At 40.7% G+C, this 121,118-nt stretch overlaps 5 protein-coding genes, 1 long non-coding RNA gene, 36 other non-coding genes and 5 pseudogenes across 46 annotated transcripts in view; 30 read left to right on the top strand and 17 right to left on the bottom strand.

Moving 5' to 3' along the window:
- Window positions 1-12,975: 12,975 nt before the first annotated feature.
- Window positions 12,976-17,287, bottom strand: LOC131703034 (uncharacterized). Its single transcript, XR_009309652.1, has 2 exons — window positions 16,521-17,287; window positions 12,976-15,116 (listed from the first exon to the last, which is right to left on the bottom strand). It is a non-coding gene; the product is annotated as an uncharacterized LOC131703034 (long non-coding RNA).
- A 2,291-nt stretch (window positions 17,288-19,578) lies between these two features.
- Window positions 19,579-19,784, top strand: LOC131703561 (small nucleolar RNA U3). Its single transcript, XR_009310002.1, has one exon. It is a non-coding gene; the product is annotated as a small nucleolar RNA U3 (small nucleolar RNA).
- A 2,555-nt stretch (window positions 19,785-22,339) lies between these two features.
- Window positions 22,340-28,834, bottom strand: LOC131696717 (uncharacterized; annotated as a pseudogene).
- LOC131702990 (histone H1-like) lies at window positions 23,574-24,484 on the top strand. Its single transcript, XM_059005866.1, has one exon. The coding sequence runs from the start codon at window positions 23,812-23,814 to the stop codon at window positions 24,427-24,429; it is 618 nt and encodes a 205-aa protein (XP_058861849.1). The 5' UTR covers window positions 23,574-23,811; the 3' UTR covers window positions 24,430-24,484.
- Window positions 28,835-34,197: 5,363 nt separating the features above from the next.
- LOC131703373 (5S ribosomal RNA) lies at window positions 34,198-34,316 on the bottom strand. The gene has a single exon (XR_009309836.1). It is a non-coding gene; the product is annotated as a 5S ribosomal RNA (ribosomal RNA).
- A 931-nt stretch (window positions 34,317-35,247) lies between these two features.
- Window positions 35,248-49,551, top strand: LOC131702980 (uncharacterized). 5 transcript variants are annotated; one of them, XM_059005850.1, is made up of 4 exons: window positions 35,248-35,381; window positions 36,195-36,457; window positions 37,948-38,449; window positions 48,800-49,551. In XM_059005850.1, the coding sequence occupies exons 2-4, from the start codon at window positions 36,236-36,238 to the stop codon at window positions 48,904-48,906; spliced, it is 831 nt and encodes a 276-aa protein (XP_058861833.1). In that variant the 5' UTR covers window positions 35,248-35,381; window positions 36,195-36,235; the 3' UTR covers window positions 48,907-49,551. The 5 variants fall into 5 exon arrangements, with proteins under 5 accessions (XP_058861833.1, XP_058861837.1, XP_058861834.1 ...); XM_059005854.1 differs by having other exon boundaries at window positions 48,807-49,551; XM_059005851.1 differs by lacking the exon at window positions 35,248-35,381 and adding an exon at window positions 35,396-35,670.
- On the top strand, window positions 49,549-51,606 carry LOC131703096 (zinc finger protein 436-like; the record flags this gene model as incomplete). Its single annotated transcript, XM_059005963.1, has 1 exon — window positions 49,549-51,606. A coding segment is annotated over one exon (729 nt), but the record flags the coding sequence as incomplete, so codon positions are not given.
- Window positions 51,607-58,293: 6,687 nt separating this feature from the next.
- trnaw-cca (transfer RNA tryptophan (anticodon CCA)) lies at window positions 58,294-58,365 on the bottom strand. The gene has a single exon. It is a non-coding gene; the product is annotated as a tRNA-Trp (tRNA).
- Window positions 58,366-58,994: 629 nt separating this feature from the next.
- trnav-uac (transfer RNA valine (anticodon UAC)) lies at window positions 58,995-59,067 on the bottom strand. The gene has a single exon. It is a non-coding gene; the product is annotated as a tRNA-Val (tRNA).
- Window positions 59,068-59,206: 139 nt separating this feature from the next.
- On the top strand, window positions 59,207-59,395 carry LOC131703497 (small nucleolar RNA U3; annotated as a pseudogene).
- A 1,282-nt stretch (window positions 59,396-60,677) lies between these two features.
- On the top strand, window positions 60,678-60,750 carry trnaf-gaa (transfer RNA phenylalanine (anticodon GAA)). Its single transcript has one exon. It is a non-coding gene; the product is annotated as a tRNA-Phe (tRNA).
- Window positions 60,751-62,833: 2,083 nt separating this feature from the next.
- Window positions 62,834-62,906, bottom strand: trnav-uac (transfer RNA valine (anticodon UAC)). Its single transcript has one exon. It is a non-coding gene; the product is annotated as a tRNA-Val (tRNA).
- Window positions 62,907-63,045: 139 nt separating this feature from the next.
- LOC131703442 (small nucleolar RNA U3) lies at window positions 63,046-63,258 on the top strand. Its single transcript, XR_009309898.1, has one exon. It is a non-coding gene; the product is annotated as a small nucleolar RNA U3 (small nucleolar RNA).
- Window positions 63,259-64,559: 1,301 nt separating this feature from the next.
- Window positions 64,560-64,632, top strand: trnaf-gaa (transfer RNA phenylalanine (anticodon GAA)). The gene has a single exon. It is a non-coding gene; the product is annotated as a tRNA-Phe (tRNA).
- A 131-nt stretch (window positions 64,633-64,763) lies between these two features.
- trnan-guu (transfer RNA asparagine (anticodon GUU)) lies at window positions 64,764-64,837 on the bottom strand. The gene has a single exon. It is a non-coding gene; the product is annotated as a tRNA-Asn (tRNA).
- Window positions 64,838-66,450: 1,613 nt separating this feature from the next.
- On the bottom strand, window positions 66,451-66,522 carry trnaw-cca (transfer RNA tryptophan (anticodon CCA)). Its single transcript has one exon. It is a non-coding gene; the product is annotated as a tRNA-Trp (tRNA).
- Window positions 66,523-67,360: 838 nt separating this feature from the next.
- trnas-aga (transfer RNA serine (anticodon AGA)) lies at window positions 67,361-67,442 on the bottom strand. Its single transcript has one exon. It is a non-coding gene; the product is annotated as a tRNA-Ser (tRNA).
- Window positions 67,443-69,597: 2,155 nt separating this feature from the next.
- LOC131703369 (small nucleolar RNA U3) lies at window positions 69,598-69,821 on the top strand (annotated as a pseudogene).
- A 683-nt stretch (window positions 69,822-70,504) lies between these two features.
- On the top strand, window positions 70,505-70,586 carry trnal-cag (transfer RNA leucine (anticodon CAG)). Its single transcript has one exon. It is a non-coding gene; the product is annotated as a tRNA-Leu (tRNA).
- A 298-nt stretch (window positions 70,587-70,884) lies between these two features.
- trnai-aau (transfer RNA isoleucine (anticodon AAU)) lies at window positions 70,885-70,958 on the top strand. The gene has a single exon. It is a non-coding gene; the product is annotated as a tRNA-Ile (tRNA).
- A 170-nt stretch (window positions 70,959-71,128) lies between these two features.
- trnas-aga (transfer RNA serine (anticodon AGA)) lies at window positions 71,129-71,210 on the bottom strand. Its single transcript has one exon. It is a non-coding gene; the product is annotated as a tRNA-Ser (tRNA).
- A 2,663-nt stretch (window positions 71,211-73,873) lies between these two features.
- LOC131703392 (small nucleolar RNA U3) lies at window positions 73,874-74,095 on the top strand. Its single transcript, XR_009309855.1, has one exon. It is a non-coding gene; the product is annotated as a small nucleolar RNA U3 (small nucleolar RNA).
- Window positions 74,096-74,777: 682 nt separating this feature from the next.
- Window positions 74,778-74,859, top strand: trnal-cag (transfer RNA leucine (anticodon CAG)). The gene has a single exon. It is a non-coding gene; the product is annotated as a tRNA-Leu (tRNA).
- Window positions 74,860-75,157: 298 nt separating this feature from the next.
- On the top strand, window positions 75,158-75,231 carry trnai-aau (transfer RNA isoleucine (anticodon AAU)). The gene has a single exon. It is a non-coding gene; the product is annotated as a tRNA-Ile (tRNA).
- Window positions 75,232-75,384: 153 nt separating this feature from the next.
- Window positions 75,385-75,466, bottom strand: trnas-aga (transfer RNA serine (anticodon AGA)). Its single transcript has one exon. It is a non-coding gene; the product is annotated as a tRNA-Ser (tRNA).
- Window positions 75,467-77,618: 2,152 nt separating this feature from the next.
- LOC131703370 (small nucleolar RNA U3) lies at window positions 77,619-77,842 on the top strand (annotated as a pseudogene).
- A 683-nt stretch (window positions 77,843-78,525) lies between these two features.
- Window positions 78,526-78,607, top strand: trnal-cag (transfer RNA leucine (anticodon CAG)). Its single transcript has one exon. It is a non-coding gene; the product is annotated as a tRNA-Leu (tRNA).
- A 298-nt stretch (window positions 78,608-78,905) lies between these two features.
- On the top strand, window positions 78,906-78,979 carry trnai-aau (transfer RNA isoleucine (anticodon AAU)). The gene has a single exon. It is a non-coding gene; the product is annotated as a tRNA-Ile (tRNA).
- Window positions 78,980-79,149: 170 nt separating this feature from the next.
- On the bottom strand, window positions 79,150-79,231 carry trnas-aga (transfer RNA serine (anticodon AGA)). The gene has a single exon. It is a non-coding gene; the product is annotated as a tRNA-Ser (tRNA).
- A 2,662-nt stretch (window positions 79,232-81,893) lies between these two features.
- Window positions 81,894-82,115, top strand: LOC131703393 (small nucleolar RNA U3). The gene has a single exon (XR_009309856.1). It is a non-coding gene; the product is annotated as a small nucleolar RNA U3 (small nucleolar RNA).
- Window positions 82,116-82,797: 682 nt separating this feature from the next.
- On the top strand, window positions 82,798-82,879 carry trnal-cag (transfer RNA leucine (anticodon CAG)). The gene has a single exon. It is a non-coding gene; the product is annotated as a tRNA-Leu (tRNA).
- Window positions 82,880-83,177: 298 nt separating this feature from the next.
- On the top strand, window positions 83,178-83,251 carry trnai-aau (transfer RNA isoleucine (anticodon AAU)). Its single transcript has one exon. It is a non-coding gene; the product is annotated as a tRNA-Ile (tRNA).
- A 153-nt stretch (window positions 83,252-83,404) lies between these two features.
- On the bottom strand, window positions 83,405-83,486 carry trnas-aga (transfer RNA serine (anticodon AGA)). The gene has a single exon. It is a non-coding gene; the product is annotated as a tRNA-Ser (tRNA).
- Window positions 83,487-85,639: 2,153 nt separating this feature from the next.
- On the top strand, window positions 85,640-85,861 carry LOC131703349 (small nucleolar RNA U3). Its single transcript, XR_009309815.1, has one exon. It is a non-coding gene; the product is annotated as a small nucleolar RNA U3 (small nucleolar RNA).
- Window positions 85,862-86,541: 680 nt separating this feature from the next.
- Window positions 86,542-86,623, top strand: trnal-cag (transfer RNA leucine (anticodon CAG)). The gene has a single exon. It is a non-coding gene; the product is annotated as a tRNA-Leu (tRNA).
- A 298-nt stretch (window positions 86,624-86,921) lies between these two features.
- Window positions 86,922-86,995, top strand: trnai-aau (transfer RNA isoleucine (anticodon AAU)). The gene has a single exon. It is a non-coding gene; the product is annotated as a tRNA-Ile (tRNA).
- Window positions 86,996-87,165: 170 nt separating this feature from the next.
- On the bottom strand, window positions 87,166-87,247 carry trnas-aga (transfer RNA serine (anticodon AGA)). Its single transcript has one exon. It is a non-coding gene; the product is annotated as a tRNA-Ser (tRNA).
- A 2,155-nt stretch (window positions 87,248-89,402) lies between these two features.
- On the top strand, window positions 89,403-89,624 carry LOC131703350 (small nucleolar RNA U3). Its single transcript, XR_009309816.1, has one exon. It is a non-coding gene; the product is annotated as a small nucleolar RNA U3 (small nucleolar RNA).
- Window positions 89,625-90,307: 683 nt separating this feature from the next.
- On the top strand, window positions 90,308-90,389 carry trnal-cag (transfer RNA leucine (anticodon CAG)). The gene has a single exon. It is a non-coding gene; the product is annotated as a tRNA-Leu (tRNA).
- A 298-nt stretch (window positions 90,390-90,687) lies between these two features.
- On the top strand, window positions 90,688-90,761 carry trnai-aau (transfer RNA isoleucine (anticodon AAU)). The gene has a single exon. It is a non-coding gene; the product is annotated as a tRNA-Ile (tRNA).
- A 170-nt stretch (window positions 90,762-90,931) lies between these two features.
- Window positions 90,932-91,013, bottom strand: trnas-aga (transfer RNA serine (anticodon AGA)). The gene has a single exon. It is a non-coding gene; the product is annotated as a tRNA-Ser (tRNA).
- A 2,154-nt stretch (window positions 91,014-93,167) lies between these two features.
- Window positions 93,168-93,383, top strand: LOC131703381 (small nucleolar RNA U3). Its single transcript, XR_009309844.1, has one exon. It is a non-coding gene; the product is annotated as a small nucleolar RNA U3 (small nucleolar RNA).
- Window positions 93,384-94,060: 677 nt separating this feature from the next.
- trnal-cag (transfer RNA leucine (anticodon CAG)) lies at window positions 94,061-94,142 on the top strand. Its single transcript has one exon. It is a non-coding gene; the product is annotated as a tRNA-Leu (tRNA).
- Window positions 94,143-94,630: 488 nt separating this feature from the next.
- On the bottom strand, window positions 94,631-94,712 carry trnas-uga (transfer RNA serine (anticodon UGA)). Its single transcript has one exon. It is a non-coding gene; the product is annotated as a tRNA-Ser (tRNA).
- A 7,790-nt stretch (window positions 94,713-102,502) lies between these two features.
- Window positions 102,503-104,786, bottom strand: LOC131702989 (reticulon-4 receptor-like 2; annotated as a pseudogene).
- A 10,290-nt stretch (window positions 104,787-115,076) lies between these two features.
- On the top strand, window positions 115,077-119,240 carry LOC131703097 (uncharacterized). The gene is made up of 13 exons (XM_059005964.1): window positions 115,077-115,179; window positions 115,261-115,319; window positions 115,410-115,499; window positions 115,934-116,061; window positions 116,139-116,285; window positions 116,400-116,480; window positions 117,137-117,307; window positions 117,412-117,508; window positions 117,602-117,822; window positions 117,898-118,048; window positions 118,142-118,350; window positions 118,449-118,566; window positions 119,221-119,240. The coding sequence occupies exons 1-13, from the start codon at window positions 115,154-115,156 to the stop codon at window positions 119,238-119,240; spliced, it is 1,518 nt and encodes a 505-aa protein (XP_058861947.1). The 5' UTR covers window positions 115,077-115,153.
- A 1,118-nt stretch (window positions 119,241-120,358) lies between these two features.
- Window positions 120,359-121,118, top strand: part of LOC117965228 (zona pellucida sperm-binding protein 2-like) — a 1,187-nt gene continuing 427 nt past the window's right edge. The window contains exons 1-3 of the mRNA XM_059005885.1: window positions 120,359-120,543; window positions 120,631-120,772; window positions 121,017-121,110. Coding sequence (XP_058861868.1) covers window positions 120,731-120,772; window positions 121,017-121,110 — 136 coding nt within the window. The 5' untranslated portion in view covers window positions 120,359-120,543; window positions 120,631-120,730. The remainder of the gene's footprint in view (window positions 120,544-120,630; window positions 120,773-121,016; window positions 121,111-121,118) is intronic.

Genomic DNA, 121,118 nt, shown 5'->3' on the forward strand with positions numbered 1-121,118 from the left:
GGGTCCAGTATTAGAAATAAATAAACACGCTTTAAGAGAAACAGCAGTGATATATATTGTCCATTCCCATACATTCTCTATATGTTTCTACATTGTGGTTGCACAGGGATAAGGGACTCAGTGATGTTAAAAAAAGAAAATAGAGCCCACAATTAACCAATATAGAAAGGAAGGGGGGAGAAATGTATTGCCTGTGTGCAGTACCTTACACATTTCTGTGTCTGCCCAGTTCTGAATGCTGTCTAGATCACTTTGAATGTCCTCTGCTGCTGCAACAGTGTTTGCCACTCCTATTTGGAACTGCAAACACAAGTCAAAAAGGAAGTTAGAAAGGCCAAGAGAGATAGATATAAATGAACATTGCTAAGGGGGCTAAAACCAATTCCAAAATGTTTTTCCAATATTATAACAGCAAGAGAACATTCAAAGAGGAGGTTAAATGTCTAAGAGATACAAATGGCAAAATCATAGATGAAAAAATAAAAAATAGCAAATATATGAAATGATTACTTTTCACAGGTTTTTACAAAGGAGGACACGGACAACATGCCCCACATGTCAACCTGTTTCTATCCAGTTTTAAATAACTTTAGCATAACAGAGGCAGAAGTGTTAAAGGGACGAGGAGCTCTTCAAATAAACAAATCCACTGGGCTGGATGAGATCCTCCCAATAGTACTCAAAGAAATGAAAGAAGTTATTTACAAACCGCCAACCAAGATCATGCAACAGTCTCTTGACACAGGGGTTGTACCGACAGACTGGAAAATTGCAAACGTAATACCGATCCACAAAAAGGGAGACAAAACCGAGCCAGGTAACTACAGACCAATAAGTCTGACTTCTATTATATGTAAACTTATGGAAACTATAATAAGATCCAAAATGGAAAATTACCTATATGGTAAAAGTATCCTGGGAGACAGTCAGCATGGTTTTAGGAAAGGGAGATCGTGTCTAACTAACCTGCTTGACTTTTTTGAGGATGCAACATCGACAATGGATAATTGCAAAGCATATGGCATGGTTTATTTAGATTTTCAGAAAGCTTTTGACAAAGTCCTGCTAAAAGATTAATTCTCAAATTGAATGCAGGTGGGATTCAAGGAAATGCATGCACATGGATTAGGGAGTGGTTAATATGTAGAAAACAGATTAGAGGAGAAAACTCAAAATGGAGCGAGGTAACCAGTGGTGTACCACAGGGATCAGTATTAGGTCCGCTGCTATTCCTAATCTACACTAAGGATTTAGATTCTGGTATAGTAAGCAAACTTGTTATTTACAACAACACAAAAATAGGAGAAGTGGCAAACACTGTTGCAGCAGCAAAGGTCATTCAAAATGATCTAGACAGCATTCAGAACTGGGCAAACACATGGCAACTGACATTTAATACAGAAAAGTGTAAGGTACTGCACGCAGGCAATAAAAATGTGCATTATAAATATCATAATATGACACCTATTGAAACAGAAGTGCAGCGCTTAGAACACATATACAAATAGAACTAATCCACTCTTCTTTTAAACTGTGAACTTAGTGTTTGATTGAATCCATCTCTGTGTTTGTATAGCCTGGAAACAGGCATCAGTGCCTTGCATAGCTGCACACACTGCCATCATTCACACTGACCACAAGAGGGAGCCAGAGCACCACTGCTGTTTATAATGTAATAACACAGTAATAAGACAATTGACATAGGCATCAGTTACCTCCCCAGTCAGCCCAGTTCTCCCATTGTTAACACAAAGCTCCTCACATCCAGTCATCTAAACACTACAGTGTGGTCTGTGTCTGTATAGAGCAATACTGAAATTGAAGAAGGAATTTATGAAAAATACCAAGGAGTTTATGTTGACTCAGAAATGTCTTCATCTAGACAATGTGGGGAAGCTATAAAAAAGGCCAACAAGATGCTCGGATATATTGTGAGAAGTGTTGAATTTAAATCAAGGGAAGTAATGTTGAAACTTTACAATGCATTAGTAAGACCTCACCTAGAATATTGTGTTCATTTCTGGTCACCACATTACAAAAAGGATATTGCTGCTCTAGAAAGAGTGCAAAGAAGAGTGACCAAAATTATCCCGGGTTTAAAAGGCATGTTGTATGCAGACAGGCTAAAAGAATTGAATCTATTCAGTCGAACAAAGAAGACTACGCGGCGATCTGATTCAAGCATTCAAAATCCTAAAAGATATTGACAATGTCGACCCAAGGGACTTTTTCGGCCTGAAAAAAAGAAACAAGGACCAGGGGTCACACGTGGAGATTAGATAAAGAAGCATTCAGAACAGAAAATAGGAGGCACTTTTTTACACAGAGAATATTTTTGAATATTTTTGAAGCTGACACCCTGGGATCCTTCAAGAAGCTGCTTGATGAGATTCTGATCAATAAGTTACTAACAACCAAATAAGCAAGATGGGCCGAATGGCCTCCTCTTGTTTGTAAACTTTTTTATGTTCTAGAAGCGGGAGTATTTAAATGCTGTCCAAGCCCACTGACATTAATCGACCTTGTTATAATACAAGTTAATACAGACAGCACAGTGAGTCTTTAGAGCAAGGTCAATTCTAGCACATCATGATAATACAATACACACATTTGTGGTTTGTTTCCCCAGAGTTGGAGAGTAATTCATTAGTAGAAGTGAAGGATGAGAGATGGTCCAGGTTCAATAACCAGTTTAATGTAGGGAGCACACAGTAAAGTAAAAGCAGGGTTTGTCATAACACCTCCAGCATCTCATCATGCCTCTTGGTTTACCCACAATATGCAAGTAACAATTACCTTGGAAAGAGCAACGTGCTTCTGAACGGCTAAACCGATGACATTATAGAAACAATCAGGCACTTTCTCCTTTACTAAATATAAAATGCAGAAGAAAGAGGAAATACATGAATCCTCCCTTGCACTGAAAAGAGTTCTTGTTGTCAATAAAGAGTGCTTTTGAATGATTTCAGTGGTGGCAGTTTGACAAGAATACATGTCATGTGAAATAAACCAGTCCAAAACGAGACATTGATGCTAATAGTTTTATTGCTTAAAAAGCTTTACAGAAAGAGACAGGCTTTTACCCAGTTTCATGTAACAGCAGATAGTGTTGTTTCGGCAGGACAGCATTTATACTGGTCAACGGTTTGAGCATTTGTTGTCATGAACGCAAATAAAGATATTTTAAAATAATTGAGAGATGAAGAAAATCTCTATATAAACACAATGTTTTTGTCAGTCTGTGAACAAGACCTGTCACGGGTCACTTGTGACATCACAGGGTGGCTGTGAGGAGCTGGGAGAAGAAAGGAGTCTACTGGTCAAACCTGACTCGGTGCAGTGATTATGAGCTGGGGCAAATCAATCAAGCACGCTCTCCAAGTAACGCTTTGTATATGTGCCCATGTGGAGTTGTATTTCTATTCAAACATGTGTGAGCATGTGATCTCACTGAGAATCTGAGACTACATGTTAAATAAGGACACCTTTCCATACTTTCCATATTATATATCCTTGAAGAGATTGACCAAATGCACAACAGAGAGCAGCTGTTTTAAACAAACTGGGAATGGCCTGATAGAAATAAGTATGGGTGCTGTAGCTGTGTGTTTGGAGAGGGACCACAACAGAAAGGTTACAGCCATGCTGGTGTGTTTAAGCTTTGCTTGCAGGTCTGCTGTCAGGTAAACTCCAGCACTGTGATCCCTGGGCGCTGCTGCTTCTCAGTAGTGCTGGCATCGCCTGCAGCGGTAGGTATGCCAATCTGAAACCAATTGAAGACATTATCAGCAACCTGGGCAGAAAAGCTATTGTTATGATCCATACCCTACAGAGCATTGCACAGCTAGGTAATGGGATTGTGGGGTGGTAATGGTCAGCATTGTCTAATAATATAGACAATCAGTGTCACACTGAGCTGCAGAATTGAACTCCCTCCCATGTGTAGACAGCATCCTCCACACTCTTTGTATTGCACTCCTTTGAATTACAAATTTGAGTAAAGCTTTGTGTAATTCAGCATGCAATTTCACAATCCCAAAGGGTATGGAATCAACTGCTAAACTGTGGAGCCACCACAACCTCGCAATATAATCCTATCAATAAAAAACACGGAAACCCTCTATACTAGTTCAAATGCCAAACATGCTTCTGAGGTTTTATTCAGAGCAATCCTAGATCAAAGCTCCTCTGTTTTGTCCCCTGCTTTTATATTTTGTTTCACTGAAATGACAAAAGTTCCACAGGAGATTGAGGTCAGTGGACCCTTCTTCTCAACTCAAAGCCAACCCTGACATAATGACCTCCCACAGAGAACTACTGTACACACACCATAAAACAGCAGCAATCCCATTCATCAGATCTCCTGGGATTATTTGTGGAGTTGGTTACTCCGGCATGAGATCACACACATGTAATAAGTTTAAATATACATTTCTTGGTTGCAGGAGACAGGTTAGACTTTCCTCTTTCCAATAAGTTACGAATGACCTCAAATCAATCAATAGTTTGAGACAATGCAGTAGAAAGATGAATCATAAACTCATCTTGATATTTCCAGTTGAAGGATTATGATGGATGGCATCTGTTATAAAACTTATTCCAACAATTCTGTGTCTCTCTTGGAGTTCCATCCATATTTGACCTGGTCGACCTCATGTTCTAAACTGATATGGAATGACACTTGGTTTTCTATTTCAAATTGTTCTAATATATCCCTCAACCAATGTATACAGAAATAATAAGGCATACTCACGGCGAGCGCAGCGGTACCCATGATGGTAGTAGAAATAGTAGTGATAGTGATGAGCTACACAAAAAAAGAAAAGATAATTAGTAACAGTCTATTTTTAACACAGAGCTTCTTAAACCCACTGCCTTCCACACTGTAGCCCAGAACTCAACCCCCTGAGCTACTCAGGGACAGTGGCCCAGTGGTTAAAGAAAAGGGCTTGATACCAGGAGGTTCACATCCCGGCTCAGCCACTCACTCACTGTGTGTGACCCTGAGCAAGTCAAAACGTAAAACTGGAGTCCTATTGTAAGTGACTGCAGCAGCAGTTGTTGATGCATAGTACACCCCCTAGTCTCGAAGGCACTTTGGAGAAAAGCGACTGCTAAAAGACTAATGAATAAAAAAGTAATACTCAGATCCACAAGCATGCACATTGCCTTCCACTCTGCAGGGCACCACTTTCTCTAAACACTGAGCTATCAAACCCATTAACTCCTAGACTACAGCCCAGCACGAACCACTAAACTGCTCAAACCCACTACCTTCCACACTGCAGCTCTGCACTCTAGTCACTGTGTCACTGAAGCCTCTCAGCAAAGCTACACTGATAAACAATTCATGCCCTGATTGAAAATAATAAATAAAACCCACTGATTGCTGCATAAAATAAAGTAGAATCCATTTACTTACCATAGTAGCATCTGTACCTTACTGTGAAAGATCAAAGTGATATATTGAGTTCAGTCCATTTGAAGTCACTGCAGTGGCTGCTTTATACAAGAATGGGGCCTCAGTAGTGTATTAGAGAGCTATATATTTCAAAGGAGTGTCTCTATTTGTACATTTCTATTACTGGCAAAATCCAAAGACAGGGCTCCTTCTTTATATCCCCTCCCACAGGATACAGAACACCTCACTATGTGAGTATGTATTAAATAAAGATGTCATTTCTTATTAAGAGCAGCTCATTCATACTATTATACAATAATACCCCATTCCATATTCTCAACATCAGCTGTAGGAGGCCCCATTGTTAACATGTATTCATTTCTTGTGACGCGCACAGTACATGTGTATTGTATTGTAGTGTACAGTCACATTTTTATTAAAATATCAGATTCACACTTACCACGAGCACAGATGCTATAATCTGGAAATGAAATAAACATACACCATTAAATACAATTTAAAAATATATATACAATTCATTTCTACATATTAATGTACCATAATAAAATAAAATACTTACAACAGTAAGCTGTTCCAAAGAAAAAGAAAAAGAAAAACAGTGGTTATTGGATAGTTCACTTTATATTCATGTTTGAGTTCCATTTACTGGAATGTTTTCTGTTCCTCTGAGAATATCAGTTGATTTTGATAGCTGTTACAGGCTTAATGAAAGCACCAAGGGGCACATTTCAAAGTGTTTCCTCCAGTCTGTCCACAACTATGAAACCACTCCATGGTAGAATATGTTGTAATACTGAAGTGTTTCTCAATGTCTTCAATCAATTGACCTTCAGTCTACAATCCATGCAGTTCACCCAAACCAGGAGCCAGCTCCAGAGAGACACACACTTACTTCTGTAGTATCTTTTGGACAGGGCATCCTTCTTCACTACCATGGACTGTGTCAGGACCACTTCAGAATCCACTTCAGGAGACAGAAAGCACGTGAAGATCATTAAACAAACAGTAGGTTGCATCCCTTCTATTTAAACACAGACCATGTTGAGGAACTCTCCAAATTTGGATTAGGATTTCAATGTACATTAAAGAAGATTGCTGAACAGTAAGGAGCTTCAGATTTCATTTTGTTAGAGTGTGTGTTACAATGTTTTCCCCTGAGTTCAGGAGCTGCTCTTCAGTTCTAGTTGCCTGTCTTAGATATATGTACATAATGTAGGCTGGATCAGTCAAAGTGTCTTTATAGAAGAGCCAGTGACTGGATCACGCTTCCTTCTGCTTTCAATTCACTGCTATGCACTAGATGGTGATGGCACTTACTAACAGAAAGATATTTCAGTCTGCATTACATATGAAAAGAATCACACAGACTTATGCACAAAACAACTGTGGTGAACTATGAAAGGCGCTATATAAAATAAACATTGATTGATAAAAAGGTAAGGGAACAGGACAACCTTTTAGTCAAGTTATTATATCTCAGTTGGGCGATCCTTCTTACTGACATTTAAGGTGATCAATTAATACAATACGTCTTATTAAAGGTGCTGCATCAACACATTTAAATGCACATGTTAAATGCAAACAGGTGAAATATTTTCAAAGTGTATATCCCTCAAGCTTTGTGATTTCCTCTTCCGCATCAGTGTAACAGACAGACAGACAGACAGACAGACAGACAGAAACACACTCAACAGAAGAAGCTATAGGCCATCTGTACTCACTGTCAGCTCTTTTCTCCATCATATTGTCTCCTATCAGGTAAAACAGAAATAGGTTTATACAGTTAGACGTACATTAGGAAACAGATCTGGGTACTTTGTGTTAGTGCCAGTAGAGAAACAGCAGCTAAATGTGCTCAGATTCACTGGGGTTTGGTCTTAAGTCTATCATCTGTAATTCACAATGTGTTCCTCTTGAAGGTTTAACGTTGTACCCACACACTACCCAAACGTGCTTTTCAAAGGACTCACCCAACTCCCGCTCTCCTTTGAGTCCATCACTGTCCAGTTCAGCATCACTGTCACCTGAATCCTCTGCCTCTGGAACAGGGAGAAGAGAGCTTCTTGAAGCAATGAAGGATTCCCTCGACTGCAGTGCACAGCTTCATAGGACACTCAACACAGGGAGGCAGAGAGTTCCCCATTACATTGCAATGCAGAGCTGTGAGGTTTAACCAGGAGATTTCTGGATATACAGTAGCCCTTGATGTTATGCATGATTAGCGATGATTAGTCAGGTTGAGTTTCTAAACAAATTGTGTGGTCTGTGCAGGACTGTGCTTTTTTGTCATTGCTTAACTTAAATCCTGCAAATAAGAAACTTTCTTTCTTTCTTTCTTTCTTTCTTTCTTTCTTTCTTTCTTTCTGTTTGTTTCTCTTTCTTTCTTTCTTTCTTTCTTTCTTTCTTTCTTTATGTTTCTCTTTCTTTCTTTCTTTCTTTCTCTCTTTCTTTCTCTCTTTCTTTCTCTCTTTCTTTCTTTCTTTCTTTCTTTCTTTCTTTCTTTCCTTACCCAGCGCTCTCTTGTTCTCCAGTGCTCCTTCCTGCTCCTCTGAGTCTTCCAAAGTGTTGCTGAGATCTGTAAACACAGGCTGTGGTTACATTTTTAATGAGAGCAGTCCTGTGTTGTATCCAGTGCTATGAAAGGAATGACAGCATGGAATGGAGAATGCAAACGGACCGATTAGGAAAACTGGGATTTTTTAAAATTTTATTAAGATTTTTGTATCTGTATTGAAAACATGTAATTATGGTCATAAAATTCTGCACTTTTGTTAATAACTGCAACAGTGTAGAATAGTTGAATTAATATTATATAAATAAACCACTTTAAAGTGCCACATATTATATAAGGCAAGGAATTGTAATAAATCAACTTGCAGTAAACAGTTTGCATTTTTAATATCTCTTAAATAAATTATTATATTAAATCTGCTGTATAAAAAGTGGTTTAAATATTAGCACAATAAATGAAAGAGCAGGTCTATATGTTTCAAGGATCTGTATATTTGGTGAAAAAGGTAAATCAAACTGAATGAACATTTTAAAATCTCAGTGTATTTTATTCACACCCTGCAATGGTTTATTGAAGAGATGAGCAGGAGGCAAGATAGATTCGAAGGGAAATTTCAAATGGAAACCTTGATTTGTTTTTTTCCCCCCCAATATATTTAAATATTTACTGTTTATGACTGTTTCATTTCTAATAAGTTCTTATAAATGATAAGAAAAGATGAGTTTATTAGGCTATTCACATGGATAAGCCACAGCTGCATTTTACAGTACCAGGGAATCCTTCTGGTCTGAAGCAGCCTCTTAATAAGGGGTCCCCATGGTGGGAGGTGGTTGATGCAACACATGGGAGTTTTCAAGTTCTTTAAATGCTGTGTCTTATTCTAGTGGAGTACAGGCTCATCAAATCAATCCCCAAGACAAGTAGACAAACCTCTGTGTTGAGAATATAGGATTGAGTTCTGGAAGAATGGATCTTACCCAGTTCTCTCTTGCTGGCCTGGTAATCATCATCTCCCAGCTCTTCAGAGTCCTCAAGGAGGCTCCTTGCATCTGCACACAGAGGAAATGGAGGGGGTGGAATCATTCTTTTAAATGGCAATGTACAAATTAAGAACAAAGAAGGATATTCTTATGGTAAGTTGATTATTCAATGATGCAGCATTGAGGAAAAGCCTGCCTTCTCCACTATGTTATCTCATGGAAGACTGTCTGCTATCTCCCTACCCTTCTGTTATTCTGATGAAAGTCAGTCAATGGCATCTCTTCCCCCATTTATTTTAGGTTGAAGGCAATCAATGCAATCCCTCCCTCCCTCCCCATGTTACTCAGGAGAAAGGCAGTCTTACCAGCCCCTGACAGAAGACATGCTGTCAGGACCGAGAGGAGAATGGCTCTTGTAGTCCAGGCTTTCATCTTGACAAGGTGCTGATGCTGCTTTTCCACTCTTCAGCTGCTCTGGTCCCTCCACCCTGCTCTGTTTTATACCCTCTCCCAGGCAAATGCACTCCTTCACCACTAAACCCTCATCAAGGACCCTTTCTTTCTCTACACTGTGATACTGTGTGATGCCCTCCTCTTCCAAATTTCCATACTTCACTTGAAAACTATTTCCTCTATACCCTATGATCCAAATCTATTGACACAGTGTCAGTTATCTCCATTGTTCTCTTAACACAGAGCAGGATCAGTGCTGGGATCAGCAGGTGCAGACAGGGGGCTCCATATACAGTATTAAAGGCAATAGAATGATTAGTTATCAGTCATGCAAAATGAAGCATTCTCTGGAATTTCATATCTACAGTACAGTACTGCAGTACTACGGTGTGGAGTGCATGTTTCTTATTGAAACATTTCACAATTGTATTACCAAGTCTCTTTTTAGAAGGAAAAAAGTAGGACTGAAATACACAGTGGGTGTGAGAGAAAGACCTTGGTGTTGTGATAGACTCATTTCTACCAGCAACAGGGATGCAATCATAAAGGTGAAGACTAATCCCGGGGCTTAAAGGAACGAGCTGTGAAGAGGGTACTGAATTTGTTTAGCTTGAACACAGAACAATTAGGCGGACTTGACTGAAGTCTTTAAAAACTTGAAAGGTGTTGACAAAGTTAACCCAAACTAATACCTCAAGCATAGCACTGACACCAGGGTCAGAGGGCACTGTTGGAAATTAAGTGTGGATAGCCATAGGACAGAGGGTAGGAGACACCTTCTCACAGAGTGTGGTGAGGGGATGGAATGGGTTACCAAGTCATGTTGTTAGGGCTGGGATCCTTTAAGACCCGACTTAACAGGTTTGAGATCAATCAGCTGCTGCACTGATGGGCCGAATGTCCTCCCTGGTTCTGTGTTCTGAATTCTGGATCTCCAGTGTGCTGGCATTGATTGGTAACTCCTCTCCAGAGTCAGTTGTTTTCCTTGTACACTCAACCAACCCTAAATATGCTGAGAGAACAGTTGAGGGAACTAAATCAATTCAGTCTGGAACAAAAAAAAGACTAGAGGAGACTAAAAAGCTTTTAAAAAGTTGGAGTTAACTGTAGTCACTCTTTCAAGCACAGCAGAGAGACCAGGACTAGAGTACACAGTTATAAACTGAGTGGAGACAGACTTAGGACAGAGGTTAGGAGACACATTTTCTCACAGTAAGTTACTTAACCTCCTTGTGCTCCGTCCTTCGGATGAGATGTAAAACCGAGATCCTATTGGAAGTGACTCTGCAGCAGAAATTGTTGGTGTATAGTTCATTCCCTAGTCTGTGTAGTTGCTTTGGATAACAGCGTCTGCTAATTGACACATTTATTACACCCAGAGTCAAAAAGTGCTCGGGTTGACGTGCTCCTCCGACTGGGCAACATCCCTTGCAGTGGAGTTAACAGACAATCAACAGACAAGGGAACTGAATCTATTTAGCCTGGAACAAAGAAGGATTAGAGGAGACACTTCTCACAGAGTTGGGAGTGTTTGAAATGGGTCACTAGAATGGTGCTGCTGCAGAGTCATCAGGATGTCTTTAAAAGCCAACTAGATGAAAGCCAGGATCAGTCAGCTACTAGAAAAGTATTGATGCATTAAATTCCCTGATTTTGTTCATAACATTTCTTATATTATTAAAGCAATGCCCTATTGTAAGTGACTGCATATAATGCACAGTTCACAGCCTACCTCTGTAAAGCACTGTGAGATGGTGGTCCACTATGAAAGGTACTATATAAAAATAAAGATATTATTATTATATTATTACAAGCTAAAAAGGTTATTATTTATTTATTTCTTAGCAGACACCCTTATCCGTCTTACAACATTTGGAATTCAAAGAGAAAGAATAAATATGGTGTTTAACTTGTAATGCAATATATGAACATGTGAGCCTCCACACCTTGCATTACACTCAAATGCAGGTGCATAAGCATCTATATGAAAACAAAGGAGTAACTGCATCTGCACAGAAAACAGCACAGACTCAAGTATAAGCGCATGCGTCAATTCCTAGTGAGTATACGGTACTAAAACAAAACCTGATCTCATTGCTAAACATTACTACAGTACTAGCTTCAATAGTTCCTTTAAACAAACCTCTCCCAATTCCAATAATATGACATTATTAGTACATAAATAGGTTACTTTTTAAATAACCAACCATTAAGAACACAATGAACAATGTTTGATAGTTTTAATGAGCTCGTTGCTAACAGTTACTAGACTAAACAAGCAGCACTTCAAATGAAGCGTGACCACTGCTCCCACTGAACACCTGATTGTGCATTTCAAAGGAACTTTGATGGATATCACATCACTGATGTATGTGCTGAAATATGGAAATATAAAAAGCAAATGTGTCACCAGTAGTTCAATTGCTTTTTGAGTAATGGCTTCTTTCTTGCCACCCATCCATACAGGCCAGCTTTGTGTAGGGACTGGCTTATTGTTGATGTGTGAATGCTGACTCCCACCTTAGACACAGAACTTTGCAGATCTCTCAAGGTCATTGGTGGCTTTAGTGACATCCCGAACCAGATTCCTGCTTGTCCAGCTGCTCAGTTTGGGAGGGCGACCTGATCTGGGTAGTGTCTGGGTGGTATGATGCATCTTCCACTTCTTAATGATGGCCTTCACTGTGCTGAGAGGGATAATCAGAGCCTTTGAAATGTTCTTGAACCCTTCTCTGTGCCTCTCTACCACTTTATCCCTGACTTGTTTCGAAAGCTCCTTGGTCTTCATGGTTGCTTTGTTGGTTCACTATGTGAGTTGCAGCTTGAAAGTCTTTATATGCCTGAATGTAATTATCTACAAGTTAAACCACTTTGAGTACATACAGGCTAAAACTATTTCACTAATTTTGTGACCTTTAACTTAATCAATGTGGAGTAGTTTGTGTAGATTCTACATGTAAAGTCTAATTTGAAAGCGTCATGCAGTACGCTCAGCTGCCAACAAAATGTGAAAACTTTGCAGGGGGGTGAATACTTCTGCAAACCACTGGAATTGCTTAATAAAAATGTCTTGTGCAAAATGCTTTTTCGGGTTCCCATTCGCTCAGTTTATTTTACTTGAGAAAACCCGGCTTTCATCAGACGTCATGCAAATGAAGGGGAAAGGTGGGGATTGCTATATAAATTAGTCATGTGTAAAGATCTTGTGTTGTTTTCAGAGATGGCTCATGAAAATGTTGTTTCCATGCACAGAGAACTGGTACACGAGAGAATCTAAGCTGATGTAATAAAGCTGTGATTTCTAAATTCCTTGTGCCTGTTTGTTTAATAGAGTCCCCCAGAGAGAGATGGGAGTATTCAACACATCAGGAGCAGAAATCACCTTGTTAAGAAGCAATGGTATGCAGCCCATTAAAGTGCTAAAAGGTCTCTGGCGCACCCTGCTGGAAACAGTATTGATTTTCCACTTCAAGCTGCCCGCATGATAACTGTGGTATACTGTGCTGCGTCTTGAGGTACCACAGATTCACCATGGTATCAGGGAAGATTCCACACAACACACTGAAAGAGGCTGAGCAATGCAGGAGGAAAAAAAGAGAAACTTGCACTCATAATAACAATCTATTTAATATAATACTAATGTGATGTAACACAATCAGAATGCTCAACAACATGATGAACACAGATTTTGGTGAGTTTTTGATCTGAACAGATTGTGATTAGGGGTGACCCTATTTATCAAGCAAGTTTATTCTTTTGTTTTCAGTTAATATTTCTGTATTTAGTCGAATGCACTCCTGTTGTTTAGGTGTCCCCAAGTGTCTGCATTTCTGAGAATGTTCTCAAGTCCTGTAAGAGCCTGCAACTGACTTAACTTCTTCACACTAAGTGCAGGGATAGGATTACACATATGTGTGAATGATATGGTGTCTTGTGTGGTTTCCGAACGGACTGAATCTCTTCCCACAAACAGCACAGTGATAACGTTTCTCTCCTGTGTGAACGCGCTGGTGTCTTTTAAGCAGTGATATATGATTGAAACTCTTCCCACAATCAGCCCAGGAACACGGAGTCCCTCCTGAGGGATTTCCCTTGTGAGTTTCAGGAACATCTAATTGACAGGAACTCTTCCCACCTTTAATAGAATGAGGTAAGGTCTTCAAGTTGCCCTGGGATTCAGAATTGTTAAAACACACAGAATGTGCCGTCTCTGTACTCTCCACAGTAAGTGGGTGTCTGTCTTGTAAAGAAGGAATTGTAACTGAGTGAGTTCTCAATGTCTTCACATTTTCTTCTTGGGGTGTTGTTTCTCTGTGTTTCTTGCACTGTGGTTTGCCTCTAGAAGCGTTTTTGCACTGGGGTGATAGAGTGGAGTCGTGTTCTCCTTCATCTACTTTAGAAGCTAAAGAAAGAAAGAGAAGAGAGACAAAGGTTATTGTACAGCATTCTTCCACATGCACTGTTCTGAAAACAAGCGAATGAGCAGTACAGTGTTTGGTTGCTTGAGCTGAGGTGGATTCATTCACCAGTTAAGTGTCCCGCAAGTTTCAGTCACAGCAAAAATGATGTCAACATGTCAGCCAAGTGGAAAATGAAAAACAACATGCTTTTTTTTAATGTTTAAAATGGATTACTTTAAATCAAGCCAACAGAGCATCATGAAAAATCCTATTTAGTACCTGCATTTTGATAGTACTGCAATGTATCTAATATTTAATTTGTTTTTTGATAATTAATAATTAATATAGAAATTATCTGTTGAGCTGGTCTGCTGTACAGAACACCTCCACACACATACTTACTGTACTGTGACAATAATAACACAGCAATGCTTACTGTGAGACACACAAAAGTGAAATGTGGCATTGCGAGCAAACATTACAATCCTCTGGATAGTTGCAGTGAGATGAGCGTTTAAAAATGATATTGTATTTGCATAAAGTGTAAGAAATAAAATAAGACTCATGTTGTTGATCCTGCTGCATACATTCTCCACAGAAATTCTCTACTGAAATGTTTCTTCTGGTGATGCTGAGGAACCCAACTGGATTTGGCATCACCCAGTGATGGGACATGTGATCCCTGCAGCTCTGTAAAGCTGTGGGAGCAGAACTGCAAACAGCCTACCAGGAATGAGGAAAGGCAAATATCTAACACAGGGGTGTCCATCCAGGCACAGGAGTAGCACTTTATATAACTGAACCTGTTCAATGTGGAGTGGAATGGCCTCCAGGAGCGTGATTGGACACCGCTGATCTCACAGCATTCTAAAGAGGCGTGGCAGCGGCTGCACATCTAGCAGGTGCCTCAGAAGCAAGCACAGTGATGTCCTTGTTGACATAGTGGTTGGGCAGCTCCCCTTGGTTAAAATATGAATCTCAAGCACCCTGCTGGTGTTCAGTACCAGGTTCTCCAGGATGAACAGGCAGCTCAATGCTGCTTGTTTTGTAGGATTACCTCTAAATCCCAGTTCACATTCAGATGGAGAGTCATCACACAGGTTGGATCCCAGCTTGTTGTTCTCCTCAAGTGTACAGACATGATTTTCATGAGGAAGTTCCTCTGCGATGGGGACACATTCCTGCTCTATGAATTCCTCTTTAATAGGAACACATTCCTGTTGAGGGACCTCTTCATCTTTAACACATGCCAGCTCTGTAACCTGCATTAAACTTGCACAGCACTCCTGCTTCTATCTTTGGCCCTTCCTGTGCTTCAGATTCAGGGATAGCGTGGCTCTCTTTGGGATCTGTGGGAAACAAAACTGTATACAATTAGATCTCTTACTTACCAGCTAGGTTTGTTAGTTGCTTTGATCAGGGATTTAAAGTTACTGTTCCTCAGTTATTTCGTATAGGGTTGAGCCGGTATAATAGTTTGGTGGTTTAGGTACATGATGGCATTGATACCATTCCTGTTATTCTACATTGCAATTATCGGTTAACGCTGTGTTTGTGTTCCTATGAACAAAGTGAAGGAAAAGGCATTTTCATATGAACATCTTTTTATTCTACGTCCTGTACAAAACAAGTCTCAGTGCTGCTAGGCTTTCTCACCTCCTGTAGCCTCACACTGGAGCATTGCATCCACTTCTACCTCCCTGTCAATCACCATCATGACCACCATTCTGCCTTTGCATTGTTCTAATGCAAACATCCATTTCTCTACTGCAAACATGCTTAGAAACCAAGCCAGGAGACTTGCAGTCTTAGCAAAGTGTCTGAGGAATGCCTTTTTGTTACCTGATACTGTATTGTGAGAACGGTTTTGAAGGAAACGGTCAACGCAGAATACAAGTTTCAATGTGTCAAATACAATGAGCAGACAAGCGACTGCAGCAGGATAGCCTGCTTATTCTCAAAGCAGTTTCATTTAAACACGTGATTTACACAACTCAAACTTTTTAAAGTGCAGCAATATGTTTTTTGTACAAACTCCACCTGTGTAATAATCATTAGCAACAACACTGGAAGCTTACTTGTGCAACGTCACGTGAACTGTAGATATAAATCCAATAACATCCCTTGTAGTATTAAAATACATTTGTAATGGTGTGGCTCTCCCTATTGTATGTATCCCGTGCAAACTCATCTCTGCTCTTAAATAATAACCTGTATTAGTAAATGTTTATAAGCAATATGAGCGACCGTTTCCTAATTCCGTTTACCATCAGCTGAACAAAGTACTTTATTTAGAGACTCAATCTAGAGACTCAATAAAATGATACAATTCAGTTGACACCTTACTGTGTTGTATTTACTTCCTCCAACTTCAACCCTTAATTGAACTTGTGGAACCACTCGGGTCCAAAATCTTACAGCGGATTGGTGCAGGCAGGGTGCTGCTGCCGCCCCTTTATTCACACAGTGAGGTCTGGAAAGATCGTGTAAATGTGTGTGTGTGGAACAAGAAGGAAACAGGACGAAAGCAAAAGAACGAGCAGCGAATGAGCCGCGACTGTACCAAAGACAAACTCAACAGCACTGGAGCGGAATACAATGAAACCATTTATCTAAAAATAGATTCGCAGTCAAACAGTTCAATCAAACACTGAAACCCGATGTGCTGCTGCCTGTATGTTGATATTAGATCACAAAGGTAGTTTAAGGTGTTTGATTGACCAAGCAATACCACACAATAAAATCAATCTTACCTTGAAATATTAAAGGTTGTTTAGTGTCTGCATCTGCAGCGTTTATACACCCTCGCACTGCTTTCAGCTCGCTCTCTGATATTTCCAATCTCAGCTTCAGACTTTCATTCTCTTTCTCCTTTTTGTTCCATTTCCACTCTGAATTCAGTGAATTTGCTGCCGACAGCTTTAGTAATCGCGCACAAGACGGTGTGTAGAGCCGCTTTCACTGCGTGCTCGATGGTAGAGGCGAGCTCGTCTTGAGAGCGACACGGACACGCTGACGCGTCCATCTTCACTGGTTTGAGTTTCACACTGGTCTAGCGGAATCCTCTTTTCAATCAGAAACACCGCCTGCGGTTTTTATTTATTAATATTTATTTTGTACTGTAGCCTTCCCATTCAAATATATTCATCACTTCTTCTGTTGTGATAAAGAAAGAACACAAACAACATGCTTTGCAAGGAGTAACTTTACTTTGGTCTTTCAGAATCGCGCAGAGCTCTGCTGGAGCTTCAACGCGTTTGTTTCTCAGTAAATCATCTCATTGAAAAGCTCGACTTGTCTGTAGCTGCGACTGACGCGCTCCGCTCTGTGTGTGAAATTCAACACAGAAAAGGGATGCTTTCCTTTTCACGGAACTCTGTGCAGGTGATAAACAAACACAAAAATCACAAAATATTAAAAAACATTTCATCCCAGCATAAATATTTTAAACAGCAGGAGACAGCGTGTTGTAAAATCATCACTGACTGCAACCACCTCTCCACACATGAACAAAACAAACCTCTCTATTTCCTGTACTGAAATGAAAGCGTCACCAGCAGAAGGCGGGTCTGGTTGGAACAATCGCGTATTATTGGCTGTAGAAACACTCTATCCCCAGCATGTGAGTCTGATTGGCTGTAGAAACACTCTATCCCCAGCATGTGAGTCTGATTGGCTGTAGAAACATTCTATCCCAGCATGTGAGCCTGATTGGCTGTAGAAACACTCTATCCCCAGCACGTGAGCCTGATTGGCTGGCCTCCCTGTCGGAGGCGGTTATGAAACTGGATGCCAGAGTTCGCCATGTTGGCTCTTTCAGCGCTGTGTTCAATGCGATGCATTCAGGCGCGTTAAGTAAGTGAGCCGCTCAGAAAGCACACGGAGCTGAATTTAAATGACTTAACGCTCTGCTACAGGAGAGCGCTGAGCGACTTTTAAAAATGGAGAATAATAATGATTTGCTTGTTTGTGTTTGTGAGGTGATGGTTGATGAAATGGCCCCGTGTGAAGTTACTGTCCCCTGCTGGACCTCGCTGAGTTCGGCGCTCTGTTTGGACTGAACCTCATATCTGTCTGTGTTTAATACCGACAATACCGACGTTAATAATGAACATTATGAATAATATTAATACTACAAGCCTAATAATAATACATTAATAACTATAAAACAGCTCTACATTTAAAAATAAAAATGAAATTAAATGATACAAATTTGAAAACAACCATTTTTACATTATTGTCTACATGCATCATCTCAAATAATTACAATGTCATTTATCAGACCCTTCGGCGTTGTCTTTTGAAGAATTAAACCTGCCAGATCGAACGCAGGCTAACATTCAATCAATCAATCAATTAATCATATATATTTTCTATAGCGCCCCATATGCGCTTCACAAAATCTGTTTGAAAACAAGAAAATATGTAATTGTAAGCCTGGTCGAACAAAATAAGTCTTCAGTGTAATTTTAAACAAAGAGCGCTTTCCACGATTTAAGATGCTTTAGAGAGACAGAATATTGGAATTGGCAGCCGAAACTGGGGGATAAAACTGCCTGTGATCAAAGTGGGCAGAAAAGTTGCATACTTTGCATAACGTATTTGGGAGAAAAGAAAACGGATCATCTCTGATTTGTAACGTTTCCATGGTTCGGCCCGGCCACTGCCGTGTGACTGGTTAAAACGATGAGTTCAGTTTTTTTTTTTTTTCTGCTGCTTGGTAATTCAGTCATGAGGCAGCTGTAGCAGAGTGGCGCAGCGGAAGCGTGCTGGGCCCATAACCCAGAGGTCGATGGATCGAAACCATCCTCTGCTAGCGTGTTTTTCTTCTGTTAGCAAAGTAGATTTTCTAAAATATTATCTGAAGGCAATTAATTAATATTACATTTCGCAATCAAGGATGATATGATGCGCAAGGATACTTGTCTTTCATTAGAGCTGAAATAAATTATTGCGCTTTGAGATTATATGTTACTAGCGAATTGTTTAAAAATGTACTTAACTAGAGTACAACTGTTCTAAAAAAGAATGTTATCTCAAAAATAGTGGCTTGTCAAGCCGCAATAACTCAGTTGGGAGAGCGTTGCTAAAAAAAATATATAAAAAAATCTCCCTTTGTGCTTCTCGGAAGGCATACGATGGACGGCGCACTGCAGTTTTTCAGTCTGGGGAATATTACAAATTAGGAGACTGTGCTTTAAAATACACATGTAGGGCGGGCGTCTCTGTTACAAAGAATTGTCGCACTTTGTATTGATCTCCATAATGCATGGGACTAAATACGCAGACACATTAAAACTATTTGGAAAATGCGGGCATCGATCCCGCTACTTCTCGCATGCTAAGCGAGCGCTCTACCATTTGAGCTAATTCCCCTTAAATTGTGTGAGCGATTCTCATAGGCTACATCGCAGCTTGATATGAGCAATTCAGATTGTCTTTTTGGCAATGTAGTCTTCCAATTGCAAATTCAAAAAAAAAAAATTAAATAGCAAATATTTCGACAACAGGTATGTTTTCAATTTCTTCAAAAAGAAGTCTCAGCTCGTTTATTCAGTCTCTTTAAAATCCACCTCTGTGTCCCGATGCAGCAGCGCTGTGTGCTGTCGCTCGAGCTTGTTTGACGAGGCAGACAATGCAAAAATGCCAAAACTTGCTTTTGTATCACATGACAAACTTAAGGTATGCTTTAACGGCTTGGCTGTCTCAAGTTAGTTTGTATTGTTAATGGAACACCTCGTTGTTGCCCAGTCAGTGTATCATATGAAGTAGAGCTTGCCAGTTGGTGCCGACGGTCTGCCAATAAAAGTTAAGACTATATTTGCAAGGATCATTTCTAGAGTGAAACATGTTTTGAAGGGATTGGTCTCGGTATCCACCAGGAGGAGTGGCAGTGTTTTCTTCTCAGCACCGAGCTGACAATGAGTGTTGTTATCGGGAACCTACTCGCTGCAAGGAATGACCACTTCAATCTTCAGTCGGGGGTTGTTGAAGGAAGGGGACACATTTTGAGTGCGTCTCTCATACTGGTAGAAACGCAGAAAAAAAGAAACCATCAAGCCTACAATTGTTCAGTTGTTTAAATCAATAAGCAATTTTCAAATTGATCAATGCTAATGTTAAAACAATTTAAGAACACTTAATAGGCCTTCACTGATATAAAAAATATAGTAATGTGATTAGCACTACGGAGGACTAAATGAGCTTAAATAAAAACTTTAATTTGAAAATAACCTGTGCTTATCCCCACTTACAAGGAAGAGTGGCATCCGTTTCTTTATTAATGAACCAAAGATAAAGACGTTACAAATGAGAGAAGAGTGCCATCTAGTGGAGAAAGAAAAGGCACAATGGCAATAGACACGTTCTGCAGTATAGCCTATGGGAGTTCTGTTACAGGCGAATCTCTCCATATTGATCCAGGTCCATTTCGTTGTTCGAGGTGATCTTGGTGCAAACAGAACGAAGATCACGTGTCGTGTCATTGAGATCTCTCTATCTCACTTAAACAGACGGCTGCGTTTCTCAAGATGCTCCAGCAAGCGCTGCTGCTTGCAAATGGAGAGCATGTAAACAAACTGGACAACTAACATTATCAAGCAGTTATTTTCTTATTTTTTTTAAATCAAGGTTTATAAATACAGATAGTTGGGCGGTGTATTTCACTGGGTTAATAAAAAACAAACATGATATATGAATGTAAACACTGAAATTCAAACTGGCCTCGGTTCTACCCTCGATTTAAAACAATGCACAACCAAACCTTTGAATTGCAAAGTACAACAGAATGCATGCCAGTGGAGGCAGCGATATACATGAAATAAATGAGATACCAACAAAAGCAGATTGTTCAATAATTAAGAACGCTTATTATAACTCAAATGTAATGTTTCTTGTAATATTCGCAGTTTTGTCGAAACAATCCATATTCAATTTTTCCCGCCGAAGTTAAACAGATTCGAATCGATTTTTACAAGAAAATCGAAATTCATAAAACCCGATAAACATTTAAGTTTATGAAACTAAAACTAAATGCATTCCCAAATAAATACGTAAGTCTCCTTACCTTAAACATTTCCATTTTAAAATGTGCAGAGAACTGAAATGAGAATTGTACTCTTTTTGCGGTATTTGGGTGGCTCTCAGAAGAGCCTTTGTGTTGTAAAGACGGAGCAGGGACGGTCTCGGTTTACTTGGAGCTGGTGTACTTGGTGACGGCCTTGGTGCCCTCAGACACGGCGTGCTTGGCCAGCTCTCCGGGCAGCAGGAGGCGCACGGCTGTCTGGATCTCCCGGGAAGTGATGGTGGAGCGCTTGTTGTAGTGAGCCAGGCGGGACGACTCGCCGGCGATGCGCTCGAAAATGTCGTTGACGAACGAGTTCATGATGCCCATCGCCTTGGAAGAGATGCCGGTGTCGGGGTGGACCTGCTTCAGCACTTTGTACACGTAGATCGCGTAGCTCTCCTTCCTGGTCTTTCTGCGCTTCTTCCCTCCCTTAGGCTGGGTCTTGGCAACAGCCTTCTTGGAGCCTTTCTTCGGCGCGGGTGCAGCTTTCGGTTCTGGCATTTTCCTTCTCTGATGCTTTTTGAAAGATGAATGAGTAACCAGTCCCCAGAGCCCCAGTATTTATACAGCCTGTATGCAAATTATTACCAAACAACCCTTTAGAGTGAGAATGTTGACCTGATAACCTAGCAACGCTCCCGGGTGACGGAATACTTCGATGTGATTGGTTGTTTACTGGATACGCAACAGAGGGGGTGGTGACTTTGCCGCGAGCTGAGATCTTTTTTTTTTCTCTCTCGAGTTCAGGTTTGAATTCGGCGCCTTTTTTCTTGATCGGTTAGTTTAGGTCTTTTGTTTTTCATTTATTAAATACATGAAGAACTCGGTATACAGCAATACTGAAATCCACACCCGATGCGTCTTAAATATAGAAATATAAATAATCAAACCCACGCCACTTTATGTGCTCATTAAACACGTTAAATGTAGAAACACACGATCAATGCTGATGCTCTTTGATTTCTTCCTCATCCCAGAGTCTCGATTGTTTCACAGCAGCTTGAATGGCGAAACTTCAACTCAAATACAGAAAAGACGACATCGTGGAGCTCAAAGCTGAATCAGGATCTGCTGCTTTTAATTTATTATACTGATTACAAAATGTACTGAAAATAAAATTAGATAAGACTTTTTTTTTTTTTTTTTTTTTTTTAAGTGTTTTTATTTCTTATCTGACTTTAATTCTGCACGGAATCGGATAAAACCGAGCTCGTATTTTCTCATTATTACTGAAAATGTTCACTTTTTAAAATACAATTCCATTCAATTAATTGATTTTATTGATTTATTAACTGAAATGCTTATTTTAATTTTATTTTTTTCTGGATTTGTGTAAAGAGTTAAAAATCCAACACTTAAGTTTAAGCCTAAAATACTCTCGTTACACAGCGTGAAATAGGTGTAAATAGCCATTTTAAAACAAAGAAAACACTGGGGAGATAACAGTATAAAACATTTTGAAAAATGTGATTTTATTCTTTTGAAGATTTTAGTGGTGTACTAAATTTAGCTTGTTTCAGAATTGAAAACTCTTTAAATGAAAAGGTGGGCGGCTCTTAAAAGAGCCTTTGTGTTCGTGTCCTTGTGTCCAAATCTTTAACCCCCGAATCCGTAAAGAGTGCGACCCTGGCGCTTCAGAGCGTACACCACATCCATAGCGGTGACGGTCTTTCTCTTGGCGTGCTCAGTGTAGGTGACGGCATCCCGGATCACATTCTCCAGGAACACCTTCAGCACCCCGCGGGTCTCTTCATAGATTAGCCCGGAAATTCGCTTCACTCCTCCGCGGCGAGCCAGGCGGCGGATAGCGGGCTTGGTGATGCCCTGGATGTTATCACGGAGCACTTTGCGATGCCGCTTGGCGCCTCCTTTGCCGAGTCCTTTACCACCTTTACCTCTTCCAGACATGCTGTAGATCCGTATTATGAAAATAATACAATACTTGAAACGAGGGCTGAGGCTCTAATACATACACGCAGACCGGACCTGATTGAAAAAGAAGCCAGCAAAGAAGAGCGCGGAAACATTAGACCCGCCCACCACTGAGCCGTGTCTGTGAGCGCGTGTTAACCACCAAACTGCTGACTCGCATTACATGTATTCAAGTGTTGCTGATTCATTAACAACGCGAATGTGAATGAATTTATGGAAATGTCCTTTAACCTGATTCCAAATAAGTTTTTACACATTGTTTTCCAACATAATGGTTATGTATTTCTGCAGGCAAACACACAGTGGAAAAATAACCTGTTTTCCTCACCAGGAGGCAGAGGTGGCATTGCCTATGAAATACACTACTAATGAAATATTTAATCTACTCAGAGAATGCTGTGCTGATGCCAGGGTACTTACATTGTTGCAACAAGTGTGGGTCAGGGGTGAAGAGAAATACAATTCAACAAAGTAATTCTCCCAATCGATTACAAGGGGATGATCCGGCAGAACGTGATGCAGTGTATTAACTGCACCGCACATAAAGGTGATTAAATGTCCAGTTTTACAAACTTCACGCTTCAAACTTAAGTTGTGTTTGCCTAGCTTTCTCGTTTGTGAAACCAATCATACAGTTACTTTAAATAATACAATTGTCATCTTATATTCAAAAAAATCTAGCGAAGTACAGAGCGAGCAGTTTGGTTTCGCTGGAGGATAGTGCAGTTTTGGTCACCTCAATTAAAAATGCAGTAAAGGTCCTGGTTAAAGAATACGTTATATTGTAAACACAACCCTTCTGTTTTGATACCCCCGGTTGTTTGTGTACATTTGTTCCAATTTCACTGTCAAATTGTATATTTTGTGCAGCGTGAAAACACAAGACAGGACGTTTTCATAATGAATCTGTTGCCTGCGGGTCAGTTGAGTCTACACGGTTCTCATCGTGTGGATAAGTTCCGCTCTCCGCCTTTCTGCTCGCATTCTGTGACTCGCAGAACAGTTCAGCATTACGTGTGAGTTTTCTCCGTGTTGAAATATTAGAAATGGCAGAAACTGCTCCAGCACCAGCCGCTCCTGCTCCGGCTAAAGCTCCCAAGAAGAAAAGCGCAGCAAAGCCCAAGAAATCGGGTCCCAGCGTGTCGGAGCTCATCGTCAAGGCTGTGTCTGCCTCCAAGGAGCGCAGCGGGCTGTCTGTGGCGGCGCTCAAGAAGATCCTGCAGGCCGGCGGCTATGATGTGGAGAAGAACAACTCCCACGTCAATAGAGCCCTCAAGAGCCTGGTGACCAAGGAGACCCTGCTACAGACCAAGGGCACCGGCGCCTCGGGCTCCTTCAAGCTCAACAAAAAAGCAGCTGAAGCCAAGGAGAAGGCGGCCAAGAAGAAGGCAGCTCCAAAGAAACCAGCGGCAAAGAAAGCGGTTGTCAAGAAAACAACGAAAAATGTTTCGGCAAAGAAAGCAGCGACACCCAAGAAGACTCCTACAAAAGCGAAGAAACCGAAAGCTGTAAAGAAAGCGCCCAAGAGCCCGAAGAAAGCGGCTGCCAAGCCTAAAAAGGTCGTGAAGAAGAGCCCGAAGAAAGCGAAGGCAGCGCCTAAACCTAAAAAGGTGACCAAGGCAGCTAAACCCGCAGCGAAGAAGGCGGCTCCTAAAAAGAAGTGATCAGTTAAAGCGACCATGCGACAGTGAACCCAAAGGCTCTTTTCAGAGCCAAAACATCTTTCTAAAAGAGCAGATTGTCCTTGTAAACACAGGGCGATGTGTGGAATGTGCTGCCGTGGAACGTGTTCCGCTTTCTCGGTGGAACAGCCCGGTCTCCTCGGCGAGCAGTCCAAGACGGTGAAACATGGCGCCGCCCCGCAGGTACAGCTGTGGACAAAGGTGTTGCAATTCTATGATTGAAACACCTTTAAAATAATTAATAACCTCATTTAGATCTTTTATTTCACATGTAATCAAATAAACTACGAAATGATATCGAAAAAGTATCAAAAGCCATAATGCAGTTGTACAGTATTTCGTGTTAGATTTGGAAACGTCACATTGTTCAATACTTTTGTTATTATTTTTATTATTATTTCTTAGCAGACGCCCTTAACCAGGGCGACTTACAATTAAAATTATCACATTGTGCACATTATACATTAGATCAATGACAACTGTATCTGCAATACTGGAAAACTACAATAAACACTCGATTTACGATGGTCTGTACTGTACAGCGAGATTGTTTTTATGTATTTGACTCAATTTTATTAATGTTGCTATTTTACATATTATATAAATACTGGTTTGAACTTGTCGACTGAAAAAAAACATCACCAAGCACAAACCCCATCATCCCCACATCGCTGTCAGCAAATGCTAGAACAGAAACAGAACAAACTGATTCTGAGAAAAGACTCGAAGCTGTTCCTGTTACACACCGAACAAGCTGAGCGAGTCCGAGCCGGTTCACCTCCCGAAATTCCGCCGATAATAAACGAGGCATTTTTTTATATCTGATATCAGATTTTTATTTTGGCCTAAAATGTAGCCTCTCTTTCCATCTATAGATTTGATGGTTTAAAAGAAACACAACGTTGGGAAGGAAAAGCGAAAAGCACTCATAATATAATGTTAACATGTTCCAATTGCGAAACTTACACATATAACACTTACCGTGTAAACTACAGCTGTTTATTTAAAATTGGAATATAACACTTTCAGAGAAGTGGGTGGCTCTTAGAAGAGCCTTTGAGTTTCGCTGTATTTTAAGGGTTTTGCAGTTTAAGCGCGTTCTCCTCGGATTCGGCGGGCCAGCTGGATGTCTTTGGGCATGATGGTGACTCTCTTGGCGTGAATGGCACACAGGTTGGTGTCCTCAAAGAGCCCGACCAGGTAAGCCTCGCTAGCCTCCTGCAGCGCCATCACAGCGGAGCTCTGGAAGCGCAGGTCGGTCTTGAAATCCTGAGCGATTTCTCGGACGAGCCGCTGGAAGGGCAGTTTGCGGATCAACAACTCGGTGGATTTCTGATAGCGGCGGATTTCCCTCAGAGCCACAGTGCCAGGTCGGTAACGGTGGGGTTTCTTCACGCCGCCGGTAGCGGGGGCGCTCTTTCGAGCAGCCTTGGTGGCAAGCTGTTTCCTGGGTGCCTTTCCACCGGTGGACTTACGCGCAGTCTGCTTAGTTCTTGCCATTTTCAAACTCTACTACACAGTATTAAAAAAAACAACTGTAAATGGCACAAGCAGCCGATACCAGAGACTATATAGGAACTGAGCTACTCTGATAGGCTATGAGATCTGAAGGGCGGGTCTCTGTTCCTCATTGGCTATATTCCAGACTCTCAATGATTGATTGGAACATTTGAATTCTGCGCGCGCGCATTCTGTTAAGCAGTTATTGTTTCGGAGCTGTTGGCGCCTTTTTTAAATAAATACAGTATAGTCATTCAGGACAACATTGCTTATCCCCAGTATAAGAAATGCATTCCATTCACATTAAGCAGTCTGGGTTCAAAATTGTAACGGAGAAACGCTCAACAATAGGCAAGCAATACTTATTTATGGCGAGAGAAAATACATAAACCAAGCATGTACCCTTAACACTAAAGAAAATAAACCAATTCAAAAACTATAAATCAGACTGAAAACAAACAAACAAAAAACAAAACACGGAAAATACATATCGCCGCAATAAAACACAAACGCGGGAGGGGGTGGATTTCCAACTGGAAGCATGTTTCAAGGTAGCTCGATCGAAAACCAAGTAAAGCAGTCATTGATATTGTATCAGATTGTCTCTTTGTAAAGAACGTGGCATTAATGTGGGAACGTGATCTACACGCGCTGAGGCGAGGCGTGGGTTTGATATCGCTCCAAACAGACATGGCAGCGCTGCACTGCCACACACAAATACAAACTAACTATTTATTGCTTCAATTCTCACCAGTCGGTATTTTTCAGACAATAAAAATAAACTGATTCGATACGCTTTTATAGAAAAGTGGGTGGCTCTTAAAAGAGCCTTTGGGGGTTTATAAGATGTAAAAGCGGCGTCCGAGTGATTTATTTCTTGGCTGGCTTCTCGGTTTTCTTGGGCAGCAGCACGGCCTGGATGTTGGGCAGCACTCCGCCCTGAGCGATGGTGACGCCTCCCATCAGCTTGTTGAGCTCCTCGTCGTTGCGGACAGCGAGCTGCAGGTGACGCGGGATGATTCTGGTTTTCTTGTTGTCCCGGGCGGCGTTCCCGGCCAGCTCCAGGATTTCAGCAGTCAGGTATTCGAGCACAGCGGCCAGATAGACCGGGGCTCCAGCGCCCACACGCTGGGCATAGTTTCCCTTCCGCAGTAGCCTGTGGACACGACCGACTGGGAACTGCAGTCCTGCCCTGGAGGAGCGAGTCTTTGCTTTAGCACGAGCTTTACCGCCAGTCTTTCCTCTTCCAGACATCTTCACTGTAGTTCAGAATATCACAACAATAAATGCGCGGCCGCTCTCCTGCTATTATACACACCGGCTCATTCGTGATTGGACAGAACGGTGCAATACTAGTTAGAATGTTAAAAGACGTCATAGTGGATGAGGGCGTGCAGAATCTTATTGCATGCCTCTGATTGGTTGTATCATTCCCTGCCCGCTGTTTCTGGTTTGGCGCTGTTCTGCTGCGGTTTGTCTTGTTTCCTCTTGGCGCGCATTTTTAAATTGGAAGACAGCTGTAACAAAATGTAACCGTTTAGAAGTGTTTAAAACCACACAGCCCTACAGTCGTGTTCGAGTTGTTATAATTCCTAGGTTTTAGTTTACAGTTTAGAGTTCTGGGCACTTCAGTTAACTAGAAAGTCGATATTGTTGACTGTCCAGTTTGTTTACATTGTGTAAAGGTAGTTATATCTGCAATGATACCAATTTAAATGATATGTTCCAATAATTTATTTACATTATAAAACAGTTTGATTAAAACATTCCCCCCCAAAGTACGAAATATCGCTGTAGATTTTTAGATCACCGTGCCTGTTTTAACTCGAGTATCCTCGGGATGAGGTTCAGTAACACAGGCTCAGATTTTTGCCCACATGAAAACATTCATAGACATCCTATCTATGGTTTCATTGAGATTATACAATGGCACGGAATAATACAAAATGAATATTTACACGTTGTCTGCAGGATTGGAAACTGCGCGGTGAGACCCCAATGGATTCCCAGTCCATCGTCTTACCCACTCGGCCTCGACCCCCGCTGTATAATCCCGCGCATCTGAGCAGCGCATTCCCCCGGTGACAGGCAGCCTCCTGTTAGGAGAGCTGGAAGGGGTTTCCAGTGAACACACCGCTAGTTCTGCGGGATCAGCAGTTTGTTAATATTAAAGTGAAGCAGCGGTGTTTTTGCTTAAGACTGTTCAAGTTTAGAACAATACCTCTTTCCCTAGTTTACATCAACATACTACCTTAATTAAATTAGCTCCTTAATACATTATCCGTACTTTATTAATGCAGACTTTCTTTAAACAAAATAACTCCCAAAACGCATATTATACATACAATGTCATTGGAATTCAGAGTTTACGCAGATACATATATAAACAACATACATAAATCTATAACTAACACCCGAACCCAAAGAGCATCTCCTGAGGTTGTAGAAAGTGAATGATTAGTAAACGGATTTAAACTCGTGCTTGATATTGTGGGTGGCTCTGAAAAGAGCCTTTGTGTTCAAATGCAGCCGATGAATATCCTTAACCTCCGAATCCGTACAGAGTGCGACCCTGGCGCTTCAGAGCGTACACCACATCCATAGCGGTGACGGTCTTTCTCTTGGCGTGCTCAGTGTAGGTGACGGCATCCCGGATCACATTCTCCAGGAAAACCTTCAACACCCCGCGGGTCTCTTCATAGATCAGCCCGGAGATTCGCTTCACTCCTCCGCGGCGAGCCAGGCGGCGGATAGCGGGCTTGGTGATGCCCTGGATGTTATCACGGAGCACTTTGCGATGCCGCTTGGCGCCTCCTTTCCCGAGTCCTTTACCACCTTTGCCTCTTCCAGACATGCTGTAGATCCGTATTATGAAAATAATACAATACTTGAAACGAGGGCTGAGGCTCTAATACATACACGCAGACCGGACCTGATTGAAAAAGAAGCCAGCAAAGAAGAGCGCGCACACATTAGACCCGCCCACCACTGAGCCGTGTCTGTGAGCGCGTGTTAACCACCAAACTGCTGACTCGCATTCCCTGCACAGTGTTGCTGACTAAAGAACATTTCAATAAATGCATCTACATTCGCGTTGTTAACCTAATTCCAAATAAGTTGTTTCACATTGTTTTCTTAGATAATGGTTATGCATTTCCCTGCGTATTGCAGTTGTATTTCTGCATTTCTGCAGAGGCAAACACATGTTTACACACACACACACACTCATGGGTTTCTTTTACACCGGTGTTGTTGGAGTCGATGCGCTGTAAGTATTATTTATTTATTTATTTATTTATTTATTTATTTATTTATTTCTTAGCAGACGCCCTTATCCAGGGCGACTTACAGTCATAAACAAAATACAGTCACTCTAATAAGCACATGTACTGCCCTAAGTCACGAGTAAATCCTTTACCAGCTTTGGAAAAACGAAACTGTGCGTTCACATCTGTCCATGCAGAATGTTTATGCTGTTCTATGTTGTTAAAGTAAATAAATGCTGTTGTATACAAGAGTATACAAACAACACGAAACTACAATCACGTGACACACTTGCAGAAATTCAATGATAAGCAATGTGATGACGTGCAGTTGCGTATCATGACCACAAGGTGTCAGTAATAGATTTTACAGTAACCCCGCGAACACAATGATGTTTCAGAACGTTATGAGAATGTTATTCGAAAGTCAGGATAACATTAAGTCATGTTTGGGCCATCTGCGGTCCACATAATTCATGTTTTTATTTTAAGTGTGGGAGCCCTCACTCCCTAAGTTTTATTTTATTCTATTATGTATTGATGTATTCATGTATTTGTTTTATCTCATCTTATGTTAACCCCCTATGTACTGGACCACATTTTGCATGCATTATTGTGTGTATTTTGTTTGTTATCATTAAAACCTAATAAAAATGTGATAAAAAAATAAATAACTATCTATTTTTTTTACAGACGAAGAAGGCAGTGTCTCAATTAAATATGTTAATATGCAACACGAAGAAGGCATTGTGATCCACAATAAACCAGCTTCATTGAAATATAGTCCATTTGGGTTACACTTGGACAAACATGTGCCTGGAAGTCACCCTGCCATGACGATTCCTAAAATCGGAGGTTTTATAGAAATGGAAGCTGAATCTACCAAGGTAGAATTCCGTGAGATTCAATTAGAAGCCAAGGGCAGCAGTGCAGCAGCACGTGCTGAAGTCAGTGCTTTGGGAGCTTCTGCAATGGTCCGAGGCGAGCTGGCAAGTGCCTCTGCATCAATAGGCCCTGTAGGTGTGAAGGTTCGGCTGGGAATTGACACAGGGGCTTCTATAGGAGTGGAGGGAATTGAGGCAAAGGTCTTGGGAACTGGGTTCTCGATTGGTCCAAAAACGAGCATAAGTGTGCTTGGAAGTGAAGCGTCTTGCTCAGCCATGTAACCAGTAGAAATGAAAGCACCCTCATTATGACAGTGAACCTTTAGACAGGTGTCCTCCTTGCACTGACTGGGGTTAGTCAGTGTGTGATTGTTTGTTGCCAGAATGGATTATTAGTTTAGTTTAGTTATCTACAAGCTTCTATTTGTTTTTCAATATATCTTTATGTTGGAGTGAAACATTGACAATGGCAGTGCTGAATAAATAAGCACTTCATACAAATTGTTATTTGCCTGGCTTCTATTATCTTGCTGTATACATTTGAAAGTATTTAACTACAAAATATAGAAAAAAGCATATACTGAATATATTTTATACTATTAACACTGATATTTTTTTTCTCTGAGTTTGTATGGTGTAGCACTTTTTTCTATATCATAGCAAACTGTATTACAAGTATATACTGTATACAGTATATATTGTATTTGAGTTTATTTTTATTGTATAGTCTATTTTACTGTATATTTATGATGCAGGTATTCCCTCTCAGGGTAATTTATCCTGGAGTGTGGTCGCTTTAATACTGAAGTTCCTGACAGGTGGATTCTGTCCATTACCATTCTCAACAGAATACCCTGGACAGCCATGTTGACACCCCACTGTCCAGCTCCATTTCGGCACTCGTGGGACGTGCTGCAGATTTCCTGCAGCTCCCCTGGACGCCAGCATCAGAACCACGCTGGTCCGTTTTCCGGACGCAGGCACTGGCTCCCCGCCCCCAGAGGTTCCCGGCCTTCCCAGATTTTTTGGAGGAGGTACGCTCCTCCTGGGACCACCCGGCCTCGGGACTCAGTGTGCTGAAGCAGGCCACATCGCTCGCCTCCTGGTAGACTCCACCATTGTAGCCCTGGTTAAGACCCCGCCGGTGGGCGGTCTTATTAAAGACCCGGCGTGCCCAAACCCCCAATGCAGGGTGACGGAGACACATTTGAAGCAGCCTACGCAGCAGAAGCGCAGGCAACTCGCTTGGCTAATACAGCTAGTGTGCTGACCACGTATTTAGATGGTGTATTGCGTGAAGCCCCACTCCCCGGGCCTGTGTCCCCGGAGCTGCGCCTCCTGTCCAGCACACTGCTGCAAGTCTCCGGTCTCCAAGGGCAAGCCCTTGGCTGGAGCCTAGCTTAGTGGTGGCTCGTAGACAGCTATGGCTTTCTCAAGCCAGGGTCCCTGATGCGGATAAGGCTGCGCTGCTTGAAGCGCCCATATCCCCAGGTCATACGTTTGGGCGAGCAGTGGAGGAGATTTTGCAAAGATCCCACCAGGAACGCGAGGCATCCAGTCAGGTGGCCGCATTGCTCCCTCCCTGTGGCTCTGCATGGGGTAGGTCGAGCCACTGATGAGCTCCACAGACTCGGACTGTCACACGAACTGTCCCAGTCTCCACAGCTCCACTGGGTGATCTAAGGCATCGCCCTCAGGGCACACCAGCAGGTAACCAAGCCCGACCGGCAGGCAGAGGGAACGCAGGTCGTGGTCAGTCCACAAACCAGCGTCATAGAAGGTTTAGGCCAGCGCCCTAAATACTCACTCAAAATTGCCAAGCCGCGTGGGGCAAATTCTATTTCCTCTCGGCCATGAAGGTCCTTGTCCTTCCCAAACCCAACGTGACACCCTACCCGTGACACATACATGTAAACTACACCACGGTGAGCAGCTCCTTCCTCCAGACACAGACCACACTGGAGTGTTTAGATGACTGGGTGTGAGGAGCCTTGTGTTAACAATGGAAGAACTGGGCTGACTGGGGAGCTCACTGCTGCTGCCTATTTCAATTGTTTTATTACTGTGTTACAGTATGGGGCAGCAGTAGTGCTCTGGCTCCCTCTTGTGGTCAGTGTGAGTGATGGCCGTGTGTGCAGCTTGGCAGGGCACTGATGCCTGTTTCCAGAGAGGGATTCATTCAAACACTAAGTTCACAGTTTAATAGAAGAGTGGATTAGTTCTATTTGTATATGTGTTCTAAGCGCTGCACTTCTGTTTCAATAAGTGTCACAGACAGTTCTATGAGATCTGAGCTGTGAACACAGGTGGGACTTGATAGGGTTGGGTGACTCACAGTACAGTTAGATTATCCTTCCTGTAGTTTTATGTTTAGCCTTTCAGTGCTTTCCTGCTCTCTAGGAGGGGCATTAGAAATCTGCCTGTTCAGAATGAACTGGCCCATAAGTGTTGAGACATGTGTGCCAGGGAGCTGCTGCACACATAAGGAATGAAGGAGACCAGATGGGTAACAAGGATGACACAGGAGGCAAGACAATGAAGAATAAACTGACTTTAATAACACTGATGTGCTGCTCCTTAATAAAAAATAAAAATTCATTCAGGGACTTCTGAGTTCCTCATTTAAAAATGTGTCTGAAATTGAGATAACATCATTTTTATTATTATAAGTTATAATCCAAGTTAGAAAAAGAAGACTAAAGCACCCAATCTTCCATCTATTTGAGGTGCACACCATGTTAATATATGGGGCATTCCATACCAAATCAACAAGTGCAGATTTTACTAGAACAAATCACCTGGGGTTTTTATGACATGCTGAGTGCAGAAACTATGGTTGTTATTTTTTTTTTAAATTTCTCCTTCGACCTATGACCTTGCAAGGGTCAACAAAAAATGAGAAATTATGTTGTAATCAAACTGCCATGTTTCTTCAATTTTGCATTGTCCGGAGTTAGACCTAGAGAAACAAGTGGCAGGGTTTGCTTCCAGTGGCACTAGCTTGGAGCTGAGGAGTTATCAACTTGCTTATGGGACTTGGAGTTTTTTGTTATCATGACATATTTGAGTGAATACTGCTCAGTTCTCCCGAGTAATCCAGGCTGATTCAAATTCAGGATGCTCTCTAATTAAGTATGACCCAATTTTTGGGTGGTTTTGCCTGTGGGCTTCTCGGCCTGGATTGTAAGTCAAGGTGTTTCTTCACCTCTTTAAATGCTGGTGATGCCCATCGCCTGGGCCTAACTACTGTTCTCAGCTGTTGACAGGACTTGGAGACGACGTTGTAGTTTCTGGAGAAATTAGCAATAAACAAATTTCATTTTGACATTTTCTTTTACAAAGCATTTCAACTATTGAATGACACCTCTCCATGCGTCTGACATTTTCATATTGCTTAATCCTGTCCAATACAATGTGGAATTTTTGAAGTAGTGTCCGATACATTCCGCAAAACTTTTAAGGTTCCAAGTCAGGTCTACATCAACAATTATACAATTCTTAAGACAATTTGTTAATTCGTAATATTTTACCTCATGGTTTGACTTTTATCTTTCAAAATTTGAGTTAAGAAAAAGTTAACAATAACAAAGACCATTTCAATGTGTTAAAATATTTGTCCTTAATTGCAACCGTATAGTAAAACCACTTACATTTCTTATTGACTTTCTTCTTCTCTCCTCAAGATGCCGTCTGTTCCAAATGTTGGATTTGTTGCTTTTTCTTTTTAAGGAACACCAGTAAGTTTTCATGGCAGCTAGAAAATAGAAAAGCATATTTAAATATGCATGTACCATTTTACTGTACATATATAGGCTGATATACTGATAATACATTGAATCTCAATGTCTTTGAAATCACGTAATTCCACAACAATATCTATTTATCAAACTGAAAAATAATGTAATTTTTTATGTTTTAACAAACTCGAACACACACATGGGAAAAGGGCAGGATGGATTGAGTTCATATCATTTACTTATTTTAAAAGTTTCATGTTAAATGTTAAAATAAAATGTAATTTTTTTTCTAGTTGGAGCAAAGTGTGAGAATATTATTCGAAATATGTGGGGAAATAGCGCCCCCTTTCAAGCTGTAGGTAGAAAAGCTTACAGCACCTGGTATTCCCAGGCGGTCTCCCATCCAAGTACTAACCAGGCCCGACCTTGCTTAGCTTCCGAGATCAGACGAGATCGGGCGTTCTCAAGGTGGTATGGCCGTAAGCGGAAAGCTGTGGTGGTTTAGTATGTTTCATAGTAACTAATACCGGAATACTGCCACACGAGGAAAAAAAGCATTGCTTAAAATGAATGAATGAATTCATAAATATCGACATAAATGTATTTATTCCCATACGTATTTATTTATTCATTCCAATATTTACATATTACTTTATTTATTTCGATAATTGCAGGTGGTCGGACAAACTTCAAACAAGATTTTCGTCTGTATTGTTCTTTCAGTAGCCTAAATACCAAATTTAAACGACACCAAAACTGACCACGGGGTAAGAACAAATAAAAAATAAGAAACGCATATGCACGGCCATAAAACGACACACACACACACACACACACACACGCACACACACACACAACCTGAAAAGCAAACATTATACTGAAGGGAAAACAAACACGTAAAGAAGCAGAAATTAAATCCACACACCGTTATTAAAACAGCCGATCTCAGTTGTATTGTGTAATGAATGATAAAGGGCTAGATGTGTCATTGGACTCCGCTGACGAGGGGCAGCAGTAGGTTTAGTGGTTATTTGTTTATGCTCGTCAGATGATTCGGTCAGGATGGACACAGACCTGCACTTGCTCAAGGCAGACATATTTTAAACTCAAGTCTCATTCTGTATCACCAACACTGCATTGCCATGAAAAACTTGAATAAACCATCTTTGGAAACACTGGTATTAAAATATTGTATATGTACGAATCTTGCAAAATTAAAAAAAAAAAATATATATATATCGGTAGTTTGATACAGCCTCTGTTCTTCTATACAATATTTTATATAATTCTATGCATTTCAGTGGGTAGTTTTAACCGCAAAGTCAGACACACCTAAATTTTTCCCAGTCTTTCCCCACCAGCTTTTTGTCACATAATCTGGCCAATCAAATGTTCCATTAAACATTTTAGACTCGCAAGTAACCAATCAGAAGCAAAGCATTCGTTCTGCCCCCAGAACAAGCTTGGTTTCCAAAAACTCAACTGAACCGGACGCATCATTTTAAAGCGCAAGATTTGCGGCGGGTTTGAGTTTTGAAGATTAGTAGCGGGTGAGTTGTTAACCATTTCATAAAATCCTGGATTTATATTGGTCAGTGATATAAGAACAAGCAATTAAAGTAATTGTGTGCTTTCGTAATATTACTAACCTGCAACTAAGCAAATGTAACAGTCTGGTGATTCAATGAATTGTAGCGCTTACTCGGTGGGAACCTTTGTTACAGGGAGATGGGGTCTGGTAGGAAGATGTTGGAGAGCGGGATTCTGGGAAGAGCTGAGTTCGTTGTACCGGATGTGTGATTTTCAATAAAGTGTGTTCATTTAGAAGTAATACACAGTGTGAGTCTAATCGTTTGTGGAAACCCCATAATTTATAACACTGCTTGTACGAGAGCAGCCTGTTTCCTGTTTGTGTGTGAATACATCATGTAGTCAAATGTTTCCGCATTTTCTGAAACATTATCACGTTAGTATAAACTACACATTGACAATGTAATCCATGTTTAATATATATATGTGTGTGTGTGTGTGTGTGTGTGTGTGTGTGTGTCAATGGTTAACACGATTTCTGCTTCAGGGTTAAACCGAAAAATCGCCGAATTTGCAGGAGTGTTTTTTAATAGACGCACGCGCAATCAGTAATTTAAATTAAACATCTTCATGTTTTGTGGCGATTTAAAAGTGAAATCCACCTTAAGAGTCAGATCAGAATAATTCTGGTATTTTTAAGTTTCTGGTGTCTGAAAGTGAAATACAAATCCACTGCACTCGGGCGAGCGCTTTTACTGGGTGTGCCTGTCAGGAGCCCCCACTTAAACCTCTTTGACAGGACTTATAATCTTTCTTTTTTTTATTTTTGGCAGCTACCGAGCAGAACCCCATTTGATACTGCGACAGTTTAAAGATGGAATCAGTCCCGATTAAAGAGGAGCTCCCTAAACTTGAACTGGTCCCCATTAGACTGGAGTTCTCTGGACTGTCTTCCCTCCCCATTAAACAGAAGCTCTGTGAGATGCCATCTGACAGCATCAAGTCGGAGGTGTCTGGGATTAAAGCTGAGTGCAATGAATTGGAGATCTCCCAGACAGAAGAACCCCTTCCTGTGAATGAAGAGGTGCTGGAAATGGTGTGTATTACTAAACTGGAACCCCTCCAGAGACATATATAGAACTATGTGTACTCTTGTGTTCTTATCATCACCCAAGATGATGGACCAAAATCTCACTTGAACTCTGCTGATTGTAGCTCTAGATCTATCTATAGATATATATCTGTAGTTTTGACCGTAAAATAACAGAGTTAAGTGATCTTTAACAAAGAACCCATGAACGTGACCACAACCAGAATGGTGAAAATGTAGTCACAGCAGTTATAAGATTTTCTTTTTTAAAGAATTATTTATGGGTTGGTTATGTATGTCAGACTGACTATAAGATATATCTCTCAGAAGTTCTCTACCAATAAATCTCTAGGCAAACGTATTCGACTGCATTGCTGTGTATACAAACTGTATAGCTATTTTGATCTAAGTGCTTTCAATGTATTTCACGCTAGTAATGTGAAACCATTTTTCTTTTCATTTGTGATCAGCAGGGATGCCCTGACATGTCTCAAAACACAGGGGGGGTTGAGCCCCCTTTTAAAATGCTGACTTTGCCTGAGGGGGGCTGAGGTCTCACATACTCGATGCTGGTGGGCAGTTGCTATTCGTTCATCACATGATTTTTTTTTTTTATAATTTACCATAATCCTAACAATCCTAACCGAAACTTCAAAGCACAGGCAACCTCCAAAACCCTTATTTTATTTTATCCCCACGGGATGAATGAAGTGCATCCAGTACTTTCCCAGGCTTCTTGTAGAGTGTAGGTGTAGCGTCTGATCAAACACAACAGGGTGATGATGTGCACATTGCAGAAGTGTCACTGGTGCTTACATTAAAACATTTACAACTCATTCAGTTGGTGGGGTTCATAGATGTTCTTTGCATTCTTCACAAAATGTAAAAAATACAAATTCTCTGCCAAAATGCAAATTGCGCATTTTTCCACAGTATTCTGTTATAAACAGATTTCTAGGATCCCTGGGGATTAACACCTACTTTGAGCAATCGATCAAATCAATCCATTTTTAAATAAGTTGATCTACACAAAGTTTTACATGATTAAAGCATCATTTAGTAATTTAAAAATGACTTCTTTTATTCTATCGACCCTCATTTTTGTACACTGCAGTTTGTTTGTTTTGAACTTCGGCTCCCTGCTGCAGATGGGTTGAACCCTATTTCAAAACACAAAAAAATGTTTTTTTAGGACTGTACCATTAACGTCCATTACAAATATAATAGGGTGTTACGTACTGTTCTGTGTAAAATGCAGTGTCTGTTGTGGCATTGCAGTTTACACTGAGAAACATCTGCTTCAGAACCGGTACTGTGCCGCCACTGAACCACCTCGAGAGACGGGTCAGTGACAGAATAAAGAGTCTCTGCATTTTACCAGCATGTCCCATTGACACTGAAAGTGATTCCGCATCAGTGCCGCCACAAACACGGTGATTAGTGCTAATCAGATATGAAACCAGCCCTTAATCTTTTTTTCTTTTGTTTTCTGACAGTTACCAAGCAGAACCACGTTTGATGCCTTGGACAATGTGAAGATGGAATCTGTCCCGATTAAAGAGGAGCTCCCTAAACTTGAACTGGTCCCCATTAGACTGGAGTTCACTGGACTGGCTTCCCTCCCCATTAAACAAGAGCTCTGTGAGACGCCCTGTGACAGCATCAAGCCAGTGGTGTCTGGAATTAAAGCTGAGCGCAACGAACTGGAGATCTCCCAGACAGAAGAACCAGTTCCTATGAAAGAAGAGGTGCTGGAAATGGTGCGTATTAAACTGGAGCCCCTGAAAGAGGAGGTACTCTTGAAACCAGGGAAGGAAGAATCCGAAGACTTGAAAGCAGCCCCCACTGAGCTGGGTCCGGTACACCTGCGGGAGTGTAGCGTGGTGCTGGAGAGAATCTATGTGAGAAAGCAAGGCTCTGGAGAGGAAGGCTCTCCCAACAGCACGCAAGGAGGTGGACAGGACGACGAGAGCTCACATTCAGAGTGCAGTCCAGCAGGTGAGTGACTGACTAGCTGTGACATTGTCATTCTACACTGAGTGATGGCCACAATGTGACTGAGAGGCTGAGAACAGATAGCAGGGCTCCACATTAGCATCCAGGTTCATTTCGCATACTTGTCTACACTGAAGCAAATCACCGTGTCTGTGGCGGCACTGATGCGGAATCACTTTCAGTGTCAATGGGAAATGCTGGTAAATGCAGCGACACTCTCAAGGTGGTTCAGTGGAGGCACAGTGCCGGTGTGAAGCAGATTTTTCTCAGTGTGAACAGACACCACATTTTGTATAGGACAGTATGTAACACCCTATAATGTGTGTAATAGATGTTACTGGTACAGTCCTAAAACTCCCCTTATTTTTTCGTGTTCTGAAATCTGGTCCTGCCCACATCTGCAGCTGATGACACGGGGCTGTCGAAACCAACTGTCTGACCAGCGTAGGCTACAATATTGTATATTTTATGTCACAGGTTGGGTAATAAATAGCTTAAATATTTAATTTCACCTCAGAATATAAATGATAAAAACACAAATACTGTTTAAAATACCATATGTTAACAGCATTTCTGCTTTATATTATAAAATAAAGTTTAATTTATTAGAATAAGTTAGAGTTCTGGCTAAAATGGTTTATTCTTTAATTAAAATACTGTAGCCTACTGTTTTATGTGTATGATTACATGGCACAAAAAGTTTGAAACAAACTATCAGTTTAACTTGTCTAAGCAACATACTGAAATGTGAGTTACCGGTAGACTTTATGTTTTGTGCTCTTGCATATTTGAAGAACAGAATGTTTTTGTTTTTTAAAAAACGAATCCCTATTTAATGTGTGCAGCATACAGTATATTCTTTTGAAGTGTGACACACCGGCAGCATGTTTTAACACTGCATGATCTGCCTTCTATGTAAATGGAGGTATGCTGCCAAATTGCAGCTGAGCCTGTAATATCGCTGTGTGAATGCCGTACTGAAGGGTCCTTTTTGTAGCTTTACTTTTTTGCTTGAGTTTTTTTTTTTTTTTTTTAAGTATTTTTTTTTACTAATTAATAAAAGCATGTCATGATCAGGACCCATCCTTCAATAAAAGGGCCGTTATGGCAGAACAAGTACACACATGAGGAAATACATCCACTTTGTCAGTCTGTGCATACAGTAAATTGGTCAGCAGAAATCAATATATTTTGGAGGTGATTATTGTGAAGAGTCTGAATCGGGATTCATTTCAAGACGTCATATACACAATTTGGGGGTGGGGCCCTCCTAGGCGGTCACCTTGCTTGCCTTGCCCTAAGGCCGGCTCTGAGAGACAGTGCTAATCTCTGTAGCCGGACATGTACAAAAGTATTTAACAGCAGTTAAATGGACATTAACACATACCGTGAAACTTCTATTAAACGGCCAGGCATTTATTTACAAAACTCACAAGCAGACCAGCGCCTATTGGAGACTGCCAATTTATTTGAGACCTGGCGATTATATAGACGAGGAAACTTTGGAAAATGAACAAGCAGAGATACAAATTTGTATTGTTAATATACTGTAATATTGTAAGGGTTTAAAAAGATTAGACAACCAGGCATGGGTTATATAAATGCGAACAGGCCACTTGAATCAAGCATGGAGGGTTTATTACAGTGAAAAGGGATACAAAACAACCGTTCCAAACTCAATCTTTCTCTTCTCATCTGGACTCCCCTGAACTGACGGTACAGTAAAAACAAGCTCTATATACAAATAAGTAAATTAAAGATATAAACTACTAGCACTTTTGTTTATAAATATAGATCAATGTTGTCTATTAATAAAGATAAGTAATGAAATAATAATAGGTCTAATACTGGTAATAATAAGTTCAATCCATCCCAGATATAGAATGCAGGTAGGTTAGGCTTACAGCGCAATAATAATAATAGTTTGTTTTTTCTTATGGCCCCTGGTGGTGATGTCTCCGTTCAGTATATCCAAGTAACCATTTCCATAACCGCTTAATCCTTTACAGGGTCATGGGGAGTAACCATTATGTATTGTGATAACAGCATCTTCCAGATATCATTTCAATTTCCATTTAAATCATGATCTTATGTACACTTTGTATTACTAAACTTTGTACTTCTGCCCTCATATAATGCGTCTTTATTTTACACATTGCAATTGAAGGTAACCTGGCTTCAAAACGATACAATTAAATACTGGTCTTTTTTTATTCTTAATAAAATTACCCTTTTTATTTGTTATAAATGCAATAAATTCAACACAAAGCAACGCGATATACTGTTCAAAGCAAGAATTATTAAACTTAAACCAGAATGTATATGTTTGATGCCCTCAACACACACACTTCAAGTGGTGCTCGGCAGCCCTTGTGTGCTCACAAAGTCTCCTCGCAATTACCCCAGACCGCTCGTGAACCCACAATGCTATTCATGAGCTACTTGACTAACGACGGTGTTTGGGAAACACATCAGATTTGACACGTTGCTGTTACGATGGTCGAGTTACTTTTGGGAAACGGCACCCTGGATAACTTTCGAGTTAGACCTAATGTCGTTTAAACAATACATTTCTAGCATATTATTCCAACTATCAACATTAATAAGCACAGTCAACATTGATTATTTGAACATTTTCAACAGTAGTCTTTTTGAAACGAGTAAACACAAGTCTGTTTGCGGATCCTGGAGTAGTCTGTGGACTATGTGGTATCAGTGGTTTTGGTCATGGTCGTGGCAATAATAATGGGTTTTTGTTTCAGAAATGAAAGCTGAAACACATTGAGAGTGGTCCAAGTTTATTGTGTGGTATATTGCAACCAGTAAGTTCCAGTGTGTTTTGCATTGAAGGGATGAATTCGCAACTCCTTAAAGGGAATGTCCGATCCCCCCCCCCCCCCCCCCCATTAGGAATTTTTCAACAACAATGGATATTGAATGAAGTCATTACCCAGCCTCCATGTTCGTCTTTCTTTAGGGATTTGACATCTCCAATCTTTGAATGAAGTCGTTATCCAGCCTCCATGTTCCTCTTTCTTTAGGGATTTGACATCTCCAATCTTTGAATGAAGTCATTACCCAGCCTCCATGTTCCTCTTTCTTTAGGGATTTGACATCTCCAATCTTTGAAGTCATTACCCAGCCTCCATGTTCCTCTTTCTTTAGGGATTTGACATCTCCAATCTTTGAATGAAGTCATTACCCAGCCTCCATGTTCCTCTTTCTTTAGGGATTTGACATCTCCAGTAGGTTTTATGTGTTTTTGTTCATCAGTATTTTGTTCTGGAGGTACTGCCTGTATCAATTGCGGGTTCTCGCTTCCCCTCTGTTAACATCACTGTGGAGTTCTCCTTGTTTGTTAATCACTGCTTCCACCAGATCTTAGTTCATAGCAAAGCAGTAATCGGCTTGTTGATCTCTCATTGAGGGAACACAGGGATCTGGCCAAGGGTGCATTTCAGTGACTGCTAGCAGGCTCACCAATGCACACAGAACAGCAGCTTCTGAAATGAAAAATCAAGTGAAGGATTTATTCTTTGTTAATATTTGAAAACCTTAAATATATATTGCATGACTTTTGCCCCAACCTCCCCATTGAAATATAGGTCTAAGACTTTAATTTAGAATGTATTCTAGACAATATCAGCCTTTAAACAATTTGCACTAATCCACATGAAACCATTTATATGTCGGCTGTTTCCTTGTTTTTACAAACCATCATATTCCCCTCGCCACATGTGTCTATAATTTCACGTGGTCCCGTCCAATTTGCTGCCCAAGGCCACTTTTGTAAAGTTTTTAATCATTAGCTTTTCCATAATCTCAGTCTACAAGCCATTAATTAGTTAATGGCTAAAGTAAAACTTGTTTTCTTATTACAATGTCAATGTGTCTTACTTTTAAAATGTTCAGATTACTTTTAATTTTTGTAATATGAATTGCATTTATTCTCATGGATCTTTCTCAATGGAACTGGTAGATAAACATCGTAATGGATCTGCTCCTAAAGACCATCCACAGTAATTTATCAAATTTGGCTAATTGGGTAAAACTTCAATGTAATTTAATGAACATGTCCATAACTACCAGATTGAGTTAACAGCCAACGTCTTTCAGTGTTTATCAAAAGTAAGAAATAAACAATTTAAATGATTCTTACAACAAAATGCTTTATGTGTTAATTAATTCTATGCAAAATCAATCACCAAATTCATGTTATTTTCTTCCTAATCACTTCTAAGTATTCAAAGTATATTATTTAAAAAGTGGGCATTGAAATGAGTGTGTGTGTGTGTGTCTGTGTGGTGAGAGCCTGTAGTCCCAGAATGCAGCTGGACATCTTTCTCTCCATTCTCACACAGTCCGTACAACACAGCTTGAGATCCCAAACACAGTTCAATTTATTGTATTTATTTGTTTGTCGAAACCAAATTGTACCCAATTATGTAGGTAAAAATCGATGAAACAGTTAAGAGATTTGATTAACATTCCCAGTCCTCTAATTCACTCTCCCTCTAGAAGCTATAGTGTGTGCAATATGAAACTTAATGTTATGTTCTTCTTTAAAAGAGACGGCTATCTCTTACAGCGACCTTTTTGAATAGTCAGAGTTTTCTGGTACTTTTTTTTTTTTTTTTTCAAAAACAATTCACATACATTTTGAACTTTTATATGTTTCCCATAACATCACTCAAGCATTTTGACACTTGACATTGAAGACTATGACTTTGGCACTGACTGGCACTCAGTTCTCTTTTAAAAGCCCAATCATTTGACAACTGCCTGATCATATTCCTCCCACTTTCACAAAAGCCGTTCCAACAGAAAAGGCTACCTTCCTTCCCTCCTAATAACGTTTAACCTCTGGGCGGGAGGGTGGGAAAGTTAGAGTCCAGCCAACCCTGACCCTGACACCTGTCAAATACCAGACGGACATGGCTGCCTTTTCTAACCTGGATGCCCTGCCGTCTGCTAACCGCTGTCTCTAATTTTATCCTATTGTTGCCCCCTGGGTTTCTGTTAGAAGGCGCACGTTTAACCACCACATTTTCCCTTAAGCCCCATGTCCCCATGTAGCAGCACTAACCCATCTGGCTGCAGTGCAGGGCATAGGGTCAGCAACACCCGCTCTGGCGGTGGTGGTGGTGGCAGTGGCCACACTGCTGCTAGTGGTGACAACAGCCACTCCTCTGCTGCTGCTGGGGCAAACGGCCACTCAGGCACGGGTGCTGTCGGCTCCAGACGCTCCGACAGGCTCACTTTCTCTCCCCGTGGGAACCATAGCTCCGCCCCCTCTGGTTGACATGACTGCCATTCCCCCTTCCTGGGCTGGCGGTAGCTCCTCCCCCTGAGAATGCTGGGCTGAGAGCTCCGCCTCCTTCTCTGGTAACTTGGCTGGCGGTAGCTCCTCCCCTTTAGACTGCTAGGCTGAGAGCTCCTTCTTTCCTGACCAACAGGATGGCAGCTGCCTTCTTCTGCCCCGCCGCCTTTTCCGCCTCTTCTTATTTTACTGGCTAATGGAACAGAAGCCCCTCCTTCCTTCTCGTCTCCTTTCTTTTCAGTGGCGGACGCGACCTGGAAGCCCTTTCGTCTTACCCATCTCTTCACTCTGCTGTCTGCTTTGCACAAACTGTCAAGGCTGGTGTTGTTTCAAAGAATAATTTGTCCTGTTTAGAATTAATAAAACCTGTAATTATACATTTTACTTGTTTTTTTTAGTTATGTTTATTTGAATCAAACTTAGGTGGAATCGCCACTGTTGGTCAAAATTCTCAGGAATCTACAGGAGGGTTCTGTATTTAATCTGGGGTCTACAGGGTTAATATGACATCTATTGGGGAATATGACTTTATTCCGAATCGGCAGGCTTACCCCCCCCCCCCCCCCTGCCAATATACTAGACTTAATATTCAATCACTCTTATTCATTTATTTCTAATACACAGATTTAAAATGATCTTTATTGCTAATCGGTGGGTTTGTCCTCCGATATATTGGAGTTAATATTCAATCACTCTTATTCATTTATTCTATTTTTATACAGCAGATTTGTGAATCAACATATAATCAATGAGTTTATTTCCAATTACTCTCTCATTTACAATCAACAAACAAGGTTATCGTACACACAATTACTCCCAGAAAACTCCTGTAACCTTGACAAGCTTATTGTGCATTCAACTGCTCTCTGGTTTCTCCTGCAACCCAATCTAACAAATGACTCTCTGGGTTCTCTTGCAACCTAGGCTAGCCTTTCCCATTTGCATGTTCAATTACTCTCAACATAGGCAAGCTTTTTTTATTTTTTTTATAAACTTAGTCGTTGCCAGTAATTTATTATTTTCTCCCAATTTGGAATGGCCAATTATTTTATTACGCTTGGCTCACCGCTACCACCCCTGCGCTGACTCGGGAGGTTGAAGATGAACACACGCTGTCCTCCGAAGCGTGTGCCATCAAGCCGACCGCTTTTTTTCACACTGCAGACTCACCATGCAGCCACCCAAGAGCTACAGCGTCGGAGGACAACGCAGCTCTCGGTCAGCTTACAGGCAAGCCCGCAGGCGCCCGGCCAGAATACAGGGGTCACTGGTGTGCGGTGAGCCGAGACACCCTGTCCGACCTAAGCCCTCCCTCCCCCCGGGCGACGCTCGGCCAATTGTGCGCCGCCCCTTGGAAGCTCCTGTCCTCGATCGGCAAAGGAATAGCCTAGATTCAAACTCGCGACTTGCAGACTATAGAGCGCATCTTGCACTCACGTGGAGCGCCTTTACTGGATGTGCCACTCGGGAACCCCCCAGCATAGGCAAGCTTAACTGTATGTACAGTCCCTCTCAGGAAATTAGCAATAAACAACTTGACTCCCTGGTCTTCGCAACCAGAATGGGATCAGGACCATTATACTCTGTATAGTACAGGGTTGCCAGATTTCTACAGTGTTTATAGCCCAAAATCACTTCAAAACTAGCCTCATTTGTTTTTTTTTTACTGAAACCAAGCTTATTACCATTAACATGTAGCCCTATCCTTCAATGCTGCTACTGTTTCCCAAAGAAGAAAACAGTTCAATCTTTTAAAGTTATGCCACCAATCTAATTAGATGATCACATCATTTAAATCAATTAAACAGCCACATCAATTAAATACACCTAACAAATTAAAAAAGGCAAGTTGTTGGCTCTTTTTTGCAAACACAAAAAAGTTAAGTTAATTGAAAGTATGCCCCATGCATTGAAATAACACATAAAAAAACATTTTTAACCTCTTACCTTCAAACTCCTCGTGTAAGGGCCAGCTGTTATCATCACGCAGGTGTATCTCAAGTCAATTTTAAATGTACAAAGAAAAAAGTATGTACCAAATAAAACATTTTTACTTTATATATATATATATATATATATATATATATATATATATATATATATATATATATATATATATATATATAATATTAGTTTCAAAAAAGCTCCTCTGAGTCTGCACCATCTTCTGCGTTATTTGCTTCATATATGTCGCCTGTAAACAGTGACAGCATTGCTTTGGATGGCTGAAATTGGTTGCAGCAACACTTATTACGCTGCATATATGCTCTGACCCTAAGAATGTTTTCCAACAATTTCTCTTGCATGCGGGTCCTTAGTTTGGTTTTGATTAGGGCCATTTGTGAAAAAGCACGTTCCACTGATGCATTGCTAAATGGTAGGGCTAAAAGAGATAAGGCAAAAAGACCAAGTTCAGTGAAATCTTTATCACCAGCTGCATCGGAGTGTTTAGCCACTTCAACCCAGAACTCTTTAATTTGGTTGTCTTCAGTGTGCTCCCAGTGTACATTGTTCAAAGCTCGCCATTGCTGTTCGAGTTTGCCAAGATCTCCATTGTAAAGTGGCAAAAATGATAAATTTGCCATCTGTTCCTTTTTGGAACTGAGTACAACAGTTGGGCTGAGAACGGTAAGTGACTCAAGTTGCTGGATATTAGGAGGCAATCTTTGTTTGATCTCTTTCAGAAACTCGAACATGTAATCTCTGCATCTGTGTTTGATATCCTCTGCTTTCTGAGGTTCGATCTTTGATTGTGACAGTTCTAACTGGAACTTGATCCCGAAGTCCACTGCTGAAAGTGGCAAGCTGTTTCTGTCGGACGTTATGTCAAAATCCATTACAGATGACCATGTTGGAAAATCGTGAGGTTTCATGATTCGTTGGATCAAACTGCGGTAAAATGTCATTAAATCAGCAAGAGGTTTCGCTGGATTGGCACCGTCAAGCTGAAACAGCTTGTTTATTCTGTTGACCTCAGTGACGAGGGGCTGAAAAAAAAACAGATACATTCTGTTTACGCGGTCTGAATGCATCTGGTACAGCAGTTCAGCATTGTAATTCCTTTCAGTGTCCTTTGTAAGCTGAAAGTGCAACTTTAGCTCTTCATACTGAGAAAGCACTCGATCAACACACTGGCTAATTGCAAGCCATCTTGTGTCAGAAAGCTGCAAAATCTTCAGCGGGGCTTCTCCAACATTAATGGTGGCATAGAGATCGCGGTACTTCTTTTGACGCTGAGTGCTGTGGGAAAACCACGAGTACGTCTGTGATACCATGTACTCGATGTTTCGAGGAAGTACGTCCATTGCTTTTGATGCACAGAGCTGCAGTGAATGACAAACACACTTGATGTACACAATTTTTGGATTCACCTCCCTTAACTTTGTTAGTACCGAATTATTTTTCCCACACATTGTATTGCAACCGTCTGTTGCCAGACCAATGCATCTTTCCACTTCGTTTGTTTTCCTTTAAGAATTTGAACAAGGCTGTTGCAATGCTGAGAGAATCACCGGCTGGCAAGCTAACAATCCCGGCAAATTATGTCACGATACGTTCAAGTTTTCTGCTGAAGTACCTGAACACCACACAGAGTTGCTTGTTTGCACTGATGTCTGTGCTTTCGTCCACAATTAGAGAGTGTGGCTCTTTGGCGATGTCTTCAAGCATCTCCTGATGAACAATGGGCCCGATGACACATTTTATAAGTGCTGAGCATTTTGTTCTATGAAGACTAATATCCTTCTGTACAACTTCCCTGACTATGCATCCCAAATGATCTACGGTGTGGATGCTGGAAAGGCAAGCAATATGGGCTGCCAGATTCAACTCACATATTTTAATGGCATTGTCAACTTGTTTCTTAAATCCTGTGTCAAATAAGCTTCTTGTATTTGAATAGGGAGCTGCATTTCTAATATGTTTCTCTGTCTTACTGTGAGCTAACAGATCGCTGTGATGCGCTCGCACTTCACATTTACAGTACCTACACGCTGCTTTTGAGTCATCGCCAGGTACACGGCTAATCCATGCTTGTAACCCTTTTTCTTTCTCAGTCTTTGCAGTATTTTTTCAGTATTTAGATTACTTCTTTATTTTTCCTGCTTTTTAGCGGTTTCGATGTTTCTACCCTGTTTCTTAAAATGGCTGCTTTTCACTGTCAATTAACACAATCATTCGTCTCTCACTCCTGTTCACTCGCATGGTCATGCGCAGTGGTGGTTGTGGTCATGCGCAATATGTTATTTTATTGGGAAACAAAGTTTTACATAGTTTGTGTGCACTGCGGCGGGTAGGCTGCAAAAGTTTATACATTTTTAATAAAGTTATTCTTTTTTATATGTATAAAGTAAACTAGCCCAAAAAACCACGAGACCTCTTGAAAGTAGCCCAAAAAGTAGCAACCAGCGACTCCTAAATATTTCCCGCGGCTGTCTTTTTAAAGGAAAACCGCGGACCTGGCAACTCTGGTATAGTATTTCAAACACCCAATCTCTGTCTACTTTACACCACCCCTTAAATCTGTTTTTCAAAAAAGACTAAAAGTTCTAGGCTGACTCTCCTGATCAAACCTTCCGAGATCGGCACAGGGCCCCAGAATCAGAGTGCACAGATTCCTCGTAGAAATGTACAGCTCTGTTACCTCCTACAATCTCCCTATCCTAATCTAGCTGATCGGGCTAGTATTAATAACAGATAGGTACCCATTGCAACCCTTTTTGACAAATAATAAACAATAATCAACAACACCAGAAAAAACAGTATAGTAGGTTACTATTCCTGTGATGAATAAATTAAACTCATCCTTAGTATTCCTCTAAAGTTCAGTTAAAGAGAGGTTAGAAGGTTCCTTCATGCGTTCAGATGGATGAAATCAAATCAGTTTTGCAGCCTCCCTGGTGCGGACTACACTACAGTTACCTACACTACCTAACCCAGAAAAGGTCATGAAACGACATAATGAGGAAGGAACATTTGCTGCATTTCTTACTTAAAACCGTCTCTGATTTTTCTCTCCTGTTTGTTTTTTCCAGGTTCCAGTCCAGCAGTTAAAGCAAGGACCCAGTTAAGGAATTTAAAAATACTGAGGGGAGAGAAATTAAAAAAATACCAGAGGAGAGAAACCGTATCACTGCTCTGACTGTGGAAAGAGTTTCAGGCACTCAGGAGACCTTGTGATACACTAGCGAATTCACACAGGAGAGAAACCCTATCGCTGCTCTGACTGTGGAAAGAGGTTCAAGTCATCAGGACACCGTACAACACACCAGCGAATTCACACAGGAGAGAAACCGCATTGCTGCTCTGACTGTGGAAAGAGTTTCAGGAACTCAGGAGACCTTTCAAAACACCAACGAATTCACACAGGAGAGAAACCTTATCGCTGTTCTCACTGTGGGAAGCGTTTCAGTCGGTCTGGAAATTTTGAATTGCATAAGCAAACTCACAAAGGAGAGAAACCATATCACTGTTCTGACTGTGGGAAGAGTTTCAGTCGGTCAGAACACAGTGTGGAGTAGTGGTTAGGGCACTGGACTCTTGACCGGAGGGTTGTGGGTTCAATCCCCAGTGGAGGACACTGCTGTTGTACCCTTGAGCAAGGTACTTTACCTAGATTGCTCCAGTAAAAACCCAACTGTATAAATGGGCAATTGTATGTAAAATAATGTGCTAACTGTATAATGTGAAATAATGTATAATGTGATACCTTGTAACAATTGTAAGTCGCCCTGGATAAGGGCGTCTGCTAAGAAATGAATAATAATAATAATAATAATAACACCTATTAATACATCAGCGAATACACACTGGAGAGAGACTGTATCACTGCACTGACTGTGGGAAGAGTTTCAGTCGATCAGGACAACTTGTAACACACCAGCGAATTCACACAGGAGAGAAACCATATTACTGCTCTGACTGTGGGAAGAGTTTCAGGGATTCAACAGACCTTGTAAAACACCAGAGAACTCACACAGGAGTAAAGCCATATCACTGCTCCGACTGTGGTAAAAGTTTCAGTCAGTCAGGACAACTTGGAAAACATCAGCGGATTCACACAGGAGAAAAAACGTTTCATTGCTCTGACTGTGGGAAGAGTTTCAGTTCGTTAGCAAACCTTGTTTCACACCAGCGAATTCACTCAGGAGAGAAACCGTATCACTGCTCTAACTGTGGGAAAAGTTTCCGTCACTCAGCATCCTTTGCTGTACACCGGCGCATTCACACAGGAGAGAAACCGTATCACTGCTCTCACTGTGGGAAGAGTTTCAGACGGTCGGGACACCTTGTTTCACACCAGCGTATTCACACAGGAGAGAAACCGTACCGCTGCTCTGACTGTGGAAAGACTTTCAGACGGTCGGGACACCTTGTTTCACACCGGCGCGTTCACACAGGAGAGAAACCGTACCGCTGCTCTGATTGTGGGAAGAGTTTCAGTCAGTCAAGATCCCTTGTTACACACCAGCAAATTCACACAGGAGAGAAAAAAAAAAGAAAATGTAAATAATGTTCCTGCATAAAAATAACTTTTATCCATTTTGCTTCCTGGCATTTCAGCACAGCAGTGTGCTGCTGAATAGTGTGGCTGCCCAAGCCGAGGAGACAGTCAGAACAAATCCTTAAATGGAATTTACTAGTGTAACGACCTCACCCTTAGCACAAAGCCAACCACTATGGAGTGATTACCTCCCTATATTAAATATATCCCATGACAAAAACAAGTTCGACAAACAGCTGTTTAAAGGGGTGATCTCAAATGCAAAAATCCAAGTTAGGAGAAGCAATTAGGCCAATCTTGTCAAGCAAATAGGCACAATTGGAAAGGTGCTGGGGCCCAAGATTCACACAATTCTTGCTTCTAACTTGGCGCCTTTTTTTTGATCGCTTCGCTCCACTTTATCGCTCCTCTTGAAATGCTCTTTGTATGATTGAAGTGACTGAGACACACACTCACATTGTAATACGAAAGACATAATTTCGGATTGGATCAGAATCTGAGTGCTCATGTTCAACACTGTGTTGTTGTTGTTTTTTTTTTGTTTTTTTTAGTTTTTTTTAATAAATAGAGCTATTAAAAAATGATATGTCCAAACTACAAAGTAAAATGCGCAATGCAAATTTAGGACACAGTGTAAATGCTCTTATTGGAAGTCCAGGAATGCTGAATTCAGCTCCATCGATTGCTATGAGCTACAGCTGTATCACAGAGCAGCTCTCCTGGTAAACCCTTTGAAGGAGGAAACAAACTGCTATTGTTAATTATTTTGCATAGAATGGCACAAGGCAGCTGTAATAGAGTAAATGTAGATGCGCTTTTAGACTGTGTGTTGCTGCTAGCCCCACCCTGTGCAAATTCAAAGTGTAAAACCAGATAACACAACGAGCAGGGCACAAGCTAAGCGATGAGCTGTATTTGATTAGGGAAATAAAAGCTGTTTACTTTGACTATCTGCGTCAGTCTGGATTCTTATAGAAATCAAATGTAAGACAACAAATATACTAGAAGTGTCAGGGGTGGAAGTTGCAGGTTGAGATTTTAGAGTCAGTGTTTCCCTGCATGCATCACTGTGAGCAGCTCCTTCCTCCAGACACAGACCCACACTGGAATGTTTAGATGACTGGGTGTGAGGAGCCTTGTGTTAACAATGGGAGAACTGGGCTGACTGGGGAGGTAACTGCTACTGCCTATTTCAATAGTCTTATTACTGTGTTGTTACATTATGGACAGCAGTGGTGCTCTGGCTCCCTCTTGTGGTCACTATTAATATCTGCTGTGTGTCTCTCGGAGGTCAAATTAATTGCTCTTTGTCATTAAAATGCTGTTTTTATCATCAAACTCTTTGGACTACTTTTCTGAGTATGAACACATCTCTACTGTATGCAGGTTTTTAAATGATGAAAACAAGAAAAAGAATGAAGTAAAGCAAATTTATTATTGTTTACTTCCTCACATTGTTAAGTAATAGCAGCACTAATGTCCCCCACGGTGGGCTCTAAGACTAGATCATTGACCTGGTCTTTCTTTAAATGATCTTTCACGTTGGACGCATTCAAATGTCATCACTGTCATTAAACAACATTTTACATTCATACTGAAATTATTTTATTAATATTGCTTACTTAATAAAATAAAAACAAATCTTCTAAAAATTATAAAATTCAGGGGCCTGAGTGGAGCATTCAGCAAAGGCACTGTGCCGGAGTGCAGGATGTGCCCTATAGCCCGGAGAGCGCTGGTTTGAATCCAGGCTATACCACTGACACAGCCTAATCAAACCCAGCTCTGTGCAGTCCGACTGTAGCAGCTCTGCAGCTGCTCTCAGCCTCAGCCCCTGTGGTTACTGTCTATGAGCCAGAGCAGTTCCTGCAGAGCTGAGGGAGGTTTTTGTACGGACGTGTATCACTGTGTGAATGTGTAGCTATTGCCCTGCTGACAGTAATAATCTCCTGCATCTTCAGGCTGCACTCCACTGATGCTCAGTGTAAACTGTGTCCCTGATCCACTGCCACTGAATGAAGCTGGAGTCCCAGAGTGACGGTTAGAAGTAGAATAAATCAGGAGTCAGGTTTCTGCAGGTACCAGTGGATGGAGCTGGTACTAACAAAGCTGTTGGCTGTACAGCGGATAGAGACCGTGTGTCCTGGAGAACAGACTGAGCTGTTGGAGACGGAGTCAGAACAACGTCTGCACTGGACTCTGGAGAAAAAATACAACAAAAAATGATTATAAAATAATAATGCAAGAGTCAAATTAAATAGTGTTGTGTTAGAATACAAACAAAATGTAAAGAAGCGGCTAGACAGATTTACTTCAATGAAAAGTTCTGTTTAAAATGAACTCCAGTCAAGCTTTCAGATTTATAAATAACTATTTAATTATCACCTTGAGCAAAGAGCCCCCGTGTCCCCAGCAGTAGAAGCAATGGCATCATTGTACTGTGTGTTTCAGTGACTCTGAAAGGGCTGAGCAGTGACTCATCAATACTGTGTGTCTCAAAGTGTTTGGAGCAGTGAGGCAGGCACCGGTATACAAAGCAGCTTCCTTTCTACAAATCCTGCTGCTGTTGCTGCTGTCACAGATAGAGGAGATCTGAGCCGTGAGTGAGCACCAGTGCAATTGATAGGGTCGGGTTCACTTTGACTGTTTTCTTCTATTTTTCCCCCAGTCAAAGCTCTCAGTATATCACTGCTGTCTAATATAACTGATCTGTTTGTCTAAACTGACTGAATATTTCTGTTTCTGTCATCATTTCAATGCTATTGTGTATTAAAGGGTATGTAGTGCCCTACCCCTAGTGGTATACCTTCCCACGTGCTGCTGCTGCTGCTGTAGAAGTAATGGACCTGTCATTTTTCTTTTCATTGGTCACATTTTGACTGCTTCTTACTGTTATAAATTGGACATCTACTTCACTGTCTTTCACAGGCCTTTTCAAGATCTACCTTGAGCAAGCTGCTAGGAGTGCATTTTCATTATGTCAATCAGAATGATATTTAACAAGCCAGGGGAAAAGGTATCAAACTCCTTGTGGCAAAGTGGTTGCTGATTATGAACAGGTGCAGAGGTGATGCAGTGCAGGAATAAACGGACGAGATTTGTAATCCGGTATGGAAAAATATACGTTTTATTTTTAGTTATAATCCAGGTCTGGTGACCAAATAATAAGCGATGCGTAAAACACGGAGTACAGTAACAGGGATTGCAGCCCTAAACAATAAACACAGCATCTCTCCCACAATATACAACCACGGTCACCAGTCCTGGGTGCGTGCTGTAGTGCTCGTGGTGGGTGATACAGGTTAAAGAGTGACAAATAGTGCAGTGCTGTTCCGGGTTCAGTGCTGGCTCTTACTAACAGCTCCAGAACGTGTTAGCTGTCTATAAACACACAAATAGCAATTATAGACAAGACAAACAAAACAAAAACTCACGATATTCTTAATACACAGTGCACGGGTCCTTCTGGGTCTATTTCAAAACCAAAAACGAAGGAAAAGATTCTCCAGCCCCTTTTATGCGGTTATGCATGACCCCTTGGTAAACGATTGCAGCTGATTCTATTGCCTGCAGCTGCTACCTCGTTTACCTTCCAGGTCAATACATTCCCGCACTGGAGTCTCGTCTTTTTCCAGGCTGATTGACTTCCCGACCCAGGGAATGAACTGTCAGGCCAACCCGTCCAAAGCCTTTCCCTTTCGCTACTTTGTATCCTCACTGGTCAAGAGGGAGATTTACAACCAGAACTCATTATATTTCCATCACACTCGTGTATTGATTTCTTTATTGATTGATTTTGTTTGATGTTTGTGAAAGGGCGCACACAGTGACTGATCACACTCCATTGCCATGGCGATTCCAGCTCACTGAGAAACACATGGCTCTTGTATTGATATGTTGTTTTGAGAAAGATTGGAAAAACCAGCTTTCTTTCATTTGGAATGAGACTAAATTAGTGGGGGGTCTGTGAAAATATAGTACATCAGTGAATTAACTAATGAAAACCCATTTAAATGAAAGCCTTTTCTATTGAGGTTTAATTTATTTTCCATTAGTTTGCCCCTGTTTTACACTTATATATTAAGAATAGCCCCACAAATTGATGAAAGTGTTTTTCTAAATGATTCTTACCCTGAGTGCAGATGACAAGTGCCCAGATGAAGATGCTGATAAAAGTCATTGTTGTTGTGGATTCTGTTGCCATGAAGGGCAGCTCTCAAACATTAAATTATTATTATTTAATGTCAACAAATGGAGGGGGACTAGACATGGTCACAAAGTTGGTCCTGTTTCAACCATTTTTTCAGTTCTATTAAAAAAAAAAACTCTTGTAGTCTGATCTACTTTTCATAAAGTCTGGTAGCGTATTCCAGAACATGGCACCCTTAATTGAGCAAGCTGTTTGTGCAAACGTAGTGTGATGTCAAGACACTACAGTCTCCTCTTGTGGTTGATCTTCTGGACAGACCAAAGGTAGATCATTAATGTAGAGACTAAATAACAAAGGCCCAAATATAGATCCCTGTGGGACCCCCATAGTACAGATCCTAAACGCTGATTCACTATTGCTTATTTTAACACTTTGTTTTCTATCTAACAAGTCAGACTCCATCCATTTCAGAGCCTGACCAGACAGGTTAAATTCAGACAACTTGTTAAACTCACAGGGCTATAAACACTCCCAGAGCACTGAAGCATGTGCTGCCAATGCAAAGTGTCTTTTCTTTGCAAATTGTCTTCCTTGGCACAGCAGCCACTTCTAGTCAAGCAGTGCTCTTAAGTGTAAACTCATTTTCAGATGATGCAGTTTGTTTGCAATTCAGAAAAAAACTGAAAAAAGTTGATCTTGCAAGCAAAACGAAAAAATAGAATATAGTTTTCTTTGTGTTGAGTTTGTACAAACACAGCTATTTCTCTCTCTTCTCCCTTCTCTCAAACCATTCATCTTAGCCACGGCTGTGATTATGTAGCTTTGTTACACAGTATAAATAATTATTAATTGTAAAATATTAAAATCAGAGCTGCAGGTTAACAGATCCATCATAAACTTTGTGAAATCAAATCAATTCAAGAAGCAAACATTTTGATTTTGCACATTACTAATGTTGAGTGAAAGGTTTCAAGTTTTTTTCCTGTGGACCTCCTGGACTGTCTCTGAGGACCCCAGGTTAAGAACCACTGCTCTGGATTAAAGAGCATCATTTTATTACGCTCTCTCTCCCTCTTGTGGTCACAGAGTGTAGTGCAGTTTGTGCTGTTTGGTGTTTTGACGAAACATTGACGAGAGTCCCTGCAATGGAGGAACTGTATGGGTGGTTTCATGGTGTAATGGCTAGCACTCTGAATCTAGCGAGCTGAGTTCAAATCTCGGTGCATTTGTGTTTTATTTGTCTTACAAAAACACTTTATACACTGGTTTTGGTTTAAATAACGAATGCTTTAAACTGGTTTAGTGTCTTTCAAAGTAACTATTATTATTATTATTATTATTATTATTATTATTATTATTATTATTATTATTATTATTATTATTATTATTATTATTATTATTTATTTCTTAGCAGACGCCCTTATCCAGGGCAACTTACAATCGTAAGCAAATACATTTCAAGTGTTGCAATACAAGTAATACAATAAGAGCAAGAAATACAATAACTTTTGTTCAAGTGTGACAAACCATAATTCTATAATACAGAAGATAATAGTGATAGTTACATCAGGATATGATTAAATAGTGATAGTTACATCAGGATATGATTAAATACAAAATACTACAGGTTAAACACTTGACAGATTACAGTATTCTGAAGTACAGGATTAAATGCAGATAAGAGCAAAATAAAGCACATTTAAATGAAGGGTGATAGTGTCCCAGGATACAAACAGAGGAGTTCTACAGGTGCTGTTTGAAGAGGTGAGTCTTAAGGAGGCGCCGGAATGTGGTCAGGGACTGGGCAGTCCTGACATCTGTAGGATACACTACTGATACTGCAGATTCCACCCTCGCCCCGCAGTGGAGGAGCGACCTTCCTATAGATGTCAGGACTGCCCAGTCCCTGACCACCTTCTGGCACCTCCTCAAGACACACCTCTTCAGACAGGACCTGTAAAACTCAGCTCTCCCCTTCTGGACAATATAGCACTCTGCCCTTAATGCACTTTAACTTGCACTTATCTGCTCCAGATTTTACTGTATTTAAACCTGTATTATCGTATCTTATTTTTTTTAAAAATTAGAGAGTGTGTGAGAGAGAGAGAGAGAGAGAGAGAGAGAGAGAGAGAGAGAGAGAGAGAGAGAGAGAGAGAGAGAGAGAGAGAGAGAGAGAGAGAGGCGACCTGGGAAATGTTTGAGCTGATATATATATATATATATTTTTTTTTTTAGCAACCCAGCTAGCTAGCTAGCACAGGACAGCTAGTCGATTTGCTAGCGGAGCTTAGCATAGTTATAGCTGACTAGATCTCAAAAAGTGACTAACGTTACAAATATTGGTGTAGCCGTTTTATAAAAGCAATAAGTCACAGCCAAGGCGTTATTTCAAGCCATTTATAATTATTCCCAAATAACACAAACTCTTCCATTGTTAAAAAAAATATATAAAAAATCTCCCTTTGTGCTTCTCGGAAGGCATACGATGGAGGGCGCAATGCAGTTTTTCAGCCTGGGGAATAATACAAATTAGGAGACTGTGCTTTAAAATACACATGTAGGGCGGGCGTCTCTGTTACAAAGAATTGTCACACTTTGTATTTATCTCCATAATGCGTTGGGACTAAATACGCAGATACATTAAAACTATTTGGAGAATGCGGGCATCGATCCCGCTACTTCTCGCATGCTAAGCGAGCGCTCTACCATTAGAGCTAATTCCCCTTGAGCTATGCCAGCGATTCTCATAGGCTACAACGCAACTTGATATGAGCACTTCAGATTGTCGGCAATGTAGTCTGCCAATTGCAAATTCAATAAATAAATAAATTAACTAAATAGCAAATATTTTGACGAGAGGTATGTTTTCAATTTCTTCAAAAAGTAGTCTCAGCTCGTTGATTCAGTCGCTTTAAAATCCACCTCTGTGTCCCGATGCAGCAGCGCTGTATGCTGTGGCTCGAGCTTGTTTGACGAGGCAGACAATGCAAAAATGCCAATACTTGTTATTGCATCACATGGCAGACTTAAGGTATGCTTTAACGGCTTGGCTGTCTCAAGTTAGTTTGTATTGTTCAACAGACAGTCAGTATCTTAAAAACAAATAAGCGAAATACTCCGTGTCTGTCTGTACAAGTTTGAAATTTAAATGCGCCGCCCCTGCATGCTCTGCGACGCTCAGCCAATAGGCAGGGACGGGACGTTGAAAATAATTGTGGGAAATGTTGGATCAGGTATAGAAGCAAAGGTATATTTCAAGGTCTTAAAACGACATTTCCCACAATTCCTTCAACAAGTAGTGACTTCAACAAGTAGTCTGTTTACAACAAAAATGCAATCTGTGTTAGGAACGCTATTTTAGTCCGATTAAAAAAAGAAATTAAAATGGTATTGAGTGCTGACAAGAGTTTGGTATCAGCTGTTGATTTCATTGAAACAATCTTTATAGTAAAATGAACACATTTATTCCTCTGGTCGTGTATTGTCTCGCTGACTGCTATCCACCTGGAAGTCACCTAAAGGATAAGGCAATGGCCTCCTAAACCAGGGATTATGGTTTCGTCAGTTTTATTTAAAACAGTGTGTGTGTATTTGTTCTTGGTCTGTGATATATGTGGTCTGTGTTTATAGTTTTTGGCACGTTGCACCAAGTAGTCGTGGCCAACTGGTTAAGGTAGTCGTGGCCAAGTGGTTAAGGTGATGGGCTTGAACTCTGTTGGCGTTGTGTCCCTTTTTATGTCTTCGTTGTTAATTCTTAAATGCCTGTTCAGCTTAAAGGTATCAATTATTTCTTGCTGTACATTAAATTCGTCCAAACTAGTATTTGCAAACACATTACAAAATTAAATGGTGTGGAATAGAAACAAAGAAGGCTTTGACCTCGACGTGATTTGAACACGCAACCTTCTGATCTGGAGTCAGACGCGCTACCGTTGCGCCACGAATTCCTGCCGTGGTGTATGCTTGTTATGCAATGCTAGAGTGCACAGCAAGCATGCCAAAGGCATGCTAAGTCCGATGCTGATACTTGGAAAACACTCAGTATCACCAGGGTCATGGGAAACAGACGACTCAATATTTGTTCGTAGTCAGCAGGGCTATGAAGTTGTCGGAAGTGTGTTTGATTCTCAGCTTAAAAGTAAAGAAAACATAAAACAAAGCGATTTGCTTTTATAATGTTTATTATTTGAAACGTGGGCATAAACACAGTTGTACTGGCTGGGAATCGTCTCGGGTCAATTACTTGGAAAGCAGCTATGCTGACCAATATATCACCAACGAGGGAAAGCTGGCAGTACTGAGTGACACAGATGACGGATTTTCTCAGCGCGTCTCCTCTGAATGCACACTGGCACAAAGGGGCTTTGCTCATCTAATGACGTGTCAGAATGCAATAATGTATTGGTTTAATTTACCAACAAAAGAAACATAAATAAAAGTGTATGTATTTTTTTGTGAATAAACTATCTTGCTTTTACGATGGGACCAGAGACCTTACATCCGCAATCTAATGATCGGCCAAACCCAGAACTACCTTGTCTTGACCAGGGAGTCATATTGTAAAAACAAACTGAAGTGGTTCCACTAGGGATCGAACCCAGGACCTTCTGCGTGTAAAGCAGACGTGATAACCACTACACTATGGAACCTTGTCAGAAAGTGAGTTTTGTGTTTGAAACGCATTGGCAATTATTAACATTACTATGAACAAGTAATATTCTAGACAGGAAACCGAATCAGACACCATCATGCCGGGAGTAGGGAAGTTGTTTTACCCACATATTTGTTAAGACTATACTTTCAGGGATCATTTCTATAGTTTGTTTCTAGTGAAATGCGTTTCTAGTGTCTGGTCTCGCTAACCATAACGAGGAGTTACAGTGTTTTCTTCTGAGCGCGAAGCGGGACTTGAATGCTACTTCACTGTAGCTGTTCATGAACATTCCGCTCTCTTTTGGGATCGAGCCCCACGTTGGACGTCCTTTTTAAATACAAAATGTAGATGTTTCTTCGAGGCAACAGAGCAATATCTGATTCTGTTCACACTGTATACAGTATTGCAACAAAATTACTTTTTGGTCGTTGTCATATAGCAATTGCTATTGTAAAATGCGTGCATCGTTTATAGTTATAACGATATTGAAATAAATAGTCTTACTTTTGTGGGTTGGCTTCAAACCGTTTCTGTTTTAACACTTGTCATTACATCATTCATGGAGCAACAGTTGGTATGTGCGTAATAAACCCGATCGGGCCTTGTTATGACAACCCTAGGCTGTGCTGAAATAAATAATGCGGTTTTCTGCTGTAATGAACGCAGTTTGTCAGGATGGTCGAGTGGTCTAAGGCGCTGTGTTCTGGTCTCCAAGTGGAGGTGTCTGATCAAATCCTCCTCTGACAGTTCAATTGTATTTATTCTTAAAAGGAATAAATGTGTTCATTTTACTATAAAAGATTGTTTCAATGAAATCAACAGCTGATACCAAACTCTTGTCAGAACGCAATACCATTTTAATTTCCATTTTAATTCAGACTAAAATAGCGTTCCTAACACAGATTGCATTTGGTTGTAAACAGACTACTCGTTGAAGTCAATGAAAAATATTTTGTCCAAACATGTATTTAACTTGTTTTAATATTAAAAATAATATATTAAATTGAATAACATCTCCGTCGGCCACTGGATCGTGGTCTCAGGCTGGGATGCGGACCTTTGAGAACAGTATAAACGATCTATTAGTGGAAGTAGCTCACATGAGAAATGCCCTCGTTTAACATGCTAGGATGATCGACATCGGTATTCTCCAATTGCTGTGTACATGTTATAACACGTTATGAGTACGAATACAAAGTTGGACACTTTCCTTGTAAGTGGGGGTAAGCACAATTTATTTTCAGATGTAATGTCTTTATTTAAGCTCAATCTAGTCCTGCGTAATGCAAATCACATTACTATATTTTTATATTAGTCAAGGCCTATGTAAAGTGTTCTTAAATTGTTTTAACATTAGCATTGATCAATTTGATGATCCGTTTTCTTTTCTCCCAATACGGTATGCAAATTATGCAACTTTTCTGCCCACTTTGATCATAGGCAGTTTTATCCCCCCGTTTCGGCTGAAAACCGCATCTGGGTGAAAACTTAAGTGTTTCGAAACGCATTTGTAAAGGCATCGGATTCTATTGTGTTGCCGAGCTGTTGATCGTTTCTCATAATACACAGGTTTACTGGGGTGACAAAATACGCAAGTCTTGTCAAGCCGAAATAGCTCAGTTGGGAGAGCGTTAGACTGAAGATCTAAAGGTCCCTGGTTCGATCCCGGGTTTCGGCAAGTAGCAAGACTATTTTTGTTTTGTATTATTTTGAACAGAAAAAAAGAGCGGTTTTTTTTGTTCTGTGTAATTGGAAGAAATAACAACGTATCAGAGTGCCATTTTCTAATGTGATTAAGAAATGCAAAAACTTAAGGTATACTTCAACGTCTTGGCTGTCTCAAGTTAGTTGGTATTGTTAATGTAACACCTCGTTGTTGCCCAGTCATTGTATCATATTAATGAAGTAGAGCTTGCCACTTCTCAGCACCGAGCTGACAATGAGTGTTGTTTTCGGGCACCTGCTGGCTGCTAGTGATGACCACTCCAATCTTCAGTCGGGGGGTTGTTGAAGGAAGGGGACACATTTTGAGTGTGCATCTCATACTGGTTTAAATCAATAAGCAAATTTCAAATTGATCATTGATAATGTTGAAACTATTTAAGAACTCTTTCAATAGGACTTGACTAATATAAAAAATATAGTAATGTGATTTGCACTACGCAGGACTTGATTGAGCTTAAATAACGACATTACATCTGAAAATAACTTGTGCTTACCCCCACTTACAAGGAAAGGGTCAAACTTTGTATTCGTTCTCATAACGTGTTAGAAAATGTAAACAGCAGTTGGAGAATGCTGAAGTCGATCATCCTAGCATGTGAAACGAGAGCATTTATCATGTAAGCTACTTCCAGTCATAGAGCGTTTATACTGTTCTCAATGGTCCGTATCCCAGCCTGAGACCACGATCCAGTGGCCAACGGAGATGTTTTTCAAAGTAATATGTTATTTGGAATATTAAAACAATCAAGTTAATTACATATTTGGACACACAGTATTTTCCAGTGACTTCAACAAGTAGTCTGTTTACAACAAAAATACAATCTGTGTTAGGAACGCTATTTTAGTCCGATTTAAAAATAAATTAAAATGGTATTGAGTGCTGACAAGAGTTTGGTATCAGCTGTTGATTTCATTGAAACAATCTTTATAGTAAAATGAACACATTTATTCCTCTGGTCGTGTATTGTCTCGCTGACTGCTATCCACCTGGAAGTCACCTAAAGGATAAGGCACTGGCCTCCTAAACCAGGGATTATGGTTTCGTCAGTTTTATTTAAAACAGTGTGTGTGTATTTGTTCTTGGTTGGTGATATATGTGGTCTGTGTTTATAGATTTTGGCACGTTGCACCAAGTAGTCGTGGCCAAGTGGTTAAGGTGATGGGCTTGAACTCTGTTGGCGTTGTGTCCCTTTTTATGTCTTCGTTGTTAATTCTTAAATGCCTGTTCAGCTTAAAGGTATCAATTATTTCTTGCTGTACATTAAATTCGTCCAAACTAGTATTTGCAAACACAATACAAAATAAAATGGTGTGGAATAGAAACAAAGAAGGCTTTGACCTCGACGTAATTTGAACACGCAACCTTCTGATCTGGAGTCAGACGCGCTACCGTTGCGCCACGAATTCCTGCCGTGGTGCATGCTTGTTATGCAATGCTAGAGTGCACAGCAAGCATGCCAAACGCATGCTAAGTCCGATGCTGATACTTGGAAAACACTCAGTATCACCAGGGTCATGGGAAACAGACGACTCAATATTTGTTCGTAGTCAGCAGGGCTATGAAGTTGTCGGAAGTGTGTTTGATTCTCAGCTTAAAAGTAAAGAAAACATAAAACAAAGCGATTTGCTTTTATAATGTTTATTATTTGAAACGTGGGCATAAACACAGTTGTACTGGCTGGGAATCGTCTCGGGTCAATTACTTGGAAAGCAGCTATGCTGACCAATATATCACCAACGAGGGAAAGCTGGCAGTACTGAGTGACACAGATGACGGATTTTCTCAGCGCGTCTCCTCTGAATGCACACTGGCACAAAGGGGCTTTGCTCATCTAATGACGTGACAGAATGCAATAATGTATTGGTTTAATTTACCAACAAAAGAAACATAAATAAAAGTGTATGTATTTTTTTGTGAATAAACTATCTTGCTTTTACGATGGGACCAGAGACCTTACATCCGCAATCTAATGATCGGCCAAACCCAGAACTACCTTGTCTTGACCAGGGAGTCATATTGTAAAAACAAACTGAAGTGGTTCCACTAGGGATCGAACCCAGGACCTTCTGCGTGTAAAGCAGACGTGATAACCACTACACTATGGAACCTTGTCAGAAAGTGAGTTTTGTGTTTGAAACGCATTGGCAATTATTAACATTACTATGAACAAGTAATATTCTAGAAAGGAAACCGAATCAGACACCATCATGCCGGGAGTAGGGAAGTTGTTTTACCCACATATTTGTTAAGACTATACTTTCAGGGATCATTTCTATAGTTTGTTTCTAGTGAAATGCGTTTCTAGTGTCTGGTCTCGCTAACCATAACGAGGAGTTACAGTGTTTTCTTCTGAGCGCGAAGCGGGACTTGAATGCTACTTCACTGTAGCTGTTCTTGATCATTGATGAACATTCCGCTCTCTTTTGGGATCGAGCCCCACGTTGGACGTCCTTTTTAAATACAAAATGTAGATGTTTCTTCGAGGCAACAGAGCAATATCTGATTCTGTTCACACTGTATACAGTATTGCAACAAAATTACTTTTTGGTCGTTGTCATATAGCAATTGCTATTGTAAAATGCGTGCATCGTTTATAGTTATAACGATATTGAAATAAATAGTCTTACTTTTGTGGGTTGGCTTCAAACCGTTTCTGTTTTAACACTTGTCATTACATCATTCATGGAGCAACAGTTGGTATGTGCGTAATAAACCCGATCGGGCCTTGATATGACAACCCTAGGCTGTGCTGAAATAAATAATGCGGTTTTCTGCTGTAATGAACGCAGTTTGTCAGGATGGTCGAGTGGTCTAAGGCGCTAGACTTAAGGACTCTGTCTTTCCAAAGAATTCTGTGTTCTGGTCTCCAAGTGGAGGTGTCGGTTCAAATCCTCCTCTGACAGATCAATTTTATTTATTCTTAAAAGGAATAAATGTGTTCATTTTACTATAAAAGATTGTTTCAAGGAAATCAACAGCTGATACCAAACTCTTGTCAGAACCCAATACCATTTTAATTTCCATTTTAATTCAGACTAAAATAGCGTTCCTAACACAGATTGCATTTGGTTGTAAACAGACTACTCGTTGAAGTCAATGAAAAATATTTTGTCCAAACATGTATTTAACTTGTTTTAATATTAAAAATAATATATTAAATTGAATAACATCTCCGTCGGCCACTGGATCGAGGTCTCAGGCTGGGATGCGGACCTTTGAGAACAGTATAAACGATATATTAGTGGAAGAAGCTTACATCAGAAATGCCCTCGTTTAACATGCTAGGATGATCGACATCGGCATTCTCCAATTGCTGTTTACATGTTATAACACGTTATGAGTACGAATACAAAGTTGGACACTTTCCTTGTAAGTGGGGGTAAGCACAATTTATTTTCAGATGTAATGTCTTTATTTAAGCTCAATCTAGTCCTGCGTAATGCAAATCACATTACTATATTTTTATATTAGTCAAGGCCTATGTAAAGTGTTCTTAAATTGTTTTAACATTAGCATTGATCAATTTGATGATCCGCTTTCTTTTCTCCCAATACGGTATGCAAAGTATGCAACTTTTCTGCCCACATTGATCATAGGCAGTTTTATCCCCCCGTTTCGGCTGAAAACCGCATCTGGGTGAAAACTTAAGTGTTTCGAAACGCATTTGTAAAGGCATCGGATTCTATTGTGTTGCCGAGCTGTTGATCGTTTCTCATAATACACAGGTTTACTGGGGTGACAAAAAACGCAAGTCTTGTCAAGCCGAAATAGCTCAGTTGGGAGAGCGTTAGACTGAAGATCTAAAGGTCCCTGGTTCGATCCCGGGTTTCGGCAAATAGCAAGACTATTTTTGTTTTGTATTATTTTGAACTGAAAAATAGAGCGGTTTTTTTTCTGTTTAATTGGAAGAAATAACAACGTATCAGAGTGCCATTTTCTAATGTGAATAAGAAATGCAAAAACATCGTCCCTGGGTGGGCTTGAACCACCAACCTTTCGGTTAACAGCCGAACGCGCTAACCAATTGCGCCACAGAGACCAATCGGCTCAACCGAACCTGAGACCACATCTAAGAAGAAAGCAACACGGCAGAAAAGTCTGTAATCACAATTAAATGTATGCAACCCAATGCAAGCAAACTTCAAGCCTTTTATATTTATTCCCATGTATGTAGTCTGCCATTTGCAAATTCAATAAATGAATAAATTAACTAAATAGCACATTTTTCGACGAGAGGTATGTTTTCAGTTTCTTCAAAAAGTAGTCTCAGCTCGTTGATTCAGTCGCTTTAAAATCCACCTCTGTTCCGATGCATCAGCGCTGTGTGCTGTGGCTTGAGCTTGTTTGACCAAGCAGAAAATGCAAAAATGCTAAAACCTGTTATTGCATCACATGACAGACTTAAGGTATACTTCAACGTCTTGGCTGTCTCAAGTTAGTTGGTATTGTTAAAGTAACACCTCGTTGTTGCCCAGTCATTGTATCATATTAATGAAGTAGAGCTTGCCACTTCTCAGCACCTAGCTGACAATGAGTGTTGTTTTCGGGCACCTGCTGGCTGCTAGTGATGACAACTCCAATCTTCAGTCAGGGGGTTGTTGAAGGAAGGGGACACATTTTGAGTGTGCATCTCATACTGGTTTAAATCAATAAGCAAATTTCAAATTGATCATTGATAATGTTGAAACTATTTAAGAACTCTTTCAATAGGACTTGACTAATATAAAAAATATAGTAATGTGATTTGCACTACGCAGGACTTGATTGTGCTTAAATAAAGACATTACATCTGAAAATAACTTGTGCTTACCCCCACTTACAAGGAAAGGGTCAAACTTTGTATTCGTTCTCATAACGTGTTAGAAAATGTAAACAGCAGTTGGAGAATGCCGAAGTCGTTCATCCTAGCATGTTTAACGAGAGCATTTCTCATGTAAGCTACTTCCAGTCATAGATCGTTTATACTGTTCTCAATGGTCCGTATCCCAGCCTGAGACCACGATCCAGTGGCCGACGGAGATGTTTTTCAAAGTAATATGTTATTTGGAATATTAAAACAATCAAGTTAAATACATGTTTGGACACACAGTATTTTTCAGTGACTTCAACAAGTAGTCTGTTTACAACAGAAAATACAATCGTGTTAGGAACGCTATTTTAGTCCGATTTAAAAAAGAAATTAAAATGGTATTGAGTGCTGACAAGAGTTTGGTATCAGCTGTTGATTTCATTGAAACAATCTTTATAGTAAAATGAACACATTTATTCCTCTGGTCGTGTATTGTCTCGCTGACTGCTATCCACCTGGAAGTCACCTAAAGGATAAGGCACTGGCCTCCTAAACCAGGGATTATGGTTTCGTCAGTTTTATTTAAAACAGTGTGTGTGTATTTGTTCTTGGTCTGTGATATATGTGGTCTGTGTTTATAGATCTTGGCACGTTGCACCAAGTAGTCGTGGCCATGTGGTTAAGGTGATGGGCTTGAACTCTGTTGGTGTTGTGTCCCTTTTTATGTCTTCGTTGTTAATTCTTAAATGCCTGTTCATCTTAAAGGTATCAATTATTACTTGCTGTACACTAAATTCTTCCAAACTAGTATTTGCAAACACATTACAAAATTAAATGGTGTGGAATAGAAACAAAGAAGGCTTTGACCTCGACGTGATTTGAACACGCAACCTTCTGATCTGGAGTCAGACGCGCTACCGTTGCGCCACGAATTCCTGCCGTAGTGCATGCTTGTTATGCAATGCTAGAGTGCACAGCAAGCATGCCAAACGCATGCTAATTCCGATGCTGATACTAGGAAAACACTCGGTATCACCAGGGTCAAGGGAAACAGCCGACTCAATATTTGTTCGTAGTCAGCAGGGCTATGAAGTTGTCAGAAGTGTGTTTGATTCTCAGCTTAAAAGTAAAGAAAACATAAAACAATGCAATTTGCTTTTATGATGTTTATTATTTGAAACGTGGGCATAAACACAGTTGTACTGGCTGGGAATCGTCTCGGGTCAATTACTTGGAAAGCAGCTATGCTGACCAATAAATCACCAACGAGGGAAAGCTGGCAGTACTGAGTGACACAGATGACGGATTTTCTCAGCGCGTCTCCTCTGAATGCGCACTGGCACAAAGGGGCTTTGATCATCTAATGACATGAAATACATGAAAGTCACCGCAAGCCTGCACCTCACCACATCCTTCACACTGTTAAACTGCCTCATTATGACCAGGCCTCTAATTATGCCTTTCCAATACTTTGAATGTGTTATTGTTCAGTTTAACATGAGAACAACTTGGTAGAACAATCATAATGTCCGCAGGACTTATTTTCCTCGGGTTTCCTTGGCTAATAACGCCAAGGTCGCGGGTTCGATCCCCGTACGGGCCACGGCTTTTCTTCTTTAAAGAAACCACAGCATTTGTAATTGTGCCAAAATGAACATTCTTTAACAAAATGAACCGAAGCGATATGAAGTACAACCAGTAATATTTCAGACTTCCTGAGCTTTAAACATGTATTAACAATGAGCACATACAATCAATTAAAAACAAAGCTTACGTAGTCGGCAGGATTCAAACCTGCGCGGGGAAACCCCAATGGATTTCTAGTCCATCGCCTTAACCACTCGGCCACGACTACATGCTCGCACGATTATTTGTGAAAATATCCAAAAGAAGTAAACGAAACCCGTAGTAATGCTGTAGATGGCAGTATAGGCTAACTAATGAACCGAAGTCAAATGTCTTTGTTGAAACTGTCAGATTTGTACAATGCAAGCACACGTGGGAAATGTAAATAAAATATAATTTTTGTTAACGTTCATAATAATGAATACATCTTTATTTCAAAATACGTAGCTATTTAACTGATCTTTTCAAGAAACACCCCCATCCACAAAAACAAAGTAGTTATTTAATTGAACTGAAAAATTGACTTGCTTCATGGCTGTTGCCAGAGCACTCGAGCACGATCTGGCTAGCGTGAGCGGACTTAGCAGATAACAAGATCTACAAAGTATCTCATGCTAATAAAACATACCATAATTATGTTCGTTTTTATTATACACATGGCAACTTACAGAGACTAGGGTGTGTGAACTATGCATCAGCTGTAGAGTCACTTACATTTACATCTCACCCGAAAAACGGAGCACAAGGAGGTTAAGTGACTTGCTCAGGGTCACACAATGAGTCAGTGGCTGAGGTGGGATTTGTACCGGGGGACCTCCTGGTTAAAAGCCCTTTATCTTTAACCACTGGACCACACAGCCTCCTATAACAAAATCACACCCCAGATGGGACTCAAAACCACAATCCATGGCTTAGAAAGCCAGTGCCTTATCCATTAGGCCACAAGGGCAGACGCGAAAAGCACATTTGGTAGTAATAAAGAAAGTGGGAACAATAGTATCGTGGTTTAATACATCATATCCAAGCCATCGTTGCTGTTCAAACACAGCAGAGTGTTACACTGGGAAAGGGCCGTACTTGTCAGTACGTATTTGACATTCATGTGGGAAGATTTAAGATTGTGAAGAAGTTTAAGTATGCTGCGTATTTGCGCATTGGGAACCTTACATAATTAGGTTTTTGATTAATGCCACTTTCTTACGGACAGTAATCAAGGTGACGATACAAGACCAGAGCCAATAAAGCAGTTATTTTCCTTTCCTTTCATTACCATATTCTAGTGTGCTTGTTCAGAATATGCGTGAATCGTGAAAACGTCTTGCGAATATGTGAACAAAGCCAGCATTCACTTTATTGATCACCATGTGGATTAACCGCTATTGGAACACAGATGATTGTGTTAAAGATGTTAATAGACTTTTAATGTACACATTTTAGAGCTAAACGTTTGTTGAGACAGTTCAAGCGCTGTAGCAGTGTTTAACTATTTCCTGGATGTTTGCCTTTTGGTCTTACTCTGGAAAAAGTAATAATAATAATAAAAAGTAGGCAAAACCATTTTTTGAGAAACCGCATTTGGGAGAAAAACTAACAGTTTGGAAACACATTTGCAAAGGCATTGGATTCTATTGTGGTGTTTCCGAACTGTTGAACGTTTCTCATTACATGCAGGTTTACTGGCTTGACAAAAAGGCGATTGACGAAATGAATGCGGCCTGGATAGCAAAATCGCGTCAAGCTGAAATAGCTCAGTTGGGAGAGCGTTAGACTGTAACGGTCCCTGCTTCGATCCCGGGTTTTTGCAAACAGCACGACTAGGGCTATTTTTTCTTAATTAATTTTTTGAATTAAAAAAACAGCACATTTTTTCTTCAGTGTAATTGGAGGAAATAAAAACGTATTATAGTGCCATTTTCTAATGCGATAAAGAAATGCAAAAAGCATCATCTCTGCGTGGGCTTGAAACACCAAAATTTCGATTAACAGCCCAACGTGCTAACCGATTATGGTGTTTTATTACATAACACCTTGGGAGTCTCAACAGAACAGTGTGTATGCATAGAGCTAAAATGGAAACCAAATATATACGATTCAAATGGGAATCGTATTCAGATTTTAAGCACAAATTTGATAGACTTCACAGTGCAAAGGAGGAAGGCAGACAATGCAAATGAGGCAACTGGCTCCTACTTTTTAAATCATACGAGAAACTTGAACCCAATTTAGCTTTTAACCGCCTGCAGTTTGGAATGAGTTTGAAATGTTGTTATAACACCTCACTGGGCAACAGCAATTGCATTATATGAAAGCTCCTGTCTATTTGTCAGCGGCACAGCTACCGGTGCCACTCAGAGTTGGAGGGAGACGGTCGGCCACTTGCCCATAAAACAATACTTTCCGGGATCATTTCTATAGTGATTTGCCAGCGAAATGCGTTTATAAAGTGTTTGGACTCGCTATCCACGAGGAAGAGTGAGAGTGTTCGTTTTTGAGCGTGAAGGAGACAGCGAGTGTTTTTTTTTTTTTTTTTGGCCAACTGCTCCCTGTTATTGATGACCGCTCCAGTGTTCCTTAGGGGGCTGGAGGAAGCAGACACGTTCTGAGTGGGTATCTTGCCTAAAGGTACGCAAGACGAACTACAGTTGCAAAGCACTGCTGCTTTTTCGATGATTGATTAAAACTATCAATCTGACTGAAAACACGGATCACATTAATTGTGATCGGTTTGATACCAATAGGCTTACATGACAGGTATTGTGTATAGACAATGTCATATACATAGAAATGAACACGGACAGTGTTTTTTTAAGGGCTGACTCATTTTAATGTTCGAGAGATCTAGGTGTACTGGACAAATATACTGGATTTTTTCCATGTCGTAATTGTGCCGCCTGTGATAATGCGTTTGAAACTAGAGATAATGTGAGATAATGTCTGTTACTGGCGGATAGTTTACAAATGTACTCAATTATGTTACAACTTTTGTGTCTACGAAACATATCTGTAACATTTATGTAATGCCTGTGTGTTTTTTTTTTTCATGAAGTTAATTTGCTAACAGACTGTTCTGATTTGTTTCTAACCGTGAAGCGATCGCTCTGTTTGCCGTATATTTTCTGTCTGTAAGAGGAGTGTCCTTGTGATCCCATATAGAATGCGACGAAACAGGTCGCCCTCCTTAATATAAACAGATAAAGAATAAGTTCACACACACCCCAGGTGATTTACTGTAGCGTCAGACATTGGAGATTCAGCAGTGTACTGCAGTGTTGTGCAAAGTCGTCAGTGTAAGTCAGGATGGCCGAGCGGTCTAAGGCGCTGCGTTCAGGTCGCAGTCTCTCTGGAGGCGTGGGTTCGAATCCCACTTCTGACAAATCTGTTTGTTTATTTATTTCTTAAAACGTCCACCGAATGCTTGGTAATTTGATTTGTTTTTCTTGTTAGTATTCAAATCACAAGGTCGTTAAATGAGAGAAAGTCACCGCAAGCCTGCACCTCACCACATCCTTCACACTGTTAAACTGCCTCATTATGACGAGGCCTCTAATTATGCCTTTCCAATACTTTGAATGTGTTATTGTTCAGTTTAACATGAGAACATCTTGGTAGAACAATCATAATGTCCGCAGGACTTATTTTCCTCGGGTTCTAGTATCAAGTTTTGAGTGTGTGGCCGGTTAGCTCAGTTGGTTAGAGCGTGGTGCTAATAACGCCAAGGTCGCGGGTTCGATCCCCGTACGGGCCACGGCTTTTCTTCTTTAAAGAAACCACAGCATTTGTAATGGTGCCAAAATGAACATTCTTTAACAAAATGAACCGAAGCGATATGAAGTACAACCAGTAATATTTCAGACTTCCTGAGCTTTAAACATGTATTAACAATGAGCACATACAATCAATTAAAAACAAAGCTTACGTAGTCGGCAGGATTCAAACCTGCGCGGGGAAACCCCAATGGATTTCTAGTCCATCGCCTTAACCACTCGGCCACGACTACATGCTCGCACGATTATTTGTGAAAATATCCAAAAGAAGTAAACGAAACCCGTAGTAATGCTGTAGATGGCAGTATAGGCTAACTAATGAACCGAAGTCAAATGTCTTTGTTGAAACTGTCAGATTTGTACAATGCAAGCACACGTGGGAAATGTAAATAAAATATAATTTTTGTTAACGTTCATAATAATGAATACATCTTTATTTCAAAATACGTAGCTATTTAACTGATCTTTTCAAGAAACACCCCCATCCACAAAAACAAAGTAGTTATTTAATTGAACTGAAAAATTGACTTGCTTCATGGCTGTTGCCAGAGCACTCGAGCACGTTCTGGCTAGCGTGAGCGGACTTAGCAGATAACAAGATCTACAAAGTATCTCATGCTAATAAAACATACCATAATTATGTTCGTTTTTATTATACACATGGCAACTTACAGAGACTAGGGTGTGTGAACTATGCATCAGCTGTAGAGTCACTTACATTTACATCTCACCCGAAAAACGGAGCACAAGGAGGTTAAGTGACTTGCTCAGGGTCACACAATGAGTCAGTGGCTGAGGTGGGATTTGTACCGGGGGACCTCCTGGTTAAAAGCCCTTTATCTTTAACCACTGGACCACACAGCCTCCTATAACAAAATCACACCCCAGATGGGACTCGAAACCACAATCCATGGCTTAGAAAGCCAGTGCCTTATCCATTAGGCCACAAGGGCTGACGCGAAAAGCACATTTGGTAGTAATAAAGAAAGTGGGAACAATAGTATCGTGGTTTAATACATCATATCCAAGCCATCGTTGCTGTTCAAACACAGCAGAGTGTTACACTGGGAAAGGGCCGTACTTGTCAGTACGTATTTGACATTCATGTGGGAAGATTTAAGATTGTGAAGAAGTTTAAGTATGCTGCGTATTTGCGCATTGGGAACCTTACATAATTAGGTTTTTGATTAATGCCACTTTCTTACGGACAGTAATCAAGGTGACGATACAAGACCAGAGCCAATAAAGCAGTTATTTTCCTGTCCTTTCATTACCATATTCTAGTGTGCTTGTTCAGAATATGCGTGAATCGTGAAAACGTCTTGCGAATATGTGAACAAAGCCAGCATTCACTTTATTGATCACCGTGTGGATTAACCGCTATTGGAACACAGATGATTGTGTTAAAGATGTTAATAGACTTTTAATGTACACATTTTAGAGCTAAACGTTTGTTGAGACAGTTCAAGCGCTGTAGCAGTGTTTAACTATTTCCTGGATGTTTGCCTTTTGGTCTTACTCTGGAAAAAGTAATAATAATAATAAAAAGTAGGCAAAACCATTTTTTGAGAAACCGCATTTGGGAGAAAAACTAACAGTTTGGAAACACATTTGCAAAGGCATTGGATTCTATTGTGGTGTTTCCGAACTGTTGAACGTTTCTCATTACATGCAGGTTTACTGGCTTGACAAAAAGGCGATTGACGAAAAGAATGCGGCCTGGATAGCAAAATCGCGTCCAACTGAAATAGCTCAGACTGTAACGGTCCCTGCTTCGATCCCGGGTTTTTGCAAACAGCACGACTAGGGCTATTTTTTCTTAATTAATTTTTTGAATTAAAAAAAACAGCACATTTTTTCTTCAGTGTAATTGGAGGAAATAAAAACGTATTATAGTGCCATTTTCTAATGCGATAAAGAAATGCAAAAAGCATTATCTCTGCGTGGGCTTGAAACACCAAAATTTCGATTAACAGCCCAACGTGCTAACCGATTATGGTGTTTTATTACATAACACCTTGGGAGTCTCAACAGAACAGTGTGTATGCATAGAGCTAAAATGGAAACCAAATATACTGGCTGTGGTTGAGACGGAAAGATTCTGGCTGGGGACAGGTAAGTAAGCTGGGCTGAGTTGAGTGGGGGACGGAGGGGGGTGATGCTGGGACGCCAGAATCACCGTCGAGCCCTCTTGAGGTGTCGTGGGCTAGTCGACGAAACACTGAGGATGGAAGGTGCCCACTTGAAAACCCCAGAGATGTACCCTACTTAGCTCAATCCAGACGGTTGTCATGCTGATGCGCTGGGGAGGCCGCACTTTGGTTGATCCCCGGAGCCAGCATCGCAGCCGTTGTGTGTGCTGATGCGCCAGGGAGGCAAAATAAGCTGATCCCTGGAGCCAGCATTACACTTCAGCCATTAACACCAGACAGAAGGATATCTACATCATCATATGGAAGGAAACGTAAATGAATGGAGACACATATGGATCACATTAGTTTACTGTAAAGCTACGTCTTAGTTGGTGCTTATCTTGGCGAGAGCCGAGTTCAAATCAGCATGAAGTTTTAACATCTACTCTCGTGTAATGGAAATCATACGATTCAAATGGGAATCGTATTCAGATTTTAAGCACAAATTTGATAGACTTCACAGTGCAAAGGAGGAAGGCAGACAATGCAAATGAGGCAACTGGCTCCTACTTTTTAAATCATACGAGAAACTTGAACCCAATTTAGCTTTTAACCGCCTGCAGTTTGGAATGAGTTTGAAATGTTGTTGTAACACCTCACTGGGCAACAACAATTGCATTATATGAAAGCTCCTGTCTATTTGTCAGCGGCACAGCTACCGGTGCCACTCAGAGTTGGAGGGAGACGGTCGGCCACTTGCCCATAAAACAATACTTTCCGGGATCATTTCTATAGTGATTTGCCAGCGAAATGCGTTTATAAAGTGTTTGGACTCGCTATCCACGAGGAAGAGTGAGAGTGTTCGTTTTTGAGCGTGAAGGAGACAGCGAGTGTTTTTTTTTTTTTTTGGCCAACTGCTCCCTGTTATTGATGACCGCTCCAGTGTTCCTTAGGGGACTGGAGGAAGGAGACACGTTCTGAGTGGGTATCTTGCCTAAAGGTACGCAAGACGAACTACAGTTGCAAAGCACTGCTGCTTTTTCGATGATTGATTAAAACTATCAATCTGACTGAAAACACGGATCACATTAATTGTGATCGGTTTGATACCAATAGGCTTACATGACAGGTATTGTGTATAGACAATGTCATATACATAGAAATGAACACGGACAGTGTTTTTTTAAGGGCTGACTCATTTTAATGTTCGAGAGATCTAGGTGTACTGGACAAATATACTGGATTTTTTCCATGTCGTAATTGTGCCGCCTGTGATAATGCGTTTGAAACTAGAGATAATGTGAGATAATGTCTGTTACTGGCGGATAGTTTACAAATGTACTCAATTATGTTACAACTTTTGTGTCTACGAAACATATCTGTAACATTTATGTAATGCCTGTGTGTTTTTTTTTTCATGAAGTTAATTTGCTAACAGACTGTTCTGATTTGTTTCTAACCGTGAAGCGATCGCTCTGTTTGCCGTATATTTTCTGTCTGTAAGAGGAGTGTCCTTGTGATCCCATATAGAATGCGACGAAACAGGTCGCCCTCCTTAATATAAACAGATAAAGAATAAGTTCACGCACACACCAGGTGATTTACTGTAGCGTCAGACATTGGAGGTTCAGCAGTGTACTGCAGTGTTGTGCAAAGTCGTCAGTGTAAGTCAGGATGGCTGAGCGGTCTAAGGCGCTGCGTTCAGGTCGCAGTCTTTCTGGAGGCGTGGGTTCGAATCCCACTTCTGACAAATCTGTTTGTTTATTTATTTCTTAAAACGTCCACCGAATGCTTGGTAATTTGATTTGGTTTTCTTGTTAGTATTCAAATCACAAGGTCGTTAAATGAGAGAAAGTCACCGCAAGCCTGCACCTCACCACATCCTTCACACTGTTAAACTGCCTCATTATGACGAGGCCTCTAATTATGCCTTTCCAATACTTTGAATGTGTTATTGTTCAGTTTAACATGAGAACATCTTGGTAGAACAATCATAATGTCCGCAGGACTTATTTTCCTCGGGTTCTAGTATCAAGTTTTGAGTGTGTGGCCGGTTAGCTCAGTTGGTTAGAGCGTGGTGCTAATAACGCCAAGGTCGCGGGTTCGATCCCCGTACGGGCCACGGCTTTTCTTCTTTAAAGAAACCACAGCATTTCTAATGGTGCCAAAATGAACATTCTTTAACAAAATGAACCGAAGCGTAATATTTCAGACTTTCTGAGCTTTAAACATGTATTAACAATGAGCACATACAATCAATTAAAAACAAAGCTTACGTAGTCGGCAGGATTCGAACCTGCGCGGGGAAACCCCAATGGATTTCTAGTCCATCGCCTTAACCACTCGGCCACGACTACATGCTCGCACGATTATTTGTGAAATATCCAAAAGAAGTAAACGAAACCCGTTGTAATGCTGTAGATGGCAGTATAGGCTAACTAATGAACCGAAGTCAAATGTCTTTGTTGAAACTGTCAGATTTGTACAATGCAAGCACACGTGGGAAATGTAAATAAAATATAATTTTTGTTAACGTTCATAATAATGAATACATCTTTATTTCAAAATACGTAGCTATTTAACTGATCTTTTCAAGAAACACCCCCATCCACAAAAACAAAGTAGTTATTTAATTGAACTGAAAAATTGACTTGCTTCATGGCTGTTGCCAGAGCACTCGAGCACGTTCTGGCTAGCGTGAGCGGATTTAGCAGATAACAAGATCTACAAAGTATTTCATGCTAATAAAACATACCATAATTATGTTCGTTTTTATTATACATGGCAACTTACAGAGACTAGGGTGTGTGAACTATGCATCAGCTGTAGAGTCACTTACATTTACATCTCACCCGAAAAACGGAGCACAAGGAGGTTAAGTGACTTGCTCAGGGTCACACAATAAGTCAGTGGCTGAGGTGGGATTTGTACCGGGGGACCTCCTGGTTAAAAGCCCTTTATCTTTAACCACTGGACCACACAGCCTCCTATAACAAAATCACACCCCAGATGGGACTCGAAACCACAATCCATGGCTTAGAAAGCCAGTGCCTTACCCATTAGGCCACAAGGGCTGACGCGAAAAGCACATTTGGTAGTAATAAAGAAAGTGGGAACAATAGTATCGTGGTTTAATACATCATATCCAAGCCATCGTTGCTGTTCAAACACAGCAGAGTGTTACACTGGGAAAGGGCCGTACTTGTCAGTACGTATTTGACATTCATGTGGGAAGATTTAAGATTGTGAAGAAGTTTAAGTATGCTGCGTATTTGCGCATTGGGAACCTTACATAATTAGGTTTTTGATTAATGCCACTTTCTTACGGACAGTAATCAAGGTGACGATACAAGACCAGAGCCAATAAAGCAGTTATTTTCCTTTCCTTTCATTACCATATTCTAGTGTGCTTGTTCAGAATATGCGTGAATCGTGAAAACATCTTGCGAATATGTGAACAAAGCCAGCATTCACTTTATTGATCACCATGTGGATTAACCGCTATTGGAACACAGATGATTGTGTTAAAGATGTTAATAGACTTTTAATGTACACATTTTAGAGCTAAACGTTTGTTGAGACAGTTCAAGCGCTGTAGCAGTGTTTAACTATTTCCTGGATGTTTGCCTTTTGGTCTTACTCTGGAAAAAGTAATAATAATAATAAAAAGTAGGCAAAACCATTTTTTGAGAAACCGCATTTGGGAGAAAAACTAACAGTTTGGAAACACATTTGCAAAGGCATTGGATTCTATTGTGGTGTTTCCGAACTGTTGAACGTTTCTCATTACATGCAGGTTTACTGGCTTGACAAAAAGGCGATTGACGAAATGAATGCGGCCTGGATAGCAAAATCGCGTCAAGCTGAAATAGCTCAGTTGGGAGAGCGTTAGACTGTAACGGTCCCTGCTTCGATCCCGGGTTTTTGCAAACAGCACGACTAGGGCTATTTTTTCTTAATTAATTTTTTGAATTAAAAAAAAAGCACATTTTTTCTTCAGTGTAATTGGAGGAAATAAAAACGTATTATAGTGCCATTTTCTAATGCGATAAAGAAATGCAAAAAGCATCATCTCTGCGTGGGCTTGAAACACCAAAATTTCGATTAACAGCCCAACGTGCTAACCGATTATGGTGTTTTATTACATAACACCTTGGGAGTCTCAACAGAACAGTGTGTATGCATAGAGCTAAAATGGAAACCAAATATATACGATTCAAATGGGAATCGTATTCAGATTTTAAGCACAAATCTGATAGACTTCACAGTGCAAAGGAGGAAGGCAGACAATGCAAATGAGGCAACTGGCTCCTACTTTTTAAATCATACGAGAAACTTGAACCCAATTTAGCTTTTAACCGCCTGCAGTTTGGAATGAGTTTGAAATGTTGTTATAACACCTCACTGGGCAACAGCAATTGCATTATATGAAAGCTCCTGTCTATTTGTCAGCGGCACAGCTACCGGTGCCACTCAGAGTTGGAGGGAGACGGTCGGCCACTTGCCCATAAAACAATACTTTCCGGGATCATTTCTATAGTGATTTGCCAGCGAAATGCGTTTATAAAGTGTTTGGACTCGCTATCCACGAGGAAGAGTGAGAGTGTTCGTTTTTGAGCGTGAAGGAGACAGCGAGTGTTTTTTTTTTTTTTTTTGGCCAACTGCTCCCTGTTATTGATGACCGCTCCAGTGTTCCTTAGGGGGCTGGAGGAAGCAGACACGTTCTGAGTGGGTATCTTGCCTAAAGGTACGCAAGACGAACTACAGTTGCAAAGCACTGCTGCTTTTTCGATGATTGATTAAAACTATCAATCTGACTGAAAACACGGATCACATTAATTGTGATCGGTTTGATACCAATAGGCTTACATGACAGGTATTGTGTATAGACAATGTCATATACATAGAAATGAACACGGACAGTGTTTTTTTAAGGGCTGACTCATTTTAATGTTCGAGAGATCTAGGTGTACTGGACAAATATACTGGATTTTTTCCATGTCGTAATTGTGCCGCCTGTGATAATGCGTTTGAAACTAGAGATAATGTGAGATAATGTCTGTTACTGGCGGATAGTTTACAAATGTACTCAATTATGTTACAACTTTTGTGTCTACGAAACATATCTGTAACATTTATGTAATGCCTGTGTGTTTTTTTTTTTCATGAAGTTAATTTGCTAACAGACTGTTCTGATTTGTTTCTAACCGTGAAGCGATCGCTCTGTTTGCCGTATATTTTCTGTCTGTAAGAGGAGTGTCCTTGTGATCCCATATAGAATGCGACGAAACAGGTCGCCCTCCTTAATATAAACAGATAAAGAATAAGTTCACACACACCCCAGGTGATTTACTGTAGCGTCAGACATTGGAGATTCAGCAGTGTACTGCAGTGTTGTGCAAAGTCGTCAGTGTAAGTCAGGATGGCTGAGCGGTCTAAGGCGCTGCGTTCAGGTCGCAGTCTTTCTGGAGGCGTGGGTTCGAATCCCACTTCTGACAAATCTGTTTGTTTATTTATTTCTTAAAACGTCCACCGAATGCTTGGTAATTTGATTTGTTTTTCTTGTTAGTATTCAAATCACAAGGTCGTTAAATGAGAGAAAGTCACCGCAAGCCTGCACCTCACCACATCCTTCACACTGTTAAACTGCCTCATTATGACGAGGCCTCTAATTATGCCTTTCCAATACTTTGAATGTGTTATTGTTCAGTTTAACATGAGAACATCTTGGTAGAACAATCATAATGTCCGCAGGACTTATTTTCCTCGGGTTCTAGTATCAAGTTTTGAGTGTGTGGCCGGTTAGCTCAGTTGGTTAGAGCGTGGTGCTAATAACGCCAAGGTCGCGGGTTCGATCCCCGTACGGGCCACGGCTTTTCTTCTTTAAAGAAACCACAGCATTTGTAATGGTGCCAAAATGAACATTCTTTAACAAAATGAACCGAAGCGATATGAAGTACAACCAGTAATATTTCAGACTTCCTGAGCTTTAAACATGTATTAACAATGAGCACATACAATCAATTAAAAACAAAGCTTACGTAGTCGGCAGGATTCGAACCTGCGCGGGGAAACCCCAATGGATTTCTAGTCCATCGCCTTAACCACTCGGCCACGACTACATGCTCGCACAATTATTTGTGAAATATCCAAAAGAAGTAAACGAAACCCGTAGTAATGCTGTAGGTGGCAGTATAGGCTAACTAATGAACCGAAGTCAAATGTCTTTGTTGAAACTGTCAGATTTGTACAATGCAAGCACACGTGGGAAATGTAAATAAAATATAATTTTTGTTAACGTTCATAATAATGAATACATCTTTATTTCAAAATACGTAGCTATTTAACTGATCTTTTCAAGAAACACCCCCATCCACAAAAACAAAGTAGTTATTTAATTGAACTGAAAAATTGACTTGCTTCATGGCTGTTGCCAGAGCACTCGAGCACGTTCTGGCTAGCGTGAGCGGACTTAGCAGATAACAAGATCTACAAAGTATCTCATGCTAATAAAACATACCATAATTATGTTCGTTTTTATTATACACATGGCAACTTACAGAGACTAGGGTGTGTGAACTATGCATCAGCTGTAGAGTCACTTACATTTACATCTCACCCGAAAAACGGAGCACAAGGAGGTTAAGTGACTTGCTCAGGGTCACACAATGAGTCAGTGGCTGAGGTGGGATTTGTACCGGGGGACCTCCTGGTTAAAAGCCCTTTATCTTTAACCACTGGACCACACAGCCTCCTATAACAAAATCACACCCCAGATGGGACTCGAAACCACAATCCATGGCTTAGAAAGCCAGTGCCTTATCCATTAGGCCACAAGGGCTGACGCGAAAAGCACATTTGGTAGTAATAAAGAAAGTGGGAACAATAGTATCGTGGTTTAATACATCATATCCAAGCCATCGTTGCTGTTCAAACACAGCAGAGTGTTACACTGGGAAAGGGCCGTACTTGTCAGTACGTATTTGACATTCATGTGGGAAGATTTAAGATTGTGAAGAAGTTTAAGTATGCTGCGTATTTGCGCATTGGGAACCTTACATAATTAGGTTTTTGATTAATGCCACTTTCTTACGGACAGTAATCAAGGTGACGATACAAGACCAGAGCCAATAAAGCAGTTATTTTCCTGTCCTTTCATTACCATATTCTAGTGTGCTTGTTCAGAATATGCGTGAATCGTGAAAACGTCTTGCGAATATGTGAACAAAGCCAGCATTCACTTTATTGATCACCGTGTGGATTAACCGCTATTGGAACACAGATGATTGTGTTAAAGATGTTAATAGACTTTTAATGTACACATTTTAGAGCTAAACGTTTGTTGAGACAGTTCAAGCGCTGTAGCAGTGTTTAACTATTTCCTGGATGTTTGCCTTTTGGTCTTACTCTGGAAAAAGTAATAATAATAATAAAAAGTAGGCAAAACCATTTTTTGAGAAACCGCATTTGGGAGAAAAACTAACAGTTTGGAAACACATTTGCAAAGGCATTGGATTCTATTGTGGTGTTTCCGAACTGTTGAACGTTTCTCATTACATGCAGGTTTACTGGCTTGACAAAAAGGCGATTGACGAAAAGAATGCGGCCTGGATAGCAAAATCGCGTCCAACTGAAATAGCTCAGACTGTAACGGTCCCTGCTTCGATCCCGGGTTTTTGCAAACAGCACGACTAGGGCTATTTTTTCTTAATTAATTTTTTGAATTAAAAAAAACAGCACATTTTTTCTTCAGTGTAATTGGAGGAAATAAAAACGTATTATAGTGCCATTTTCTAATGCGATAAAGAAATGCAAAAAGCATTATCTCTGCGTGGGCTTGAAACACCAAAATTTCGATTAACAGCCCAACGTGCTAACCGATTATGGTGTTTTATTACATAACACCTTGGGAGTCTCAACAGAACAGTGTGTATGCATAGAGCTAAAATGGAAACCAAATATACTGGCTGTGGTTGAGACGGAAAGATTCTGGCTGGGGACAGGTAAGTAAGCTGGGCTGAGTTGAGTGGGGGACGGAGGGGGGTGATGCTGGGACGCCAGAATCACCGTCGAGCCCTCTTGAGGTGTCGTGGGCTAGTCGACGAAACACTGAGGATGGAAGGTGCCCACTTGAAAACCCCAGAGATGTACCCTACTTAGCTCAATCCAGACGGTTGTCATGCTGATGCGCTGGGGAGGCCGCACTTTGGTTGATCCCCGGAGCCAGCATCGCAGCCGTTGTGTGTGCTGATGCGCCAGGGAGGCAAAATAAGCTGATCCCTGGAGCCAGCATTACACTTCAGCCATTAACACCAGACAGAAGGATATCTACATCATCATATGGAAGGAAACGTAAATGAATGGAGACACATATGGATCACATTAGTTTACTGTAAAGCTACGTCTTAGTTGGTGCTTATCTTGGCGAGAGCCGAGTTCAAATCAGCATGAAGTTTTAACATCTACTCTCGTGTAATGGAAATCATACGATTCAAATGGGAATCGTATTCAGATTTTAAGCACAAATTTGATAGACTTCACAGTGCAAAGGAGGAAGGCAGACAATGCAAATGAGGCAACTGGCTCCTACTTTTTAAATCATACGAGAAACTTGAACCCAATTTAGCTTTTAACCGCCTGCAGTTTGGAATGAGTTTGAAATGTTGTTGTAACACCTCACTGGGCAACAACAATTGCATTATATGAAAGCTCCTGTCTATTTGTCAGCGGCACAGCTACCGGTGCCACTCAGAGTTGGAGGGAGACGGTCGGCCACTTGCCCATAAAACAATACTTTCCGGGATCATTTCTATAGTGATTTGCCAGCGAAATGCGTTTATAAAGTGTTTGGACTCGCTATCCACGAGGAAGAGTGAGAGTGTTCGTTTTTGAGCGTGAAGGAGACAGCGAGTGTTTTTTTTTTTTTTTGGCCAACTGCTCCCTGTTATTGATGACCGCTCCAGTGTTCCTTAGGGGACTGGAGGAAGGAGACACGTTCTGAGTGGGTATCTTGCCTAAAGGTACGCAAGACGAACTACAGTTGCAAAGCACTGCTGCTTTTTCGATGATTGATTAAAACTATCAATCTGACTGAAAACACGGATCACATTAATTGTGATCGGTTTGATACCAATAGGCTTACATGACAGGTATTGTGTATAGACAATGTCATATACATAGAAATGAACACGGACAGTGTTTTTTTAAGGGTTGACTCATTTTAATGTTCGAGAGATCTAGGTGTACTGGACAAATATACTGGATTTTTTCCATGTCGTAATTGTGCCGCCTGTGATAATGCGTTTGAAACTAGAGATAATGTGAGATAATGTCTGTTACTGGCGGATAGTTTACAAATGTACTCAATTATGTTACAACTTTTGTGTCTACGAAACATATCTGTAACATTTATGTAATGCCTGTGTGTTTTTTTTTTCATGAAGTTAATTTGCTAACAGACTGTTCTGATTTGTTTCTAACCGTGAAGCGATCGCTCTGTTTGCCGTATATTTTCTGTCTGTAAGAGGAGTGTCCTTGTGATCCCATATAGAATGCGACGAAACAGGTCGCCCTCCTTAATATAAACAGATAAAGAATAAGTTCACACACACCCCAGGTGATTTACTGTAGCGTCAGACATTGGAGGTTCAGCAGTGTACTGCAGTGTTGTGCAAAGTCGTCAGTGTAAGTCAGGATGGCCGAGCGGTCTAAGGCGCTGCGTTCAGGTCGCAGTCTCTCTGGAGGCGTGGGTTCGAATCCCACTTCTGACAAATCTGTTTGTTTATTTATTTCTTAAAACGTCCACCGAATGCTTGGTAATTTGATTTGGTTTTCTTGTTAGTATTCAAATCACAAGGTCGTTAAATGAGAGAAAGTCACCGCAAGCCTGCACCTCACCACATCCTTCACACTGTTAAACTGCCTCATTATGACGAGGCCTCTAATTATGCCTTTCCAATACTTTGAATGTGTTATTGTTCAGTTTAACATGAGAACATCTTGGTAGAACAATCATAATGTCCGCAGGACTTATTTTCCTCGGGTTCTAGTATCACGTTTTGAGTGTGTGGCCGGTTAGCTCAGTTGGTTAGAGCGTGGTGCTAATAACGCCAAGGTCGCGGGTTCGATCCCCGTACGGGCCACGGCTTTTCTTCTTTAAAGAAACCACAGCATTTCTAATGGTGCCAAAATGAACATTCTTTAACAAAATGAACCGAAGCGTAATATTTCAGACTTTCTGAGCTTTAAACATGTATTAACAATGAGCACATACAATCAATTAAAAACAAAGCTTACGTAGTCGGCAGGATTCGAACCTGCGCGGGGAAACCCCAATGGATTTCTAGTCCATCGCCTTAACCACTCGGCCACGACTACATGCTCGCACGATTATTTGTGAAAATATCCAAAAGAAGTAAACGAAACCCGTAGTAATGCTGTAGATGGCAGTATAGGCTAACTAATGAACCAAAGTCAAATGTCTTTGTTGAAACTGTCAGATTTGTACAATGCAAGCACACGTGGGAAATGTAAATAAAATATAATTTTTGTTAACGTTCATAATAATGAATACATCTTTATTTCAAAATACGTAGCTATTTAACTGATCTTTTCAAGAAACACCCCCATCCACAAAAACAAAGTAGTTATTTAATTGAACTGAAAAATTGACTTGCTTCATGGCTGTTGCCAGAGCACTCGAGCACGTTCTGGCTAGCGTGAGCGGATTTAGCAGATAACAAGATCTACAAAGTATTTCATGCTAATAAAACATACCATAATTATGTTCGTTTTTATTATACATGGCAACTTACAGAGACTAGGGTGTGTGAACTATGCATCAGCTGTAGAGTCACTTACATTTACATCTCACCCGAAAAACGGAGCACAAGGAGGTTAAGTGACTTGCTCAGGGTCACACAATAAGTCAGTGGCTGAGGTGGGATTTGTACCGGGGGACCTCCTGGTTAAAAGCCCTTTATCTTTAACCACTGGACCACACAGCCTCCTATAACAAAATCACACCCCAGATGGGACTCGAAACCACAATCCATGGCTTAGAAAGCCAGTGCCTTACCCATTAGGCCACAAGGGCTGACGCGAAAAGCACATTTGGTAGTAATAAAGAAAGTGGGAACAATAGTATCGTGGTTTAATACATCATATCCAAGCCATCGTTGCTGTTCAAACACAGCAGAGTGTTACACTGGGAAAGGGCCGTACTTGTCAGTACGTATTTGACATTCATGTGGGAAGATTTAAGATTGTGAAGAAGTTTAAGTATGCTGCGTATTTGCGCATTGGGAACCTTACATAATTAGGTTTTTGATTAATGCCACTTTCTTACGGACAGTAATCAAGGTGACGATACAAGACCAGAGCCAATAAAGCAGTTATTTTCCTTTCCTTTCATTACCATATTCTAGTGTGCTTGTTCAGAATATGCGTGAATCGTGAAAACATCTTGCGAATATGTGAACAAAGCCAGCATTCACTTTATTGATCACCATGTGGATTAACCGCTATTGGAACACAGATGATTGTGTTAAAGATGTTAATAGACTTTTAATGTACACATTTTAGAGCTAAACGTTTGTTGAGACAGTTCAAGCGCTGTAGCAGTGTTTAACTATTTCCTGGATGTTTGCCTTTTGGTCTTACTCTGGAAAAAGTAATAATAATAATAAAAAGTAGGCAAAACCATTTTTTGAGAAACCGCATTTGGGAGAAAAACTAACAGTTTGGAAACACATTTGCAAAGGCATTGGATTCTATTGTGGTGTTTCCGAACTGTTGAACGTTTCTCATTACATGCAGGTTTACTGGCTTGACAAAAAGGCGATTGACGAAATGAATGCGGCCTGGATAGCAAAATCGCGTCAAGCTGAAATAGCTCAGTTGGGAGAGCGTTAGACTGTAACGGTCCCTGCTTCGATCCCGGGTTTTTGCAAACAGCACGACTAGGGCTATTTTTTCTTAATTAATTTTTTGAATTAAAAAAACAGCACATTTTTTCTTCAGTGTAATTGGAGGAAATAAAAACGTATTATAGTGCCATTTTCTAATGCGATAAAGAAATGCAAAAAGCATCATCTCTGCGTGGGCTTGAAACACCAAAATTTCGATTAACAGCCCAACGTGCTAACCGATTATGGTGTTTTATTACATAACACCTTGGGAGTCTCAACAGAACAGTGTGTATGCATAGAGCTAAAATGGAAACCAAATATATACGATTCAAATGGGAATCGTATTCAGATTTTAAGCACAAATCTGATAGACTTCACAGTGCAAAGGAGGAAGGCAGACAATGCAAATGAGGCAACTGGCTCCTACTTTTTAAATCATACGAGAAACTTGAACCCAATTTAGCTTTTAACCGCCTGCAGTTTGGAATGACTTTGAAATGTTGTTGTAACACCTCACTGGGCAACAGCAATTGCATTATATGAAAGCTCCTGTCTATTTGTCAGCGGCACAGCTACCGGTGCCACTCAGAGTTGGAGGGAGACGGTCGGCCACTTGCCCATAAAACAATACTTTCCGGGATCATTTCTATAGTGATTTGCCAGCGAAATGCGTTTATAAAGTGTTTGGACTCGCTATCCACGAGGAAGAGTGAGAGTGTTCGTTTTTGAGCGTGAAGGAGACAGCGAGTGTTTTTTTTTTTTTTTGGCCAACTGCTCCCTGTTATTGATGACCGCTCCAGTGTTCCTTAGGGGGCTGGAGGAAGCAGACACGTTCTGAGTGGGTATCTTGCCTAAAGGTACGCAAGACGAACTACAGTTGCAAAGCACTGCTGCTTTTTCGATGATTGATTAAAACTATCAATCTGACTGAAAACACGGATCACATTAATTGTGATCGGTTTGATACCAATAGGCTTACGTGACAGGTATTGTGTATAGACAATGTCATATACATAGAAATGAACACGGACAGTGTTTTTTTAAGGGCTGACTCATTTTAATGTTCGAGAGATCTAGGTGTACTGGACAAATATACTGGATTTTTTCCATGTCGTAATTGTGCCGCCTGTGATAATGCGTTTGAAACTAGAGATAATGTGAGATAATATCTGTTACTGGCGGATAGTTTACAAATGTACTCAATTATGTTACAACTTTTGTGTCTACGAAACATATCTGTAACATTTATGTAATGCCTGTGTGTTTTTTTTCATGAAGTTAATTTGCTAACAGACTGTTCTGATTTGTTTCTAACCGTGAAGCGATCACTCTGTTTGCCGTATATTTTCTGTCTGTAAGAGGAGTGTCCTTGTGATCCCATATAGAATGCGACGAAACAGGTCGCCCTCCTTAATATAAACAGATAAAGAATAAGTTCACACACACCCCAGGTGATTTACTGTAGCGTCAGACATTGGAGATTCAGCAGTGTACTGCAGTGTTGTGCAAAGTCGTCAGTGTAAGTCAGGATGGCCGAGCGGTCTAAGGCGCTGCGTTCAGGTCGCAGTCTCTCTGGAGGCGTGGGTTCGAATCCCACTTCTGACAAATTTGTTTGTTTATTTATTTCTTAAAACGTCCACCGAATGCTTGGTAATTTGATTTGGTTTTCTTGTTAGTATTCAAATCACAAGGTCGTTAAATGAGAGAAAGTCACCGCAAGCCTGCACCTCACCACATCCTTCACACTGTTAAACTGCCTCATTATGACGAGGCCTCTAATTATGCCTTTCCAATACTTTGAATGTGTTATTGTTCAGTTTAACATGAGAACATCTTGGTAGAACAATCATAATGTCCGCAGGACTTATTTTCCTCGGGTTCTAGTATCAAGTGTTGAGTGTGTGGCCGGTTAGCTCAGTTGGTTAGAGCGTGGTGCTAATAACGCCAAGGTCGCGGGTTCGATCCCCGTACGGGCCACGGCTTTTCTTCTTTAAAGAAACCACAGCATTTGTAATTGTGCCAAAATGAACATTCTTTAACAAAATGAACCGAAGCGATATGAAGTACAACCAGTAATATTTCAGACTTCCTGAGCTTTAAACATGTATTAACAATGAGCACATACAATCAATTAAAAACAAAGCTTACGTAGTCGGCAGGATTCAAACCTGCGCGGGGAAACCCCAATGGATTTCTAGTCCATCGCCTTAACCACTCGGCCACGACTACATGCTCGCACGATTATTTGTGAAAATATCCAAAAGAAGTAAACGAAACCCGTAGTAATGCTGTAGATGGCAGTATAGGCTAACTAATGAACCGAAGTCAAATGTCTTTGTTGAAACTGTCAGATTTGTACAATGCAAGCACACGTGGGAAATGTAAATAAAATATAATTTTTGTTAACGTTCATAATAATGAATACATCTTTATTTCAAAATACGTAGCTATTTAACTGATCTTTTCAAGAAACACCCCCATCCACAAAAACAAAGTAGTTATTTAATTGAACTGAAAAATTGACTTGCTTCATGGCTGTTGCCAGAGCACTCGAGCACGTTCTGGCTAGCGTGAGCGGACTTAGCAGATAACAAGATCTACAAAGTATCTCATGCTAATAAAACATACCATAATTATGTTCGTTTTTATTATACACATGGCAACTTACAGAGACTAGGGTGTGTGAACTATGCATCAGCTGTAGAGTCACTTACATTTACATCTCACCCGAAAAACGGAGCACAAGGAGGTTAAGTGACTTGCTCAGGGTCACACAATGAGTCAGTGGCTGAGGTGGGATTTGTACCGGGGGACCTCCTGGTTAAAAGCCCTTTATCTTTAACCACTGGACCACACAGCCTCCTATAACAAAATCACACCCCAGATGGGACTCGAAACCACAATCCATGGCTTAGAAAGCCAGTGCCTTATCCATTAGGCCACAAGGGCTGACGCGAAAAGCACATTTGGTAGTAATAAAGAAAGTGGGAACAATAGTATCGTGGTTTAATACATCATATCCAAGCCATCGTTGCTGTTCAAACACAGCAGAGTGTTACACTGGGAAAGGGCCGTACTTGTCAGTACGTATTTGACATTCATGTGGGAAGATTTAAGATTGTGAAGAAGTTTAAGTATGCTGCGTATTTGCGCATTGGGAACCTTACATAATTAGGTTTTTGATTAATGCCACTTTCTTACGGACAGTAATCAAGGTGACGATACAAGACCAGAGCCAATAAAGCAGTTATTTTCCTGTCCTTTCATTACCATATTCTAGTGTGCTTGTTCAGAATATGCGTGAATCGTGAAAACGTCTTGCGAATATGTGAACAAAGCCAGCATTCACTTTATTGATCACCATGTGGATTAACCGCTATTGGAACACAGATGATTGTGTTAAAGATGTTAATAGACTTTTAATGTACACATTTTAGAGCTAAACGTTTGTTGAGACAGTTCAAGCGCTGTAGCAGTGTTTAACTATTTCCTGGATGTTTGCCTTTTGGTCTTACTCTGGAAAAAGTAATAATAATAATAAAAAGTAGGCAAAACCATTTTTTGAGAAACCGCATTTGGGAGAAAAACTAACAGTTTGGAAACACATTTGCAAAGGCATTGGATTCTATTGTGGTGTTTCCGAACTGTTGAACGTTTCTCATTACATGCAGGTTTACTGGCTTGACAAAAAGGCGAGTGACGAAAAGAATGCGGCCTGGATAGCAAAATCGCGTCAAGCTGAAATAGCTCAGTTGGGAGAGCGTTAGACTGTAACGGTCCCTGCTTCGATGCCGGGTTTTTGCAAACAGCACGACTAGGGCTATTTTTTCTTAATTAATTTTTTGAATTAAAAAAACAGCACATTTTTTCTTCAGTGTAATTGGAGGAAATAAAAACGTATTATAGTGCCATTTTCTAATGCGATAAAGAAATGCAAAAAGCATCATCTCTGCGTGGGCTTGAAACACCAAAATTTCGATTAACAGCCCAACGTGCTGACCGATTATGGTGTTTTATTACATAACACCTTGGGAGTCTCAACAGAACAGTGTGTATGCATAGAGCTAAATTGGAAACCAAATATATACGATTCAAATGGGAATCGTATTCAGATTTTAATCACAAATTTGATAGACTTCACAGTGCAAAGGAGGAAGGCAGACAATGCAAATGAGGCAACTGGCTCCTACTTTTTAAATCATACGAGAAACTTGAACCCAATTTAGCTTTTAACCGCCTGCAGTTTGGAATGAGTTTGAAATGTTGTTGTAACACCTCACTGGGCAACAGCAATTGCATTATATGAAAGCTCCTGTCTATTTGTCAGCGGCACAGCTACCGGTGCCACTCAGAGTTGGAGGGAGACGGTCGGCCACTTGCCCATAAAACAATACTTTCCGGGATCATTTCTATAGTGATTTGCCAGCGAAATGCGTTTATAAAGTGTTTGGACTCGCTATCCACGAGGAAGAGTGAGAGTGTTCGTTTTTGAGCGTGAAGGAGACAGCGAGTGTTTTTTTTTTTTTTTGGCCAACTGCTCCCTGTTATTGATGACCGCTCCAGTGTTCCTTAGGGGGCTGGAGGAAGCAGACACGTTCTGAGTGGGTATCTTGCCTAAAGGTACACAAGACGAACTACAGTTGCAAAGCACTGCTGCTTTTTCGATGATTGATTAAAACTATCAATCTGACTGAAAACACGGATCACATTAATTGTGATCGGTTTGATACCAATAGGCTTACATGACAGGTATTGTGTATAGACAATGTCATATACATAGAAATGAACACGGACAGTGTTTTTTTAAGGGCTGACTCATTTTAATGTTCGAGAGATCTAGGTGTACTGGACAAATATACTGGATTTTTTTCCATGTCGTAATTGTGCCGCCTGTGATAATGCGTTTGAAACTAGAGATAATGTGAGATAATGTCTGTTACTGGCGGATAGTTTACAAATGTACTCAATTATGTTACAACTTTTGTGTCTACGAAACATATCTGTAACATTTATGTAATGCCTGTGTGTTTTTTTTTTCATGAAGTTAATTTGCTAACAGACTGTTCTGATTTGTTTCTAACCGTGAAGCGATCGCTCTGTTTGCCGTATATTTTCTGTCTGTAAGAGGAGTGTCCTTGTGATCCCATATAGAATGCGACGAAACAGGTCGCCCTCCTTAATATAAACAGATAAAGAATAAGTTCACACACCCCCCAGGTGATTTACTGTAGCGTCAGACATTGGAGATTCAGCAGTGTACTGCAGTGTTGTGCAAAGTCGTCAGTGTAAGTCAGGATGGCCGAGCGGTCTAAGGCGCTGCGTTCAGGTCGCAGTCTCTCTGGAGGCGTGGGTTCGAATCCCACTTCTGACAAATCTTTTTGTTTATTTATTTCTTAAAACGTCCACCGAATGCTTGGTAATTTGATTTGTTTTTCTTGTTAGTATTCAAATCACAAGGTCGTTAAATGAGAGAAAGTCACCGCAAGCCTGCACCTCACCACATCCTTCACAATGTTAAACTGCCTCATTATGACGAGGCCTCTAATTATGCCTTTCCAATACTTTGAATGTGTTTTTGTTCAGTTTAACATGAGAACATCTTGGTAGAACAATCATAATGTCCGCAGGACTTATTTTCCTCGGGTTCTAGTATCAAGTTTTGAGTGTGTGGCCGGTTAGCTCAGTTGGTTAGAGCGTGGTGCTAATAACGCCAAGGTCGCGGGTTCGATCCCCGTACGGGCCACGGCTTTTCTTCTTTAAAGAAACCACAGCATTTGTAATGGTGCCAAAATGAACATTCTTTAACAAAATGAACCGAAGCGATATGAAGTACAACCAGTAATATTTCAGACTTCCTGAGCTTTAAACATGTATTAACAATGAGCACATACAATCAATTAAAAACAAAGCTTACGTAGTCGGCAGGATTCGAACCTGCGCGGGGAAACCCCAATGGATTTCTAGTCCATCGCCTTAACCACTCGGCCACGACTACATGTTCGCACGATTATTTGTGAAAATATCCAAAAGAAGTAAACGAAACCCGTAGTAATGCTGTAGATGGCAGTATAGGCTAACTAATGAACCGAAGTCAAATGTCTTTGTTGAAACTGTCAGATTTGTACAATGCAAGCACACGTGGGAAATGTAAATAAAATATAATTTTTGTTAACGTTCATAATAATGAATACATCTTTATTTCAAAATACGTAGCTATTTAACTAATCTTTTCAAGAAACACCCCCATCCACAAAAACAAAGTAGTTATTTAATTGAACTGAAAAATTGACTTGCTTCATGGCTGTTGCCAGAGCACTCGAGCACGTTCTGGCTAGCGTGAGCGGACTTAGCAGATAACAAGATCTACAAAGTATCTCATGCTAATAAAACATACCATAATTATGTTCGTTTTTATTATACACATGGCAACTTACAGAGACTAGGGTGTGTGAACTATGCATCAGCTGTAGAGTCACTTACATTTACATCTCACCCGAAAAACGGAGCACAAGGAGGTTAAGTGACTTGCTCAGGGTCACACAATGAGTCAGTGGCTGAGGTGGGATTTGTACCGGGGGACCTCCTGGTTAAAAGCCCTTTATCTTTAACCAATGGACCACACAGCGTCCTATAACAAAATCACACCCCAGATGGGACTCGAATCCACAATCCATGGCTTAGAAAGCCAGTGTCTTATCCATTAGGCCACAAGGGCTGACGCGAAAAGCACATTTGGTAGTAATAAAGAAAGTGGGAACAATAGTATCGTGGTTTAATACATCATATCCAAGCCATCGTTGCTGTTCAAACACAGCAGAGTGTTACACTGGGAAAGGGCCGTACTTGTCAGTACGTATTTGACATTCATGTGGGAAGATTTAAGATTGTGAAGAAGTTTAAGTATGCTGCGTATTTGCGCATTGGGAACCTTACATAATTAGGTTTTTGATTAATGCCACTTTCTTACGGACAGTAATCAAGGTGACGATACAAGACCAGAGCCAATAAAGCAGTTATTTTCCTTTCCTTTCATTACCATATTCTAGTGTGCTTGTTCAGAATATGCGTGAATCGTGAAAACGTCTTGCGAATATGTGAACAAAGCCAGCATTCACTTTATTGATCACCATGTGGATTAACCGCTATTGGAACACAGATGATTGTGTTAAAGATGTTAATAGACTTTTAATGTACACGTTTTAGAGCTAAACGTTTGCTGAGACAGTTCAAGCGCTGTAGCAGTGTTTAACTATTTCCTGGATGTTTGCCTTTTGGTCTTACTCTGGAAAAAGTAATAATAATAATAAAAAGTAGGCAAAACCATTTTTTGAGAAACCGCATTTGGGAGAAAAACTAACAGTTTGGAAACACATTTGCAAAGGCATTGGATTCTATTGTGGTGTTTCCGAACTGTTGAACGTTTCTCATTACATGCAGGTTTACTGGCTTGACAAAAAGGCGAGTGACGAAAAGAATGCTGTCTCGATAGCAACATCGCGTCAAGCTGAAATAGCTCAGTTGGGAGAGCGTTAGACTGTAACGGTCCCTGCTTCGATACCGGGTTTTTGTATACAGAACGACTAGGGTTATTTGTTCTTAATTAATTTTTTGAATTAAAAAAACAGCACATTTTTTCTTTAGTGTAATTGGAGGAAATAAAAACGTATTATAGTGCCATTTTCTAATGCGATAAAGAAATGCAAAAAGCATCATCTCTGCGTGGGCTTGAAACACCAAAATTTCGATTAACAGCCGATCGTGCTAACCGATTATGGTGTTTTATTAGATAACACCCTGGGAGCTCAACAGAACAGTGTGTATGCATATTGCTAAAATGGAAACCAAATATACACGATTCAAATGGGAATCGTATTCAGATTTTAAGCACAAATTTGATAGACTTCACAGTGCAAAGGAGGAAGGCAGACAATTGAAATGAGGCAACTGCCTCCTACTTTTTAAATCATACGAGAAACTTGAACCCAATTAAGCTTTTAACCGCCTGCAGTTTGGAATGAGTTTGAAATGTTGTTGTAACACCTCACTGGGCAACAGCAATTGCATTATATGAAAGTCCCTGTTAATTTCTCAGCGGCACAGCTGCCGGTGCCACTCAGAGTTGGAGGGAGACGGTCGGCCACTTGCCCATAAAACAATACTTTCAGAGATCATTTCTATAGCGATTTGCTAGCGAAATGCGTTTTTAAAGTGTTTGGACTCGCTATCCACGAGGAAGAGTGAGAGTGTTCACTTTTGAGCGTGAAGGAGGCAGTGAGTGTTGTTTTTTGGCCAACTGCTCCCTGTTATTGATGACCCCTCCAGTGTTCCTTAGGGGGCTGGAGGAAGCGGACACGTTCTGAGTGGGTATCTTGCCTAAAGGTACGCAAGACGAACTACAGTTGCAAAGCACTGCTGCTTTTTCGACGATTGATTAAAACTATCATTCTGACTGAAAACACGGATCACATTAATTGTGATCGGTTTGATACCAATAGGCTTACATGGCAGGTATTGTGTATAGACAATGTCATATACACAGAAATGAACACGGAGTGTGTTTATTAAGGGCTGACTCATTGAAACGTTCGAGAGATCTCGGTGTACTGGACAAATATACTGGATTTTTTCCATGTCGTAATTGTGCCGCCTGTGATAATGCGTTTGAAACTAGAGATAATGTGAGATAATGTCTGTTACTGGCGGATAGTTTACAAATGTACTCAATTATGTTACAACTTTTGTGTCTACGAAAATATCTGTAACATTTATGTAAGTCCTGTGTGTTTTTTTCATGAAGTTAATTTGCTAACAGACTGTTCTGATTTGTTTCTAACCGTGAAGCGATCGCTCTGTTTGCCGTAAATTTTCTGTCTGTAAGAGGAGTGTCCTTGTGATCCCATATAGAATGCGACGAAACAGGTCGCCCTCCTTAATATAAACAGAAAAAGAATAAGTTCACGCACACACCAGGTGATTTACTGTAGCGTCAGACATTGGAGGTTGAACAGTGTACTGCAGTGTTGTGCAAAGTCGTCGGTGTAAGTCAGGATGGCCGAGCGGTCTAAGGCGCTGCGTTCAGGTCGCAGTCTCTCTGGAGGCGTGGGTTCGAATCCCACTTCTGACAAACCTTTTTGTTCATTTATTTCTTAAAACGTCCACCGAATGCTTGGTAATTTGATTTGTTTTTCTTGTTAGTATTCAAATCACAAGGTCGTTAAATGAGAGAAAGTCACCGCAAGCCTGCACCTCACCACATCCTTCACACTGTTAAACTGCCTCATTATGACGAGGCCTCTAATTATGCCTTTCCAATACTTTGAATGTGTTATTGTTCAGTTTAACATGAGAACATCTTGGTAGAACAATCATAATGTCCGCAGGACTTATTTTCCTCGGGTTCTAGTATCAAGTTTTGAGTGTGTGGCCGGTTAGCTCAGTTGGTTAGAGCATGGTGCTAATAACGCCAAGGTTGCGGGTTTGATCCCCAAAATGAACATTCTTTAACAAAATGAACCGAAGCGATATGAAGTACAACCAGTAATATTTCAGACTTCCTGTGCTTTAAACATGTATTAACAATGAACACATACAATCAATTAAAAACAAAGCTTACGTAGTCGGCAGGATTCGAACCTGCGCGGGGAAACCCCAATGGATTTCAAGTCCATCGCCTTAACCACTCGGCCACGACTACATGCTCGCACGGTTAATTGTGAAAATATCCAAAAGAAGTAAACGGCTCCCGCAGTAATGCTGTAGATGGCAGTATAGGCTAACTAATGAACCCAAGTCAAATGCCTTTGTTGAAACTGTCAGATTTGTACAAGGCAAGCACACATGGGAAAAGTAAATACAATATACTTTCTGTTAACGTTCATAATAATGAATACATCTTTATTTCAAAATACGTAGCTATTTAATCCTAACAGAAACAATAGGCTTCCCAGCCATCAGCTTGGAAGCAGAATGGAGATCAAATCGGACGAATAACGAGTGCAAAATGGAATGTGGAAATCAATGTAAAGGCAGTTTAAATAAGAGCAGCTGCAATACATTAAATAGAGTTATATTTAAGAGCAAGCAGTAACTGCAGTAGAGTATTTAATTATGGATGGACCAAACTTGCAGGTCGCCACTGTCACATTTTCCAGGAAATCACGGCTAATACTGAGAAAGAAAACAGATGATAACCTAACAGAAAACTAGTGAAAAACACTGCACTGATTAACTGAACGGGTCAAACGTAGCCTACTGAATTGCTGAATTGTTGGGGGGAGCGTGGCGCATCCAGCTGAGGCGCTTCATCTGAATTGCAAGGTGTGCCTTATAGCCTGGAGATCGCTGGTTCCAATCCAGACTATGCCATCGCCGACAGGAACGCCGAGGGGGCGGCGCACAGTTGGCAGAGTGCCACCCGGGTTGGGAGGGTTTAGGTCAGCTTGGTAATCATTGTCTCAACAAGCTCCAGCAACTCCTGTGGCGACCGGTCTCCTGCGAGTTGTGGGCAGAACTGCGTTTCCTCAAACACCGCTACAGCCAGGTGCGGCTGGCTTTGCTGTTGCAGTGTGACAAGAGGAGGGTGGCTGACGGCGTTTGTTTCAGAGGATGCGCATGATGAGTCTTCGTTCTCCCGAGTCGATACGGGAAGCTGCAGCAGCGCCATAAAAAAAAACAATTGGATATTCCAAATTGGGAGAATTTTTAAAAATATTACAAAAAAATAAATTAAATAGTTAAGCTTCAAAAAATCTATTTTTGACTGAGCGAGTTAAGTGTGTACGGTATCCTGACAACACAACACGTTGAAAACACAGAAAAGACGCTGAGAAAAAAAAAAGTTTCCTATTTCCTGTTTAATTAAGAAAATACAATAAAAAAGATTATTCTCTTACTTGTCTTCCTGCCATATCCCCTCTTTTTTGGTCAAATATTGAATATATTCGTATTCAAATTCAAACGACTGTTCTTTGTTCCCATGATGCATCAGTGATGGGCTGGGTTTTAGCGATCGCGATAATTTCTGATATTTTATAATGGCTGGACTTTATAATAATAAAAAAATGAAAAAGGGTAACGAGCGACAAATGCATTAATTTCTGTCGATTTTTCTATTTTAATGGGTTATAATTTTACAAATTTAAAAGACATTCATTAAGAAAAGACAAAACTAATTTAATAACCTTTAAGAATTATGTTTTTATTGACAGAAATATATTTGATGTATGTGTGTTTGGCATGAAATCAAATAAAGTCCCATTGGATTTTGCTTGAAAAGAGGAAACACAAAAGGTGTTTTTTTAGGTTTTTTTTTTTTTTAATTAAGCATTTATTCAACATGTTTTTTTTTTTTTACAAAAATACATAAAAATACAACACAATACAACACGGAATGTTTTTTTTTTTGTTAAAAAAATGACAAAAGTTAAAATATTTTTTCGTTTTGTTTTCTGTTTGTTGTTGGGCTGCCATCTTGGTAACAGCTTGTCAATTGTGGCATGTGAACACATTCCCTACCAAAATGTCCAGTACAGTACAGTACAGTGCTGTTAGATTAGACTGGACTGTATTGAATTAGCTGGCTCTCAGATCCCCAGTACAGTACAGTGCTGTTAGATTAGACTGGACTGTATTGAATTAGCTGGCTCTCAGATCACCAGTACAGTACCGTGCTGTTAGATTAGACTGGACTGTATTGAATTAGCTGGCTCTCAGATCACCAGTACAGTACCGTGCTGTTAGATTAGACTGGACTGTATTGAATTAGCTGGCTCTCAGATCCCCAGTACAGTACATTGCTGTTAGATTAGACTGGACTGTATTGAATTAGCTGGCTCTCAGATTCCCAGTACAGTACCGTGCTGTTAGATTAGACTGGACTGTATTGAATTAGCTGGCTCTCAGATCACCAGTACAGTACCGTGCTGTTAGATTAGACTGAACTGTATTGAATTAGCTGGCTCTCTGATCACCAGAACAGTACCGTGCTGTTAGATTAGACTGGACTGTATTGAATTAGCTGGCTCTCAGATCCCCAGTACAGTACCGTGCTGTTAGATTAGACTGGACTGTATTGAATTAGCTGGCACTCAGATCACCAGTACAGTACCGTGCTGTTAGATTAGACTGGACTGTATTGCATTAGCTGGCTCTCATATCTCCAGTACAGTACCGTGCTGTTAGATTAGACTGGACTGTATTGCATTAGCTGGCTCTCATATCTCCAGTACAGTACAGTGCTGTTACATTAGACTGGACTGTATTGAATTAGCTGGCTCTCAGATCCCCAGTACAGTACAGTGCTGTTAGATTAGACTGGAATGTATTGAATTAGCTGGCTCTCAGATTCCCAGTACAGTACAGTGCTGTTAGATTAGACTGGACTGTATTGAATTAGCTGGCACTCAGATCACCAGTACAGTACCGTGCTGTTAGATTAGACTGGACTGTATTGCATTAGCTGGCTCTCAGATCACCAGTACAGTACAGTGCTGTTAGATTAGACTGGACTGTATTGAATTAGCTGGCTCTCATATCTCCAGTACAGTACCGTGCTGTTAGATTAGACAGGACTGTATTGAATTAGCTGGCTCTCAGATCCACAGTACAGTACAGTGCTGTTTTTAAAATCCATAAAATCTTAAATTCCTGATATCTAACACTTATGAAAATGAATGAACAAAATAAACAAATAAAAATACATAAATGAAAAAAATCAATACACAACTTTATAAACAAATTCCTAAAATTACACAAATTCAGTCAATCCAACACCTTTAAAAAAAAAAAAAAAAGTACAAAGTAACACGGAACAGTCCATTATAGTTAGTATAGGGGGTGATTGGTCTAAGGCTATTGTGCATATTATTATTATTATTATTATTATTATTATTATTATTATTATTATTATTATTATTATTATTATTATTATTATAGTATTATTACTAGTCCAAACTCCCTCACCCCTCTCTTTGACTGCACCTAAATGGACCAGTCCCTTAAAAAAAAAAAAAAAAAAAAAAGTCATTTTCCACTGAAATTAAATAAAATACACGCAATTTCAAACTAAAAAGAAAACAGTTTCAAATTGTAACACCTGAAACACATTTTGTGTATATATATATATATTGTGTTTATATAATCTTTAAACATCTCAAAACAGTTGCAGAATATTTTGTAGGGATTTTCGTAGCAATTAAGAAAGTCAAAGAGAGAGAGAGACATAACTGGGAAAAAAATGGCAAAACACTTTAAAAGAAGTGTAATTTGTAATTCATTATGAACAGAGCTGCACAGAGCAGGTCTATAGGAAACTCAACACTGCAGAGCTGCACAGAGCAGGTTAAAGGGAAAGAGAGATCAACACTGCAGAGCTGTACAGAGCGAGTCTATAGGAAAGACATAATTTCATTTTTTTTATATAACTTTTTAGATTGGTTCCTTTTAAAACAGTGCTTTCCCTGGGTCTCTCTCAAACACTTTCAATGAGACTCCCTATCGCACAGCAGTTTCAATGAGACTCCCTATCACACAGCAGTTTCAATGAGACTCCCTATTACACAGCAATTTCAATAAGACTCCCTATCACACAGCAGTTTCAATAAGACTCCCTATCACACAGCAGTTTCAATGAGACTCCCTATTGCACAGCAGTTTCAATAAGACTCCCTATCACACAGCAGTTTCAATAAGACTCCCTGTCACACAGCAGTTTCAATGAGACTCATCCTATTTCACAGCAGTTTCAATGAGACTCCCTATTGCAGAGCAGTTTCAATGAGACTCCCTATCACACAGCAGTTTCAATAAGACTCCCTGTCACACAGCAGTTTCAATGAGACTCATCCTATTTCACAGCAGTTTCAATGAGACTCCCTATTGCACAGCAGTTTCAATGAGACTCCCTATTGCAGAGCAGTTTCAATGAGACTCCCTATCACACAGCAGTTTCAATAAGACTCCCTGTCGCACAGCAGTTTCAATAAGACTCCCTGTCGCACAGCAGTTTCAATGAGACTCCCTATTACACAGCAGTTTCAATAAGACTCCCTGTCACACAGCAGTTTCAATGAGACTCATCCTATTTCACAGCAGTTTGAATGAGACTCCCTATTGCACAGCAGTTTCAATGAGACTCCCTATCACACAGCAGTTTCAATAAGACTCCCTATTACACAGCAGTTTCAATAAGACTCCCTGTCGCACAGCAGTTTCAATGAGACTCCCTATTGCACAGCAGTTTCAATAAGACTCCCTGTCGCACAGCAGTTTCAATAAGACTCCCTGTCACACAGCAGTTTCAATGAGACTCATCCTATTTCACAGCAGTTTCAATAAGACTCCCTATCGCACAGCAGTTTCAATAAGACTCCCTGTCGCACAGCAGTTTCAATGAGACTCCCTATTGCACAGCAGTTTCAATAAGACTCCCTATTGCACAGCAGTTTCAATAAGACTCATTATCACACAACAGTTTCAATAAGACTCATTATCACACAGCAGTTTTAATAAGACTCATTATCGCACAGCAGTTTCGATGAGACTCCCTATTGCACTGCAGTTTCAATAAGACTCCCTATCACACAGCAGTTTCAATGAGACTCCCTATCACACAGCAGTTTTAATGAGACTCCCTATTGCACAGCAGTTTAAATGAGACTCCCTATCACACATCAGTTTCAATGAGACTCCCTATTGCACAGCAGTTTCAATAAGACTCCCTAATGCACAGCAGTTTCAATAAGACTCCCTATTGCACAGCAGTTTAAATAAGACTCATTATCGCACAGCAGTTTCAATAAGACTCATTATCGCACAGTAGATTCAATAAGACTCATTATCGCACAGCAGTTTCAATGAGACACATCCCATTTCACAGCAGTTTCAATAAGACTCCCTATCGCACAGCAGTTTCAATGAGACTCCCTATTGCACAGCAGTTTCAATAAGACTCCCTGTCACACAGCAGTTTCAATGAGACTCCCTATTACACAGCAGTTTCAATAAGACTCCCTGTCGCACAGCAGTTTCAACGAGACTCCCTATTGCACAGCAGTTTCAATAAGACTCCCTTAAACATCTTAAAACAGTTGCAGAATATTTTGTAGGGATTTTCGTAGCAATTAAGAAAGTCAAAGAGAGAGAGAGACATAACTGGGAAAAAAATGGCAAAACACTTTAAAAGAAGTGTAATTTGTAATTCATTATCAACAGAGCTGCACAGAGCAGGTCTATAGGAAACTCAACACTGCAGAGCTGCACAGAGCAGGTTAAAGGGAAAGAGAGATCAACACTGCAGAGCTGTACAGAGCGAGTCTATAGGAAAGACATAATTTCATTTTTTTTATATAACTTTTTAGATTGGTTCCTTTTAAAACAGTGCTTTCCCTGGGTCTCTCTCAAACACTTTCAATGAGACTCCCTATCGCACAGCAGTTTCAATGAGACTCCCTATCACACAGCAGTTTCAATGAGACTCCCTATTACACAGCAATTTCAATAAGACTCCCTATCACACAGCAGTTTCAATAAGACTCCCTATCACACAGCAGTTTCAATGAGACTCCCTATTGCACAGCAGTTTCAATAAGACTCCCTATCACACAGCAGTTTCAATAAGACTCCCTGTCACACAGCAGTTTCAATGAGACTCATCCTATTTCACAGCAGTTTCAATGAGACTCCCTATTGCAGAGCAGTTTCAATGAGACTCCCTATCACACAGCAGTTTCAATAAGACTCCCTGTCACACAGCAGTTTCAATGAGACTCATCCTATTTCACAGCAGTTTCAATGAGACTCCCTATTGCACAGCAGTTTCAATGAGACTCCCTATTGCAGAGCAGTTTCAATGAGACTCCCTATCACACAGCAGTTTCAATAAGACTCCCTGTCGCACAGCAGTTTCAATAAGACTCCCTGTCGCACAGCAGTTTCAATGAGACTCCCTATTACACAGCAGTTTCAATAAGACTCCCTGTCACACAGCAGTTTCAATGAGACTCATCCTATTTCACAGCAGTTTGAATGAGACTCCCTATTGCACAGCAGTTTCAATGAGACTCCCTATCACACAGCAGTTTCAATAAGACTCCCTATTACACAGCAGTTTCAATAAGACTCCCTGTCGCACAGCAATTTCAATGAGACTCCCTATTGCACAGCAGTTTCAATAAGACTCCCTGTCGCACAGCAGTTTCAATAAGACTCCCTGTCACACAGCAGTTTCAATGAGACTCATCCTATTTCACAGCAGTTTCAATAAGACTCCCTATCGCACAGCAGTTTCAATAAGACTCCCTGTCGCACAGCAGTTTCAATGAGACTCCCTATTGCACAGCAGTTTCAATAAGACTCCCTATTGCACAGCAGTTTCAATAAGACTCATTATCACACAGCAGTTTCAATAAGACTCATTATCACACAGCAGTTTTAATAAGACTCATTATCGCACAGCAGTTTCGATGAGACTCCCTATTGCACTGCAGTTTCAATAAGACTCCCTATCACACAGCAGTTTCAATGAGACTCCCTATCACACAGCAGTTTTAATGAGACTCCCTATTGCACAGCAGTTTAAATGAGACTCCCTATCACACATCAGTTTCAATGAGACTCCCTATTGCACAGCAGTTTCAATAAGACTCCCTAATGCACAGCAGTTTCAATAAGACTCCCTATTGCACAGCAGTTTAAATAAGACTCATTATCGCACAGCAGTTTCAATAAGACTCATTATCGCACAGTAGATTCAATAAGACTCATTATCGCACAGCAGTTTCAATGAGACACATCCCATTTCACAGCAGTTTCAATAAGACTCCCTATCGCACAGCAGTTTCAATGAGACTCCCTATTGCACAGCAGTTTCAATAAGACTCCCTGTCACACAGCAGTTTCAATGAGACTCCCTATTACACAGCAGTTTCAATAAGACTCCCTGTCGCACAGCAGTTTCAACGAGACTCCCTATTGCACAGCAGTTTCAATAAGACTCCCTTAAACATCTTAAAACAGTTGCAGAATATTTTGTAGGGATTTTCGTAGCAATTAAGAAAGTCAAAGAGAGAGAGAGACATAACTGGGAAAAAAATGGCAAAACACTTTAAAAGAAGTGTAATTTGTAATTCATTATCAACAGAGCTGCACAGAGCAGGTCTATAGGAAACTCAACACTGCAGAGCTGCACAGAGCAGGTTAAAGGGAAAGAGAGATCAACACTGCAGAGCTGTACAGAGCGAGTCTATAGGAAAGACATAATTTCATTTTTTTTATATAACTTTTTAGATTGGTTCCTTTTAAAACAGTGCTTTCCCTGGGTCTCTCTCAAACACTTTCAATGAGACTCCCTATCGCACAGCAGTTTCAATGAGACTCCCTAATGCACAGCAGTTTCAATAAGACTCCCTATTGCACAGCAGTTTCAATAAGACTCATTATCGCACAGTAGTTTCAATAAGACTCATTATCGCACAGAGCAGAGCTGGTCTATAGGAAACTCAACACTGCAGAGCAGTAATTGAATCGTAATATCTTTTCAATATAGACTTTAAGGGGAAATTCACAAATGCTCTTCACATGGTTTCAGGAAAAAGAAAGTGAAGGGTGAGAGAGAGGGAGAGGGTGAGAGTGAGGGAGAGAGAGAGGAGAAAGAGGGACACGTCTGGACAAACGCCTCTGGATTTCCCGTTTGCTTCTTTCAAACAATCCAACTTGTAACAACGAATAGTGGAGTCTTCGTTTTCATATTTCTCCCAGTAGTCTTGCTCTTTAACTTTCGTCAATGTGGACTCAGCTTCGTAACTTTTGGTTTGACTTTTATCTGGACTGATGTAACTGTTGTCTTGCTGTTGTCCTTTCTTTCCATCCAAGCCTTTAGATTTGTCCGAATTCCCCCCGCTTGCCTTGCCCGATTTGGGGAACCACCATCTCGTTCTGGTGCTAAAGGTGTAAGTGACGCGGGCTCTCGGATAGTAAGGCATCATGGGGCAGGGAGCGAAATCGATTTCTCTCAAGAACCTCAAATCTAGACCTTTCCTCTCCTCGGGACCGGCGCAGAGGAGCTTGGAGCTGGAGATCCGGACCTGACGGAACCATTCCCAGAGAGGACGGGCCTGGCAGGAGCAGCTCCAGGGGTTTCCGTTGAGTCTGAGGAACTGCAGGGACGAGAGATCGGAGAGGGCCGAAGCAGGGAGGTCTGTTAGGGCGTTGTTGAAGAGGAAGAGGGTGGTGAGGTGACCCAGGTCCCTGAAGGCTTTGCGGTTGACCTGTCGCACTCGGTTCTCGTGGAGGAGGAGCCTGTCCAGGTTGCCCAGCCCTCTGAAGACATTTTCAGACAGGACTCGGATTCGGTTGCCGTGGAGGAAGAGGTGAGTGAGATTCACCAGGTCTGAGAAGAGATTGTCCTGAGAGGGGGAGAGAGAGGGAGGGGGAAGGGGAGGGACAGAGATTGATATTTGGCACATGAAAATTCAGTACTACCAAAAAGTTGTATGTTAAATTATGAAATTAAAATTATTTGTGTTATAGCTCTCCTGTATGTATCTGCCTCCTGTCACCCCTTCCCCCCCAGGAGCAGGGTTGAGACACACTGTATTAGATAGGATAGAGGGGGCTCTCCAGGAGCAGGGTTGAGACACACTGTATTAGATAGGATAGAGGGGGCTCTCCAGGAGCAGGGTTGAGACACACTGTATTAGATAGGATAGAGGGGGCTCTCCAGGAGCAGGGTTGAGACACACTGTATTAGATAGGATAGAGGGGGCTCTCCAGGAGCAGGGTTGGAGACACACTGTATTAGATAGGAGGTCTCTCTCTCTCTCTCTCTCTCTCTATCTCTCTCTCTCTCTCTCACCTGGATGTGTTGCAGCAGGTTGTCCTGCAGGTAAAGGAACTGCAGGCTGTAGAGTTTTTTGAAGATGTTTCCGGGCAGGGTCCCCAGCTGGCAGCGGTATATGTGCAGCTCTGCAGCTTGTCCAGTCCCCGGAAGGAGTCAGGATGGAGGGTGCGCAGGGAGGGGTTATCCCCCAGGTCCAGCTCCTCCAGGTCTCGCATGTCACTGAAGGAATCGGGTTTGATGGAGCTGATGTTGTTGGAGTAGAGCCACAGGACCTGATGAGAGGGAGAGAGAGAGGTGGGGGAGGGAGAGGAAGATCATTTTCAAGCTCAATTTCGAGTTACAGTCAAACCTGTATTAAGAGACCTGCACTCAAGGGACAGTCAAATAGTGTCTCTTAAAAGAGGGACCCCCCCATACATTTTCTATTTGTCTCCGACATCCTACCTTCCTGTAATTATATATGTATGTTTAAAAAACTCTGTAAAAGACTACATATATGAACAAAATAAGTACTGGAATTGAATTACATTTAGATTATTGTGTGGGCTTGCACATTGTTGTTTCGGAGGACAAAAGCTTGAGTGTGTTTGTCTATCTCCAGCCTCTCCCAGCCGAGAAGGAGTCACTGCGGGGGAGATCGCAGCAGCAGCAGCAGTGGTGAGGCAGACATAGTCTTAAAAACAATTTATAAATTGGGGGAGAAAAGGGGGTTACAAATAATTGTGAAGTGTGAACAGGGCAAGACGGTACCTGTGCCTGGAAGCCAAAGGACTGCGCCCGCAGCTCTGTGATGCGGTTGTTTTGGAGGAACACTCTCTGGCTGTCGTAGGGAATGCCGGCCGGCACCGCCGAGAAGTTCTGAGACTGGCAGCTGACCATCATCGGGGAGGGGTAACAGACACACAGCCTGGGGCAGGAATAGGCAGGGCTAGGGGAGCAGACAGCCAGACAGACACCGAGCCTGCGTGGGGAGAGAGAGGAGAGAGTGTGAGAGAGGAGAAGGGAGGGGAGAGAGATAGACTGATAGATAAACAGAATGACAGACAAGACAGAAAGGCAGATAAACCAATATACAGACAGATTTGAAGTCATGTCTCAATGAACATTTATTCAGTTGTCTGTCATAGATCTCTCTAAGAGTGACCCCTGACCCCGAGTGACCCAATGATATAATATTCTCAGCACATAACAGAACTGACTGGGCGAACAGTCACTCAGAGAGAGGCACGGAAACTTTGGTGACATTTATAGAGGAACCCGAAAACTCGGAAAAACAGGAACGCCTTCTATAATTCAGGGAAGACAATGAATAGAGGAGAACACTGTCAATGTGTGTGTGTGTGTGTGTGTGTATGTCTCTCAATGTGTGTCTGTGTCTCGGTGTGTTTCTATCTCAATGTGTGTGTATATGTGTGTGTGTGTGTGTCTCAGTGTGTGTCTCTCTCAATGTGTGTGTGTGTGTCTCTCAATGTGTGTGTGTGTCTCGGTGTGTTTCTGTGTGTGTGTGTGTGTCTCAGTGTGTGTCTCTCTCAATGTGTGTGTGTGTGTGTGTGTCTCTCTCAATGTGTGTGTCTCAGTGTGTGTCTCTCTCAATGTGTGTGTGTATCTCAATGTGTGTCTTGGTGTGTTTCTCTCTCAGTGTGTGTGTGTCTCAGTGTGTTTCTCTCTCAATGTGTGTGTGTGTCTCAGTGTGTTTCTCTCTCAATGTGTGTGTGTGTCTCAGTGTGTTTTTCTCTCTCAATGTGTGTGTGTCTCAGTGTGTTTCTCTCTCAATGTGTGTGTGTGTCTCAGTGTGTGTCTCTCTCAATGTGTGTGTGTGTGTGTCTCTCTCTCTCAATGTGTGTGTCTCAGTGTGTGTCTCTCTCAATGTGTGTGTGTGTCTCAATGTGTGTATTGGTGTGTTTCTCTCTCAATGTGTGTGTGTTCCAGTGAGTGTGGGAGGTGTGGAGGTGGGGGGGGGGTTGTAGAAGCAGTGAGACAGGGGCTGTCTTAAAAACAATTGGGCATTCCAAATTGGGGAGAAATCACGGGGTAAAAATAATTGAGGATTCCAAAAAAAAAAAAGAAACTAAACTTTGATATGCTTTGATGTTAACATTTGAGGGGGTGACTGCTTGAAAAGGCATCTGTGACGGGGGACTGCCCCGTCTTTAAGAACGTGGTTGGGACTGGCAGGGAGGGGGTTAAATTCCTCCGTGCCAGGAAAACATGTGAGAATGTGGCTGGAGCCCTAATTGAATAATCAGCAATTATTGATTAATTGGGCTCCAGCCACAGGGGATAAAAGCCAGGGGAGAGGCCCTGGCTAGGGGGAGTGTTCTAGAAGGAGAAGAAACAAGAGTGTTTTGTGTGTGCTGTTTTTCTGTTTGTTTGTTTTTGAATCCAGTGAAGGCAATGCCCAGCCTGGAAACCTTTATTTTTGTAAGTTTTGCTTTTTTTGTTTTGTGTTTATTTTAAGTTTAAAACCTTTTTGTTTGGCCCTTGTGTCGGTTTATTTTGTATTTTTGTTTATTAAAAACTTTATTTTTGAACGTTTAAACTGTATCTGAGTCTCAACCTCGGTCATTTCCTGTCACAGCATCCCTCAGACAAACGGTTATAAACTTCTATCTATCTTTCAGTCTCCAGAATTCCAGTGATTAATTTGTTGATTCATTCATTAGTTCATCCCTTTACACTTCCAAACGAGTCACTCGTTCTCGCTTTCTCTCACTTCCTTTTCCTCCCTCCCTCTCCCTCCCACTCTCTCATTAGTTTGTTTAATTTATTTATTTACACATTCATTCACAATTTGAGTGATTCACTATTGCCCTGCAAGCTGTTTGAAAACCAGAATGATTCGTTTACATCATAGACACGCAGAGACACAGGTGCACATTCTGAAACACGCACACAGTGACACATGCACAGAGAAATACGCACACTGACACACAGAGAGACATGAACACGCGTACACACAGGGAAACACACACACACACACACTCACACACACAGAGGGTATACAACTTAATTAGATTGTCAGCTCGTAACCTGCTGATGAAGCCCTATGGCATAAACTTCAGTTAAAAAAGAATATGCCAGTTTCAATAAGACTCCCTATTGCACAGCAGTTTCAATGAGACTCCCTATTGCACAGCAGTTTCAATGAGACTCCCTATCGCACAGCAGTTTCAATGAGACTCCCTCCTATGGCAAAACTTCAGTAAAAAAAGACTCTGCCAGTTTCAATGAGACTCCTAAGGCACAGCAGTTTCAATGAGACTCCTATGGCACAGCATACATTCTACTGTTTAGCAGACTCTGATATTTTATTTTTTAGCAGACACCCGTATCCAGGGTGACTTACAATTGTGATATTATTATTTACATACAATTACCCATTTATACAGTTGGGTTTTTTAATGGAGCAATCTAGGTAAAGTACCTGCTTGCTCAAGGGTACAGCAGCAGTGTGTGTGTCCCCACCTGGGACTGAACCCACACAAGAGCCTCCGGTCAAGAGTACAGAGCCCCCCTGACCACTACTCCACACTGCTGCTCCAGATATTGATTGAGACATCTGAGATCTCTTTATAATACACAGCAGCAGATACTGATATTGATTGAGCATGTCTGAAATCTCTTTATAATACACAGCAGCAGACCCTTATATTGATTAAGCATGTCTGAAATCTCTTTATAATACACAGCAGCAGACCCTGATATTGATTGAGCATGTCTGAAATCTCTTTATAATACACAGCAGCAGACCCTGATATTGATTGAGCATGTCTGAAATCTCTTTATAATACACAGCAGCAGATACTGATATTGATTGAGCATGTCTGAAATCTCTTTATAATACACAGCAGCAGACCCTGATATTGATTGAACATGTCTGAAATCTCTTTATAATACACAGCAGCAGATACTGATATTGATTGAACATGTCTGAAATCTCTTTATAATACGCAGCAGCAGATACTGATATTGATTGAGCATGTCTGAAATCTCTTTATAATACGCAGCAGCAGACCCTGATATTGATTGAGCATGTCTGAAATCTCTTTATAATACACAGCAGCAGATACTGATATTGATTGAGCATGTCTGAAATCTCTTTATAATACATAGCAGCAGACCCTGATATTGATTGAGCATGTCTGAAATCTCTTTATAATACACAGCAGCAGACCCTGATATTGATTGAGCATGTCTGAAATCTCTTTATAATACACAGCAGCAGATACTGATATTGATTGAGCATGTCTGAAATCTCTTTATAATACACAGCAGCAGACCCTGATATTGATTGAGCATGTCTGAAATCTCTTTATAATACACAGCAGCAGATACTGATATTGATTGAGCATGTCTGAAATCTCTTTATAATACACAGCAGCAGACCCTGATATTGATTGAGCATGTCTGAAATCTCTTTATAATACACAGCAGCAGACCCTGATATTGATTGAGCATGTCTGAAATATCTTTATAATACACAGCAGCAGACCCTGATATTGATTGAGCATGTCTGAAATCTCTTTATAATACACAGCAGCAGACCCTTATATTGATTAACCATGTCTGAAATCTCTTTATAATACACAGCAGCAGACCCTGATATTGATTGAGCATGTCTGAAATCTCTTTATAATACACAGCAGCAGACCCTGATATTGATTGAGCATGTCTGAAATCTCTTTATAATACGCAGCAGCAGACCCTGATATTGATTGAGCATGTCTGAAATCTCTTTATAATACACAGCAGCAGATACTGATATTGATTGAACATGTCTGAAATCTCTTTATAATACACAGCAGCAGACCCTGATATTGATTGAGCATGTCTGAAATCTCTTTATAATACACAGCAGCAGACCCTGATATTGATTGAGCATGTCTGAAATCTCTTTATAATACGCAGCAGCAGACCCTGATATTGATTGAGCATGTCTGAAATCTCTTTATAATACACAGCAGCAGATACTGATATTGATTGAGCATGTCTGAAATCTCTTTATAATACACAGCAGCAGACCCTGATATTGATTGAGCATGTCTGAAATCTCTTTATAATACACAGCAGCAGATACTGATATTGATTGAGCATGTCTGAAATCTCTTTATAATACACAGCAGCAGACCCTGATATTGATTGAGCATGTCTGAAATCTCTTTATAATACACAGCAACAGACCCGGATATTGATTGACATCTGAAATCTCTTTATAATACATAGCAGCAGACCCTGATATTGATTGACATCTGAAATCTCTTTATAATACACAGCAGCAGATACTGATATTGATTGAGCATGTCTGAAATCTCTTTATAATACACAGCAACAGACCCGGATATTGATTGACATCTGAAATCTCTTTATAATACACAGCAGCAGACCCTGATATTGATTGACATCTGAAATCTCTTTATAATACACAGCAGCAGATACTGATATTGATTGAGCATGTCTGAAATCTCTTTATAATACACAGCAGCAGACCCTGATATTGATTGACATCTGAAATCTCTTTATAATACACAGCAGCAGATACTGATATGGATTGAGCATTTCTGACATTTCTATCAAACGGAAAAACGACTAAAAATAAGGAATACTAAAAGGACCATGTTCGCAAACTCAAAACAAGCGATACAAAGAAATACATACATAGACTAAACCCGTATATTTAATAATATAATATAGATTTTGTTGAATATATATATGTGAATGATCAAATATATAACATTTCAAAGTACATAAATGAATATTTGAAAAGAGATGAAAAAATAAACAAACGAAGTCTATCTGCTCATTTATGTCATTAGTTGCTCCTCACTGCGTGTTAAACTTAACAAAGACTTAAAATAAATGGCAAAAAATAAATAAATAAAACACATCATTGTCAATGTAAATCCATACTGCTATAAGATTCAGTATTTATTTTTACTTACCTTTGACATTTCGAGCACGGGAACCGCTTCGTAAATTCGACCGAGTCCCCATTTCTACTCTGTGCCGGGTGTATTCTATTCTGCTGCTATCTCTCCGCTGGAGTCTGGTGCTCTCTTTCGGCTCGACTGCGCCTATTATAGAGGGCAACTGCCTACGAAGCACTTGGGGGCTGCGACGGGAAACCCACACGGGCCAAGCCGGGGCATTGTGCGCCAAAGGCGTGGGACAAAACCCGGCACTGTGCCCGCTGACGGAGCTCAGAAGCGAGGGAGGGAGTGGGGAGGAGACTCCGAGGAGGTCTATAAAAAGTTCAATTTCTCCGCTAAATATCAAAAGAAAAGAGGAAGGGATGAATGAAGAAAGGATGAAAAGATGACGTCTGCGTCCATTTTTTAATGCTTTTCCAAATTAATACGAATCTTATTTTTTTTTACTTTGAAGGTTCTGCGCTCTAAGACACGGCTCACACCGCCGTTCACTCGCAGACTGACAGGCGCTCCGATACGGCAGGAAAGTTACAGGGGAGCCGCTGCAGGATTGAGGCTCTCTTTAGGACCATGGGTTAACAACTCCTGCACTAGATGGATGGACAGACAGACAGCTAGCAAGCAACTACTTTACCTCCTAGATTGTTCCAGTAAAAACCCAACTGTATAAAAGGGTGGCAGAATGTGTATACATTTGTGATTCTTGAAATGTGTATTATTATTATTATTATTTTATGTAGGTTGTGTGTGACAACTGTAAAATAAATAATAGGCTACTAATGTAAAAATAATGTGATATCGTCATCTCAACACTTAACGTGTCATGAGTGTATCTTGTTATTTTCCTTGTATAACACTGTACAACTGCTGCCTCTGTGTGTGTGTGTGTGTGTGTGTGTGTGTGTGTGTGTGTGTGTGTGTGTGTGTGTGTGTTTTGTACTGGTAATAGACAGGACTGTTTCTAGCCTTTTGGGGGCCCTAAGCAGGATTTGGTTTGACCCCCCCCTCCCAGTAGCCCACTCCACTTGGCAAGACATCAAAGCAACATAGGTTTAAGACTACTGCCTTTTTTGAAACGTTTGTATGAGCACACATATGTACAAGCAAACATACAATGTACAAATAAACATTTAGATTTTTACTGAGGCAAAAAAAAAAAAAAAAAAAGTTGAACAAACCTCTTGCAGATCCTGTTCATGTTACAAAGGTAAAAGTTATCATCTTACAAAGCCTGGAGACTGTTCATGTAAACTGCAAAGCAATATTAAGTCTCTTGGATGATGATGTTAATGTTAAAATTTGATGACCCATATTATTTCAAAGATTAAAACTAATTGTCTCCCAGCAAAACCACATCAACCTACAATGACCATATTCACACTGTCAGAAATATGTGATTTTAAAAGGACAAAAATATAACATCACTATTAATAAGTAGATGGGTTCATACCTTTATTGACTTGCATTTGGTTCACTGCTACTTAAGTTGCCTTACACTGCTGGGACTGGTAACTGCTGCTGACCGGTAAGACTGGTGCTGATACTGCTGGGACTGGTGCTGACACTGGGACTGGTGCTGACACTGTGACTCGTGCTTTGAACGAGTTTAGCACACAGTTTCTCACTCAATTCTAATATTCTTTTGTCTGTATAAATCGATGATAGGAAGTAGTACAGTACTTCAGGCGGGGGAAACCGGTCGCAGAGGTCCCGGTGCTGCCTGGCGCACAGGACGGGTCACTATAGATGCAAATACACAACCCGAGATTATAGTAATGTGAAGAAATTAAAAATAACATTTTATATATATATATATATATATATATATATATATATATATATATATATATATATATATATATATATATATATATATATATATATCAATTTTACACTCTTAAAAAAGAAAGTGGGTACATTTTTTTTTTATTATTTTGGTCTTCACAATTAAGAATTGAGTCGATTTTTACCGAGGGCCTCGGCTGCCTCAATGTGTACACTGTGACTACGCGCCTGGGCACAGCCAGCATGCAAGCAAGCTACAGCAATAAAAACGGAGCTAAATCAAATAATACAATACCTTTCTCATGTTGTTTTTCTTCCTCAGTTTTTATGCTTCTTCGCGCCAGATTGGTACATTCTTGATCTTTTTTCAGTCATAATTTGTTCGCAATCCTCAAAGAAGCCACCGGAGGCAGATATCACCGTGTAACATTTTTTTTTTTTTTTTTTTTTTTTGGTTCCTGGGTAGTAAGTGTTATTTTCTAATTGCTTATGCCTCAAAAGTATAGAAAATGGCTATTATTCCCCACAAACTTTGCTTTTGTGACCAGGACAGTGATATTTTGAAATGTACCTATTTTCCAGAACATTCCAGATAGATTCAGTGCTGAGTAAACTTGGAGTAACTTCTAGAACTTTCTAGAACTTTCCAGTAATATAAATAGTAGTATCAATACAGGGGCCTTAAGCCCACCAGTTCAGTTTAGTTCCAGCTGCCTAAGTGGATACATATCTGCATTTTTCTGAGATGGCATCAAGAGGCAGCAAGCAACCGGCAGACGCATTTTGCTATGTCTGTGGCCAATTTATCAAGACAAGAGTGAAAAAGTACTCCGTGGAAGCATCTGCTAAGATGTGTGAGACCTACAAGGCATATTTAGGCATGCCTGTCGGGGATCAAGAAAAACCCTGGGCACCTCATTTCACCTGCGAGCACTGCAAAAAAACTCTGGAAGGTAAGATGGACAATTATTGCTCGGAATTTTATGTTATAAAATTTGTTAAAATTTTTAAAATTGTAAAAGTTTTTAATTTTAAAATGTTTTACAATTTTCAATGTTATTGAATAAATATATCATATATGAAAAATGTTGCGAGAATCTCTTACACATTAGTCATGGGTGAAATAAATGTTTTTTTGTAGGATGGTACAGAGGGGAAAAGAGAGCCATGAAGTTCGCTATCCCAAGAATTTGGCGGGAACCCACTGACCACTCAAGCAACTGCTACTTCTGCATGGTGGACCCTTCCAAATGTCGGACTGGCAAGAATGCACCTGCTATCACGTATCCGGACCTTCCTTCATCCATCGCCCCGGTGCCACACTGCCATGAGCTCCCCGTACCCAGTCCTCCGGAGAGAGAGCAGCCGTCTTTAGAAGTAAAGAGAAGGGTCTTTCAGGTACCTTCAAGACTTCTTCCCTAAGCTGTCTGAGGCAAAGGTCAAAGCCGGTGTCTTCGTCGGACCACAGATAAAAAAGATCCTGGAGTGCAATGAATTCCCCAAGAAGCTCACTAGTAAGGAGAAAGCGGCTTGGAACAGCTTTGTCGCAGTGGTTCGGGGCTTCCTGGGCAATCACAAGGCCGAAAACTATGTGGAGCTGGTTGAGACTCTGGTGAAGAACTACGGCACAATGGGCTGTAGGATGTCCCTCAAAGTCCATATCCTTGATGCTCATCTTGATAAATTTAAGGAGAACATGGGAGCGTACTCGGAGGAGCAAGGCGAGCGCTTCCACCAGGATATAATGGACTTTGTAAATCTCGAAAAACTACTCACTTCTAAATCTTTTGTAGTCATTTTTGTATTACTTTAGTATAAATACATGTTAATTTGGATTCATATGTTGTTTTTTTCTGACTTTATGTGAACCAAAAGACACAAATTCGTCCGTTTTCTCATTGGAAAAAGGTAAATTTCAAAATATCACTGTCCTGGTCACAAAAGCAAAGTTTGTGGGGCATAGTAGCCATTTTCTATACTTTTGAGGCATAAGCAATTAGGAAATAACACCTACTACCCAGGAACAAAAATTGTGTTACATAGTGATATCAAGACGACGGAACAAGCCTGCTTGCTGCTACAAAAGCGGCACTATACTGAACTTTACCGATGCGTTAGGAATAGACACCATTCATTTATTCATGCTTTTACATATCAACTAATTGCATTCCGCATTTTCAGAACATACATGATTATCGTGAACATTTGATAAAATCAAAAAATGAAAAAATTCCACTGACTCACACTGCTTTCACTTTTTACCATTTACTTCTTAGCCCTTAGCTTGCGTCTCAATGCGTGATGATGTTGGTTTTGTTGACTCAGTTGCCATGGGAACGTTTTAAACTCCGCGACAAACTTTACTCAAATGCACAGCTGCACAGAACACACCCCCTCAGGCATGTGCTGTCTATTCACGGGAACAGACTACTGAACCAGTTAGTTCAGAAGATCGCTGGATACACAATAAACAATCTGACAATTTCACAAATAAACCCGTTTGTGTTCAAACCTATGAGAGGTGGAATGTAACAAAAATGTTCACTGCAAAAGCCGGAGCGTCAAACATCAACGACAAGGTTCAACATTTGAATTGAAATAACAGCTGTCAAATAGACAAAGCTCAACACTCGAAGATAATATATCAAATTGAAAATGTTCAACACACTAATTGAATTAATTATACATAAAATAATGAATGTAATTAAGCTCAATAATTGAAATGGGAACTTCAAATCTTAAATAAATTGATTACAATTCAAATTTCCAGCACGCCCTCCGATTTGTGTTTAGTCTGTTCTAAATCAATACTGCGCGTTGTATTTCAGGTTAAGCGCTGTGCTTTCCATTTGCCACTTGGTCATTCTATTCCCCGGGACTGCCCCTGTCATGGCAAATCTGATATGCTAAAGAGATGCTTTGCACTGTTTCTTAAATCAAGTGGCCTCAAATAAATTGTCTACTTTAATATCTGCTTAGCCTACCTATCAGTCTGGGGATATTGTAAAAATGGGTAATTGACTTGTGGATGTTCACATCAGAACTCGAGCTGTCATTCTCGTCCCCTCAAACTGGCGCAGGCAACACATCTGCCTGGATTCCTGCATGATATAAATGTGTTTCTTCATTTGCGCGGCCTGCTTTTTATTATTCATTGGGGTTTGTTTACTACATGCCTCCATAGCTGAGACTTTAATCAGACAGTCCTTGTCGGTGACAGTCCAGTTTGTTCCGCACGTACTTCTGCCAAACTTTAATTCAAAGTACAATCTTCTAAATGGGTTATTATTATTATTATTATTATTATTATTATTATTATTATTATTATTATTATTATTTATTTATTTATTTATTTATTTATTTATTTATTTATTTATTTTAATTAACGTACTGATTGAAAATTAGAGGACTAATATGAAAGAGGTGCGCGCATCAATTGCAGCTAATCAGCTCCCATTAGCACCTGAACGTCTTTATAAACCCATTGCGCTCTAAGAAACACCAAACTCAACTACAGACGGGTTTGTTTTTATTATTGTTTCTTTATAACGGAGAAAGAAGTTCACGGTTGTGACTGCCTTGGATTTAATGATGCCGTGTTGTCTTAGATTTGGGTAATTGTTGATCTTTTCTCTACTTTAGAAACGTTCATTTTATTGTGTGTTTCTCACTTGCGTGTTTTTTTTTCAATGCAGAATAACATTGCTGTTAGCAGTGTTAGTCACTGAAGTTTGGACGCAGAACCCGCCTCTAGGTACGATAACGGTCGCTTCAGCACATCTGTTCTTTTAGCTTGCTGTTTATTTGCCGGTTGTGTGTTTTCATGTATCGTTGTCTTCTGCAGGCTCGGTGAGGACAGAATGTCAAGGGAGTGTTATGATGATGATGTTGGATAAGTCTTTTGTTGGAAAGTATTTTCGTATCAATGTGATTGGTGAGTGATCATTTTTCTTGAATGGAAAGCTTTTGATGTCTCAAGCCTGTTGACTCGTAATGTAATAACCTGAATTAAGTACAGAGCACTCCTGCGCTGTATGGCATCAACCAGGCTTCGTTTTTTTTTTTCAAATACAGGGTATGAAACTCTTGCGTTGGCTTTAAGTGTGTTGCTGATCACACTAAATAATAGACCTGTGCTGCTACAACCTTAGTCAGATTTGTTGACTGCAAGTGTGCAGAATTAGAAATAATTTACTCTAAACCTATTGTTCTGAATGGGCGTATAATTCTACAAATATAAATAGTTTTTTAAAAAAATCGCGAAAAGTAGATGGGACGGGGTGGTGGGGGTGTTCACTTTGTTATATCTCTGCTTTGTTTGATCATGTGTACAGTTTCTTAAAAGGCCAACTGAATTTCTTTCCATAGACAATAAGGGGGCGCTTGTCTCCCTCTCTCCAAGACTGGCTGCACAGTGTGGATATAGCTTAACTGTTGACTTCTTGGGAAATGCCAAGTTCCTTGCTTCTGTGCTGAGCTGCTTTGCTCAGAACACAGTGAGTAATCATTTTATTTCTTGTAAACTTGTTTCTAATGGTGACATGCTGGGACTAACTTTAGCCTTTGTTTCCAGAATGATGAGACCTACAAGCTGACAGTACAAATCAGTGTCTTCTCAAACAGTGCTATGACTTCAGCTTCCTCCTATGTTCAGAGCATGACATGCCGCTATTCTCCATGGGCAGAGAGGGAGATTCTGTGTGAAAGAAACTACATGGAGGTAAGGGCTTTCAGGATGTGATAATGCTGTTCAGTATAACTTGTTGGGTTGTGTGGGTATTTTAATTGTCATTACAGAAGTGCTTCACTCATGACTAATTTCAATATTCTTTAGGTTTCTGTGAGAAGAGGTGTGCCACTTATTGAGCCAAACTTTGTTCAAGATGATCCTGATTGGTCCCTTGCATACCCTGAGGTAGAATCATGTGACTTTTCATTTGCTTCATTCACATCCCCTTGGTCTTGCCTAATTGAGGTCTCATCTAGTTGAAGCAAAATCTAACGGCCCCCTTAACTTTAACCTGTCTCCCAAGAGGGTGGTCATATTGGAATTGTGTAACATTTAAGGCATTGGCTTTGTGTACATATATTCTGTGATTTGTTTTGGTAAAACATGATTGTGGTGAAGTTAACAATCTCTTGTCAGTGTGTAAGCCTTGTATTTCAACCACTGAGGTAGTGGCTTCATGTGTGCAGGGTTATAAACCCTTCATGATATACCTTTTTGAAGTCTGCTGTATAGGAGCAATTTCAAGTATTGTCCTAAAGTTTTGGTACACTGATATATTAAGGTCCAGTACAAATGAGTGGCTACAAACTCTGCCTGTATCCGATCAAGACCACATGCTTTCACGTAGGCTCTTTCGTACGCAGTTGTATTTGAGGATTTACTCTGTTCCATTAGACGTTTGGTGATCATATAACGGTTTCAGTGATACATTGTTAATTTCACCCTTCAGTTTTAGTTCATGTTTTATTAAACAAGCCATCTGCTGTGGCAAATCCTTTAGACTGGGGATGCCTTGTGTTCAAACTCCCTATTCTAATGTTTTTTTTTTTTTTCTTTGCTAGGCAACTGCTGCTGACAACAGCATCTGGAAAATTGTGTTCCATCTCCCAGCAAATAGAAAGACAACTATGACTGTTGCTCAGGCCATGACAAATGGCTATGGCATAAATACTACACCAACTCGAATTCTGGTTAGAGCTGCATACAACTCCACAGAAAGCCAGCCTCAGGTGGTAAGTAGTCTAGGCTTCATTGTTCTCTAGTACAGTATATACAGACTGTGAAGGTAGACGAGTCTTGCTTTTGTTTTAGTAAAATTCCCCCTCCCCTCTAACAGATCCAAACTGTACCAATGGCTGTGCTAAGGTCAACCACATTTTATAAGCAAAGATGGATGGTCATGATGGTGGACACTGCAGTTACATGTCCTACTGGTGAGTAAGCTTATGGAGGGTAATGGTGCTCAAGAACTGTTCTACGTTCAAGTGAATTTTCTATACCAAGTCTATGGTGTTCCTTTCTGTCAGATGGAACAGCCTTCACAGAACAGATGATTACATGGAATGTTCCCCGTGTTCTACCTTCTCTTGTTCCAACACCACAAATTACTACCCTTGATGTTCAAATGGGAGTTGATGGCCGCAAGCTTGACCCTGCAACGATTCATAGTAGAGATTATAAACTGGATGTCGGTCCCCAGATAATCACTGTAAAAATTCCTGTGGGAGCTGATGGTGGATATTACAAGGTATGTAGAAGTTCAACATCTTCTAAATCCTTCTCATTTTAAAGCTTGCTTCCTAAGATGCTTCTGTGCTTTCAGAGCCATGTATTAGACAACACCTATGTGATCTCTTACTCTATTGAACCAATGCTGGAGCATACCTGGCAAGATGGGCCTGAGAAGACCAAGTACACCGTACTTCATCCAATAACCACTCCTTTCATGCCTCGGCCACCAGTTGTCACAAACAGTATGTAGAACTTGTCCACATGCAGTAAATCAAAGGGATTTGTTGCAGTGCTCCACTTCATAGCCTTCATTTAACTGCATGCTTTAATTTCAGACACTGTTCCTAAAGCCAGAGTGTTCAATGTGACCCTGGGGACATTCCTGCCTGATGTGGAGCTGGTCAAAATTATAGTTGGATCAGAGACGTTAACTGTGCCAGAAGCCAACCTAAAAGGTTATAATGTCCAGGAGCATGTCTTTCCCAATGGATCCAAGGCCTACACTCTCCAGGTGCCATTTGAGGACCCCAATGTGAAGCAAAAGGTAACATCCAATTGCCCTTTGAAAACACTTGCTTCCTGTGGACGTGTTGCTTGCTGTCTGACTTTGGGTTTAATCCTACAAACCCTTGCTCTTTTCAGGTAACTCCTCCAGATACCAGAACCTACATTCTGCCCCTGACCTACTTGCTGAATATAGTGCCAGAGAATACACCCTTTACTCATCCTGCTGTAGTTGAAGCCATTCTCAAAGACATTGGTAAGTGCCTTACTATTTGTGGTCTACAACTACCCTTTTCTGACAATCCAGTCCATTGCCCTGACAACTGCTCTTCCTCTTGCAGTTCTACCTACAGTAACTGGCTACTGTGATGGTGCTGCATTCTATACCATGGTAACATATGGCAACATGGGTCGCAACTGGGTTCCTTTTGTGGGCTCAAGAGAACTTGGTGGAAGTCTGCTTGCCCTGTACAAGTATAATGCCAATGCTACCAATTTCTGGATGACTGTGCCATACAATTCAGTTGATGCCACATATGAAGTAAGTGATGGAACTTTAATGTGTTTTTAGTTGTCTTGGGTTCAACACATTACTGACCTGATGTATTGTCTCTGTAGGTGATCAGTTCTTCGGGCATCAGAAGCAGGCTTGACTTGACCTTGAAGGATGTTGGCACCATGGTTGTGGTGGCTGACTTTTCTCTGTCCTGCAGTTTCCCTACAAAGATGATTGGTAACTCTCCTGCAAACATTCTTTAGAATAGCTGATTTTGAGATTGGCCAAAGGTTGCATGGAGTGGTATTGAAGCTATAATCTGTTTCCTTAACCTGGATCCAAATGCTGTGTTTCAGATTGCTTCACCAATGGAACTATGGCAGCTCTTGCTGTGAAAGTGGAATCTGTCCCCAGCTTGTCTCCAAGTCAACTAACCCTAAGGGATCCGAGTTGCCGGCCTCTTCAGTCTGATGCTATCAATGCGGTTTTCTACTTCAATGTCAACTCCTGTGGCACAACTAGAAGGGTTAGTATTGACACATTTTAAAACCATATTTTGAGGAGGTTCAACATATTGACAAGTTGGCCACAACACCCCTGGATCAATCTGGGGAGCCATGGTGACCGGTGTTTCTATCGGCTGAATTACTTGCATGAATTGTGTACATCTGAAGGATGCCACCTTTGTATTGAACTGCTTGTCCAGTTGACAAAGGTGCTGCGACACATGACTCTTGGTTATGGCATTGCATGTGCTGCCTAGAGACCTTTTGGGTCAATGGCAGTGAACTGGAAGGAGCGTACTAATTGGGGAAGATCCCGTGGTTAGTATGTAGGATGGGACTAAACTAGTACACGAGTTAATAACAATTGCAACTCAAAAGTTGCCAGCTGTGTATTTGCAACAAATCCAAAATAACTGCTGTTGCCCTCCTAGAGGTTACTAAAACAATACTAAATTAGTCTAGCAGTTTCTGTAGACAGACTTGTGGTATCATACTAACTGTAACAAACATGAGGTCCCAATAAAGTGTTCAATTATGAAATTGCAATATTCATAATCAACACTTTATTTTTAAATTGGTACAAAGTTAGTACACAGCTGGGGATGATCCTGAGTACCATATTAGCTAGTCTGCAACTTGGTATGCAGCTCCATACTAAATCTACAAGTTCATTGCAACCTGAGCCTTTTGTGATTTTCTCTTCCAGTTTGACAACAACCTCCTGACTTATGAGAATGAAGTGCTGTTCACATCTTACCGGTAAGGATTGCAATCAAATTTAGTATCCTTGTGGTTGAGCCTGAAACTCTCTTAACCCCATCTCCTCTTTCCAGGTTGAGAGTTGCCTGTCACTACCTGGTCAATGACACCAAGGTAGTACAGTTCTTGTACCAGAATAATCCTGCACCTGTAGTCCAGCCTGGCTTGGGGGACCTTGCAGTCATCATGCGGCTTGCATTGGGTAGGACTTGGCAATTGAAATAATATAGATGCTCTAGTAGCGTGTTTCCACCTATAAAATTCTCCCTTGCATCTCTGCCGATTCAACCTACAATGACTTCTATGGCGCTCGGGATTACCCTGTTGTGAAGTACTTGCGAAGACCCTTGTATTTTGAGGTAGAGCTCCTGTATAGCAGGGATCCACAGGCTGAATTGTTTTTGGAGAACTGCTGGGCAACCTATTCTGCTGACAGGAATAGCTCTCCAAAGTGGGATGTTGTTGTGGACAGGTAGATGCTGGAATATGATATTGTTGCTACAAAACCTAGGAATTGGAGTTGTGGCTGACGTGCTCCTGACCTACTTTCTCTTTCTAGCTGTGAGAACTCTGCAGATGAGTACTTGACCATCTTTCACCCAGTGTCCAGCAATGCAAGAGTGCTGTTCCCATCCCATCTGAAGAGGTTTGAAGTGAAAATGTTTTCCTTCACAAGCGGCCAGGATGCACTGAAAGGACAGGTAAAGTGGAGTGTTGGGATGGGGATCTTGTACCACAATGCATGGTTTGGATTGCTTTGCAAGCAGCAAATAGTCGCTGTTCTCAAATCTTTAGTGAGTTGGAATGAAAACATGTAACTAAACTTTTGCAAGAAACACTTATGATGCAATATATTTGTTGTTCAATTCAGTAATCCTCATTGGATGATGGTCCTGCCTGATCTATTGATGCTAGTTTTGCTTGACAAGGTGTGCTGTCTTTCAGATTTACTTCCACTGCGGTGTTGTGATATGTGATTCAAACCGGCCATCAGACAGCCTCTGTAGCAGACGGTGCATTCCAGGGAAACAGAGGCTTGGTAAGAGC

Source organism: Acipenser ruthenus, chromosome 32 (assembly GCF_902713425.1).
Source record: "Acipenser ruthenus chromosome 32, fAciRut3.2 maternal haplotype, whole genome shotgun sequence".
Classification (NCBI taxonomy): Eukaryota; Metazoa; Chordata; class Actinopteri; order Acipenseriformes; family Acipenseridae; genus Acipenser; species Acipenser ruthenus.

What these genes read in the sequence shown, in the direction of transcription:
- LOC131703097 (XM_059005964.1), top strand. Translation starts at nt 115,154, where the DNA reads ATGATGCCGTGTTGTCTTAGATTTGG. An exon ending in GACGCAGAACCCGCCTCTAG is followed by an intron (nt 115,320 to 115,409) that starts GTACGATAACGG and finishes TGTCTTCTGCAG; the next exon opens with GCTCGGTGAGGACAGAATGT. An exon ending in TGCAGTTACATGTCCTACTG is followed by an intron (nt 117,509 to 117,601) that starts GTGAGTAAGCTT and finishes CCTTTCTGTCAG; the next exon opens with ATGGAACAGCCTTCACAGAA.
- LOC131702990 (XM_059005866.1), top strand. Translation starts at nt 23,812, where the DNA reads ATGGCAGAAACTGCTCCAGCACCAGCCGCTCCTGCTCCGGCTAAAGCT.
- LOC131702980 (XM_059005850.1), top strand. Translation starts at nt 36,236, where the DNA reads ATGGAATCAGTCCCGATTAAAGAGGAGCTCCCTAAACTTGAACTGGTC. An exon ending in ATGAAGAGGTGCTGGAAATG is followed by an intron (nt 36,458 to 37,947) that starts GTGTGTATTACT and finishes GTTTTCTGACAG; the next exon opens with TTACCAAGCAGAACCACGTT. An exon ending in TTCAGAGTGCAGTCCAGCAG is followed by an intron (nt 38,450 to 48,799) that starts GTGAGTGACTGA and finishes TGTTTTTTCCAG; the next exon opens with GTTCCAGTCCAGCAGTTAAA.